At 42.3% G+C, this 143,351-nt stretch overlaps 9 protein-coding genes across 14 annotated transcripts; 3 read left to right on the forward strand and 6 right to left on the reverse strand.

Moving 5' to 3' along the window:
- Nucleotides 1-11,808: 11,808 nt before the first annotated feature.
- Nucleotides 11,809-28,375, forward strand: LOC106656161 (homeobox protein OTX2-like). 2 transcript variants are annotated; one of them, XM_023461637.1, is made up of 7 exons: nt 11,809-12,430; nt 13,491-13,860; nt 18,295-18,446; nt 22,351-22,550; nt 24,232-24,451; nt 26,856-27,083; nt 27,386-28,375. In XM_023461637.1, the coding sequence occupies exons 2-7, from the start codon at nt 13,572-13,574 to the stop codon at nt 27,488-27,490; spliced, it is 1,194 nt and encodes a 397-aa protein (XP_023317405.1). In that variant the 5' UTR covers nt 11,809-12,430; nt 13,491-13,571; the 3' UTR covers nt 27,491-28,375. The 2 variants fall into 2 exon arrangements, with proteins under 2 accessions (XP_023317405.1, XP_023317406.1); XM_023461638.1 differs by having other exon boundaries at nt 13,491-13,845.
- A 2,558-nt stretch (nt 28,376-30,933) lies between these two features.
- LOC106656053 (KICSTOR complex protein ITFG2-like) lies at nt 30,934-35,349 on the reverse strand. Its single transcript, XM_014376690.2, has 5 exons — nt 35,182-35,349; nt 34,879-35,110; nt 33,896-34,814; nt 31,932-32,166; nt 30,934-31,461 (listed from the first exon to the last, which is right to left on the reverse strand). The coding sequence occupies exons 1-5, from the start codon at nt 35,326-35,328 to the stop codon at nt 31,123-31,125; spliced, it is 1,872 nt and encodes a 623-aa protein (XP_014232176.1). The 5' UTR covers nt 35,329-35,349; the 3' UTR covers nt 30,934-31,122.
- On the reverse strand, nt 35,329-36,143 carry LOC106656054 (mitochondrial inner membrane protease subunit 2). Its single transcript, XM_014376691.2, has 2 exons — nt 35,619-36,143; nt 35,329-35,554 (listed from the first exon to the last, which is right to left on the reverse strand). The coding sequence occupies exons 1-2, from the start codon at nt 35,922-35,924 to the stop codon at nt 35,351-35,353; spliced, it is 510 nt and encodes a 169-aa protein (XP_014232177.1). The 5' UTR covers nt 35,925-36,143; the 3' UTR covers nt 35,329-35,350.
- Nucleotides 36,144-36,482: 339 nt separating this feature from the next.
- Nucleotides 36,483-38,770, reverse strand: LOC106656091 (programmed cell death protein 6). Of its 2 annotated transcripts, none has more exons than XM_014376755.2 (4): nt 38,466-38,770; nt 37,900-38,006; nt 37,296-37,603; nt 36,483-37,213 (listed from the first exon to the last, which is right to left on the reverse strand). In XM_014376755.2, the coding sequence occupies exons 1-4, from the start codon at nt 38,519-38,521 to the stop codon at nt 37,112-37,114; spliced, it is 573 nt and encodes a 190-aa protein (XP_014232241.1). In that variant the 5' UTR covers nt 38,522-38,770; the 3' UTR covers nt 36,483-37,111. The 2 variants fall into 2 exon arrangements, with proteins under 2 accessions (XP_014232241.1, XP_014232243.1); XM_014376757.2 differs by having other exon boundaries at nt 37,296-37,564; nt 38,466-38,766.
- Nucleotides 38,771-39,069: 299 nt separating this feature from the next.
- LOC106656125 (dolichyl-phosphate beta-glucosyltransferase) lies at nt 39,070-40,921 on the reverse strand. The gene is made up of 5 exons (XM_014376811.2): nt 40,707-40,921; nt 40,369-40,552; nt 40,093-40,289; nt 39,907-40,015; nt 39,070-39,846 (listed from the first exon to the last, which is right to left on the reverse strand). Exons 1-5 carry the CDS (start codon nt 40,773-40,775, stop codon nt 39,404-39,406), a joined length of 1,002 nt encoding a protein of 333 aa, XP_014232297.1. The 5' UTR covers nt 40,776-40,921; the 3' UTR covers nt 39,070-39,403.
- Nucleotides 40,922-41,060: 139 nt separating this feature from the next.
- Nucleotides 41,061-41,880, forward strand: LOC106656012 (cytochrome c oxidase subunit 6B1-like). Its single transcript, XM_023461551.1, has 2 exons — nt 41,061-41,421; nt 41,497-41,880. The coding sequence occupies exons 1-2, from the start codon at nt 41,267-41,269 to the stop codon at nt 41,726-41,728; spliced, it is 387 nt and encodes a 128-aa protein (XP_023317319.1). The 5' UTR covers nt 41,061-41,266; the 3' UTR covers nt 41,729-41,880.
- Nucleotides 41,877-50,185, reverse strand: LOC106656316 (probable serine/threonine-protein kinase DDB_G0282963). Of its 4 annotated transcripts, none has more exons than XR_001339482.2 (8): nt 49,482-50,185; nt 48,974-49,186; nt 45,412-48,833; nt 44,590-45,326; nt 44,217-44,495; nt 42,822-44,144; nt 42,567-42,748; nt 41,877-42,336 (listed from the first exon to the last, which is right to left on the reverse strand). XR_001339482.2 is itself a non-coding variant. In XM_014377226.2 (8 exons), the coding sequence occupies exons 2-7, from the start codon at nt 49,182-49,184 to the stop codon at nt 42,655-42,657; spliced, it is 6,051 nt and encodes a 2,016-aa protein (XP_014232712.1). In that variant the 5' UTR covers nt 49,185-49,186; nt 49,482-50,185; the 3' UTR covers nt 41,877-42,336; nt 42,610-42,654. The 4 variants fall into 4 exon arrangements, 3 of the variants coding, with proteins under 3 accessions (XP_014232712.1, XP_023317318.1, XP_014232711.1); XM_014377226.2 differs by having other exon boundaries at nt 42,610-42,748; nt 45,412-48,818; XM_023461550.1 differs by having other exon boundaries at nt 42,615-42,748.
- Nucleotides 50,186-51,766: 1,581 nt separating this feature from the next.
- Nucleotides 51,767-58,498, reverse strand: LOC106656013 (lachesin-like). The gene is made up of 10 exons (XM_014376623.1): nt 58,486-58,498; nt 57,937-58,020; nt 57,292-57,413; nt 56,293-56,478; nt 55,363-55,555; nt 52,722-52,853; nt 52,414-52,533; nt 52,170-52,340; nt 51,864-52,099; nt 51,767-51,778 (listed from the first exon to the last, which is right to left on the reverse strand). Exons 1-10 carry the CDS (start codon nt 58,496-58,498, stop codon nt 51,767-51,769), a joined length of 1,269 nt encoding a protein of 422 aa, XP_014232109.1.
- Nucleotides 58,499-62,727: 4,229 nt separating this feature from the next.
- On the forward strand, nt 62,728-97,698 carry LOC106656014 (zwei Ig domain protein zig-8-like). The gene is made up of 6 exons (XM_014376624.2): nt 62,728-63,942; nt 81,202-81,494; nt 84,628-84,841; nt 86,930-87,080; nt 91,630-91,778; nt 97,084-97,698. The coding sequence occupies exons 1-6, from the start codon at nt 63,801-63,803 to the stop codon at nt 97,188-97,190; spliced, it is 1,056 nt and encodes a 351-aa protein (XP_014232110.1). The 5' UTR covers nt 62,728-63,800; the 3' UTR covers nt 97,191-97,698.
- The last annotated feature ends 45,653 nt before the right edge of the window (nt 97,699-143,351 follow it).

Consider the following 143,351-nt stretch of genomic DNA (forward strand, 5'->3'; position numbering starts at 1 on the left):
TTCGATCATTGGTGTTGGGCTCTCTCTCAATCCTTAAAGCTGCAAGCTCGTCGCGTTACATAATCGATCGTCGTCGTCGTCGTCGTCGTGGTAGTACGTTTAAGCCCTTAAGAAAGGAGCTCGTCGCGCGCGAGGATCGCTGTCGGCGCCAGAGCTTCGAGGTTCATACATATATACTGCAGTGGCAGCAGGCAGGGCCTTGAACTTGACCGAGTGACACTCATGCTGGCTCGCGGCTCTTGTCCGCGGCTCAGTCTATATGTGTGTGTGCGTTACAATGTAGATGGTATATAGTAGGTAGGTGAGGTGCCGGAGCTCTCTCTCTCTCTCTCGTCATGTGCTGCTTCGGCCACACTCTCTGTATATACTACTATATACTACGGGGCACACGTAATACGCGACTAAAGCTCAGCTCTTGCACAGTGTGGAGAGAGCAGCGCCTCGATTGCGCGCGCCAACAGCACCAACAGCAGCAGCGCGAAGAGTTAAAATCGGCTTGCGTTTAGCCGGATCCCATTATAACAAACTCGCAGTAAGCTCTCTCCGACGACTGACTCTGCGCGCACCTACATGCACGGACGCGTATACTTACTAATACACACATACACCTATATAGCTTATGACACGATATTTGTGGCCGTGACGATCATCGTGTCATCGCGAATACCCGCTCGCGACTTTCGAGTCATACAATAATCCGCAAGTAAATGATGAGCGCGCGTAATACGAAGCTCGCTAGAAGCTTTTTCTTGCGGCTGCAGGTATAATAACGAATGAATGAACGTTAACGGACCGAATCGAAGAATATCTTTGGCGGCAGATGTACAATAATAATATACATCAACGTCGACAGCGCTGACATGTTATATAGCTTCGATTGTAAAATATAATCGCGACGCTTTATAGGCAGAGAGACGACGACGACGACGACGAGTCTACGGTGGTAGTGGCGGCGGCGGCGGCCATGCGGAAAAAGCTGCGCGAGAGCAGCGATGAGAGCTATAGTGAGAGAGAAATGCTGGATATATAGATATAGCTCGGTATAGCAGCAGCAGCACATTGAAAGTAGCATGAGGCAGTATAGCGGTGGAGAAGAGCAAATGGAGAGACAGAAAGCACTGAGGGTTCTCTTATAAATAATTAGCAAGTCGCTATAGCGTAGAAACTCGGGCGTATAAGCGGCTTACAGCGAACCCCGCGCGCGCGGCCGCCCAAGTCAAGGGCTCACGCAGCCAAGCCAACTCTCGTTCGCTCCCGTATAGATATATATTGTATGGGGAGCTTCGATATATATACAGCTATACACACGTATATACCGTAGATATACCGTAGAGTTCGATCGAGCCTCGTCGCTGCGTATAGTAGTAGTAGCCTAGGCTGCGCCGTAAAGATAGCAAAGAGATGATAGAGCTCCGAGAGAGATCCTGAACTAGTGTATGCGGATCCACAGCTGCAGCTGCGAGTGCGTTTATCGCGTAGTTCACCACCGCTCAGCAACAACGAGACGACGACGACGTCGACGATCGTCCATCAGATAAAACGCCCTCGTTGCTCGACTGCGATTTTTGCTTTCGCAGATCCTGCGTGTATAGGCCCCGCACGTGAGCCAATTAGCCCTATATCTTCTCTCTCGCTCAAATATATTTCTGTCCTTTTACCTTCTGTGCTTTGTAATGGATATAGCCACTGCTCGTGCACGCCACAGGTTAATTGATCCCAAAAGTACGTGCGCGCGTGTATGTGTGTATACAAGGAAAATAAATAAGCCAAGGGATCAAGAGGCACGGCGCAGACGCAAGCACTATAATAAACGATTCATCGGTAACAGATTTAGCTCGCATCGACGCAGTGGAGCTTTTTAAAGCCACCAACGAATAGAATATAAAACAATTAAATCGGCCGTATACCACTTGTGTATAATAACATGCATTATGCCTTTGATAACGAGCGACCGAGTACATATAGTTCTTTCTCGCTTTGTATGCACTCATTAAAATTGCGCGCATAGATAACGGTACAATTCATATACGATAAGAGCAGCCACGCGTGGGATTCAAGGCGCGCGATTGAGCAAAGAAACAAAGAGTATTCGGAAATATATAAATAACAAAATATACCCTCGGGTACACATGAAGCCATCCATCATTCGTACATTACATACGTATAGGTAAACGTCGATCCTACCGTGCTAACTTACTTTATACATACACGACGCGCGTAAATGTATATTCCCAGTCAGAGTCGCAGTGCTTATTAGTACGTAATAAGTAAACGCTTGGAAATCGATGAATATTTCATTACCGCCCCGATCGAGCGATCGATTTGCGTGTGTAAATCATGCGACCAGCCAGTACGCACACTACACACACACGTGCTCTATAATTGATCGAATCTGATTCAAAGAAGGACGAGCACACATTCTCCTTATTCCGTGCGATATATTTTTTATTGCGGCCGTCGCGATATTCGCTTGACAGCTCCTATATAGCATGGCCAGCGTACACGGCTATTTCCAATTAGCATGAGAAAAGCACGACTGTATAATATAATATGTGCACGGAGAGCCGTCCGTGGTCGTAGACATTTTTACCTATACCGCGAACAGGTGTCAGTTATAATGTAAATATACATAATGCCGAGGTGAGAAATCATTGGTGATTTGCTTGGCGCGGACACTGTGGTTTGTTTTTTCGGTCGATCGTAAATAATTTGATGTGAAACTTCTTATAGGACGTTTTGTAGGGGACGTGCAGTTTGGTAACGAGCGAGCGAGTACGATAATCGTAATTCAGAGTCAGAGTCTTTCGCGCGCTGCGATTTACGGGCGCTCAAAAGTGTGGAGAGGCAACTAAATCGCTTCTGCGCTGTAATGATAGTATTGTTCTGAAAAATTTAGACCAGTTCTCAAACACTTTGAACACAATAAAATTACTTTCAGCCTCTACCGCTAGAAGGCGAGTATCCTTATTTGTAAATCTATAAGTGACAAAGTCAAAATAATGGTATAAGTCGACTTATCATCAAGTGACTCATTACAATATTATTTTCGACGTACTTCAATTTAATTTTTTCATATTTGATTATGAGCTTGTTGGTTCCCTCAATAGAGTGAGTATTGTAAATCCGCAAGTGTCAAACATATTTTAAATAATTATAAATTCAAACCATTTTTATGGTGATTCGGATACTTCCGACTCAACGATCTATAAGATCCTTCAATATGGTCATTTACATACATACAACTTTCTCCTATATTCTTATTTAAGCTGCGCTCTTAATTCGCGCCTCTTCTCTATGCTTCAAACTTAAGTCCCATTGTTTTATAATTTCGGATTTCTGCCGCTATGCAGCTACACACGTACATTTAATTTATATAAATGCAATCTGGGCGCTCGCTCCCGTAGCTATTATAGTTTATAACGTATACGATACGACGTGTATACGTCACGATGGAAAAAGTCATTACTCGCTCGAGTTGTATTAATATATAAGCGCTATGTATGTGGCCTATGTACGGGGTGCTTGATGCAGAAACATGATTACGTACGGATCGGTCCTGCCGACTGTTCGTACGAGTCGAGCTGCACTGGGTGTATGTACGACGAGCGCGCGCGAGCGGCCGGGCGCTATTATATTCTAGCAAAGTGAATCTCGGATTACCGACTCACTCACTCTCTGGTTCTGGTGTATGCAGCAGAGGGTGGTCGATGGGCTACTCACACACACGTAGCACACACATAGCACAGACACACACGCCAAGAGAGAGAAGAAGCGCGACTACTCGAAGAAACCTTACACCGGTGGCGGCCGCGTGCCTATCCGTTCCGTACATAGCTGGCCCCCGCGTAGTAGTAGCTGTCGCCCGCGCGTAGTCTCGCACCCGCAGTCGGGCTTCTTCTTTTCGCGTTAGGTGCCTGCCACACACACACACACACATACACCCATGTGTAACACGCACGCACGAGGCAACTGTATATAGCACGAGACGTCGCGTCTATCGGGGCTCTTTTCGCAGCCAAATACAAACTACCGTTGGAGAAATAACGCGCGTGTATATAATATAGCTCGCTGCCTATTGTGATTCATTGGGAGCTTTTTCTCTTTCGCTTAATGGTCGCGTAATAGGCTATTTGTGCTTCACGAGTACGAGCGCGCACCCGTCCGTCCGTACGTCGAGTCTCTGGTCCCGTCCATCCATCCGCGCTCCACTAATAGTGCCGAGGATCCCGAGGGAAATCTACGTGCGCTGTTACTGCTGCGGCTGCAGCCGCACCGATGATGATGTTGATGAATAAAATAACCATCGTGTGTGTGCTGTGTTCGCGTACGCGGGGGAGTGCGCCAAAGAAGCTATCAGACTTAATCTCGCTCGCGCGCGGACAGACAGCGAAAAACTCCAAACTCCGCAAGTCTTTTTGCGCGTGGATCTGCCGCTGCGGGCCGCAGCCACTATAATAATAATACAACATAATACGTTATGTACCGGAAGACGCGACAATGACGCGCGCGCGCACACACAAGATCGTAGTAAGGTGGATATGGTTTTCTTGCGGGGCAGCAGTCGAGCTACCTGCCCTGCGTGCACTGTGGGAAATTCTCACACGTAATAATACATCGACAATTACGGCTGTCTCGAGGCTGCGCTGCATAACTGCCTGCTATAATATACGTATATAACGTGTACCGAGCTACGCAGAGCGTGTAATACGCCTTCGACTCTTTTCACAATTACTTTATAAGCAATTCGTCGCTTTTCTTGCTTCTTATACTTTCGTCGCGCTTGATTTCTTATGCCGTCTTCAATCCGCCCCCTTCTTCCTTCTATATATATTCTTCTTCCTCGTCGTCGTCTGCGTCTTATACCTTTACTCTCACCCTCGCTCAACTTTTATATATCTATACATAATACCGGGACGTAACGTCAATGACTGGTGCACTTGATTTCATCGCATGACGAGAGAAAGAGAGAGACCAAAAGATCTGCTAATGGCAGACAAATGTTTCGTATACTCAATCTCTTTCTTATACTTATATTCTTCTCATGCTTCTTGTTCGATTGCCGACGAGCGCTTCTTCCTCCTTCTTCTTGCGCCAAATATAAGCTAGACTCGACAACTACCTGCGCGCGCGCGCGGCGCAACATCCTTCGACTCCGGTTTTTATAGATATACGTGAGTGTTTTTTGTGCGGCACGACTCGAGCGCGCGAGACAAAAATATAAAGCGACACGGCGGAAAAATCGAGAAATCGATAGGCCATTTACGACAACTGCCTCTCGAACCTCGACGCACTTTTTTTTCTTTCCTTCCTTCTTCTTGTTCTTCCTTTTTTTTCTCAGCTACTACTACCTGCACCGTCTTGATGCTAGTCGAGTTCGGCAGCGGCGGCGTTGGCCAGTGCGCGATTTATCGAGCGTTAAATTAGCTGGCTAAACGATACGTACGCCTTATATTCGCTCGTCTCGAATTCACATAATGTGCATAGTACGTGTAAGCATACGCGAGAGCTCACCTACAGGACCGTACACGTGCACAAAAGGTGTAGGATGTACCCTGGCGTATATTTACACATACATAACGCGTAAGGGATACATTTTGTGCCCGGGCAAACTGACAGATTTTCGGCTAATAAGGAAGTATTAGTGGCTTCGCTTGTTGCGCGCCCGCCGCCACGCTCAACTCGCGCGCGTGAGCAAATAAGTACGGGCCCAAAGAGTATACGCGTACCTTCAACTTTTTTTCTTCCTATTCCTTCCCTTTTCTCATCTGCTTTTTCTTACCTATGTGCACAAGTAATGTAGTGTCTGCAGCAGTCGTTTCCGCTGCCTTGATCCGTGAGACGCCTCCATCGCGCCTCTACATCAGTGTCGGCTCTTAATTTTTGACAAATGTCACGAGATAAGCTCTAGACTGCAATTGTCGTCGCGTAGAAGAATAGAGAACTAAGTATTTATGAAAAAACATAATTTACGATCGCCAATCTATTTTATATAATCTCGCCGATTCCGTGCGATTACGACGAGATACGGGCGGATACGCGACGCACGATGCGCTCGAAGGCTTTTTAACGATCTCATTATCGAGCAGTACGTGAGAATGAAGTTGAAAAAGATTTTTGGTCTGAATGAGAAAAAATCCCCCGTCACGCGTAATAGATCCCAGTAGCAGTTCCGCCGCGTGCGCCGAAAATTGAGTGCTCTATCCTTATACGTACAGCAATCGGGGCCTGTAGGATATTTTATTATAATGCCCTGAATAACGTGTAATGTATCGACGACAAATTGTCAAACTATTTATCACCTTGTTAGCCAACAGAGAGAGAGAGAGAGAAAAAGAAAAAGAATGAGACGGCGCAGAGCTGAGAAAAAGCAAGAGCAAGAGAGAGGAGCTGGTTTTTGGAAAAAGGAAACGAAAAAGGAACAAACAGCGCGGCAGAAAATACAACAACGGGAAAAAGCAGCAGCAGAAATACGCGCAGCAAGACGAATGTATTTCACGGTATTTTAGAGCCAGAGCAGCAAAGAGAGACGACTACGACGACGAGTGGCACAAAGGTCTCTTTTATGCGCGCGCGACTACTCGCTTCTGGCGAAGAAGGAAAAAATCTATATAGCCTACTAGTATATATAGCGGTGTTGGCGGCGGCGGCGGAGGCAAATCAATAGTGCAGAGTAGAGTCCGGCACATAGTACTGCGCACAGGTCGAAATTCGCCGCAACATCGTCGTCGTTGTCGATGTTATACATATGGTATATAATGGTACTAGCCTCCGTGTATGCATTTATACATGTCTGTGTGTATGCGACTCGAATTTCATTGCACTACACGCACCGTGCAACATACACATAGACGCATGCGGCGCGAGTAAATATTTGCCTTTTCTTTTGAAATCGGGCGCGACGACGCTCGATGTATGTATGCCGACACCCTCGTTTTTAAAAAATATATAGCGCGGTGCACGGATTGCGCGACATCCATACGACATGTAGGTACTGCATCCTCGTAAAACGTTTGGATCCGATATATATATTTCAAACTTTTTTTCACGTAATCACGTTTGACTCGACCCGAATCGATGCGTGTTTTGATTGTTTCTTTTTTTTCTATTAGAAAGAAAGCACATCGTCAAAAAATTTAGAAATTAATCGTTTACGTTGAATTCGTTTTGATTTAATAATTAATTTGCGGATAGTAAAAAAAAGTAAGACATCGTACGAGTTACGTCGTAGTTGATAAATATTATAATTGCTTTTTCGGCGTTATTACGTTTTCTAATGGCTTTTTGCTCTGGGCCATCTTGCTCGCTCACAGAGAGCTACGAGAGAGAGAGAGAGAGCCGTCGATATAATATAGAGATGCTGAAACAGACCGAGAGAGCCTGAGCTATATAGCAGCCAAGGGATTATTGACATGGGGAATATTACCATCTATATATACTTTGAGCGAGCTATGTTGGCTCGTCCCAGGCGAAGCAGCGGCGTACTGCAAAGAGCTCGTCTTGTCTCTCTCTCTGATACTGTACTCGGGGCTCTCTTGTCTCATCATCGAAAGAGTGCGCGCGGCTGCTGCTACTGCTGCTTTGCGCAACCATATATATAATATACCCTTGTTGCTACGTGTTTACCCGCACAGCACAAGTCCACAACGCGCTCCTTGGAGCATATAATCCCAAAAGGAACGACTAATGAAGTAAAATAATGAATGAAATTGACAATTAAGATGTCGGTGGCTGGCATTTTTTTGTTATATTAAAAAGCGACCTTTGATTCAATTATGTGGCACAATGGAGCTTTGACTATTATACATGCGCTCGCGCCTCTTTTTATATGCGCAAAAATATTTTATAATATTAATCAACGTGTCTTGAGAGTTACCTAGCTGTGTGGTACAGCGATCTAACTCGAGTTGCAGTCACATTATTATATAAGATAACTTGTTTGTTGCGCCTTACGTAATAATTGCACCTTGAAAAGGAAACTATCTGCGCTCGCAAACGACACGATGGAAATTATGCAGAGCGATAATCGTGACTGTCGCGCCTAAGCAGTGATCGAATGACGATCCCGCAGCTGCATGGGCATCGAGTACAAATTAATATCAACAATGTAGCCAGATGCAATTACGCAGGTACAACGAAGCTCGACTCGTGATCCGGCGTGAGCTTTTGAAGTCACTCTAACTTATTGATTGTCCAATTATATTGCAGGCAGATCTGCATAGTTTAGATAAGCTCTGTGCAATTTTTCTTTTACGAAACTTTCCTTGCACGAGTTAGCTGGTCGTTATAGTTGAGAATTCATAAGTCGATCCCTGAGTGTGGCTGCTGCAGAATCACATCTCTAAAGGCTCTCTGTTCGTTGTTATATTTTTCCCATATTCGTTACCCATTGTCGTAAATAATAATAACGAGACGATATTATGCCAGTCGAGGCAGAAAAAGTCCAAGAGTTCCTCGGACTCTACCACGGAGAAATATGGGAAGATTTACTCTCTTATAATGTAGCCATCACGCTCGGCTAGAGATCCCCGCGGCCCGCAGCAGCAGCAACAACAACACGATTCGGGGCCACACATGCTTACGACTACGACGAGGAAGACGACGAGGATCGACGCAATTTCGAAGCTCCGCGCGAGAAGAGAAGCAGAGAGAGAAAAGTTGGTGTACGCCCTGCTGCACATTCGCTAAGCTATGATATATAGTATGCGCCGCGATGTACACGGGCGAGCAATAAACGAATCATCGCTCGACCGCAGCAAACAAAAAGGCTTAGAGAGAGAGAGAGAGAGGCCCGAAAAAACAGCTGCATCAGCGCAGTTGAGCGCGTAGGATAAATTTTTTTTCTCTCTTTCTTTTTTTATTATTTTTTCTCTCTTTTTTTTCCTCCCGCGCACAACAACAAACGCATCGACGTCGATCGCTCTCGCGTTGCAGCACATATAAACTATATCTATATGGTACGTGTATGTAGGTCCCCTTACGGCGAAACTTTTTAAGCCTAGGATTAAGGCAAGGTACGAGTTGCCTGTGTGTGTATACGTGTGTGCCATAAGCGAACGAGTCCAATTTCAGAGGAGCTCTCTGTGGCAATTCTGTATACATATACCTTATATATAGACACAGAGGCAGAGGCAGTCAAGGCAGAGCAGTCTCCTGCGGAAGATGGCGAACCTACACTCCATCTTAATATCGTATACGATGAGAATGGGGCAGTGCGCGACGCGTATATACCTTTAACATAGAGTCGGGTAAATAGCTGCTGTGCGGAGCTTCGGAGCTGCTGCACAGGAAAGAAAAGAAAGTCCTGCGCGCGCGCTCGAGTCAAAACTCAAGCCCCTCCGTGGCGCGTCATTATTATTTTCTCTCTCTTTTGCACTATGGCCAATATGCTATATAATATGTGCCTATAGCTTTACCAAGCAATAATATGAATCTCACTGCCACGACTGCTACGCTGACGATCATGACGATGATGATGATGATGAAAAGGGATTATTCGAGCCCTATACATGACATATAATGTCGCGCGCGCCCTGCTACGCAGCGAGCATGTAGCAAAGAGCAGAGACTGGATCCGCGCGTTGAGCAGCAGCAGCAGCAGCAGCAGCTACGCTTCCATTGTACATCAATCAAAAAGTATTTTTCGAATAATTCCGCAGGTATATACGCCTCCCTCGTTACCGAAGCGACAGTAGCAGCATCAGCTTCAGCGGCAGATAGAGCTAATCATTATGTCGCGTTGTTGCTGCTCCTGGGCTGTATGTTATACTCGAGAGAATCGAGGATTCATATTATATTATGAAAGCTCGCGCGCGTGTCACTAGGCTTTGTATTATATTATATATAATATATCCTTCACAGCGGAGAACAGCGGTAGTCGCGCGTTTATTCGCGTACAACAATAAATGATATGCGCGCGCGGGGGAGCTCGATCAATTAACGTTTATATTCCGATCGCTGCAGCAGCGAACAACCATGCGGATATGCATGCACAAAGCTTTAGAGAGAGAGAGACATTTTGCTGTGAATAAGTATAGCAGCGGTGACAGAGCTCTCGCTCGACCACAGCTCTCGCGCAAAATCGCGAGGTACGAAAACCGATACCGCATGCATAAGTACCACACGTATGTAACGTAAATGCGCCAATAATAATCACCACTGCCACCGACTGTAACGCAATGTGTGTAAAGATATACGCGCGCGTTTGATTTGACCAAACGGCGCGGATGAATAATCATGCCCCGAGGAGCAGCATCAGCGGCAGCTCATCCTGCGAACACACGCTCAAACACAAACACACTTTGACTCCGTATTTGCATTTCGGCGGCGCGTTTTGGGTGCAGCGGCGAGGATGAGCCAGCGATAAAAATGCTCTTTCTCTCTCTCTATATGCTTATGCGGTGCTACTGCTGCTGTTTGACAGCCGATACAGCTTTAATGATCGATCGGTGTGTGTCGAATGCGTGTGGCCACCCGCACACTGCACAACAACTGACATTAACTGTATCGCTCTTCAAACCCAAACCCACAGCAGCGATTTTTATAATCAGCTGCTGCGTGTGATGATTAGCATCTCTCTATCTGCCCACGCCCCGGGGGCCAATATATATAATAGTAGCTCGGCACGCTACACTTTGTTGTTGTTATAATGGTTTTATTGGCACGCGCTCGTGTGCCAAAGAAAAGCTCGTGCACACTCAATCGGGCGATCGGAGAGTATTTAGCGGCCGTTTAACCGCGCGTATAAGCATAACTTAAGTAGCTCTCACACAGACGTACATAGATACTCGAGGTGCGAGGAAGCATATCGGGGTCGCGAGGTCGCGTGTCGTCTCTCTCCTATATATGAACCATTGCCAAGTGTGTGCCCCGCGTTCGTGCGTGCCTATATGTGTATGTATGTATGTATGTATAACTAGACTAGTAACGGCGGAGGCTCATCCAGGCTAATAGCATAGTAATGCTGGCTGATCTTTTCGGAATCCCGTAAGAGCATTAAGCAAGTGGCAGCAGTGTGGCAGTGTGGCGTGCTGCAGCACGTGAGTGAGCCACCCGCCGCCACCGCCTCGTTCACAGTGCACCACTGCTGCTACTGCTGCTGCACCGTGTGCTAGAGGGTAGTTTGTAGGCAGCTCGAGATGCACTTTTCTGTTGCAGACGTGTGCCAATAGACCGACGGCCGGCTTCGGAGACCATCGTCGCCGCGTCAAGGTTCAAGGGTGAGCAAGAGCTAGCCCCGATCATAGTCGCTACGACGCACAGACGTCCTCGCAGGGGACATTGGAACTCTACGTATATATCGTAGCTTTATGTACGATAGTGCAATATACAGGGAGAATTGCGTTCGAGGGAGAGAGAGAGAGAGGAGGACGGCAGAAGCAAAAAAAGAAGCGAGCAAAGAGAAAAGCACGGATACACACACGCAAGCAGAGAGTCTGTGGGCCGAGTAAAACGGGTAGCCATCGCTGGGCTGGCATTGGCTCCCCAGTCGGCGATTCCGGAGTCACGCCTGTGTCGTTCTCATAGGTGGAGGTGCGCTTGCGCCGTCTCGCTCGCTCGCTCGCTCTCTCTCGTCTGTCGTCTCGCTCTCCGGCTCCGGCTCGGCTACCTTCTCCCCCTATGCCCGTCGTTTCGTTCTCGCTCCGTCCTCGTCTCGCTCGCTGCGCGGCTCTCCTCTATCTTTCTCTCTCGCTCTATCTCTCCCACAGTGCGCCAAAACGGCACAGAGTGCAAACGAGCACAGCCTATAATAATACCTATATACCGGCGCCTGCCAGTAGCAGAGCTGCAGCTCGCCGATCCTACGCTTCGCGCGCGACGCGACGTTTGTTGCTGCTTTACCTCCAGCCCAACCTATACATATATACCAAAAAATATATAGCGGGAGCCTGCTCGTATTTAGCAAAAGCCAAAGCAAAGCAATAAGCTCCGAGAGCTGCCAGCCAAGAGCGTATATGAATTTTCGCTTTCTTCCTCTCTCTCTTTCTCTCTTTCTCTCTCTCCTCTTCCTCTGTACTTCCTCTTCCTCTAGCCTTTCGGCCTCCAGTTCTGGTTCTGGTCCTGCTCCTTGGCTCAGTGCATCGAATTATTTCTAAATTAAGGTCAAACGAGTAGTGATTGTGCAAAAAGCAACGTGAGTAGTGCATCGGCCTCTCCTCATCGTCGTCCAGCAAGACAGTGAGTGCGCGAGACCAAAAGTTGCGAATTGTTGAGCAAAATAATTGTGCAGCCGCGAGTGCTTAACAGCAGCAGCAGCGGCGGTGGCGGTAGTGCGCCGTCCTCCGGCCCACCAACAAGCAGCTCGAGTTCCGTGGAGGTCGCAACAGTAGCAGCGACAGCGACCAATAAATTAATTGATTATTGTTGCTTATCTGCCAAGTGTCAGTGCAGTGCCAAATGATACTCAAAATCATTAAGCAGTCGAGACAGTTTGGTGAGTAGATCTCGTAGACGACGACGACCTCCGAACTATTCGCAGCTTGCACTCTCTGTCTCTCTCTCGCTCTCTTTCACTCTGCGCGCGCGCAACCGTGTTCCATCCAACCAACCAGCGAAACTACCCTTAGGCTCGCAAGAGAGAGCAAGAGAGAGAACACGAAGGAAGGCAAAGTGCAAACATACTCGCTCGAAATAATCGAAACAATGGATGCTCGTCGTCGCGGCGCGGAAAAAAGAAGAAAAAGAAAAAGAGGCTTGCTTGTGTACTGTGCGCCAGTACCAATATGAGCAGCAACTTGCAGTTTTATATACGTTCTGTGGCCACTTGTTGTTTTTCACAATAAGATGCTCGACAATCGACTCGACATAAGTAGTAATAGTAGTTGTAGTCCGCGGGGGAGACTTTCCGTTCTTCGCCTTACGAATATATCCCTCGAGTCTCTTTCTCTCTCTCTCTCTTTTCTCGATGGTTTTTCAAGGACCCGGGCTGTGCCGTGTTTGTACGCGCGCGCCCGAGCTCTCGACTCGAGCGACGGGGGGCTGTTCGCTTCGCTGCCTCGCCTCTATATCTCCAACTTCAACTCTCATTCTCTCTCTCTTTTGCTCTTTTTCTCTCCCCCGCGTATACGCGTTTTTGAGTTTTTCGTGTTATTTGTTTGCCAACTGGTGTCCGCGCGCGCGCGAGTCCGTACGAGCATTAAGACGTCCTCTTGAGAAACGTACATGAACCGCAAGCCGGCCAACGACTCGATTTACTTCGAGAATCGAGCGTATCCTGGAAAAGTCGTGAAACGAGATTGCCTTCTTTTTTCCTTCTCGTGCACTCGCCACTCGAGTTTTCTAATCGATAGCCGACGTGCCGAGCGCGTACCGAGACGCGATAACACAACTCTCCGCAGCGGCGCGCATTAATCAAACCCATACCCACATAAGTAATGTAAATTAATTACATATGCTGTACATAACTGTCGTGCATGTCATTTTCCTCATTGCACGAGCATACGTGTGTTTATATATCATATAACATTTTTGTGTGCGTATCTGTGTGTCGACAGGTTGATAAGCAGTCCAGCGGCGGCGCGACGGTGCGTGCCTCCTCAACGACGGCGTTCACGACGGCGTCGTTTTAACGGTTAATGTGGCCGAACAGCCTCGGGGGCGGCGGCTGCGGGGGCGGCGCCACAGCGGCGCAAGAACTCGGCGGTCTGGCTGCGGCCGCCGCGGCCGCTTCAGGCACCTCGGCCTCGGACCTCTTCGGGCACTCGGGCTTCGGCGCGGCAGCCGCGGCAGCAGCGGCGGCGGCGGGCGGCGGGCCCTACGGCAGCCTCAAGTCCGGCCACTATGCCCTGGGCATGCCGCCGATCGAGGCACTGCACTCGAGCATCGCCTATCCCGGCTGCTCACCCGCCGGTGAGTCCTACTACTGTGAGTGCCCAAAACAACAACAATAATAATATAATATAATATTCATATAGCACATCATATATCATCAAAAATACCTTTAAAGGCTCTATAAGTCTTTGAAACTTATTATATATGTATATAATGCTTAATACTTATCCTCTCTCTTTGGAAGCTCGAGGCGTATACACATGTTAATAACTCACCGAAGGATCGCTTCGACCAACGCGCGCGCGCGCGGCTACTGCTACCGCTACTGTTTTGCGTTTGACCTTTACTTCGCATTTGGAATAACTATAAAATCCGCTCGGATATCGCTACTTCTCTTTTATCTCGTGCTTTGGAGCTGTTGTATTATAAACTACCTGAAAAATTGACATCCCTTAGGGCTTGGAAAAAAACAAATCACCGAGTCATTGGTCAGTAATCGAAGCGAAATTTTTGACAAGTTGAAGCAAGTTGATATTCTATACGGAAATGTTTGAATCAGGAAGTGTCAATCTTGTCGGTGAGAGGTGTCAGAAAACAAAAATGTCAGACCTAATGAATTATACTTTAATCATTCAGTGTCTTGAAATGTTTTCATAGATATTGGACTAGCTAATCGATTTAGTTGTATAAATTATCGTGATTACTTAGTTAAGTCGCTGCTAGCGGTGAACTAATAAGATAGTCAAAAGTTTTATTCAATGTATCGTGAAAAGTGACAGATTAAACTTAATAAAATTAACAGCAAATTTGAAAAAGGAGCGTCGATTTATGAACACAATTCTTGTCATTATAACGAGATCATATCATTTTGAATTGATCTGATTTACTGTTTTACCTGTATAATATTTTATCACCTTATCATTCTAATGTTGACTTTTATTTACGTAAAAGATTTAAGATTCTTCATACTTTTTAAATGCCATTGATGTAAAAAAAATTAGTGCTACCAGATTCGATTTTTGGAGATCTTACATCGATACTAATCCTTATTAATAGGATTCAATTAAATTGAACTTTTTTTAATTTTGAATTTTGAGGTTAGACCTTTGACATACTAATTTGAAGATGTAAGGGTCATCAGCACTAACGAAGTCGGTATTACAGTGTCTGAAAATCCAATTAAATTTTTACCATTATTGGTATTTTATCGAAAAAATACATTGAGGCATATAAGTTTTTTTTAAATAGCTATTTATGCACATTTGCATTAATTTTTCAAACCTTTCACAATTCCTAGCTATTACTATCCTTTGGATCAATTTAGGTGTAAAATAATTCATATTTGTGGAACATGCAACACGATCATGAATTGTATGGACGACTCTTGACTGTAACTGTTGTTCATTTATTATAAGCGTTCTATTTATATTCAGTATTATGCTATAATGAATACGGAACTGTAATATTTCTACATCTAATAAGTCAATAAATTAAAAAATTATTGATGCATAGAATGATAAAAATTGATCTTTAATACACTGAAAAAATCTTATTGGTAGATTCAGCAACAGTAAACAGCTTGATTAGAAAAATACATTTAACTACCACAGCAAAATAATTTTGCAAAATTAACAGCAAAATATATTTTTCGAATCAAGCTTTTCACTTTTTCTGGATCTACCCCTAAGTTTTTTTTTCAGTTTAAGATTTTAAACAATAAAGACACGATCACTTACCTGACCGAGAACAAGTGGAAAAAGTTAAAAACAAGTTTATAATAGAAGGAATATTTTGAGGAACAAGATTTTTGGAAAATGTATTATTTGGAAAGATCTGTTCAAGAGAATGGTTTGTGGGCACTTTTCTCATCACCAAAAACAGATACGTTATTGTTCTGAAATAAATCAATAAAAGATTAAATGAAAGCAAACTAAAGTTACTACGATTGATGGAAAGACGCGATTGATTACGTTAGTTTCGGAATAATCAAAAAGACAACAAAATATTTTGAAACTTAAATATTCTTAAACGAAACATTTTCCTCAAACCTGTAGAAGAATGAATGCTAATGAAGCATGTATGTTTTTTAGACAAATTCAAAGGCTTTGAACTTTAGTTAAAAGAAGAATGACACTTAAGTTGCGAGAAGTTTTTGGAATTCCGTGAAACTCTTTGCAATTCACAAAAGCTCAGTGATAAACTTTTTTTCTTCTCGGTTATATTGTGGTCAGCAAAAGAAAAGCCCACAGCGAACGAGTCTTTGACGGGTCCATTAAAAACGTATAAAATAATTATAAGAAACTCATAATATAAAGATATTGTAAAAGAAAGATACACACAAGGCATCCTATTTGGGTTTCCGCTACGGAGCATATTATGTTAGAGCTGGAGCAAGCAAGCTCGCTGGAGCATGAAACTTTTGCCGCCGCCACGGCAGGTTATAGGCACTTATTGGAGTATATAAGGGGGATGTTTAGTGGTCTTTTAGAGGTTAGAGTACGCCCACTCGATTATTCATATGACTCGCGCGCGCGTATATAGTCACTGGAAGACTATACGGCGGGTAAGTGTGTTTAGAAGGCGCAGCGTGAAAGCAGCCACTGCAGCGTAAAAGGTTGAATATATGCTATATATATATATACCGTGCCAAGCACCTTATATTATGTAAAAGGCAGGGTGGACTCGGGAGAAACAGTATTATATATAGGTATATTGCAGCGGCGGGGTCCTTATATTACTTTTGCTCGATGCCGATGCTGCTGCCTGGAAGCATCGCGTGTTTGGCTCTAGCCAAGCGTAAACACTTCTTCTCCGCCGCGCCACATATAGCAGCTCCTTTTTTTTATTTTATAAATTTGTGTGCAGAGTGCACACACAAGACTCACAATCTATACATAGAGGCACACACGAGATGTTCACTTTTTTGCGCGCACGAATATATTGAAATCACCTATAGTCGCGGACTTTATACATTCATCGACTCCACAGAAGAACATGTGTGTGCTTGTGCGTCTATATTACGAGCTGGTTGGCGCGTGGGTGGTTTTTTACGCTACAGCGACCACGAGACCAATAATACGTCCTACATATTAGCAGTGGTCGTAGTAGTAGTGATGGCCCTTGAAAAGCATATCATGAGCACATATACGCGTCGCGGTTTTCATTTACGTACGCGCGACTAACTCCCTCGGGGGGGTATGCGAGGGGATGATCGCAATACAACACACGCGTGCACTTGGTAGCCACGAAGCGAAAAAAAAAATTAATAAACTTTTAGCCACCGCTGCTATTCGAGCTTTAATATACCGCGCAATATGACGCGTGCGCGTCATTAATCGTCGATAAATCACAATGATACATCGCCTAATATAAATCGCGAATGTGCGGGTGTGGACAGTTTCGCGAGCTTATAATATATAAATGTAATTATAAACGTTTTGCATAATAGATTACATCTCTATATAGGTTTTATCTTGATCCCATAATAGCATCACTTTTGAGCTCATCCAATTTAACTCTTATGCGAGCATTACAAGCTTTACAACTCTGTTTATCAATCGTGGAGAGAATCTGGTGTGCTACCGCCGCTGCTACGGCTCGCGGCCTGGCATTTTTACAACAACAAAACAATAATGCTTAGCTGCTGCTGCTGCTATAATGCGACTTATAGCTATTATTATAAAGTGCTTGTTTTACTTTAGCCGCGCCACGGCAGAGCTCGCGAGTACGATATATATGTAGCAGCTTCGTATTCGTTTTGTACTTCGTTGTCAAATATCCGTGGCAGCGACTTTTTAACAACTACGCGCTCCGTCGACGACACATCGACTCCACACGACTTTTGCGCGAGCCCTTTTAACGATTTTGTGTTTTTCTCTCTTTAATTCTATCGACTTCGTTTCACTTTCTCGCATTCTTACATTTAATAATTTATGCCTCATTGAGTTCTGCGGACACTTAATCGATCACTAAGACACAACGAGACACATGCAGGTGATGAATTTCTTGTAAAAATTGATTTACGACTAATTATCGACTATATATGGAATCTCTGCAGCTCTAATTATTATTTTTTTGAATCGCAGTACAGTGTCATCGATAGAATAGATTATTATGATTGAAACGAGCTGAGATTTTCTGCTGGCATCATCAAAATAAAGTACGAGACACTTTTAATGTATTCAAATGTGTTTCCAAGTCTCAAGGGAGATCGCTTATTACCGAGATATTATTCATTCTATACGCCCAAATTAGATTGAATCGAATTATTAGATAGGTTTGAATTAGTATGACTCTGCGATTTATACAATTCACAACGGAATAAACGAAGATCGAGCCTAAAGCCGTGCTCGAAGCACGAGGTTCGATCGTAATCCTTTTACCCTTTCTCCTGTTGCTTTCTTCTTTCTTCTTCTTCTTATTTTTATTTACAATGAAATATGTATGAATAATACACTAAGATGAGTGATAAAAATATATGCGTTGCACATTTTGTTGTTATCGTTGCTGATGCTGCTGGGCTGACAGGCAATCCACGGAAGCAGAGGAGGGAGCGGACGACGTTCACCCGAGCCCAACTGGACGTGCTCGAGGGCCTCTTCTCCAAGACGAGGTATCCGGACATTTTTATGCGCGAAGAGGTGGCCTTGAAAATCAACCTACCCGAGTCTCGTGTGCAGGTAAATCGCATACATATACTGTTATTTTCTTTGCTGCCTGTTTCTTTCCCTCGACACATTCTCTCACACAGGTGGATTTGTGCATGTACGCAGCAACTGCAGCACGATAGAAACTCGCGCGCGGCAAGCTGCAGTTGTTGTACATCGTATCTATATATATATATGTACATGGCGCGAGGTTACGTGCAGCACACTGTGCAGTACACATGCAAGAAGTGTGTATGTAGGCGAACTTATATATACAGCGGCAGTACGCGTGGAAAGAAGCCCTACGCGGTACCAACGCCGTGCGAGTGTGTGTGTGTGTGTGTGTGTGTGTGTAAATGTGTGTTGGCGAGTATAAGGGTTTTCTTTCTCCATTTATTTCCATTACCCAGGCAGCAGCAAGCACACACGGACGACGACGCGATCGTTGAATTAGATGCTCGTTAGGGCTTCAATTTGTCAGCGAGTCGGTATTTTTTTCGCTCGTTTCTCGCTATACAGGCCGGTCAGGCCTATTATATACCACTCGATAATGAATTCTTTCTCGGCACTATCTCGGCGCGTTACGCGTTTTCATATAGGCTCCGAAGTGATACGGCTCCGGATAAGATCTGCTAGGCGCGCAGAATAAACTCGTCAAGGGGCTCTCGCGCTGCAATAACCAACCAACCGCTGCTGCTGGCCGTTCCCCAGGGTCGTCGGCGGGCGCATGTCCCTCGGCTCGTATAAGTACGCATGTATGCCCCCACGTCGTCACAGTACAGTCGTGCGTTGTGTCTTCTTTGGATAAAATAAAATCAAACCTAACGCACCGCTGAGTCGAGTTATCTTAGCGAAAACAGCCTGCGGGGAAAAACGATATCCCTTCGTTCGTGCGTGACACACACACACACTCACACGAGCGCGTGGTGTGTTCGGAGCCCCCGACGACGACGGCGACACATTCCGAAAGTCACCGGCCGATCGAGCGCCGGCTGATATTTATTTATGCGGGGCTAGGAAAAAGCCTTTTCGGATCAACTCGCCGATTGGCCTATATGGCGAACGTGTCAAATCAATTATAAATACATCGAATTCATATTATCAAGTTCGCGGCTACCTATATACAGATATTATTGATGTTCGTGTGTGTTTATTAACAGCTGCGCTTTCACGTCCGCATATGACGACACGACATCGCGCGCGACACAATGTACAAACCTAGCCGACTCGGGGATTATAATTTGATCAAATCCTTGCTGTTGTCGAGCCACCGTGTATAGCTGCTCCAGATATTCTCCCTTCGTCCGCGAATTTCCAGTCGCTCTAACTTCGATCGTATATTGTAATCCAGGTGCGTGTGCATATCTACACGGTAGCTCTCTATATTGCGGATGGAAAATTTTTTTTCCGTTTTCTTCTTTTCCAAATATAATATGGTCCGACCATGATTTGGAGAAAAGAAAAAAAAGTGAAGTAAACGTTGTAGGTGTGTGCAGGCGCATGCGAGTATATTATGGAAGTAGCATGACTCCACACATTGTTGATCGAATACGAAGTTCGTCCATCAGCTTCTACCTGATCTTATCGGGCATCGGCCGCGCTGCATCATCGCGCTCACCTGTACATACGTATTCATTACATTCATATAATTCGTTATTCAGATGTGCTGCTGCTACGTTTATGAAATTTTTCGAGAGAGTAAATAGCATACGAGAGAGCCCGAAATTGACGAAAGTTGATTTTTCTCAGAGAGACGTCGGACTTCGTGATGATTGTGAGCCGTCGTATTCGTCATTATAAGTTCTCAAAACAACAGCAGCCGTGGAAATCGTTCAAAATCACATGCTCTACGTTCCGACGTTTACGTATTGCGTTATGTATGCGGCACGAGGCTACCGGGACTACTTTGCATTTTATCGTTGCGTTACATTCTCCAGCTGCTGCTACATTACATGGGCATGAATCGGTCGGGATGTCACACAGAAAGAAAAAAAAGTGTACCGCAGCCTGTAGCGGCAGCAAAAATGTGTGACAGCTTATAAACCTTTGAAGACCGGTCGAGCATGAAGAAATTACGATTCCAGTAGTTTGTGGTCTTTGCGCGCGCTAATAAGCATCGGTGCGGCAATTACGTCGAAATGTTATAGCTGGCATGGGGGGTCGGTCGAATCTGGATCTTTGCATCGATTCTATGAGCATAGTAGTAGTAGTAGTAGTAGTAGTAGTAATAGTAGTAGTAGTAGTACCCGCAGGCTCTCGGTCATAGAAACCAACCACACGAGATGATTGTTTTCTAGGGAAGACATTAGGATCATTGAATAGCTCTAATCTGTGTATATGATGGATTGATTTATTTTTTCGGACGTTGATTCGATTTCGTTACGTATTATAATTACCTGGGTCTGGTACCAGGCCGTGCGCTGCTGCTTGGCTTTGCTTTTCGATTCAAGATAGGGACATTGGCCAGTGATTGAGACATTTTTCCTCGTGATTTTTGACGGACACGCGCGCGTTGAGTGATATAAGTTCTCGGAAACGCGTGCGTCTAGATCGACGAGCTTATGATACATTTGTACGCTACGATCGCTGCCGAGATACCGAACGTAAAGATCGTGTCTCAAAAATCACTTCGACCGCATGATCATGCTCCAAAGTCCGTGTGCGAATCACTTTTGCGTACGCGGGAGGGTGTACGAATATAAATTTATACACGACGGCAAAAAAAGCTTCCGGTCCATTCTCGAATCGGTCCTTGCTCTCTTCTCGCACGTCGTCGTGTGCAAGGGCATGATTCGCGTCCTCTATTGACTGGAATCACGAACGCGCCCCATTGTTGGGAGCTCGGCAATATATAATGTGTTTTAGCGCGGTGACCGATCGTCGTCGTCATCATTATCGTCGCTGGAATAGTTTCGCGCGGCGCGTGCCCGAGCATAAGAATATCAGTCTGTTATAATAATAATGCGTAACGTCACCTGGTCTGCGTAGGCCATGTTACATATATGCGAGTAAAGTCACATACGCTCGCAGGTCGATTCGCTCCTCTTGCCGACAGATACCTATATATAGGTCCTATAGTTTCGCGCACGTCTCGAAAGAAAAGAAAAATCAAAAAGGCGATGCACATAGGTGTAGCATAGTGGAGAAATCGGTAATATTAGCGGGCATGCGAGGGCAGTGTATTCGTGTGTAGGGGCTACCTAGTAGCAGCAGCAGCAGCAACGCTGCGAGGAGAGAAATTCGAGAGTAGCTTCCCTTAGGCAATCCCAAGGAAACCCAAGCGCGTGGCGGGGTCGTTCGTAGCTGCTGCTGCTGCTGCTACTACCTCAACGCAACGCGGCATCGATCGCGCGAGGGTCTTCCCTCCTCTCGAAGCTCTCGTCGAGCTTTCTCTCTCTCTCTCTCTCTCTCTCTCTCTCTCTCTTGACTCCCGACGAGCTGCAGCCGACTCTCGTGTGTATACGTAGCTCTGTATAGCAGCCCCGCGTTTCGCTCCGTAAATAGCGCGTATATAACCGTGTATGTACCAGTAGCTATCTTATACCTATATATCTGGTAGCTATATCTCTCTTTCTCTGCTCTACATGCGACTGTGCGAGTGTATGCGTGTGTGTGCACGACTTCTTTATGCCCTCGCGCCTCTCTCTCTCTCTCTCTCTCTCTCTCTTCGTGCCCCACCTTTTCTCTTTCTCTCTCGTCTCGCTTTTGCTACCGCACTGCTTCTTTGCCGAATCGATTCCAAGACTGCCGAGCGGCTCTCTTTCTCTCTTTGCTTATACACACACATACATAAATGTGCACACATGCATACATATATTGCTACTGCTCCGAATCGCGCTTCGACGCAGACCTTAACAATGTACATACGCATGAAAATATAAAATGAATATATAATGATTTTTATCTCGTCTCTCTCTCTCTCTTTACCTTGCCGCAGGTGTGGTTCAAAAATCGCCGAGCGAAATGCCGACAGCAGCAAAAGCAACAGCAACAGCAGCAACAGCAGCAGCAGGACAAGTCGTCGAGGTCGAAGAAACTCTCGGTGCCGGCGGTGAGCGGCAATCCACCTCCCGGCAAGAGTCCCTCTATAGCGACGACGCCGACCGCAGCAGCGGCGGTGCCCGCCACGACACCCATGTAAGCAGCTCACATTATCAACCACCACCCGTTGATACTTTTATGAGGAGAAATTGCATACTTATTTAGCGGCCTATAACTGTATTATACGTCTTTTATGAAGCTCAAGATCTCAGAGCTGATTTGACCCGTTATCTAAAAAGAGAAAGAATGATTAGGCGCGAAATCGACTGACAGCTCTCGCAATAATACACAACAAGAACGTCAACGAGGATATTCGGCAGCTACGAATTAAGTAGCTAGCCTATAAAGCCGTACATAGCCGTGAAAACGATAATTCGGGAGATCCGTTGTAAGTAGTGTCCGTTCGGTAGCCGATCATCATCATAGAGTCGATCGGCCAATATAATAAGCCGGCCAAGAAAATCCCGAAACCGGATAGCTCAAAAATGCTTCCGATTAGACTTACAGCAGTAGTAGTAGTAGTGTGCCGAAACGTACACTAGTCCGTACTATCTCCTAGCCCCATCTCGTCGAATTATTATTTTCTCTCTCTCTGTCAAATTCTGCGCGCGCTTACACTATTTAGGCTGATCTTTCAGCGACGTTGACATTATATTCACCGATTGGAGAGTGTATGAATATGCGCGCGCGTACATACTTAAATATATGTAAATAAATCCCCGCGAGGCTCATAAAACATCGGCTAACTAACAACGCTCGTCATCATTGATATATTTACACCACACCTCGAGTCGTGTTATATTATAATAAAAACGTGTGTACCAACAAGGCTTGTAAGTATCTGCGTACGCGTCCGCGAGGCTAAAAACGACTCAATCCTTGGACATGAAGAAATTTTGAAAGTTTAAGTCTATAAAGAGAGAGAGAGAGAGAGAGAGAGAGAAGAATCGTCGACAAGACATTAAGCGTTCGCGCGCGCGCCCGCGCGAGCTTATCGTAATATTCGAGGCTCGCGTAATCCGCGCATTCGCGACTCGAGTACTTGTGCTAATCCGTCATTTTTCGTATATACAATATATATTATGAGCATTCGCTGTACGGCGAATATAAACATTTTTGCTCGATAAAGGAGCAAAGTTAGCGCCGAGTCTCAATGCAGATATTTTAGCGCTCGTGTCGATGTTTTTGCGCACATTTTTGAGAGAAAATTGATCGATTTTTAAAGTGACGCGTGTTACATCCTTGATGCGCGCACGAGTGTAATGTGTATAAATATGAAAAAAAGACTCATGTCGACGCGCGTGTACCATAATAGAAACATCAATCGGAGCAATAATGTGTGGGCATAAGAATACGCACTATATAGGGTATATAAAATACATATATAATATATAGGAGAGAGGCGGAATCAAAAGCAAAGTTGAGCTCTACACAGCTGAAAAGATGAAGAGGAGCAATAGCGCAGGGCATTTTTGGGGCATTTTCAGAGCTGTCACGTCACTTGTCAAAATATACGCGGCATTCACGCGCGAACGAGAAGCGTAATGTGTACGCTCGATTGTGTCCACACATACAGGGCGCGCAAGTTGTCGGAAAATATGCTATAATTGAATCGCGGAGAATAATAAGAGGGAAAAATATATATTACTCATTGAACCAGCAGCAGAAGCAATGGAATACGAATCTCGAAGGCATCCTAATATTTGCCCCCCATTATGTAGCAGTACATATTGTACGTAATATAATGTGCATCTCTCTCTTATTTTGCTTGTTGCAGGTCGGGCGGCACAGCGGGCTCGGCAGCGAGCTCGCCGGCCCTGATGCGCGACTCGCCGCATCAATACAAGCCGAATCACGGCGGCAGCATCAATAGCGGCGGCGGAGGAGGATCCGCGGGCAACGCGTCGAACGCGGGCCTGGGCAGCGGCGTAGGTGGCAACTCGTCCTCGGCAGCGGCTACGGGACTATTATTGACAGCCAGCACGACGCCACCCAGTGTAAGTGTCTATAACGTATCGCGTGTATATCATGCGAGGGTATAGCTTTCAAATCGCTGCGCGTCTAATGTTACGCCTCTCGATCGAGCCCTTCGAGCTCTGGCTGCCGTGTCTATAGCTATCCTCGAAACTATGCGGTATTTTTCCTCCATGGCTCACGGTGTCACGTATTGGCTTTCACGTGTGCACGCGCCGACGACTACCTATATGCTATACTCATTTCGGCAGCGCATACGATCATGCTCTCTTTCTCTCTGTGTATCATCAAACACACAATATATGCACGAGCGCGCACGACGATTAATATATAGCCCCATGCGTGCACGCAGAGAACTGGCAGAACGAGATATGTGTGATTTTTGCCACGGAGCTGTTGCTCCGTGCTGAGAGAGAGAGAGAGAGAGAGAGAGCTGAGGTCGAGTAAAAGAGACGACATGCCGGCTGCTGCGACGGACACAAAAAACCTCCAGCCAGAGCGAAGAAATGTTAATTTCCGCATAGGTAGTTTTTATGTATACGCTGCTCCTGGAGTCCAGCGATGTTATAGCGTTTATGCGCACACATATGCCTATATAGCTCTTTTTTTCACCTTCTCGCTTCTTCTCATTTTTTTTTCTCTCTCTCTCTCTCTCGATCTACTGCTATATATGTGTTCAAATGAAGTGCGGTATGCGAGCTATTCGATGGGTTTTAGGAAATTCATATATGTATTCCGGCACGTATGTATATCGAGAGCCCGAATATATATGTGTGTGTGTTGCCGTGGATGACGATCGTGATTTTTTGCTCTCACTCTCTTTGGGACGAATATAAGGCCTATTATAGATTTTGATTATTAATATTCATATTTTCGCGGATTTTGTCTGCGCGATTTCTGCCTATATTTGTGTGCGCGTGTATATATATTATATTGAGCTATAAAGGAGGCGAACTCGACGACGAGATGTGTTGTGCTCGTGAGGGAGCGAGAGGTATAGCAACAGCAGCAACAGAGAGACAGAGAGGATGTGTCGCCCAATCTGTATATGCTCGTCCATACGATGCTGCTCATTTAGCTCCTTCGCCGCTTTTTCTTCATCTTCTTTTTTTCTAAGAATATTTTATTTCATATGCGCGCACGTATCGCCACGGCAATTTAAAAGATCACACACAGGCAGCAGGTAGTCAGGCAGGCCCAAAAATTCATTATATTTCGGAGCGAGGGGCAGAGGAGCAGAAGGACGTTTATGCGTGTATACGGTTGCGAAGAAAAAAGAAGAAGAAGCATCTTGTCAAATCGGCTAATACGCGCGAGCTCGTCTTTCTCGTAATTTTCCCGTTCGAGTCGTGCTGCGAAAAACTCCTCGTCCTCGTCGTAGAACTCGATCCACGAATTCTCCTGTATAGGCCAGGTATATAACATGTATATCCGAAAAATCTGGCAAGGGAGCTTGATATATGCATGTATTTTTTTAATTCTAAAATACATCTGCGCAGCTACTTGGCTTACGCAAGCCAAACGGTCAAAGCACGGCAGCAGCAGTAGCCGCGAGAGGATAACAATCTTATACGTCGGGCGCTGCTTTTCGCGCGCCCGAGACCTCTGAACGTCCTTATCTGCAAATGAAATCGCGAAATTATGCTAATTCGCGAGAGCCTCGAAAGAAGAAGTTATCGCGCGCGCCCCGAGCATACGTCCATATACAGCGTGTAAATAACATAAATGCAGCAGTCTCTTTTCCTTTTTTTCTTCTTTTTTCTCTCTCTCACTCTTTTTTTGCAAAAAAGGCAACAACGAAAAACGATGTAAGCGGCAGCAGCAGCAGCAGCAGCAGCAGCAGAAAACGAGTAATATTTTAATCGAAATCGAGCCTTCGAGCCTCGCGCTGATTCATTTAAAGGTCGTATAAATATGAATATACAGCGACGATGGGTTGCTGCTGCTACTGCTGCTTTTCACGCGTCGCTCGCTCAAAGCCTAATGCGCGTAATGTACGCGCCGTATCAAGCCAAGCTCTAAAAGCGAATCGCTTCGAAAAGATATAGGTATAGGATCATGGTAGTAGAATTGGGGACGTTATTAAAAACACGTGCTCTGCGAAAACAATCCCCGCTTCGTCGTCGCTTGTATACTCTCGGACGCGTTAACGCGTGCTGCTGCAGAATCGTCGTCTCTAACCAACCCTTCGCATCATCTACGAATTCGATTTCTCACTTGGCTGTGTACACATTGCGTGCGTGTATAATGTGTATAAGTTAAGCTATACAGCTGGGGGTTGACGATATTATGCGGCGCGCGGGGGCTTTCTCCCGCTCTCCGACGACACAATTGTGTTGTGATAGCGCCTACTACGTAGAGTGCACATAAACGATCTACATATATATACAACGCTTCAATGTCGTCCGTGTCCGTTGATGATTGCAGCTGGGTGGAACCGTGTACAGCAGCGGCGGAAGCAGCAACAGCATCTGGAGCCCGGCCGTGACGGAAAGCGGCGGCGGGGCCTGCTTCCCGTCCAGCGATCACCAGAGGCTCTCGGCCTGGGCGACGGCCGGCGCCGCGGCGGGCCAGCAGCAGTGCTACCAGAACTACTCCTCCTATTACAGCAATATGGATTATTTGTCGCCGACCAGTCATCAGCTCAGCGTCGTTGTAAGTTTCTTTCTCTATATCTCTATCTCTTTTATTTGCTTACTTTTTTCTTTAAACGCAAAACATTTTCGCGAGTTTATATTTCTCAATCGGCTCGGCGCTCGCGTCGAGCTAGTCGACTTACTCAACGTCGCGGATTATATTGTGCTTAAACGCATTTAATGCATCGCGCACGTACAGACTATCGTAAAATATATACTTACTTATTATATATGAAAATGTGTGCATGTTTGGTTTTTATCTCTTTTTCTTCTCTCTCTCTCGTCTCGTTGCTGCTGTGGCTGGAAAACTTGGACAAGCAGGAGAGCGGCGCCACGAACGGGCTCGACAACACTTGGCCAAGGACACGCGACGAGAACGCGTCCTCGTGGTTCTACAACAGCGCCGGCTGGGGCGATCGCAAGTAGAGGAGAGCATCCGGATAATCGTCTATTGGAACCATCTTCATTGCTGCCGATGCTGACGCTACAACAACTAGCCAATTTCGCCTCGAGTCATCTTTTATTATTATTGTTATTATTATCGACGATCTATTCTTTATTCGTTTTAACGCAACTATACTTTTCTCTTCGTATTTTTTCATTATTATTATTATTATATCATGTCCATGCAGCAGACATCGTCGCTGCTATGCGCCAATATAATTTTTGCAATATTATGATACACGGCTCGATCAGTATGAGGATTCGACTAGTCATACCCGTACCGATTGCGCGGCGATTGATCGTTAGTTTTTTTTTTTAGCACGTACCATCACAACACACTTTTACATTACAAAAAAGATGAGCAAAGACGAAAAAAAAAGATAAAAAAAAGATGAAAAGTCGCACTCGCAGTTCTTGTCATTTTTCCCCGATTTATGTATAAAACCGACGACGACGTTTTGACGTTTAAATAACATTAAAACGGCGATCTCCGTCAGATGAAGTTGAATTAAAATGTCAAATGCGAAATGTGTGCGCGAAAAATTGCCAGTATCCTTGTACGTGCATGCGTGTGTATGTGTATATATATACGAAATATATTTATACTATTTTCGAGGCGATCGATGCGTCGACTCATCTCTCGCTGTAACGAATATATGCGGCAGCGATCACGCGCATCTCTCGAATGTGATTTTTCGAGCGTGTCACGCGAAACGTCATTTTGTAAATATCGATGACCCTAACGGTACGTTAAATCTATTGGATACGTGAAGATATATAAATATAATATATATAAATAATATAAATAAAGTATAAATATGAATGTAAATGAAACAAAAGTATAAATACAGATTTTGTGTTTAAAAAAGCTGGCATGTGTAAATAAAATATACATATAAATATAGTATATATATTATATATATAAAATGAAAATGAGAAAAATTACGATATCGCATTAATATATTATTATAAATAAATAAAATAATTTGTAAAACTCAGCGAGATCTCGAATCAATATTATACATATTATATAGATTTAAATAAACGATTATCATACGTAAACATAGATACGATTAAACGGCGATGTAGTAATTGAAAAAATTTTGCTATACGACAAGAACAAAAAAAAATAAAGAAATACATCGAAATAACGATTTGTACATATTATATATTGCGAACGCGAATGGAGATTAATTGGCTATTAATCACACACTAACACATATGATATACACACAGTCGATTTGTTGTATTGTTAATTTTCGTGAAAAAATAAACGAGTTATCCCGACGATTTATGGACACCGGCGTAGTACTACACGCGAAGTCATTTCAATAATTACCGCATTTTATAACGATCATTGATTTTTTTTATACACGTTATTTTCGGACGATTTTGCATAGCCACTTAATGTCAGTGTCGGTGCAGTATAAAGAGATATACTCGATCAGAAAGCATATCACATTCTTTTTCTCCGTGCGGATAAGAATTGTAGCGAAAAAATCGCGCGCACGTCGCGCGAGGGTCTCCCTGTGCTGCGATTGTGTCGTACAGCTCGACAACTACAGCGACAACGAAGGTTTTTTTTCCGCGAAATCATCTACGTATTGTGTGTCGCGCGGACGAAAAACGACACTCACTCGCGAACGCGCAAAAGCTCGATATATCGACCCGACACACGTACGTTTGTCTCGACGCGCGAAGCTTGCGAAACGTCACCACCGCCGCCGGCGAAGGGAAGAATTGAGACGGAACGAAAAATTCTCGACTTTCAGCCGTGTCTCGCTGGCGCGCCGAGGGGTGCAACTGGGTCATCCTCTCGGCCACTCGACGACCCAAGAAGACGGCGATAGTCGGGGGGTCGCCGCGATTGTATTCACGAGGACTTTGTCGGTCTGTCGCTCGTTGTGCTAATACTGCCGCTATGCTGCGACGGAGAAAGAAAGCCGCGCGCAGAGAGACTTTCGCCTACAAGTGCTAGGAAAACAAACCCATCCTACGATGGAGGCCCTTCCCTTTATACACATAGCCCATCGTGTTTGTATGTACGTATGTGTGTATGTTATATATCGAGCACGACGACGTTGATAATATAACAATTGTTAATGTGTGTATGCGTGCGAGCATGAAAAGATATGTGAACTCGGTTTTTCGGACTGCCGACACGGAGGAGAGAGAATCGTCGATGGCCGATGTATTACGTGCGTAATATAAAAGCCACTGTACGACGAGGGCAAAATAAAATATATACATACATGTGTATCGATCGGGTGTGTGAGAGAGTGCGTGTATTATGCATACATATACGTTTGTATCGCTGGATGGACGAATGGATGGGCCCGCTGCCGTTGTTGTGCAGCGACGCGTAGCAAAGTATAAAAAAAGTTACAACAACAAAATTAAAATTTGTATACGCGCGCGCGCGTGTGCGATTGCCGAAACCAAAACTCGAAAAACGAAAATGTATTATGTGCGTGTGTGTACGGATCGTGCGACGAAACGATTCGATTTATTAAAAGCTTCTCATCGATGCATAAATAGCGATGTAACATACGTACTGCATATAACGATTTATATTAGAGAACAAAAATAATACGAATGTTGCGTGGTTAATGGCGAGCGCATTTTACCTCCTTTTTGTCTTTATCGAAATTCATTTTTTTTCTCCTCTTTTTTTTATGCCCAAAATGCGTGAGCTACAACGATAATACGTATGTGCGTGTGTATGTATGTCTGAATGTACGATCGAGACTATTTGTGCGATGAGAGTGCGAGTGAACACACGAAAAGTGCAAACAATTTAAATGATAATTATGTGTCATATAAATTAATAAACATATTGGAAAAAAATATACATAATGGCGATGATTCGCGCTGGATTTATTGCGGGCGAGTGACGTTTGAGACGTCGGTTACCCGATATCCTCGTGTCAAAATAAGAAATAAAAAAAATGATAAAATCAGCGCGCGCTTCTCTCGTCTTCTTCCGCGAACGGCTCTCGCTCACTTTGTGTATTAACGTGCCTCTCGCGATTTCCCAATCAAAAGCCGGAAATGTCCAATTAGACGCGCGTCTTCGACGGACACCTTTTTGAACGCGGCCACTGCCTGCTCTGTCATACGTGTAGGCAGGCCTCTAATCGTTTTTACGCTTAATCTCGTCTCGGAGATAGCATAATTAGTCGCGTACGCGCGTGTACCTGTACATCGAGAGATCCCGAGGGACGACAGGGAAAGAGGAGCGATTTCGAAAAGGTTGACACAGGTGAAAAAAAATACGAGCCGCGCGCGCTAGTGAAAGACAAAACGACGAGGCGGAAGAGAGGCGATTGTACGGACAGGTGACGGTATTTAGCAATAAAACGAGGCTTACTTATATTTTTTATGATATATGTACAACATTTATATATTTTGTTACATACCCACACACTCGGATGCATAGTGTATTACGTCGTGGTGTGTGCGTGTTTACGTACATGCATATATTATTCGCGTCTCGTAGCCGGTGTTAAAAAAAATCCTATACAGTATACGTATTTTAGCTATAAAAACGATGGATATAACTCGGGACGCGCCGCACACGCTTGCATATTATGCTACGCGCGTTATCCGCGCCGCTAATCATCGTGGTCGTTGTCGACGTCTCCGCCGTCGCCGTCACCGCCTTCGTTGGTGGATGATGCACTGGATTCAGATGCATCGGGCTCTTGATGCATGCAGCCGTAGAGCAGCCAGTCAGTCAAGTATCTGAGCTGAGCGTCGCGCTGAGCGCCGCCGTTGCTGTTGCCGTTGCCGTCGTTGTCGTTGTCGTCGTCGTCGCCGCCGTCGCCTGTGACATTGGCAGCGGGGCTCAAAATATCCTTCAGTTGGTCGCACTGCCGCTTGCTCAGTGACTCTTCAGGATTAAGCGCGGTCACTACCATACTTGGAAGACTTACGTCGTAGTACAGGATTATCTGCAACGACACAAACACACGCACACATGTTTATATACATACGCAGGATACTCGTTGAGCGAAAGGAGAAGGCAGAAAGAAAGAGAGAATGCAGATGGGAGCAACGAGCGAACGAGAGAGAGAGAGAGAGAGAGAGACGCGCGACATATTTTTGCACTTGCCATAACGCTTCAAAAAAGTGTCCCTCTCTTTCTCGCTCGCTCGTTACAAAAATCAGCGCTCGAGCTGAGTATTTAAACGTATGCAGCGAAGAAAACGTCACTCAATGCCAATTTGCCTCGCGGATTGCACGATATTATCATCGCATTCGAGGCATTTCTATGCTCGCTCTTTCTCTTGATTTAATCGAGCCGCAATCGTACACGTTGGCTGGCTGACTCTTGTGCATTCCGCGAGGCAGGTGGACACGACTGTCATTTCTTCTCTTCTTTCTTTTTTTCCCTCTTTCATTCTTTCTGTTTTGTTTATACCTTGTTGTAAAAATTGTTGTAAACGAGGCACGGAGTGTTGGTGCCGGGCTCGCGACTGTAGCTGCCGGCGCAGAATGCGCGGACCGGCTCCTCGAACTGGAACCTCACGCTGTTGCGCTCCTGGTCGAGGATGTAGGTCTGGCCGTCCCAGGTGCAGGCTATGATCTCGTCGGCCCCGTCGCCCGTCACGTCCAGCGGATAGAGCGCCGAGATGTTGTGGTCCACTTGCATCGACCTGCGCAATAAAACATTTTCGGGTCAGCGTCGATGAAACATTATGCGATCGCGATGATGAGTACATAAAAGCGCGCGGACTCGATCCGTTCGATGATCCCGCATATGGCATCGGGCGAATTTCGATGAAAGACCCGCGAACTTAATGAGCGTGGATTAATTTTTCGACAAAATATATCGAGCTTCCGGCGAAGAGAAGTCCGGCTTGATGTAAATGTTAATAATGCCTGCACAACATGTTTGTAAGGTGTCAGAGAATTGAAAAATCAAAAATGGTAGACAAGACGAGCATTCGAAAATCATTGACATATAATGGACGAAGATCGGGGAAAAAAATAATATACCGGTTAAAAGTCATTTCTCCGTATCGCTTTGGAAATTATATTATACATTATACATAATATAATATACGTATTCGCGAGTAGGTGTGACACTCGATACACACGCACAAATTTACAAGCGCGAATTTATAATATATACAACTCGTCGCTTGATTTCTCCATCGCGCGCGGAGAAGATGGCACGGAGCAGCTCTAAGCGAGCGACTCCCAAAAGGATGAATATCGCGAGAGGAGATATTATCGCGTCCTCGCGTCTCGAGGAACCGCCACGCAGTCTGACTTTTCGAATGGAATCCCGCACACGCGTATATATTATACACGTATAAAAGTTCATATATATGTATTTTGAATGTATACAGCTACTTCCAAAATTGACAAGCAGTCTCCTTCTGCCGATTCTTCTTCTCGTTTTTTTTTACGCTCGCTCGCTCGCTTGGACCATTGGAATTCGGCCTCGGACGAGAAGTAGATATTAAAATATTATGCGAATTCGGGAACGTGCGAGGCAGATCGCCCGCCTTGGTAAACGTAGCGCGCGAATATGCGTTTGTGTGTGTGCGTGTGTTGACACCTCAGGGGGTCTTCCTCTCTTTTCTCCCGTGCGTTCTTATATAGCCCAAGTCAATACACGAGCACACCTAATATTCACCGCCGCGTACCGGACTTGAATTATTTTTTTTCCCCGAACGATTCTCGCGCGATGTAATCGCACACAGATTTTTTCGATGATGATATATACGTTTCATGAACCCCTTACGAGCAAAAAGTTATTATTCGTGTAATCGAGAAGGAGCTGCCACGAAGCACGAAATGATTGACGAATCACTCCCTATCGTTTATGGCCCTTTATATTGTTTGCAGAATCCGCAGGGTGATGCGGCTCGAGTAACTCGACTTTTTACGAAATCATTTAACTCATTTAAAATCATCCCGTTTTAGTTATTTTCTTCTTTTTTTTTATTGATGAATTTTAACGACAAAATTTGAAAGAGAAATTATTCATTTCTCACGGAAAAATATTCGTTAAGCCATATTTTTACAATGATTTTTACGTCACAAACATTTTTATTGATATCTTTTAAATTCGATATTACTTTATTTGAAAAAAAAATTGAATTGCAAAATGTTATATTTTAGTCAAGAGATTTTTGAGAAGACACACTGTTCGAATTTCTACTTGAAAGAACTTACTTCGACTTGGACGAGTAACTAGCGTCATCTATTAATCTTTTAGTAAATTAAACTTGCATGATATTTACCCGCAATACAAAATTAAAATGATCATTTGTAGCATGTTTAGAAAATTTCAACCAGAAACTAAGTGATCATGAAATTTTTTTGCATAAGATTAGGGGAACTATACAGAAAATAATTGGAAATAGTACCAACCATAGAATGACTTCATCCTGAACCAGCATTATTGTTCCATCTAAAGTTGCTATAGCATATGATTTTGAATTTGACCAAAGTTGGCTTTCTTCGTTCAAACTATTTTCTAAATTATCTGTAGTTACGTCTTTTATTTTTAAATCTTCCATTTTTTTGAATAAATTATCTTCTGCATATTTGACAGGTGAAGTCGGATAAATTAAATCATTTTTAGGGGGTTTAAATTCGCCTAGAACTATGTTTCCTCCTATTAAATTCCCATCGACTGAATCAACGCCCACAGGTTCTTTTTCATCTAAGTTATGAGAGGAAATACGTTCACTTACAGGTTCCTCTTCAAAATTAGATTTATGTACATGAGTATTTGCAGCTATGTATATGGGTTTAATTTTTTTGTTATCTTTGGGTTTCAAATTACCCACAATTTCAGTAGATATATTAGGATTTCTCATTCTTGATATTCCAAGTGTTTGATAGTCCACATTGCTGGTACTTGACTCTGTATTATTTTCTGAAGAATCATCTTCCAATTCACAGTTTCCATAATTGCACTTTATTCTCATGAAAGTCCCTCCTGGTTGAGCAACCAACAGTGTAGGGGTACCATCAGCACTATCTTGCAAAGTTACTGTTCCTATTTGATTAGCACATTCCCATTTATTCAAGCCCATAAGTTTTCCACTCCCAAGTTCTAAATTGTTTGACCATCTGTATGACCTTACCACCCGATCTGTCAAACCAATAATCAGTTCATTAGCACCATCTTTATCAACATCTGCTATTAAAGCTACTTTTGTATTTGTAGGAATTCTTTGTACATGAACACATTCCATCTTTGGAGCTGTATCATCAGTTTTTGTGGGACCAATTTTGACTTCTAAATTTGATTGATCTACGTTGTTGTTAAATGCTCCATTATCTGAAAATAAAATGAGATTTTATTGAATGATAAAAGATTGGACCGAAAATTGATCAATAAATACCTGTTTTCAATTTTGAAGCATTTTGATCAACTGTATCATGGTTTTCAGAATCAGCAGCCTTAAATTGTAGAGTATTCCAATTAGGTCTAACTGATTGAGAGAAATAATATATATGCACCCAACCATCTCCACTGATTACAATTAAAGCATTTTTTCCATGATTAAATATATCACCAATGACAATACTTGTAATCATGCCAAGGCCAGTAATTTTTTGCCATAGAATTTGACCCTAGATATAATTTTAAATAAATATTTTATGAAATTTGTTATCATTCGCTTTATATATCAAACTATAAGAACCTTGAAAATATAAAGTTCTCCTTCAGCAGTTCCAACCGCTAATTCATTATTTCCATCATTATCTACATCGCCCATAGCTAAGCTGTGCCTGGAAACAGTTCCAGGTACATCAAACTGCAGGCGTTTTACAAAACACACAGCTCTCATGATTGTAAGAAAATATATTTAACTATGCTGCTATAACGTGTATTTCATTTAATGGTAAGCGGTTATCAGGCACGTAATTGTTATCTAAGTTTTGCCATCTACCCGGTGGCCACACAATAAACGTAGCTTTGGCAGTTATGTTATCAAGTGGTATTGGTCCAAAAGTATTGGAGTCCATAGAATGTCCAGTATGATCACCTTCAACCCAGCATTGACTTTCTGGTATCTAAAAAAATTAAGTTCTTTAAAAAATGTTTCTGGACTTTTGTAACTTTTGCAGCTTTACAAACCTCAAGTACGTTTTTTCTGTAACCAAGGGTATGGATAACATCACCAGAAAGACCGATAACGCGTTTTATGAGTTTTTGGTGCGGATACTTAGGTGATTTAAACGTCACAATATCTCCGCGTTTTATATTTTTATCTCGAACTACCCAACGATTTAAGAACACATAATCTTCTTGTTGAATGTCGGGATTCAAGGCCGGTTGCATTGAGACACCCTCGACCCGTGCAACGTAACCAACTTGACTGAAGAACAAAAAGCCAATTGGTAAACCTATAAATGCACTGCGAATTGTTGACGTGAATCCCATTAATTTAGACGAGTTGACAATGAAAGTTCACGAAGAAAATAATTGTTTTTGAAGGGTTTCACGCCAAGGGAATTGAGCATTAATAACGAGGGCATATGGGTTAACTATTGATGTTTCACTAAAAATTTTAAGCAAGCCAAACACTTATATTTACACGTGAAGAATGACAGTCTGACAATGAACAGTGCGAAGTGCGTACACGATGCTGCAACGAGGTGACTTCTGTTGCAACTCACGGTATGGTCACGTGATTGACCGATACTAACGTATCTGCGTGAGTTTCAACTTTCAAAACGCCATTACAGACAAGATAATATTTAAAAATTTGAGCTAAAATTAAATTTTTTAAACTGAATTTTATTCATTTGAATTTTCCACTATACCAAATTAAATAATAAGAATCACGGAAAACATTCTATTTTATTTGAAAATTTGGGAAAAGCGGGAAAAAATTAATAAAGTAACGATAAAATAGTCGTCAATAGTGTGTTTTAATGTTTTAATTGTTACAATTGTTAAAAAATTATTAAATATTTATAAAGATCGAGATTTTAAATATTAAAGTTATCAACTTTTGGTACATATTTTTATTTTATTAACATCAATACTTTTTTATGCATAGAAACATTTCTTGGAAGGATAGTCATTGAGAATAGAAAAATACTTATAAATTTACAAACTTGACGAAGATTCAATACATAAAAACTTTGAAGCAGTGAAATTTGTATTGTACAAAAAAATAAACTATTACTTTCATTTTTAACATTGATATAATCTAACTTTTGTTCTTTGATAAATTTAATTATAATATGAATATGATTAGAGTTTAAAGTTTGATCAATATAAGTTCTTTTATATCCAAACAATTTAAAAAGCATGGTATTGTGTAGGAATGTTATTAATTTTTTTTCCCTTTTCATTTAACAGCAACAATTAAATTGTTGTTTATCTAGTACACTTTTTATTTATATCACTGTATTTAATAGGTAACTTAAAAGAACATAATTAATGTTCCATGTCAATCAATTGATGCTCTGTGAGAACTATTTGGCAACCTTTTGGCTTGAATGAAAAAGAATTCCCAAAAAAGTCGATATTTTCATCAAGAGAATGTGAGAACAAGCTTGATTATTGACATCAAGTAGATTTGGAAGTTGAATGTAGAGAAATATTTCTTTTTAAAGTATTTATACTTTCAAGTTAAAAACCATTCCTAAAAATTGTTCATAGTGGATTGTTATAACTCCATCCATGTCTGTATCAAATTGTCTGAAGGCAGAAGTCAAAGTCTGAAAGCAGATTCATTAATAAGTAAAATATGAAAAATGAACATAACATTTTTGTATAAAAATTACATTCAAAGTAACTCACGTGCAAAACAACACACAATTGAATGAAATCATCAAAATATATTGTTCCTCGACCAGCTCTATCATATTTTCGCATAAGAGTATCTATAATTGGTTCTGATAATCTATATCCAAAGTTGGTCAACGCTGTTTTAAGTTCATTTTTGTCAATGTTGCCACTATTATCTCTGTCAAAAGATCTGAAGCAATTCTGCCAGTCAGTTACGTACTTCCAAAGGGCACCAAATTCTTCAAAGTTTACAGTTCCACTGCCCTTTTTATCGAACATACCTGAAGAGTTTTGATTGGGTTTGTCATTGTCAAACATACCTGTTTCAATAGAATTAAGCAAAAGCCCATTTGAACACATAATATATTTCACTTTTCATGCAAATGAGTAGACTGAACTACTAAAGGAAATTTTATTAATCACAAGCATCAAAAAGCTAATAAGAAAATGAATGTCGTGTGAAATATATGCAGTGTAACAAAGAACAATAAAAAAAAAGCATGAGAATTTTTTATGAAAACCAAAAAAGATGGTCTTTTTGCAATGTTCTATGGGGAAAAAGCTAAGTTTCCAAAAATCACACATTGAAATACAATTTCAAAAAAGGTTAACATACCAATCATAAGACGAACAGTTTCTGGATTGAAAGGTGTCCATGTGCCATTTGACAAAGCTGCTTGCAATTCATCAGAAGAAATTTGTCCAGAATTATCTTTATCGACTCTGAAATAAATATTAAATTTTAGAAAAATATTAATGATTTGTTTCTTGTCTAAAAAACTGTCATCTATGATTTCCTTGAATAAATGTTCAAAATTTATCATTGAAGCAGATATTGAATAATTTTAGTGAGTTTAAAGTACAGCTGGTACACAAGGGCAGTTTAATAAAATTAAGTAGCTGAAAGAATATATAAATTAAAAACATATAGGTTCATGCCCTCAAATTGAAATTTAGGTGTTCATGCCATGCAGTTGATAAGAAATACAGATTCCATTTGAAAAGTTGCGCAAATAGCCGAGTGACGATTTCGATGATAAAACAATCAATTGACAGTTTGATAACTGTTCATGAATCATATGAGCAATAAATAGATTGTAGTGTGCATCTAGAAGCCACGTCAGGTACGCGAAGTGCTGATCTTAAGAAATTCGCCATTTTTGAAAAATATGCAAAATTTACCTTCTGAAAACATCCCAGAGGAAGTCACGGCTAGGTACTTGTGCAGCGTAGGCCATGTTGACGTTTAATAAAGTTTTTAACGTAAACTGTAAAAAGTTTTTAGAGAAAAATTAGCGAAGGCGTGTGCGTGAATGTACGTTTGCAACACCGGGCGCAGAAGTACTGAACTGACTAAGTAAGCGTATGAGGTTTATCAAGAACTGCGAATACTGACGACACACTGACAACGGTAGCTCACGTAAACATATATAGCATATATAGCTATATTAGTATTTGTGTTACCGATTGATGACGAAACTTTGGGTAATTACTCGCGGGTAGTAGCCAGTAGGCCTCTATCACAATTTCGCATCGTAAGTGTGACGTTTGCGGTCACGTGGTTTTTTGATTTCGATTGTTTGCTGAAGTGTACTCATAAATTTCGATATCTAAAAAACTTTTAGCTTGGGGATAATGGAATTCCGTTACTGCTCCTATTAATAACGCGAAGTAGTCGAAACTGAGATTTTTTATTTTGTAATTAATTCATAGATAAAATTTGTTTATTTTATGAAATGTAACGCTCGTAAATGTATATTGAATTTATATAAATTTTGAGCTTTTTATAAAAATGTATAAAGGGAAACATTTTATGATTGAAAAATATAATACAAAATATATTGTCAAATGATTGTACATAGTACACACAACTTCATAATTTTTCTCTGAAAAATTAGCTATTGTAAACAACATTACAAATATTATAAATATAATTTATAAAAATGCATACAACACTCATAGCACAATCTAAATTCATCAAAATCCACAACTTCTGACACTGAAGTTGACTCTTTACAGAACTGGGGAATTGGGTTTTTCATCTGGGGTTTTCAGCTCATTATTTTCATAAAAGAGTCATCTAAGGTTCTTGACTTTTAGAAGAAATCTTGTTTTTTTTTTCAATTGACTTTTGGTTTAGCTATCTTCCAAGCTCCTAATTTGTACCTTAGAGATATCAAACCCAGATCTCTACCCATTTGCAACCAGCTCCAGACAGGTACAATTTTACTTCCATCTATTTCTTGCCATTCAACAGCAACTTCAGTGATAGGCAAATTTAGAACTTCTGCTATGTAGAGCATTTCAACATCAAAAGCCCAGCGTTCGACGTGTAATGCTGCGAACACAAGTCTTGCTGAAGCACGAGTCAAAAGTTTGAAACCACATTGTGTATCATGTACACTGCGTACACAAAGCAACCATACTAAAAAGTGGAATCCATACATTAAAAATAATCTGAAAAGAGATCTTTTAGCTTTTTCTTCTTCTTCTAGATGAGCTCTTGATCCACAAACAATAGCATGAGATTCAGCAGTTTTTCCAGGAGAATTGATGTAATCAACTAAAAATAAAAATAATAATTTTAGAAATTATAATGACATTGAATGAAAAAAATGCATACATCCTAAAATACTCCTTAGACTCTCATTTAATTTATCCAAGTCATTAAATGTTGTTGCACCATCAGCATCTGCAAAAAGCATCACACTTCCTCTTGCACTTAGCATACCCTAAAATCAAAAAGTATATTTATGTTTTGTTTGAATGTGAAATTAATTGGTTTTAATTTTTAATTTTATATACTCACCAACCTCACAGCACCACCTTTTCCTCGATTCTTTGTTAAAGCTAAAACCCTAATAGTATTGTATTTTTTAGCATAAGATTCAGCAACTTCAACAGTCTTATCAGTACTTCCATCACTAACTATTATGATTTCATAAGATACACCAGACCTTGATTTTTCCTCTAAATATTTGAGACAATCATCAAGCATTGGAGGTACTACAAAAAATGTTTAATTTATTACAATACCAATTAATTTGTGAAAATAGCAACAAAAATACATAGGCATTTGGCTCACATCTGGTCTCCTCGTTATAAGCAGGCACAATAACACTAATATTAACACTCCAGTTTTCATCAATTGATGGAAATGCAACTTTTTTTCCAGTATTGGGATTAGTAAAATATTTTTCTTCATCATAGCGATGAACTTTAGGATATGCTTCAGTGTACTTGCACAGTAAGTAAACCATAGCTATTGCCTGTAAAATTTATTAAGTAATTAGTAAACAATTTTTATTATTATTCTAAAGTAAATTAATATATTTTATATGAATTAACTGTTATTATTTAATCATACATTGAATATGTGACAGGCATATGCAAACAAAAATATAACCTTTTGGGTGTACTTACTACAGTTAATAATGCCCCTGCAAATACGAAGAGATACGTCCATAATGCTTCGGGGATCATTATGATCATTAATAGATAATATAGTTTGAATTTTTTACGTTGATTAGAAGTTTATCGACATTCTTTCTTTAAATTTTGTTCTATAACGTGGCGAATATTCGCACAAAGCAGAACATGTTATGCTATCAGTTAGTTCTGACGGCAAACAGCGGTAATTTATACAGTTCTTTGTTGTAGAGAGATGTCAAGTGTCTAATAGAGTATAGGTGCGATATTACAATGAAAAAGATTCAGCTTAAGATTTACTTTTTGTTGAATTATTTCAATTGTAAAAAATCGATTCTAAGACAAATAAATTGACTCATATAAATACTAATAATTAAAAAGTTTTTATAAAATTAAATTATTAAAATCTTGCAAATAAAAATTGAAAGCTATCCTATACAATAGTCGATTTATACCAGTGTCGTAGTTACAAGTAGCGATGTTTATCGAAATTGAAAACAAACCTAAAAGTTTACGCAGTATTGTAATCCTTTTCAAAATAAAAAATTGAAACCATGACCGAAAGACTGAAAGGAAAATTCGGTTTACTGAAAAAGGTCGCGGTGAAAGTGGAGGATCCGGATGAATATTTAGGTCCCGACGACCCGAGATGTCAACCAAAAAAAGAAGATGATCCGATTGAATTTTCAACCCCCGGAAATGATCCGAGGTCCTTATTCGTGTTTTTACGCATTGTTTAGATAAATTTGTCAAATGATTAACACAAGACCTTACGTCCCTTCAGATTCCAGCAGCAGAACCAAACGCTTCGCTGTTACGTGAGCTATTCGGATTTTTACCAATGCGAGCACATACTTGGCGAGGGTGCCGAGGCTTGCCAGTGGTTCAAACGAGTCTTTACGTCTATTTGTCCGATGGCTTGGGTCGAACGATGGGACGAATACCGCTTGGAGCAGCGTATGCCCTGGTTCAAGCATGGCGTTTTTCCCGATGCCCCGTACGGCAAACGGGGATGAGATCGGCAGATCGTTATGAAGAGCTGGTCAGTTAATTATTGGAAATAAATTGTTTTGCTTTGGTTCATTGACATTTTTGTATTGATTTGATAAAGGAAAAATGTAGGATAATTGGATTTTTAATGGATTATCGAATAAACAACATCAGTTTTTAAAAAATTAGTAAACTTTTTTTTATTAATATTCACTTATACACTTCGCATTTGGACTCGTTGATTATCTTCTGCAGCCACTTGAGTATAAAAATCTTCAACTTTTTTTTACATTTTTATGTACATATAACACAGGTAAACTTTCCTACCTTATAATTAATCAAATTTTTTTACTTAAGTATAGTGGGTAAAAATACGCTATTGTTTTTTAAAATTATGTATACCAATAACTTAAAAATATGAGAAAAAATGCCACCGACATAGTAAAAATTAAAATAATGCAAGGATTATCGAAAAAAACTTTAAACAAAATTTCGAGTTTGACTTAAAAAAGCAAAATTATATCCTGCATGAGTTACGAAGATCACTTACCAATCTTCAATGATGTAGCACAAACAATATTGGAACTATACAAAACAATCTTCACAATAGAAAGAATGGGTCGTCTTGAAATATCTGAAAAGAAAAAATATTAAATTACCTCATAGAAGTTGCGCTTCTTGAAAATGAAGGTACCAGAGAAAAATCTGCTGACAAAAAGTCGAGATATGAATTCTTTTTACATTATTTCTATAAAAAAAGAAGTAAATAAGATACCGATATCAAACAAGTGAGTTTAAGCTTGGAAGTATAAAATTCAGAAATAAAAATGATATCTGTAAACTTATTGTCTCTTTTGTGGAGACCTTGCTCAAAGGATGATATAGCCCATCTATTAGATAGAACCACCTTACGGAAAAATAACGCCTTCATTCTTCATCTTAAACAATTTTATCACTGCTTTCTGGATTGATGAATGTTAGGACACTCTTCGTCGTTGCACGTGCCCATGAGCTCGAAGGGACACAGGATTCCATTCACCATATTGCTAATAAACACAAAAGGCCCATTATCGATACATTTTGAATAATTTTTGTCAGAGACAAAAAATATTTACAGACCTCGTTAAATTTATATGTTTTAAGACCGATTCATAAGGCCGAAACACATATTTTTTCTCTCCTACTGAATTGACAGTTTCAGAGAATATAGGCAACTTTGAAGACTCGTCACAACACAATGCCTTTGTACTTGGTCCAGGCACACTATTTTTTTGGCTTAGACTGACATCAACATTCTTCTCAGTACAACTTTGAGGTTTATTAATCATCAACTCTATCGGGTCAGGTACCACCACTGAATTATTCATGACTGTATCAGAAATCTCTACAGACTTTTCCCCATTACTTTCAATATTTGCTTTTGATGATGTGCAATTCTTTTTCAAATTTGTTTCAATTTCAGTTTCTAAAGCATCAACAGCTTTAGGCAAATGTAGGTCAACCTGTCCCCCTGTGACAAATTCATTGGCTGAGTTTGATGATAAAGAAACTGAATTTTCTTCTGATTCCAAACATTCTATTGCACTTGAATTGGTTTCATGTGGGCTCATCTTAGAGTTATTGCAGCTACTATTAACTTCAACGAAATCACTAGAACACTCATTCATTTCAATGTCATTTGCCTTCTCTAAATTGGATATATTATCGGCGTTTACTTGTTTTGCACTGATAATTGTTGTTTCTTTAGCAGTTGTACTTTCGATATTTTTGTCTACCTTTTCAACCGCGTTTGAACACTCGACTGTTATATTAGATATCTGTTGTGGCGATTCTCTAGACGCTATATTTTCGCCTTCATTAGTATTAATTTTTATTACCGAAAGATCACCGTTTTCAATTGTGGACAAACCATTAATTTCCGAATGATTGTTTAAAGTTGTAGTAACGTCGTTAGAAGATGAACATTTATTTGAATTTTCTGAATTGTTTAAAATTTTAGAATTTAAAACCTTTCTAATTTTAGCATTTCCGTAAGATTTGGCAATATTTTTTCTTTTTAATTTTAAATCTGATGTACTTGACTCCGCCTGTGAGTCAATCTCACAGAGAGCATTAGAATTTGAAATTTCCGAACGATTCAAAATTGATTTATCACTATTTGACGTTATTTTTTCAGTTTCACTATTTCCAGAATCGTCATTTTTTATAAATTCCGTTTCTGATTCTTCAGTCTTAACGGTAACGTTGTTACTTTTTTTGCTAACTAAATTTTTACGATTTAAGCTATGGTTTATGGACTTATTCGATTTTTTAACACTTTTTTCTGTATAATTACCCGTTTGTAGTGTTTCACTGCTATTCTTTTTTTTACGTAGCCTAACAGTATGTTTAACAACTTCACTTAAACGATTATTTAGCAGTTCTGCTGCCGCAGTAGGAACTCTGAAAATAGTAAATATTATAATACAATTACCGAAGTAGGATAAATCGAATAAAATGAAATTTAATGCATACTTGTATTCTGGTCCAACAATCTTGTGCCCAATACTATTGCATATTTTAGAAAGTCTGAAACATTCTTTTCTTCCAGTGTTAATTTTTGTTTGGAATTCAGATATTTTTGGACTTAATGTATTCATTTTCTCTTGCTGTTGTACAATTTTCATTTCAGCAAGCCTGAGCTGCTCACGCAAATTTTTAACATCTTGACTATAGAGACTTTTTAAATCTCGCTCTATTTCCCACTGGCGAAGGAAACCTGATATTTCGGTTAATTTGTCCAGTACAGTATGCCTATAAAATATTGAATTTTTTATGTGACTTAATTAATAAAATTGCTAATATAACTGAATAGATAAAATTATTTTTTTATGTTAATTATTTATACCTTTCTGAAACTAAGTCTTCTTCTGCTTTAGCTAGCATGCTTTTTTGCTTATCAATAGGAAGAACAGCTAATTTTTGGACCTCATCACTAACAGTTTGTTTGAATTCATCTAAGTTTGATTCGATGTTTTCTGTTTTCTTTTTTTTAGGCGAGTTCCAAGCTTTGGAATCATTTAAATCATCCATTTGTACCTGTTTATCTTTTATTTTATTTTGAATTTGTGTTATTTTTTGACTTATTTGCTCACGAGTGAGTATTTTCAGCTTTTTACACTGCACTGTACCCTTTGTTTGCACTTGTGGATCAGTTGATTTTGTGTTTTCGTCAGGTTGTTTATTACAACTTGCAATATTTTGAGAGTTATTTGCAACTCGCGGACTAACAGGTTTCGGTACGTGCACGATCTTAGTTCGCGTTATTATCTCACCAGGGGTTTTGTTAATTTGTTTATTAATTGGAACTGTTGGTTTTGAAGCTTCATTAGTAGTTATTGATGACTTCGTTACACTTGCATTAGTAACTGCAGCACGAGTTGTAACAATTGTAGAAGCTGTAGTAGTGGGAAGAGTGGTCGTAGTTGTCGAAATTCGTGAGCTCGAAGCTGGTGTAGCAATACTTGAATTTTTTGTCGAGGTATCTGTAGAAGCTTTTAATTTTTTCTTACGCTCCATTTCAATTAGCTTTAATTTTAGACGTCTATATTCTTCTTGTTTAGAGGCTGGCAAATGTTTTACAACCTGAAAATTAGTTTTAATTCAAAATTTTTTTAAATGTTCATTCAAAAAGTAAATTTTTTTTCAAAATTTTTGAAAAATATCTCACCTGTGGTGTAGTTACAAGTGCTTGTGGTGTAAGATCCTTCTTAACTTCTTTTAATGAAATCAAAGTCTTAGTTTTTGATATTGAATTTGCTACAGTCTGTGTCTTGCTAACTTTCGTGGAAACAGATGATACTGTACTTAGTTTGGAATTTTTGCTTTCAACTTGTGAAATAATCGTTGGTTTAGAAATATTATTGGATACTTTCTCGACATTCTTAGTTGAACTATTAACATTTTTTTCTACTTTTTCAATATTTTTAGCTAAATTCATATTTTTTGATACCACAGGTACACTTATTTTTTCAGGAAATGAATTAATATTTCCAATATCAGCTGGATTAGAATAAACACTTGTGACTGTTGTCTTCTGTGTCGATACATTCGATGGTTTGATCTCCGAATCGTTATCACCGAGATGATCAAGTATATTAACTTTAGAAGATGAGTGCCAAAATCTTATATGTACTGGGGAATTTGTCAGTGTATTTTTTGTTGCATTCGGATTCGTATTAGTGGGGATTTTTTTGATTGAAGGGATTTTTTTGTTACTAGCAGCTGTTTTTGCTGGTTCATGCTTCGAATCCGCATTCACAGGAGCTTTCTGAACTGACACATTATTATTTGCAGCTGTTGCTGCTTCGTGCTTTTGCCGAGCGCTTTTCAAAAATTCGGCCACGCTTTTTTCTATATCAGTTTTACCAGATGTATTGTCTAACATAGCATTTTCATTGTTATCTGAGTCACTTTCGGTTTCGTCACTAAATGTGATGATTAAATTATTTTGTTCAATTCTATTGCAAGCTGAAATGATTGCTTCCCGAGCATCATTCGAAATTTTAACGTTATTTTTAATTTCTTTGAAATTCTCTGTTGTTGGACTTGATGTCAATTTCTCTCGAGTGTAACATGGTTCTGAGTTGGATTCTAAGGAAGTTGGAGATAATCCTTCGAACACCGTTGCATTTGTCTTTGATTTAGTAGCTTTAGAACGAAATATTTTTTCACTTTTTTCTGTTCCTTCGATACATGAAGCGGACATAGTGTTATTCTTTTTTTTCAAGCTTGCAATTAGTAATTCCCTAAGTTCTTCCTCGTCATCATCGTTGGTACTTTTATCAAGAGATTCTTTATTTTGCACAATTTTATCATCTTCAATTTTAGTTTCGATATTTTTAATTTTTTTTATCTGATCCTCATGAAGATTAGAAACCAAATTATCTGCTTTACGTTTTCTTAAATTAGTGTTCTCATCATTGAAAATTTGTGCTGTAGAACTAGCCACTTTTTGTTTTGTTGGTGGAATAATTTGAATAGGCACAAAATTGGTTCTCATAACAGCTGGTTGAGGTGATACTAATTGCATGTCGACTTTTTTGAAAGAAGCTTCATTATTTGTTACAGGTGATAATTTAGCTTGTAATTTTTTTGGATCAAGTATTCTTTGTATATTACTAGCACGTTGTACTGTATCAGGAATTAGATTATGATTTATATTGCACAAAACAGGAGCGTGAATTGAATCAGATTTAGATTCATCTGAAATAAATACTGGCTGGGATAAATTTTTTGCAATTTGCCATTCTGCAAAATTATTACTATTCTTTACATCCATAGGAACTAATGGACTTCCATCCAAATCAGTTTCCATATCCATAATTTCAGATGATATGTTTATTAGTTTACTCTGTGACATTTGAGGTAAATTTCCTAGTGATGAAGTCAAAAGAGGAACATTGCTAGAGGCAGTAGCAGTGGAAGTAAGAATTGTGTTTTTGGAAAAATTGAGTGTTTGAGAGTTATTTGTAAACATCATTAAATTAGATGGCTGGTTGGAATTTGCGTAATTTTTATCTGTCTGTGATAAAAATTGAAGAGGTTCAACAAACGGGTTTCTAGCTACATTGCAACCAAGAAGCATTGTCTGAGAAGTCAAAAAAGGCGGAATTGGTGGGGCTGGAAGTGGTGGTTGAGACGATAGTGGTGCTGGATCGTTTTCAAAATGAACTCCTGGTAGTTCAGGATCATATACTGTTGAATCAGATGGAGAATAAGGTCTAGACTCATTGAAATTTGAGATTTTATGTTTGCTTGAATCTTGAATGTAGTTTACTTTTGAATTACTTGATACATCAGAAATAACTGGTTTAAGTTCACTTGAGTTTATTTCATCTGATGGAGAATATGGAGATTCTAAATCAGAGAGATCCATATCTGAATCAAGTTCCATATCCTCGCTAAAGTAACTATCTTTTTGCTGTTGACTTTCAAGAGAATGTGGGTCACACATTTCTACCAGTAATGGAAAATCATCAATAAAATTAGGACTTGGAATATTTCGTAATTTTTCATTAACTAATTTTTTGTTTTTTTTGCTGCCCTTGAGAACCCGAGTGTTATGTTTTTTCATTATAGCCGATTTTAATGCCTCCATTCGTAGATGCATATCTTCATCATTTTCATCAATACAAAAATTAGGTAATTGATGCTCTTCATTAGTTGAGGCATCTAGTGGCTCCGGGTCTAAATCTCTCAGTGATGAGTTAATAGTCTTGTCTACATCAGGATGAGAAAATACTTTATTAGAAAAACTTTTTTCTTTAAAATTATAGTTGTTGGTTTCCTGTTCTGATGTTTTATTTTGATTACTTTCTTCAATTTGCGAGTCTGTTTGTTGTTTTATTTTTTTTTCGCAAATGTTAAGAGAGATATTTTCTTTTTCAACTAAAAGAGTTTTATTATTTACAGAATTATTTTTTTCAATTGATGAAGTGGCATTGTCAACTGTATTATTCTTGTACCTGCACTCAGTAGTTTCAGTTCTTTCATTTTTGTTTTCAATATTTAGCTTATCTCTTAGAGAAGAGCTCTTTGACTTGCTCTTGGAGTCATTTGTCGGATCATGTTTCTTGACTCTTTTAAGTAAGTTTGTCACATTTTCAGGAACTTGCATTGGTGATGGTGTTTCTATTCCATTATGCAATTTTGATGAACGATTATGTTTAGTTGAACTTCGAGTTTTAGAGATATTTTTTTTTAATGGTTTAGATGTGTTGTGCGTTTTAGATAAACTTTTCCTATGTCTATATGCTGTGTCTAAATTTGATGATCCTAAGTCTGATAATTCACTTTCAGAAAGTGAGAGTGGTTCAGGTTCATGCTTTTTCTTTTTATGTTTTGGCTTTTTAAGAGTTTTTTTTGAAAAACCAACCAGAGTCATATCAATGTCAGTATCACTGGATATTTCTTTCAAATCATCAGACGGGCGTATAGTTTTAGATATATTTTTCTCTTGTAAGGTGCTATAAAATGGATTAATAGCTTTTCTATATACTGGAGATTGTGACCGATGATTTCTGTAATGGTGATGGTGATGGTAATAGTGACGACGTTGATTTTCTTTTCCAGCATCTATATACAAATATTCTTATTCAACAAAGAAGCAAATAATGAAAAATTTGATTTAGTTTATTTTAAACTACTTATAAATAATAAATTTATTAAAAAAAAAGTAAACATTAAAAATTATATTGGAAAGTAAGTAATCAATAAATATTTTTATTTACTTAGTTTACTCTCCGAATCGGATAGATTTGGTATCGTCCTGGTAAAATTTCTAGATATCGACTGATATCTATTATAATGGTTTCTTTGGATAGGTGTGTCTTCTACTGAACTGACATCATCCATTGATAATTCACCCTCTTCTTTTTCATCATCAACAGGGTTACCATTGCTTTTGGGTGCAGAAGTGACATTTTCACTTTTTGATTCCATTCCTGAACACAGACAAATCACTTTTTACACTTGCATTTAATTTATGATAACGTAATTAAGTAACTCGTGCACTAATTTTTATAGATTTATTCTTCATGTACTCATCATTTCAATGCTGACTAATAAACACTTTAAGAGTATGCAATAACATGCAATATGATTAAATCAAATCTAATATTAATTCAGTTTTTATCTTTTTTATTGATTAAGTTATTCTGAAATTCATCATCCCACTGCATTTGCACGTATTTATACGTGCTTTGTAGGTTATACGAGCGAACGAATAACATTACTTACCTGCTGAGTTACTCTTTATATGCTAAGTATCTAAGTAGAATCCTCTCTTTCTTCTGTCCTTGCAACTTGTCTTCAGTTTGATCGCGTTTACCATGAGTAATAACGCGTAGTCTGGATTCGCACGATACGGAGACCCCCCAATATACCCGATAGAACACTCTTCAGATCCTTTGTCCTGTTTTTTTTGCGAGTGCAAAGCCTAGAACGACGGTCGAGGAGCACATAATAAACGCACAAATATTACGGCCATATTGGTAACTCGTGACTGCTATCAATTGCGCAAATACACTGACTGTCACAAGAATTTAGCAGCATAGAGGCAGCGGACGAGGCAGAAATTAATTAGGCGGCGTGTTGCTCAAACGCAACGATGACATTGTAGCGTGCGTTGGCTGGTACTACTTCTTTCAACTGGAGCGTTTACAGCGCGTGCATCGAGTTTTTGCAGTGACCTCGTGCTCTCTCTTTTTCTCTGTATCATTTACTAGACATCAGTTGCTCCACTTAGAGTGGTCGTTAACAACAAGCGCCGAACTTCCCTAAATATGAACTGTGCTCCGCACAAGAAAACTGCGTGACGTAGTTGCGTTTCGATAAGGAATTTATGCATTAATCATCGCTTTATCGGCTAATGTCGTGACGAACGGACGTTCAGATTCATTGAAGGCGAGCGGAAATGAGGTGTCACTTTTCAATTGGATTGCATTTTAAAGATACGTCAGAGTGATACTATAGACTTCGCGGTTTATATGATATCTACTTGAATAAAATAAATATTAACTTATAATGTACAACTAAAAAACGTGATTTATGTATGTTTTTTTTTAAAGTTATTGACCTACAAGTGAAAAATTTTAAAACGGCTTCTGATTGGTCGATCAATTTTTGACTTGACTTAGAATGGAAAATTGCGGCATAATATTGAACTTAATTGATTTAGTGTGTGAAAAGCGTCGAAAATGTATTCGTAGATATCACGAGTTATATAATTTAGGATTTAAAATAAAATATAAAATTATTCATTTTACTAAGGCTTACATAAATTTAAAGTTTTCGTTAAAAGTTACAAAAATTATAAAAAAATTTGCTCCATTAGTATAGAAATAATTTATTTTATACAAAATAATTTTCCATTATGCATATTTTTTACATATTAATAATGATGTACTTCATTTGAGTTTCGAATCATTAAGTCAATTAAAATTAAACTGTCAAATCCAGAAGATCAATCTCACAATATTTCATGTCTTTGATGACCTTATTTGATAACCCTTGGAATGCCTTTGTTTATTCTGGATTAATTTTCACCACATTTTGCATGAGTATTGTTTTAGTGTAGCATTAAAACAACACATAATAAAGTGGATACATGAAGTAATGATATAATCATCAATACATAATAGTATTTCGTTCAATTGAATATAAATAAAATAATTGATAATTTTTCTAAAATCGTAAATTGAAAAAAAATGCTTATAAGTATATTTTTGCATAATAGATATCCGTTTGAAGATGATACGTAATTCATAAACGACTGTCCATGACGCGAATGAGTCAATAAAAAAATATTATTGAAACATTTTTTTTATTGTACAAAAATTGAAAGAAAATAAGCATGCAACTAATAAGTTTTGTCTGCGAATTGCAGTTTATCTTAATGATTTTTAAATATATTTATAATACCCTATGATAAACCATTAAATTTATCATTGCTGTAGGAGAGAAATTGATTTAAAAAAAGTTGCTTTCGGGAATATTTGTATGATCAGTGTTTCAATTATATTTGTACGTTATTATTGTCTTTCTTGAATGATTAATTATATAATTTCATACTCAATGCGTGTGTACTCGAAAATTTCTTATTCCAAATAAAAGTTAATCTACTTGAAATTAAATTTTATATACTCATTATTGGATATATGATTATTTTCAAATTATTTTTTTTTTTAATTTATCATACAACTAGTGGTCTATGTTATTATTGGTTCATCTGTTTGAAAAATTAAAATTACATAAACTTATTAACAAATACGCATAATTTACATCGATGTAAACATTGAGCTGTACAGCTATTACATTATACGTAAAGTTACATTTATTACTTACTTTCAAGATATTTAACTGGAACAATAGTAGTATTTTTTGGATAACAATATTCATAAACTTTTACTTTTTAATTTCGTGTTCAGACATACAGCATAGAAAAACGGAGTGTTGTTTTAAAGAAAATTGCAACCAAAAAATTAAAATTCCAGAAAAGCGTTTCAAAACTTTATCTTTACATACTAGCTGTAACACTAGAAAAAATTATATTTACACATTTCTCAAAAATTATTTTTAATAAATGTAATTGAAATAAAAGTAAAAAGTAATCGATATCACAAATATAATGCCTATATTAGACAGTAAAAATGTTGCTCTTGACTGCTCGTAATGAGCTTCAAAGGCTAAGTCTTCATTTTCATTAGCATTATGAAAACGAAAAGATCGTTCGTCTTTATTATTGTTTGCAGCGTAAATATCTAACTCGTTGTGGCCGCGATTCACTATCGTATTTCCAGTTTTCCCGTATTTATTGTGCTGCGACGATGTCACTGATTTATTGACTCGTTGATAATCTACAAAAACAAAAAAAATTATCAAATTATAATTATAATTCTTTTTAATTTTATAAATTGTTCAAATTACCTTGTAACTGAAATACAGCACTCGATGTACCAAAAGCATTTTCCGTAAAACACGTGTAAGCGCCAAAATCAGATTCCTTAACGCTTTTTAACGCCAAATTGCTCAACGAGCTGTACTCGTTTTGAATCTCTTCGCTAATAATATGCCATGCGTCTTGTATCACCTTGACACCTTTAAAAATGAAAAAAAAATTGGATTATTAAAAATGAATCTGAAGTATTTTTGAGAAATTTTAAACACGCACCGTCTTGCGTGTACCAAGTCGTGAGTGATTTCGGCGACGACTCGACGTAGCACTCGAAAGTGACGTCGTCGTTCGTTTGGGCTACTATTATTTGATCCTTGATTCTGATCGTCGGCTTAACTGCAAGGAATACATTTATTGCGCAAGGATAATTTTTCTTTTTATGGGTTACATTGCATAAAATATTAGCGATAATGAGCAATGCGAATTTTACGATTCTCGCGACTACTATAGAAGGGTGAAAAGAAAATTCAACAAAAGACATTATTATGTCTTCGTGTGCAGAAAATAGATCTTTCAAAACTCACAAAGAACATTTACGTAATATCGCTTGCTGACGCTCGGCGGCACGCCATTCGAAGCGATGCACAGATACGAGCCCATTTCTTGCCTCAGTATTCCATTGAGATGCAGGTCCTCGTTTTTATACGTCTTCACGGCTGCAAAACATTAAGAATCAGCCTGTCAATATAGTCAAAATAATATTTAACATTGGTGCATAGGAATCATTATGAATTTCATTCTTTCTACATTTTCTTGAAAATTTTCTAGTAAAAATGCTCTGTCCTGAATCAATTGAGGAAAAAGAGAAATTCAATGCACTATCGCTCGGTATCATTATTTCCACGTGCGTTTGTCACGACGAGCATGATGCGGTTGTTGAAATGCTATTTAAAAGAGCTTCATGAAGTTTCGCCAATCATCATACATTAAGTCGTGATTATTCATCGGTGTTACCAGTGCGCGTTACAACGAATTTTTTTCATTTAAAAATGAAATTTACTTTTTTCATTTTTTCTTCATTCACGCTTATCTCTTATCTCGTTCAAGGTGACTTAAAAACTTGAATCTTTATGTAGGTTGAAGCTCGAACTCATTGACAATTGATCGCAGATTCTGGTGCCTTCTCTTTATGGCCTTGGGGCAGTAAAACGACAGAAGCACCAGTCACGACAACTACTGCTATTCCCGACGAAGATATCTTTGACGAGAATTATGAAAAATTATCGGTAGCTCAAAAATATCGCTTTTGTTATCAAAAAAAATGCTTAAAAAAATGTAAGATAAATTAAATATCATCAAACTATCTTTCGAATGAAATAACTTGATTCTATATGTTTAATTTATATTTACTGCAGCCATGACTCCCGAAGAAAAAGAGGAGTGCGAAGAAAATTGCAGGACAAGATCAAAAGCAAGTAAGTACCGAACGAACGAATAATTTTTTCTTTCTTCAGTAAATTGCTAGTTATCAACTTTTTTTAGGTAAACATCGAATCAAAATGTATTACAACCGCAATGTTGGTGAAATAAGAGGATTGCTGCAAGTGAAACACTATTAATAATTAAATAGAATCGAACAGAAAGAGTTTTTGCTCCAAAAATTTTGATTGATTAGCAATAAACGTCTTACAAGTCTTGAGATTCGCTAAGAACAACAAGTTATAAATTTGTCGGACAAAGGGCTCGAGTCGGTCGGTGTCCAGGCGCGTACGCGATCTTCTGAAATATTTACATTCAATTTTAGGGTCTCCTTTGACGTGCCACACGTAGTACACAGCACACGTGTGCGCGTATAAGCCAGAGGGGCGAGCGTGAAAAAGAAGAGACCGAGATCTATCAATAAAAAGGCAATATACAGCTCCTCCCCAGGCTAAAGTCATTTTTGCGCGAGGTGATTCGCATCCTTTAACGTCGACTATGCATCATATCGCGCGCTCTCACTCCTTATACACACGTGCTCACTCTCATCCTTGAATATTGTACATATATACACGGTATAAGCTCGGAATCGGCTCGTTTCACTTGCGCGCTAAAGGAAGTTTCGGAAGGGTCAACGTACATCAATCATATACGCACACACACCAGCGTGCGAGTGTAGCAGCACAGCACGCGCGCGCTCGTCTTGCAAAATTCCTTATACATGTAATATTCCCAGCGTTATGGTATAAAGCATTCGGGATATCTGCGAGAAATTGTTTGATTTATAGCCTTTGCGAATAAGCTGCGACTGATTCAACTATATATACAGCAGCAGCAGTAGCAGCAGCAGCCATCGAAAGCCATGTAAATTTTAACGATCCGCCCGAGATGGATGGACTTGCGGGGCGCAAGTTTTTCTCGCCTCCGAGCCATTATATTATGCGCCGCGCTTGGTGTGCAGTTATAGGGTAAGCGCGATAAGTGCGAAAGTTTTCTCTCGCGAGGGACGACCCCGCGGCTAAACTTTATATGCTATCGCCGCGTGTCGGCTGCACGTTGAGAATAATCGGACGATCAAATCTTGGAGCAATTAAAAATTCCTGACATCTGTATAACAAACCGAGCAACAGCAGCAGCGGTCCGGCTCCCGAGCTCTTGTCACGAAACTCGAATCATCAGAATCCTACTAATCATGTCCGTGAAGATATCACGCCTACATTGATATGAGCGAGTTGTGGCTTATTGTGAAAAATAATAAAGGGAGCTACGATACGATGTAACTCTAAGGTTTGCCGGATTTTCATGGTAATAATAATAATAAGCGTAGTAAACTGTTGTAACACGTAACATGTTACTAAATTTTTGGTAATATTTATACAAGTTACCCCATGCACGATTTACGCGCGCACGAAATTTTGAAGTTTTACGTGTATGCGTGCGATTAACTGGTAAAATTTGCATGATCGCTGCAGGTATATCATTACTCTCTGAGTCTGAGTTGCAGTGATATAATCAACTCACATGTCTACCTCATTCGTAGGGGATTGCGAAAAGCATGAGGTGCAACACCGAGGGCTGTGCGTTGAAATTCTTAACCAGCGGATTACACAATTTTAATATTTATTTGAAATATTTCTATTCATCCTCCTCCTTTCAGGCTATTTTACTGTAAAGTTACAGAATAAAGCTTGCTCTTGAATTTTGCATACAAACAACGTATAAATAAAAATAATGTAAATTTCGAACTTAAGCTTCGTGAGTTTTCGCTTCTTAGAGTGATGCTGCGACCGTCCTCTCGTCGCCACGTGACCTCAGGTTTGGGATTTCCAACAGCTTTGCACCGCAGCCAGACGTTGCCGCGTTCAAGACTCGTCAAACGATCGAAGTCGTCCATTTGGTCCACGATGTCTGGTGGCGTCAGTACCTTCATGTGACCGACCTGACGACAAAAATACGAAAATTTCGATTAATAAATAATTCAGAGATCTTCGACATCATTAAGTATATTGAATTCGACTAATATAATTCATCTTCAATCAATATAGAATTGCAAAAAAAAATGTGAATTAATCGATGATGTCTGGTGGCGTTTGTACCTTTTTAGTGGACAACCTGGTGATATAGGCGGTTCAATAAAAATTACGATAAATAAATAATTCAGAAATCTTCGAGGTAAAGTTAAGTACAAAATTGAATTTGACTAATGTGATTTGTCTTCAAATTTAACGTTTTACTACAAAGAATCAATTTAAGAGTGCAATAAAAGCGATTTAATCCGATATCTATTGCACGAATTGTTATCGGAAAGCCAGAGCTCCACGATTATATACTTGGGTGTATAGTTCGTCCTCATCCACTCGGTATACAGCCGTCGGACTAATTAGAAATGTCTAATATTCTGCAGGACCGCAGAGCTCGATTGTATAGAGCGAGCATCATCCAATATGCAGAGCGCATTATCGCAGACAGTATCCGTACGTGCGTAGGCGTACATTAACAGCCGGGTTAAGCTCGAGCTCGCGACTCGCTCTCTCTCTCTCTCTCTCTCTCTCTCTCTCTATCTACATATAATGGAGCATTATAACGAAGCGAGAATTCGACGGAGGTGTGACGTGGCCGAACATAATGCTTATACGTATCGGGAGAGAAATAGAACTGGAGAGGCTAGACGCTTACCTGACTCCTCATCGGGTCGGTATTGACCTGGCACATGTACGTGCCCGAGTCCTCGGGCTGGACGTTGAACACGTGCAGCTTCCACGTGTTGTGGCCGTTGTGAGTGACGGACAGGCGTGGATTCGGCGCCACCATGTGCGTGTGCATCGCCAGGATGGCTCGCGAGTCAGACTTCAGCCATGCTATCTGCACGAGCGTATAATTGCAAAATGGCATAAACAATGGAATGAAAAATAAAAGATATTTTATCTTGTTAGAAATTCTCGATATTTCATGACTCATTTTTTGGACGAAGAAAAACTTTCTTGGTCAAAAGAGGGCCATTTGAACTGAATACACACCGGTCAAGCAAAGCATAATATTTTTTCTCGCAATGATCATATTTTAACTACACAGAACTGCCACTTACAGAGTTACAACTAGAGGTACTCGTCATCTAATGATAAAGGTAGTGTTATGTCAGTTACACTTAATAACACGTTACTACTTTCGCTACCTCATCTTCGTGACGTTCAACCTCTTGAGGACTGTATTGACGGCTCCGCTTCATGATTAAGTACAAAGGGGATATTTAGAAGATAACGAACCATACGTAACTATTCAGTTATATATAATACTTTCACTTTGACACTTGCAGATTTACAGACAAATTGGTATTCGCCATCTTGTGGTTGATACTTGAAATGATATTATCGTATTTAAAACAATAAAATTATCATTTGTAGATCATTCAAAATTCTTTTAACATTTGGAAACTAATTGTAACAGAAAAATTGTCGAAAATAAACCAATGAAAATAAGAACAAATTTTTTGTTCATTAAGCTACTATCAATGTCGAGCATTTCTACCAGAGTACAAGACCATTGCTATTTCCAAGTCTGTGTTTATCAATCATTAATTACATAGTACCTTCATGCATAATGTACAGGCGCGCATTTATGCAAATCGTGATAATTCGACGTGCGCATTCAAAAATGAGATTGATTCAAAGCCGTTACCTTGTAAGACTGGAGATGATTAACGACGCAGGTAAAGAAAACGTCACGTCCTTGAGTGACAGTGTGATTTTCTAAGGGCGCTAGAAATTCTGGCTGAATATCCAAGCGAGGTTCCGTCTGACCTAAATGTACATTGCGCAGGGATCATTTTAATTAAAGGTACATAAATACAAATAGATATTACACTAATTATGGCTTGCAGAATATAAAATGCGAAACGTAGATGTTCCGGGGGTAGTTTATGTTGTTTTTCCGTGTATTTGTCTAACAATAAAAATATTCAACCGATTTCACTGGCTCGCGTCACATAACTTTCCGCAAATAATAAAAATGCACGAAGGTCATGAAAAAAGTTGCGTGCTTTTATTTTTTCCGCACGCAGCTATATTACACGTTTATACGAGCGGAGCCTGTTAAGATACAACTTTTCTTATATTTACATGCTTGGCTCACCCTTGACGGCTGTAAACGCGCCGTGGCGGTGGTCAAGCCCCATACCTCGAGTCCGTGGATACCCGCGTCAATATTTATTCATGAAATTTACATGGATTGTCTCCGGGGAAATAATACGACAACGATTTATTCGAAGCTATGGAATTGGTTTTATCGAATATATCTTGAAAGTTATTTTAAATATGATCTTACCGATTGTGGAGTAGAAGACGATGGACAAAAGGAGGCACAGAAATCGGTCCCTAGTGGCCATTTCATCGATCAAGCCATGCAGTACTGTAACACAGGCATATATTTCGCATCTTGTGCTCCATGTTTATTTTAAAAATGTTTTAAAGGGTATCTAAAAACTACTTACACAATATTAACCATGACAAACATACATTATATTTCTTAAAATAAGGTCACCTTTGACAAAGTTTAAATTGAATTTCGCAAGAATATATATTCTATTAAGTAATAGTTCATGAAATAAACTGCGAAGACAAAGTTAAAATTAGACTAAAACTTATACCATTAATTTCATTACCCGTAAAAATTTTCTATCAATATTTGATTAGTGTGTGAGATTAGAGTGTAAAAAGACATGTTCTGAAAGCAGTTTCGGTATTGTCAAGATATGTCACATTTGATAAAGAGGTCATTTCCAAAACTGTACTGATCCTTCATCAACCGTGATCTTCTCTTGTGACCCTGAAGTGGAAAATTCCCTCGTGGCCTCGTTCTAATCGAGCATCATACTTCCAATCGACATTTTGGAACCGCAGTGGGCAGAAAGTAATGAAATAAAAATCAAAATTTCAACTGAAACTATTTATCAAAAAGCCGCGACACGTCGGTCAATCGAGTTAAATCAGTAAAATCATCATCAGGCGCGCATTCTAAACTGTACTTAACTTTTCTCAAAGCTTAGCGAGAATGCGCCACGAGTGAAAATTATAAATGACAAAATGTGTCATTAAACTCGAAGGCATGATTTTAAGCTTTTATACAGGTGGAAAATTGCTCGACACTTTGGCAATGGGACAAATCCGCGCGACGGAAAGGATTTGCCGCCGCCATTTGTCGAAAGAAAGAGAACGAGATGCAGCAGGCGCAGTACTGTACTGCTGCCATCGGTAAGCAACGCAAAAGGAGCTTAGGCGTGCGATAAGTCGATGTGATCCGAGTGAACGAGACGACTTCGCCTACGTACGATTCTTATACTCGCGACTGCGAGCTCTCACGACTGTGGGGAGGATATTTTTTGCGCGACCACGTATCACGCGCATAGGCCGTGCTGCGGCTGCTTATTTACAAAATGGATTAAAGTGCAGAAAAAGTCTGAAAAAAGGGAGCATTACTGATGCTCCACTCTGCACGAATTTCATTTCAATTATATATGCCTTACGCGAACGATCGATCTTATGTACGCAGAGTACGGCCACACAAAAATGCAGTTTAATTATTGTATTATACCTCCGACTGTCTCCACTGGGCTGTTTTGTATTATAGCAATTGCCGGCGATGGGGGGCCGTCTGCGTATTTTCTCGCGCGCGCGCGGGCAACTGTTTTCACGAAGAGCTCAACTTTGTTTCCGTATGGTTTTAACGAGCTTTTCACGCCATTATATCGCGGCGCCCGTGCATATACATACGCGCGCACGGGGCGCACGATGCTCAGGCTCATGCTGTCTGTGCATATATGGGCTATATACGTACTACTGGCAGTCCCTGCGCGAGTTCCATATTCCAGTCGAGTTTTCGAGCTCTTTCTCTCTCTGTTTATGAAGTTGATATTCCAGAGCAAGAACAAGATCAAGTTTTACATTTGTAATAGCTGCGCGCGATAGCGTAGCGAGTTCTCTATGGGCTTTTGGCTAAAATTATCCGCGCGGACGCGCGCTGCATGCACTTTGTTGCAACTAGAGTCGGCTCGTGTAAATATTTTTCTGACAAGCGTATCGGATGGCGACTTTACGCCGAATTAATTTTCTCCGCCTCTTTTGCTAAAATAAAAGTTTATTTTACGCACGCACACACATTGGTGCGCGTCTTTGATAGAAGTTAATGGGCGCGGGAGTTATTCGCTTGTCAGGTAGAGAAGTGCATCTATGTCTCTCTCTCTCTTGAGTTGGATATACAAGCTTAACAACATCAGTAGCAGCCAGTAGCTCTGTCATCCACTCAATTTCCTGGCTATATACGCTGCATATATACTGTTTATTACCATGACGCGCGTACGCGGCCCAGAGACAAACGTATTATTCGCCTGTCAACCGATTCTCCCGAATCGTTCGTTCGGCGCGCAGTCCGCTCGCGTTGCTTTCGGACCAATAATATACGATGCTTGTGCTACTTAGCCTAAAGGAGTTTCGTAGCTCTCGCTGCGAGAGTTATATATCGACCGAAATTTTCGCGTAAAGAACGTCGCGATGTATTGCGTACTATTAAATACAGGTGGGAGACAATTTCTAAACAGATGCAGGACTACTTGTTATCGCAAACAAAAGCCAGGAGAGAAGTAGGTGCACGCGCACGGTTATACATATATCCACAAGAGAGGCATGTATACGTCTCGGCGCTCGAGTGAAATTGATCTTTGAAATTTCCAAATGGCCCATTACAAGACTAATCGGCGAACTGCCTTCTGCGTTGGCTAGTCGAAGTTTCCTGCCGAGGAGCTTGCAATAATCATCCAAAGTTCCTCCTACGTCCACACGCGCGGATACACACGCTTCTCTCTGCATGCTGTTATGTATACATACACACATACACTCACATAGAGGCAACTCATCCTTGTCTGTTCTGAATTACGCAACTGGCCGTTGCAATGCCTTACGTATATAAAGCGAATCTCGAGCAGCTGAATTATTATATTGTGTTAACAACCTTCTCACTACGTGTGTTACGCACATGTATCGCCTTGCGATGTATTTGCTTAAACTCTGGGACAGTTTTTATTTCCTTTGAGACACGTACAAGCATTGTTCTTCGACAATTTTACATATTTTTCCTTTCATCTTTCCCCTACTATTAACTACAAAAGCTATTTTCAACTATGAAACGAAGGAAAACATTTGAATCTATTTCGACTTGTTTCAAAATTAAGCAAAACACGCACGCAGAGCTTGCGGGCCCGAGAATCGGAAAATATTTTGACTTTGCTTCGCGCGTGTAGGCTCATTTGCGTTTGAATATTTTGCCGCGGCGGTGGGTAAAATTGGCTGATTGAGGTAGCGACAATTTCCTGAAAAAAAAATTTTCGGCCGAGATGTTTTCCCACTGCTTTTGGATGTTATTTTCGTATTTTCGCCTCTTCTGTTTTTATGAGCACAATTATGAGCAGTGTAATTGCTTATGCAAATATAAATTTCGTTGATCATTATATCAGTGTACGAAGTGTGCAATGTTTTTTTTGAACTCATTATCATAATTTTCGTTTGCAAAATAATTTTCACTACATTTTTTTAATAAATATTTTAACGTTCCAACGTAAGTGAAAATTATTTTAGAACTATTCCCAATCAAGAAATCACAAAAAACATGAAAATATAAAAATCAATTAAACTTAAAAAATGTTATAAATAAATTATTGATAATGTCACGAAACTAAATATTGATTTAAAAAAAATTGTTCTATCTGAATTCTCAAGTAAATAATAAAATTAGATTTTTACCTCTTGCCTCGATTTTTGCTCACGTCAATCCTTGTCACCATTAGCACGACAATCCATCATTTCGATCTCCATGCGTTTACCTTATTTGTGAAAATTCTCGCAGCTCGTTGAAGAAAAAAAATTGAAGCCAAAAATAGAAAAAAAAACAAATTTGTGCACTGCGCGTAAAACGATTATCTCTCTTCGTTCAGCTCGTGGTGGTGGCGGCTCTCGAACGCGCGCCTTCGAAGGAATAAAGCCTCGTTGAGCGCGTTAAATAATCCGCTCGCGTTCGGTTTCGCTGGTATACAGATACAATAGACAACGACGAACGCCTCTCTGCTCCCGATGTATGTGTTATAACGTGTATAGTTCGAGGCGTCGCAGCACACGCGACTGTGTCGTTCATCCCGTGGGATTCGGCTTTTATGTTGTACTCTCGCACGCGCCGCCTTGTGATATTCTCTCTTTCGCGCCAGCGCAGCGCTCGACGACGACGATGACGACGACGAACGAGGACGATAAAAGCTCGTGTGTATACCTCTCTCTTCGGTGTGCAGCCGACGAACCGTTGCGCGATTATTAACTTACGTATAGTAGCGTGTACGTACGAGGAGCGCCGCGCTGCGCGCTTAAAGCGTATCGGCGGCGCGCACGCTTGTGAAATTATATTTTCTCGCAAATTTTCTCCTTAATGGCGAGCGTCGCTTTGCTTCTTTTTTTTCATCGACGCCAACCAACGTGCACCGCTTTTTGCCAAATTACAAGAGACATTTTGCAATACTTTCGCAAGTGTACCGAAGTATGTTTCGAGTGTAGAGCTTTTCAATTAAATTTTTCAACGATTCTTTGTTCAGACAAGTTTTCTTCATACTCCAGCGCTATTTTTTGGGTTGACTTTCAATTTATATTGAAATCAATGATTGTTTAAAAATCCAATTTTTACACTCGTTTTTTGGTGCGATTAATAAAGAAAAAAGCGAAAGCACTGCTCGTTAAAAAGCTCGGTCAAATCAAATCGTGAGAATTGAAAAATGTATACCATCGGCTGCGCGCTTTGTAGAATATCTTCCATCGAGCACAAAAGTTTTCCCCTTTGCCGAGCGGAACAATGGAAACTCGAGTCGTGGCGTTTCATACGCTCGGTATAAGCTGCTCTGCTGCTCCTTATCGAGCCTGACCTGGCGCTCGAGCTTGTCGCTTATTCCGCGACGCGCCGCTGGCAGCGCGCAGCCCTTATCACGCGCGCCTCGTGGGCGCTGCAGCAGCTATGACCGGGTTCGAAAGCTCAGTCAGCGCTTAACCGCCGCCAAAGTCGCGAGCCTCGAGTCTGTTGTGGTCGTCTTTTACGTAACTAATACGAACAAGTAGTGCTTTTAATGCGATCACCTCAATATTGTGCACGCAGTACAGTTGCTCAAAGAAAAAGTTATAGATGTGAAAAATAAAGCTGCGTCGAGTGCGGGAAAATTTTCAACACGATTGATCATGTGCGGTGCGAGTGTCTCGCGTAGTATAAGCTGCTGCCGCTGCTTTGGCGCGATATCGAGGCCGCGGCATCATCGAGTTGGAAATGTAAATAAAAGCCCCAGCGGCTGTGGCTTCGTTACTGTGATTGGTGTGTTATGAAACGGTATTTAACTACTGCAGTGCGAAACGATTCATCGGCGGGATGATAGCGGCTGCCTCGATTGCTAATTGAAAATAACACCAGCAGCAGCAGTGTTCCCCCGAAGCTTTGTCACGAGAGAAGGAAAACATCTTTTTACGAAAGCGGGTCAACGATCTCGTAGTACAAACGCCTGAGTTCTCTCTTTCTCTCTGCAGGCTCCAGCGGCTTAAGCTCTTTCCCCCAGTGTCTTTGGTATAAATCTTTGAAAAACTAGCCTGGCTTTAATCTCTCTCCTCTTCTCTTCTCCAACTTGCAGTGCAATGTGCGTCGGTTATGTGAAATAAATTAAGCGCCGCTATCTCGCTCCGGGGCCCGAACGACGTTGCGCTGCGCAGATTAATTTATATCTTCGTCGTCGTCGTTCGCGCGGCCACCGAGGAGACGTCAAATAACAAGTGAAGTTTGTTTTTCCCCCGGTTCTTCTCATTTTCTTTCTCCTCCTCGTTCTTCTTCTTGTTCTCTTTTCTCTTGGTGTGCGATCGCGGGTGGTGATATATAATGGTGCGCTGGTGTGATGGCGAGTGACGCGAAGAAGAAGAGGAAGACGACGACGAAGACGAAGAAGAAGGTGTCGTTTGCGCGAATCAGTATCGGAGCCGGTGGTGTAAGAAGATACTACTGCGCTGGAGGGTGGCTGCGAGAGCGGCGACGACTCACCGAGGAAGACGACGACGAAGAGCTTCAGAGAACGACGACAACAACGCGCGACGATAAGACAAGAAGGCGAAGAAGAAGAAAAATAGAGCATGGGGAGCCCGAGGTTCATGGCTTTTCTTTTTCTCGGCTTGGCTTACCTGTTACGCGCCGAGTCGTCGCTGCGCGCCAGCGGCGGTGGCAAGGCCGATAGCGGCCACCATCCGGAGCACGTACAGCAGCATCAGCACACAGGTGACTAAGTTGTGTCTTTTATCTACAATCCTTTTTTTTTTAATTTTTTATCGCGACTCCTTCCACGCGCAAAAGTTTCAGAAAAAGAAAATGAGTTTTTATAACGCGAGTGTGTCTTCGTATGTCGGCTTTTCCTCGACACAATAACAATTGGCTCCCGCGTGAATCAGCCCTACTGTAACTGATAAATAAACGCGTGCGTTTCAGCTTGAGAAAAAGCTCTGTGTGCTGTATGTGAGTGTATGTAAGTGTTAAAGTGCACTAGTTAAAAGCTTCGCATCAAAGGAGCTCTTAAAAAAGTTGAGCTACGAGTATCCTTTCGAATACGGACCGATTAATCCATCTTTTTTCTCTCTCTTTCGAAAACCACGAGAGAAGAGGATCGCTTGAGATCCATCGTGCGCAAAAAGAGAGTATAAAGCCTACTGCAAGCCGGCGCGTAGTCCATTCGCTTTAGTATAGGCTTCGGGTGATGCTGCACGTCTGATCGTGCACGGAGCTGCACTACTTAATTGCTATTAAAGAGCTTTAAACGAGTTACTTCACTGCTTCAGAGCTATGGAATAGTTGCGCGGACGCCTCTTATATCAATTTTGTGCCGCTAGCTCACGTACGTAGTGTAGTAGTGGTAGTAGTATAGCAACGCTCATCGAATTGAAGGAAAATTCATGTAACATGCGCATTTGGTGTATACACCCGCACACGAGCTTTGCTCCCGTACATAGATATAATATCTGACGTTCATACAGGTATATAATACCCGCCGCGTGTGGAGAGAGGGATCGCTAATGTTATACTACTCTCTACATACTTGTAGTATATGTAGAACGTGTAGTTTAGCAACATGTTCTCCGCCGCTGCTGCTGCTGTTCGTTTCAAGTTTGATAGTGACTTGAGGCGTTTCTCCTAGTGCCAGCAAACTCGTCGAATGAGAAATTCAGTTTCGATTATAGCTTAATCAGATCAACTCGAATCTAGCGTATTCATAGAGCTTCACAATTTTGCGCTTGAAATGTCATGTACGACGTTGAAACTTCCTTGCGCGACAACGCAGGCGTGCATATTACGGAGTGCGGACGATCCTTTATATAATATAACTCGCAATACATATCTACGTATATCGCGAATGTATTTTTAATTCACCAAAGGCCAAAGTGCCAGAGAAAAGAAAGACGCGCGCAGAGAGCTATCTGGTAGAAAGGTTAAAGCTCGACAATCGCGGCGCAGGCTATGGATTTCACAAAGATTCATTTCAAAGGCTTGCAGGATTGCACGAGCGCGCAGTACGTGCAGCGCACTGTATATACTATGCGCAGCAGTGTAGGTAGTAGGTGACGGAAATCGAAATCTACCCTCCCGAGGGCTTTCTTGGAATAATATTGGATCTAGCTCTCCTTTGCTTTTTCTCCCTCCCTGCGAAGCTAAGCTCTATCTCTTTTTCCGTTCGTACACGCAGACGCTTAATTCTGACAGAACAGGGCGGTCTCGCGTGCGTGAGCCATTTGTAATAGTTTAAAATGTCCCGCATTTTAAGCGCTATTTGCACGCACATAAGCTATATTTATTAATTGTACGTGACCAAACGGACGTTTCATTTTTTGTCGCTATTCCGCGGGTAAAAAGAATGATTTGTTCCCGGGATCATTCCAGGAATTATTCCGTTAACCTCGAACAAAAAATCAGGCTAGTTGATGCTCCGGAGTGAAGGATGCATTTTCCGAGCTCGTGTGTGCTCATCATTCACTGAGTATATATATATACCATGTTTTATCTTAACCCAGTTCGCGTGTAAACTGCTATTAAATTACACTGTGTTGAATAAAAAAAATCTAGAAAGAGCGAGGTGAAGAGTCCGGGAGTAGTGCGCGAAAAAATATCGAAAATTGATCGGGAATTCTTCAATGAAACTCGCTATACGGTGCGGGACAAAACCGATCGGTTTACACGGTTAATTATCTCCATGCGTGCTCTATACGCCTTTCCCAAAATTCAATCCGATAACAACATTTTTGCGCGGATGCGCTTCATATCATCTGTCAAGTCCTCTCTAATTTCAGTATATATATAAATATATGATACACACTGCGCGCATTCTATCACGCAGCGAAAAAAGATTTCGAACACGAAATGATAGAGAAAAAAAGGTAAAGAGAGTAAAAAAAAATGAAGAGGAAATTCCATACCGACACTTGCATGAATGGCAACTTTGTTTTTAACCGAAGCCCAAAGCTGCTGATGTGACGGCTGAACGACTGCTGCTGCGCTGCTCTTTTTTAAAACTGGCGCAGCAGCAGTGGCAGCACCGCTTGCCGCCGCGCCAATAGTATGAAGGCGAGCATCAGCTCTTTTTTCCATAAATACGGGAACGCTTTGAATTTTTCGCGCGCGAGAAATGTAGCGCATAAAAAAGCTGCCTCTGCTTCTACTACTGCTGCTTGCCTGCACGTACATGCCACGCGTGCGTTGATGAAAAGAAGCAACACGAATGAATATATATAAAAAAAACTGATATAAATAAAAAAAGGAAAAAAAATCAGTCGACAGTATACACAAAAGTAGTAGAAAATATTACAATGGCGGTTTTAAAAAATATAATAACATTTGGAAAAATTCATTAAGTTTTCCATAATTATAACGAAGTTGAAATATATATGCGCTGTATTTAATTATGTTCCAAGCTCGCGCGCTACAAGTCATTTCTCAGCATATATTTCGCAGAGTAAAGCTGTAAAAGAGTACGTCTCTTTTTTATCCTTCAAAATCATAACGATCTGCTGCCGAGCGCAGTGTAGCAAAACCTACGAATGACTATTCATTATTTTCACGAAGAGGGCGGTGGGTCGGGAAGAAAAAGTTGTAGCTCGCTGCATGCACACAGAGAGTCGTAAAGCACGAGATGACAGGAGTAAGACGATAAAATTTGTTGAAAGAGTATATATGTTTGACGTTTTAATCGCATTAGAAAAGATTACGAGTGCGCAGTGCTCCTCCGACTGGTATGCTTAATATATAATTACAAGCGCGTAGCATGTGAGATGGCTAGAGGGCGCAATGATATCGAAAGAGAAAAATCTCTTACTATATTTGATAAAATAAATCTCACAAGGCGCTGGAGCAAGTCGAGTCATCATTTCATGCATTTAAATTCCTTCGGCTGCGGGATCGCTAAATACTCAATAATGGAGTAAAAATTTTTTTTATTAAAAATTCAGAGGCACCTTTGCATCAACTGCAGTAGAGATAGAACTGAGAGAGCTATTTAAGACATTTTTCTCCCATTTGAAAAGGGAAGCAAATAAGATTGAATGTCGAGCAGAACTCTGCATTTTTGAAGCTCCATACATCGAAATAATACACGAGTCTTTAAGACTGCTGAATGCGGAAGAAAGAGCAGACTTAATATGTGCCCTCGTCTCGCGGAGAGTTGACTCTCTTTCTCTTCATACATAACTCCTCTCTATACATAACTTAATAAAAGAAATGGCACGTGGTCGGAAGCGAGGAATAAAAAATTTTTTTAATTACGCTACCGGTGTGGGCTAGTATGCGAGAGAAGAGAGAGAGAGAGAAGCTCGCTTTCATTACGCGAGCAGATGCTTCGCTCAATTTGCTTCCTCTACTACTGCTCTACCACCACTGCTGCTACTGCTGCTGCTACTTGCGCGAGCTTTAGCGATCTCTGCAGCGCTTCTTTTTTAGATCTCTTCATAATTGAGCTACGCGGCATTTGGAGAGGGGCAAAAAAAATCAATTAGGTAACTCGTAGGAATTCAACGCTCATATTATAATGTCAGTATGAGCTATATACAGAGTAGTCGAGCCACTCAAATTGCTGCTGCCTTCGTCGCGTTCCGAGCGCAGTCGAGGGGGTCTTATGTACTGCTACTGCAGCAGCAGCAGCCCCTCTTCCGCATTGCACATAGGTGTAAGTACGTTCAATTAAATAATTTCATTTCGGAACATTTCTTCGCCTCTTCTGCTTTCTGAGCGCGCGCGGGAAGATGATGTCGAGTCGAGTCTTGTGTTGCTTTGGGCGCGTGTGTGAAAACGTCGCGCGCCACTCATCCGCGAGCTGACTGCACTGTGTAATTAAAATTTCAACTCGGCTCCTCTACGACTTTGTCGCAAGCTCGCGTTTGTTGTACAAGTGTATGTGAGTGTGTACTGCGTATACAGCTACTATACACGGATGCATACGCGAGCTTGTGCGTGGATATCCATATACACGTGCAGAATCTTTGGGTTTGTATATACTTCGTCAGTGGGTAGAATTAATGAGTATAGCGCATAGTGCTGCGCTAGAGCAAGGGGTGGTAGCCTAGTTTCTCTCTCAGTGGGAGCGACAGGCAGAGAGTGAGAGAGAGAGAGAGGGAGCAAGAGCCGAGGCGATTTAAAGTATGTTCTGCCTAATTTGAATTTCAAAATCTTCCAAATGACTTTTCGAAAGTTTCGAAGTAGGAAAAATGTAGAGAAAGAGAGAAGAGAGGCGGGGCCAGGGGGGTCCAGATTATTGGCATACTTTGGAGCTACAGGCAGCACTGCAGCTAGAGTAAGAGAGAGAGAGAGAGAGAGAGAGAGAAAGTCAGCTATAGCTGAGCCAGTAGTACGCCTCCCGCTCGCGGGAATTGACGCCCCGAGGAAAGTATTCCGAAAGTCTGACTGCGCCTCCTTCGTTATATACGTGCATGTAAGAGTACGCGCACGGAGAGATCGCGCGCGACTGCTGCTGCACTATCATTATATATATAGCGTAAACGCGGCGCGGCGTTAATTATATGAAGATATCGCCGAGATTTCTCACTCGTCGTCGCTGTGTCTTAAGTTCCTTTCTCGTCTTTTTTTTCCTTCTCTCTTGCTATCCTCGCACCACGTATTCCTTTTTCAGTCTTTTATTGTCAGAGCTATCGTGTCGTTGCTCAAGCTAATCGAGCCGCGCGCGCGCTGCAGCTGTTTTATGGGGCGACACGAGGGGTGTGGGCGCAAACTTTTTGTTCATCATAGCTGCTGCTGCTGCTGCAAGCTCGATCGGAGAAGTGGCCTCGAACTATAGCGTATGCGAGCTTGCACCGAGCTTGTGCGCGCGCGTCGATGCAAAGGAACTTTTTCATAGCCGCCTGGGCGGCTATACGATATTATGCTCTCGACGAGCTAGTGTACATATTTAAAAACGTATTATGCTAATAAAGGACTCGCGTTACCAACTTATATAGTACTACATGCTCATGCACGCGCGTGCGTCGACTCTCTGTGTATATATAATACGTCGAGCTCGTCGTTATCAATTTAAAAATCAATTTGGCCCCCAGGCATTTTTCGCTCGTGCAATTCTGGCCTGCATGTACGGTACACTGCAAGCTTCGCGTACGCGAGCACACGCGCATAATTGTAAATAACGTGTATTTTTGGCCTTGATGACGCTCAAGCTTCGTATAGCACTGCATCACACTGAGCGAGCGTTATTACACGTACGCACCACGCGTATGATGTTAACGGACACTCGCGTATACATGCGCGTACGCATAAGTACAAATTCGTTAAGCTCGCGAGCGATAAATGTATGGCCCTTGTTAAACATATATGCAATATGATTTTCACCGCGCTGCTGCCACCGCCGTACTGCCGCTGCGGCCGCCGCTGTTGCTGCAGCAGCAGCAGGAGCTCTGCACGATCATTAATGTAATGTTATTATATTACGGTGCAGCAACAATTTGTGTTCCCCTTTTTCACCCTATGCAGTGTGTATATACACATCCTTCGTGCTGACTGGGCGCTTTTTGAAACTCGTGTCTCGCCCGAGCTCGCTTGCTCGCGGACGCGTGTGCCAGCGCGTAATTACTTATGCAAATACGTGGAAAAATTAATGCGCTCAATTTGTCGCGGCTAATTAGAAAATTATATATATTTTTTAATAAAGTCGTTTGACCAGGCGAACGCGAAAAATATATACGCTAAATCGGCTCTTTTTATTTAAAAAATCTCAAATAATATCTATGCGAGCGTAAAAACTACTTTCTCAAACGGCAAACTTTGCGACACCAACAGAGAGCCAGAGAAAGAGAGGGAGAAAGCCTTAAACTCTTTGTCGTCCGTGCGTCCTTGGCATACACGAAAAATCACACAAACCTTTCTACCCATGCCCGTGTATGTGTGTGTAATTGTGTTTGGACGCACGAGATATATTTATACGTAGCGCAGGGCTTAAAAGTATTTCATACCCGCACACATAGACGGACGCCCATGCGTCCACACCCTTAGAGAAGTTGCCCTAGAGCCGCTGCATTAGAGACGTTTATGTACAGAGAAAGAGAGGAGAGCCTGGCCTGGGCTAAAAGCGAGTGTACAGTAGTAGGCAGGAGAGAAAGAAAGCTCGGTGAGGGAGAGGAAAAGAGAAAAAGGTAAGGTCCAGAGGGTTTAACCTTTCTTTCTGTGCGGTGACGTGCGGCAGAGAGAGAACTGCTGCTACCGCTGCAGCAGCTGAGTAAAGAAGTAGCTATATATATTCGGGCGTTTGTTGAAAAGTTTGCTGAATGCATCCTAGATGACTTCGGGGGTTGACTTTGATCTCGCCGTGCGCTACACACGAATACCGCTCGCATCCAGTCCCTGCGTCTACCAATACATGTACTAAACGTTACATAAATAAATAAATTGTTTATATATTTTTCGAGCGCATGTGCTCGGGGTTTAGTTGAAAAATATTGAGCTTGCATAGCTGCGAGACAAAGGAGGATAGCCATCAGCTAGTGATTTTGATATTTTGTTATTAAACGAGGAAAATGAAATTAAGCCGTGAAACGACGGTCGCATCGTTAAAAAAACGTTTAGTGAAATATGCGCGGTATTTAAAAGTAAAAAAAAAAAGAAAAAGAAAAATGAAATATGAACGTTAAGGAAAAGGATTCAGGATGTTTCGTTTAATTTTGCCCAGAAGTCGTATATACTAAAAGAAGTTCCACTTACTCTGCGCACTATTTTACTGTCTTTTGTCCGTTTTAAAATTCTTCTTATAGATATATGTGGGTGTGTGTGCTCGCAGTCTCGCCGCGTAAAACCATTTCATATAAAATGTCAAGTACAAAGTAAAGCTTAATTTCTATTAAAAAAAATTTCATCTCTTCAACGATTTTACAAATATTATAATTTTTTCGCGTATTTCCGACGCACGCGGCTCACGAATGTTTTTTATTCTAATTTTCTCGCTCTACACATCCACGTACGTATATTTTGCCGAAAAATGTTGCACAGCTACTGCAGAGCTTCGTGAAAAATTCACCAATCAAAAGAATCCATTGTGTAGACGGCCCAGCGCGTATATATAAAACGCGCTTTAAAACGCGTTGCTCTACTTATATATTATAGGACGAAAAGGGAGGCGATTTTGTTCTCTCTTGAGCCCAAGATAAATATTCATTTGGCCGTAAAACATTTTTCCCCAGGTAGCTATACATCAGCTGCGTGCGCTGCGCGCTAGAGCACACGAGGCGCGCTCGCGCGATTGTTGCTGAGTTGCTGCGCTCCGCTATATGATATACACACGCTATATAGCTAGAGAGCTGTGTAGATATTTTTTTTTCTTTCAGGGCAATTGTGAATCGTATTGATTATCGGCGAAACGTTCACGATATATACACGCGTGTGGATATTATTTTTTGATAGGCGCCCGCTAGCGCGCGATATGCTTCGCCTATTATAATAGTATCCATGGCCATAGATATTGGAACGCGCGCTGCTTTTGCTCGCGCGGTAACTTTACGCTCGCAGCCGCCACGCGACCTCGTAGAGAGAAGAAATTTCATATAACGCAATATTCATAGCGTCGTTATACAAGTTTTGAGTATATTTTGCGCTTGAACGGTAATAATTTTAATTGCTCAGATGCTCTCGCGGGCTCCCCCACTAGTACTTGCTTGCTTCACAGGCTGTGAGGGAGCAGGTAAATTTTCGGGGTACGAGTGACGTTACAAGTATCGCGCGGGCCAAGTTTTCGAGCACGTATTATGGTGCGGCTGTTCGCATTAATATTATCAATCTTTCATCTATTATAATTATAAATTGTACTCGAAGTTTCTCGAGGAAATAATTACTCTCTTTCTGTACCACGCGCGTACAACACGAAAGTCGAGCTTGCGAGCAAGCACGAGTGCAGGCTGCTGCTACACTGCTGCTGCTGCCTGTGTGCTCAAGCGCCGATGGACCGTAATTTTGCGCGCAAACGAAACCCAGCTCTCTTTACGCTTGATAAAATTTCGATGAAAAAAGCCATCAAGCGTACCCGCGTACACCCCCCATTCACGCAAAAAAGAGAGAAAAAAGCGGGGAAGTAAAGAGAAAGAGAGAGAGAGTGAGAGAGGGGAAAAATTCAATCTGCCCATTCAGCCCCGCTGATAGAGCTGCATTATACACGTATGCGTTTGACAAGGCGCCGAGTGGCGAGCAGCGAACGTAACGTATGTATTTCAGTCATAAAGAAAAAGCGCACGGCTATTTCGAAAAGTTTAACCCGCATATTGCTGGGCTGTATACACGTATAGCGCACTTATCGTATTAAAGCTCCCGACACGAGAGAGAGAGAGAGCGGCGCTCATGCTGCTGGAGAGCTGGTGTTTATAAACATGCCTTATCTCGCATTGCCACTGTGTGCACCGTGTGCCGGGGTGCTGCGGCGATGGCGGCAGTAGCAGCAGCAGCAGCAGCAGCAGCAGCAAAAGCAAATGTATACTACAGAAGTAGAGGTGGTAGCAGCGGTAGCAGCAGCAGTTTGTTCGCTGTTATTATCCTCAACTGAGAAAGTGTACATTTGCGAGGCGCGAGCCCCTCGGTGGCAATTTCGTATAAACTATGCATTACGTGTATATATAGTGAAGCTAATATAAAGCGAGGCAGTACATACAGCAACGGCAGCAGCAGCGGCAACAGCATTGGCATAAGCCTCTTAAATACGTGAGGAGAAATTTATCAAAACGTCAATGAATTGTCTCATTGGTCATTGAAATTGAAAAACACTGGCATGGGGTATGAGGCAAAAACAACAGCAACGGTGGACTAGCCCCGCAGTGTGACAATCTCTCTCTCTCTCTCTCTCTCTCTCTCTCTCTAGCGATTCGAGCTCGTTCGATGAACGGAAAATTTGTTGATATTTGCTTTGACTGTTGCCGCGTGTTATATATATTATACGGTGAAAATTCTGACACGTTCTATCTCTATAATGCAGCTCTCGCCTCGTTCATTCGTTCGTTCGTTGGTTCGTTTCGCTTCGAGCGCGCTATATGTATAACTGCCTCAGCGCGCCGTGCGCTGCGTTGTTCAAATAATAAGCCATGGCCACAGGGGCATTAATATTTGTCACGCCCAGTATAATTAATATTATTGTCACTTTTGAATTTACTTCTCCGTAGCTGCGAGCTGCTGCTGTTGCTGTTGCCGTTGCTGTTGCAGCGCGAGAATCAACAAACAAGCGCCAACCGTATACCTGTAATGCACAGTCTTTCGAGCAACAGCGCAGCATCAGCAACTGTTGCCCGCGAGAGAACTGCAGTCATAATAATGCTCGCTCGTACTCTTTAATCACTGCTCGAACAGGCTATATAACTGTCACTACTGCTGCTGGCCTCGTCATAGTCGTAGTCGTCGTCGTCGTCGTCCCCCAAGTCAAATCGAACTTTGAGAGCTCCGCGAGCTATGCATGCACCGCGACGCGCGCAAAAGGAATAATTAATTACGTTAAAATTTCGCATAAATCAAGCGCGCGCGTGCATTCGCGTTGACGCTCTCTTTCTCTTAATCGTTTTATCACTTTCTGTATGAGAGGAGAGAGCTAGAGAGCTTTGGAGTCTCGAGTTGGCCAGAGGTGGTAAAGAGGCTGCTGCTGCACACACAGGGGGTGGGCGAGAGACGGCACTAGGTATATAAAAGCCGCGCGGTTGAGAAAGGGAGGTAGAGCTAGCTGCTGCTGCTGCTGCTGCTACTGTGGTGCGGCGGCGGCTCCGAAGAGGGTCTCCTCGCTTTTTCGCACGCGCGATTAATCAATAGGTAAACGAAGCGTTTTAATTACAGTCACCCTTGGCTTTTCTCAATAATAGTTTGCCTCGCCTTCCTACTTAATCCTCGCGCATCGCGGCTCGAGCAATTAAATTTTATTTCCTCCCTCTCGCAAAATGATGCTTTAATGCGTTCGTTTGCGCACGGGGGTTGAGTGTATATGCACACACACACACACACACGCACACAAGCACAAACACTCGTTGGCGTACGTACGGTCACAAAACGCATACAGACGTTTGTGTAAATATATATAGCTAAATATACATACGCTTATATGGAGCTGCGTACGCGCTACGTCACGGTGCATTTGGAAGCGCAGAACAAATGTATATGAATAATTCTAAATTCTGCATGTTGTCTGTGCTGGCAGAGCAGCGCAACACCAACATATACTACATATACAACATATATGTATGCATATGGAAGGGGCATTTGATTAAAACAAAGTGCAGGTTGCGCGCGTTGTGACAGTTCTCATTTAAATTAGCCATATTTCAGCCTAGCAGTCATAAATTTTCCCTCACTAGCTTTAAACTGTGCTTCGCCACGCGCCACGCGTGCCCCGCGTATAATAATACGTAGTACGTATGAGTATGGGTATAAACGCTATAGATAGTCGAAAAAGCCGAAGCAAATTTAATGGATGCAGAGACTGTATGGGCTAGGCGATTTAATTCGCGCGCCGCCGACTTTTGTGCACAATGATAGTCGTCGTATACGCGATAGAAATTGTTGCGCTGTGTATGTATAGCGATTCGAATCGGATGTACCGTAGGCACTTTGTCGCTCGCTGAGCTCTCGTGTCGGAGCACACGAGACCAAAGCCATGCGGCGGTGGATAGTTTCGCTCTTCGATCGTTAAACATGCACAAGAATTCGCAGCCGAAAGTTGAGCTCTTTGGCTGTTGCCACCATCACCGCTACTACCAGTACTGCTACGGCTGCTGCTGCTGCTGCCGCTATTGCTGTTGGCGTTGAAATCGTTCGGAGCCTTTTATCTCCTTCGGGGGTAATAATAGCCGTGTAGTTGCGCAGGTATAAAGCCGGAGGGCCGAGTAGAGAGCTATACAACGACGATATATATATATATATATACGATATATATACGATATATATCGGAGTCACGTGAATAATACATGGGCGCACGTGGCTCGAGCGCGCGCGCAAGAGAGAGAGTAAGAGCGGCGATCGCACCAGCTTGTAAAGGGAGGCACTTATCGCCCATCACGATATCTGCGCTGCTGCAGAGGAGGCAAGGCGCAATCACGATCTCTCGCCCCGGCTCTTACATGCGCCCCAGTGTCATTATCGTCCTCATCATCGCCCCGCCGCCGTCGTCTTGTTGCAGCATCAGCAGCAGCAGCAGCAGCAGTTATACAGCACCGAGCTTATACAGAGATAGCGGCGTACACTATATAGGATCGAGCGCGCCTGAAAATTTCACAATCCAATCCGGGCGAGCTTGGGCTCGCTTATACAGCTGTATATAGTTATATTCGCGTGTATAGATGCGATACAATACGTGACCGTGCGGGCACGTATATCCTCGCGTGTGTGTGTATGTGTGTGTGTGTATCCAATAGACTTGACGTGCCTCGAGTCACACACTTTTCTTGCGCGATCGCATCAGAATTCGAGCTGCGTATAGACAGACTGTCAGGCAGTGCACGGCACTCGACTGCGAAAGAGCGAGAGAGAGAGAGAGAGAGAGAGCGCATATTCACGTTCGCGCAGAAAGGGATTAATATTTCAAAGCGACGCGCGGTGCACTACCGCCACGCCGGTACTAGTGGTAGTAGCGGTGGTGGTGGCGGTGTTGGTGGTGTTGGTAGCGGCAGGGGCGAGTCTCTCACTCTCTTGACTAGAAACGACGATTGGCCTCATCCGCAGAGCAGCGGCAGCTAGCGCAGTTCGCCGCCGCCACCGCCGTGCAGAGCCGGGATATACGCGAGCCGAATATTAATTCCGTTGGCGTTGGCTGGCTGAGCTGCGCTGCTACCTACAGCGGAAGGGAGTGATTTCACGGGCGCATAGAGCTTCGTCTCGCACTTGCATACAGCATATATACATATTACATTCATGTGTGCGTGCGTGCTGCTGCTGCGAGGACGTGTGTGGAAACTCGCGCGAGCTTATATTCTCTCTGTATGTCGTACCTACTATTTCAGAGCCCGTACACGGCCTCGAGAGCCCCCCACAGAACGCGTGTGTTGACGGGCCGAGTCAAGCCAGCAGATCCTAAACTACCCAATAGTCCGGGCGCCACACACGCGCGCGTACACAAAAATATCCCAGGGCTTAGCTGCTGCTGCTTCTGCTGTATATAAACTCGCAGATATAGCACAGCTTGCGGAGGGCCGGATATGTATAATGCACGCAAGCTCGCTTTCGTTTCTAATTTACGCTCCCTCTCTCCTGCTACTACCACCGCCTACGTACGTGCGGTAGAGCGAGGCTTTTTGCGAGAGAGCCTCTGCTCGTATTCAAAAGACGGAGGATTTCAATAATAGAGAGCGAGGGAGAGAGCGAGAGATTTGCCGCGCGCGCTTGGGTCAGGCAAGGATTACCTCGAGCTTGCGGGGTGCAAGGCCTTTTTTATGGCCTCGTTTCGGGCTGGGTCGTCATTAGTTTAAATGTGTGTGACTTTGCGTGTGTATGTGTGCGAGTCCCGAGCCTCCCCGTCGTTGGAGCAGTGCGTCACGTGATAAATAGATTTCGCTGATATTGCCAACGCGCCGCGCGCCAGAGGGCTGAAACAGATTAGCGGTGACGCCGCTATATATGTATATTACCATTATAGCTTGGCCGAGAGCCGTTCTTCAGGCATATGCTCGGCGCTTCCGTCCGCTGCCGCCGCCACCGCTACACTGTAATGAAGATGTTGCGGATCCGAGCCAGAGTGTCGGCCCTACCTACACCTATCTATCTACCAGAGCTTTCATATTGCGTTTTGATTTACCTTCCGGCGACTCGATTGTGCGCGCGCGCCCCGATGAAATATTCCTGCACTCAAAATAGGGAGCAGCGATGGCATGAAGCTTATATCCTGAACAAACAAACGATCCGATAATTAACTATCGTACAGAAGGCTCTCTCGAGTCGAGCCGAAAAAAACTTTCGCTTTATACGTATTACTCGCGTTTAATGGCTGCGAGCGCTCGCACGACGAAGGTATTCGAACGAAACCTTTTCCACGGAGAAAGAGAAAGAATAAGACCAGTTTATGAGGTGTGAAGAGCGAAAAAAAAAGTTTAAAGAGAGAGAGAGAGAGAGAAGGAAAAAAGAAGTGGAGCTCGCAGAGAGAGAGAGAGAGAGAGAGGGGGCCACCCGGATAATTTATAAGAGTGGATTTTACAAGTGAGTTGCCGGTCATGGTTTTACGCTCGAGCGCTCGCTGATAGGATTAGGCGCGCGATAAGAATTCGCGCGCGCGCGTATATATAGCCAGCTCGAGCTCGGGCTCGACGCGGCGGTGGCCTATTCGCGTAGTTGATGGAACAATTGGACTGGTTTATTGAGCTCTCGTATTACTACTAGCTAGCTGCTTGCGCGCGCGCGCGAGCCGAGCTCGAGCTCCTCGGGCTCATTAAACATTTCCAATGGCTCGACGCTGCTACCTATATAGCTCGAAAGCTCGGCGCGATATCCCCAACGCCGTACTCTGCCATAAAGTACTACGGGATCCTGCGCCCCGCCGCCGCCGCTAAGACGAAGAAGAAGAAGAAGAATGAAGGAGAAAAAGTTTTTTCATCCGACTAAATGATAACGATAGCGCGGCGCGCACTGCGAGTCGGATATTTCGATATATATAACAGCAATTGGCGCTTTGTATAAATAAACTTTATTCGATTTCGATGGACTTTATATAACGAGGGATTTTGCGCGCGGGAATCATTATCTCTCGATTAGGAAAATCGATGTAAAATGTAGGCTATTATTAGATGCGTCCTCGACGTGATCGTCGTCGTCGTCGTCGTCGACGCCGTGTGTCAGTTGCAAATCAGCCGACCTAAAAAGCGATCCACTCGCGAGTAATCATTAATCATTGTCGTAACGAGTACCTATATGTTTATCGATATACCAAGTTGCTGCTTAAATACTTGGATATATTGGTATGAGAGCAGCCTCGATAAGGCCTGCGCCGAGAGAACTCGATCATTTGCTCGTTTCGTTCGGCGTTGTGTGCTCAATAGCTGTATATACTTATCCGCCTGTAATGCAAAACATGTAATGCGCGCAGCAGCTAATGTACAGAGAGTTAGACTCGATACTAATTGCAGCTTGTCTCTCTAATTTCAATGGACTACTGCATCGCTGCAGCGACTCCGATCACGATGATCATCGTTAAATTCGTCTGCTCGCGCTTAATCACTGCATATATATAGATCGATTCGATCGGTTAAGCGCGATTATCTCTTTGTGGATGTTTTTTTGGCGTACGCGATTATATGATTAGGGCCATTTCAGCGGCGCAGCTTCGTTTCAAAACGATTCAGCTACGTATACGTTGCACACACGTATCATATGTAACACACATATTCACGCAAGCGCACCGAGCGAGCAACGCGCTTTTGCGCCACGCATAAAGCTCGCGAGCTATTAAAATTTTGCACAGCTACTACGCGCCGAGTTCGCTGGCATAGACTAGAGCTTGAACAGTCAACCGCCGCCGCTGCTGTTCGCTCCCTCTCGTGCACTTTATACAGCTGGCTTGGGAATAATAACAGTTTCGCAGCGCATCGTGGCATAGAGCGCAGCATTACAGCAGTAGATGTATAGCGCGCGGCAGCAGCACCAGTAGTGCAGTAGTATCAAAATAAAGCACGAAGCAGATTTCGCTTTACATCTTATTAATTTTCAAAGTTCGCCGCTCAGCGCGCGCGTTTCGTTTTCGCGAAATGCTCTCGCGCGAATTCGCAAACTACGCTTGTATACTGCCGAGTACGCGATGTACCGCGCGAACGGCGCCTGTGTATATACCGCGCGTTGCAGTTTCTCTATCTTCCTTTTTTCATTGCTATATATTTATTTACGTATCTCGTACTAGGGCATGTATGTAAGTATAAAACGAAGCGTGCATCGTAGCAAAAAGGTGGCGTGGAATTGGATAGAAGAAAAAAAACTCGCTGCAGAATAATACGTGTAAGGGTGGTAAACAAAAGGCTTAATTAAAGGGTAATGCAGATAAATTTACAGGATCTTCGGTGTATGGCTGCGCAAGCTATTTACTGCGTAATATTGATTTTCTGCTCTTTTTCCTAATTAGTGCGCCGGCTTTGCTCTTGTACCTTATAGGGTGTACACGCGTATGCACATGCACCATGCATGTTTTTATAGATAAATACAAGCTTGTAGCCCACGAGAGAAAGAGCGAAATTCTCGGATCTCGCGTGCAACGTGCACATAATAATGGCAACAGCAGCAGCAAGAGAAACAGTGCACGAGTTCAATGCTATAACAGTCGCGCGAGCCTTACAAAGATCCACGCAAGTAAAATTGCATTGATAACGAGGTGTGCTGAGTCGGCCTGTAATGCTACACATTTCATAAGCAAGCCGTAGCGGCGGATCGCGCCGCCAACTTGGCAGCTGCAAGCTCAACGCCACGTACACTTGCATGCAGCTCTGGCTTTTATATGCAAGCGCGCGCTACGATCACTTGTAAGGCTGTGTGCAGGTATATAAGGGCGCTCGCTCGCGTGCGCGGTGTATGTAAGCACACGTATTATATATAGGGCGCGGGGACGACTTTGCAATAGTTGTTGAAGCGGAGCAGTTACTGCAAGCTCCGAAGAGCTAGCTCCTTCAATTGAACGACGACGAATAATTTATGTATGCGTTATACCGACTGCTAAGCTCGACGCGCCCACGCGCGCTTGCGGTATATATAAACTTATTAGATGAATGTGTTCTACACGGAGTGCAGCGCGAAAGAGAAGGAGCGAGAGCAGGAAATATAGGGTGGAACATAAGCCACGCGATGCCGGAGCAATGTCTCTCTTTCACTCACTCGCTCTCTCTCTCTCTCTCTTGCCGCCTCGAGCTGTAAGCTGCGCTCTCGGTGCTGGTGCTCTTTCATCTAGCCCAGAGCGATATGTTCGATCGAGGATTATTAAGAGAACGGAGCGACGCGCGTCTGAGCTTGCAAGTTCGTCTACTCCGCGCGTTCGCAAAAGCAAGGTTGAAATATGCTTCCGAGCTAAATTATATATCTATATAACGTATGATGATGGTCTAAGGCAAGTGACGCCACCACCACCAACGCCGCCAACGGTGGTGTGAATAGCGTGGCATATAACTAGTTGTGCACGCATATAATAGACTCGGATGCCATTGTGCCAAGCTCCGAAGCAGCAGCAGCAGCTTCTATAAAGCTCTCTCTCTCTCTCTCTTGCTGTCCCTGCCGCACGAGATGCCGCCTTGTGACACGCGAGCCCGTTAGCATCGCGCGCGCGCATGTGTGTGTCTGTGTATATAATACGTAGGCTAGTATGTGAGTGCTGTGAGGCGAGATACGAAGCTCGTATATAGCTGGCTATATAGCTAGGCGACACGATGACCCAATAACGACACGACTCGAGCAGTCCTCTAAGCTCCTAATACGCGCGCCCGACCGAGCATTTCCTATACCCAAGATTTTTTTCACAGACCCTCGAGGATGAATGTGTATGTGTGTGCGAGTAGTTCGTATTATATACGGGTACCTTTTTTTCAGTGCCCTCTACCCCTCTAGCTCTCTATACGCATCAGACGTGATCTATCAAACTTATTTTTGAATCAAATATCCTCTCTCTCTCTCTCTCTCTCTCTCCTTCGTCAGCTCTACTTTCCTATTGTTCAGGTGCGGCGCGGCGCGCTCGCGGCTTTTTTAGCCACTATACCATCCCAGCCGAGTACTATATAATACCGTCTCATCATTCTTGAGCTCGCTACCGTGGGGACTGGGCTGAAAAAATATCTCTCCATTACTCTCGGTACTGCGGCCACGACAAAAAATGTATGTATATCACGAGCTCGCTAATCCAAACAAATGAGCTTATCAAACATGCAAGTGCAGTCGTCGTCGTCGTCGTCCGCGTACTCTATATAAAATATAAAAAGTCTCTGCTCGGAGCTTGGAAAAAAATATCCTTAACGTACTATACTCTTTCTCGCTGTCTCTCCCTCTCTCTCCGGACGGATGGTTCATTTTTTGCTTTTCTGCTCTTTGGCGTTGCAGAAAACGATGGGCTCAGGCTGATCGATGGCCTACTCCACAGCGAAAAGGATAGCGGCAGCATTGGCTCGATGTCGGGAGGCGGCGCCAGCGGTAAGCTACCTGTGACGAAATTCGCCACCGTCTCCGGTGGCAGTGGCAGTGGCAGTGGCGTTGGAACAATAACTGCAGCCACGACGACGACGTTGTTGAGCAGCGCGACGCATTTCGCCGACGAGGGAAGCGAGAACGTGACTGCTCTGGTCGGCCATCCAGCCGTGCTGCTGTGCAGCGTGCGCAACCTCGGCAATAGGACGGTGAGTTATCCGCTGCAGCCAGCAGCAGCTATATATTACATTTATACAATGTATATGTACAGCGTATACACATAGTGGTAAAAGTACTCGGTCGTGCACGTACCAAAGCTTCGGCCGCGCGAGCAGCTTTTGTTTGAGCTTTTTTGGCCGTACACTTCGAGTTTCTTCGACCGTGACTATGGATTGTTTCGGCAAAAGGTGGGCTTTATGCTTCGTGTTCTCGATATATCAATTTTTCTCATTTTTCGCAGTCTATTGAAATAATGCATTTTCCAATGCGTTCAAAAATTAAATGTAATCATGTAACCTCATTTGATTACGAGAATATTTAATTTTAAGCTAAAAGTATAATAGTTGATTTCAAAGATCACATTAACTCTTTTTTATGAAAAATTAGAAAAAATGCTTAAAAATTCTACATTTAATGTCTAATCAAATTACTCGGAAAAATGCCCGTTAATAAATAGCTCAGCTGGTTGCTTTGACAAAAAATCGTATAGTTTAAATGGAAAAAAAGGAAAAAAATAAAGTATAAAGAGCACGCGTGCGGATCGTAAAATTTTCAACGCAATCTAAAATCTATGCACCGTTTTGCGTGTAAGTTAAAGCCATGAAATTCGCTTCATTTTTTAAAATGAAATTATGCGAAAGGCCGTGCCAGGAAATTAATAATCACGCGTAGCTTTACGCGGAAAAATGGTTGTGAATTTTTTCGTCAATTTGAAGGATAATCCGTGCTCTCTCTCTCTCTCTCTCTCTCTCGGTTATACACTATTCAAAAGAAATGGGCCTTTGTAGGTCACGTTGAAAACGCGAAATCTTTGGCAGCTCCGCGTAGTGTACTGTGTGTAACATTTCCTATGCTCGGGCAGTGAAAAAGCAATTTTTCATTTGCCAAGTCGTGTACTTAACATACGAATGAATTTCGCTGTTACATACATGATTTTGTTACACGTACATGCGCGCACGTGTCTTTTTGGCAGTTGAAAACCGCCGAGGCTTGATTCCCCGACAGCGTCTTCAGATCGTGGGCTATTATTCACAAATTCCATATAAGCTCCGTGCCAAGCGTGGTAATACGTGTATTTGACGTAACTGAATTAAATAGGCGCGTGTAGGTATCCGCCAATTTCACGAGTTATTTATGCCTTTTATATCTTTGTCTCTCGTGTAAAGATTTCTTACTTTTTTCATCGAGTACGTATAAAGCAGAATTCAGGAAGATTTCGTGTCGATATTACCACCGAGAGCTGCTAATGAAGCGTCGAGGCACTGCTCAAGCCGCGAATATATCCCCTCGCATATGCGCGTATAACGAGATGAAAACGAATCGGGCACGTAGACATACAGCAGCGAATACGTGTCGATGAAAACATTATAGTCTAATGCATGCGCATATGGGTACAGAGAGAGGGAGAGAAACCGGAGCTGTACTCGAAACTATAGGCTTAATGAATTCCACGCGCGGTACGCTACACACACGCGCACACATACACACAACGGGCTTTATTAATCCTTGTTGCGCGCGAGCTACAATCAGCACCCGGCCGCGCGCTTTATATACTAGGCTAAAAGCCAGACGTGCAGCGAGCCGCGCGATGTATCGCTAATGCGAAATAGAGCGCGTGTAATATAGCCGCGTACTCGCGCGCACGAAAAGTTCGCCACTGCACAACATTACGAGCTCGCTACGAAGTAACGAAGTTTGCAAAAGTTTATTCTAAAATAAGCACGAGCGCAAATTGAAAATAAATTTCGTTCGCTAGGCGAGTCACTCTGTGATATTATTCGGCGCGCTGCGCGCAAGCTCAAGTATTATGCATAAACGCGCCTGTAGCTTACACACACACACACACACACACGCACACACAAACACACACATGTAGACACAAAGGCGCCTTATACGGCCTAGGCATCGGCGGCCGGTAATTGATGCCAGAATTCTTTAAATCCATACGCGTCGGAGGCTTTTCATCTATGTATATTGCAACGAGGCGCAAAGCCCGGATCGCGCGAGTTGGCGAAAAATACGTGGAAAATAGAGTGAAAAGCCTCGAAGAACTCGAGATGTGCGTCGACGAGCGACTGTTCGTTTTTTTTCGCTCCCCCATGGATTTCAATTTCAACTTCTCGGATAAATTCGCGCGCAGCAGCTCCGCTCGCAAAGTACACATCTTTGTCGAATTAAAATCATTACATACATTCGAGAGGCTGCGAAGTTCGCGCGCGAGGAAAAAGGAAAAAGGCGCTCGCTAAGGCTTTTCGTTGGGAAAACAGCGAGTGGTGAGTTGGAAAAAATTCAATTTCCTCGTCGAGATAACTGCGCGCGCGATTTCGTTATAGATAGATGTGCGAGAGGGCGCGCGATAAGAGATCGACTCATGCACGTTGATGGAGTCTCGAGATGATTCGATGTATAGGCACGATCATCGTCGTATATGCAGAGGCGCGCTCCACTGAACTTCAGCCGCGCGTGTTATATTCGATATATTCTATACGTTTCGCCGGTTTCTCCTTGAGGAAGCAATCGACTAATATGCGCGAGCTGGTAACGATGACTCAATCGAGGGCATTATATATAATATCGAGCTTACTTTGGCCGAGGGGCCACACATGTATGCTCTCAGGCGATTAAGTTTTCGAGTTGAAAGCTTAGATTTATTTTTTTTCTCCCTTTTTCAAAAAACGTCATTAAAATTTTTCGTTTTTCTCTCTCTCTCTCTCTCTCTCTCTCTCCTTCTCCTCGAGCTTGAAAATGTTGAAGCCAAACGAGAGCCTTTCATACGGAAATATTTTCACTCTCGCGGGAAAAAGCGCAGGTCGCGTATACCTACTACGTTCCATTTCGTCGATGTAACTCTTTGCACGCACGTACGTGAGAGAGAGAGCGAGAGCTGCCTTCGACGCACGCGAGGAGTAAGGGGTCGTGTTTTTAAAAGAAATCGACGCGAGACCATCTATACGTATTACATATATAGAGTTCGACTGCGGCGTACGTGCAAAGATAGACATGCAGCAGCAGCTGGAGTACTTTTTTTTCAACCTTCTTATTTCGTTTGCCGATCTGCATGTGTAATGGCGAATGGGCCGCTTATATGTATTACATGTATGTGTGTGTGCGTTCGTCTTGCAGGTGTCGTGGATAAGAAAGAGAGATTTGCATATCTTGACGTCGATGGCGCTCACGTACACGAGCGACGGACGATTCACCGTTATCGGCAATACCGAGACGTCGGACGATTGGAATCTACGAATAGATTACGTGCAGACCAGGGACGAGGGCATATACGAGTGCCAAGTCAACACGGAACCAAAAATACACAGGGCAGTCTATCTGCGAGTTTTAGGTAAGATACATCATATTACTTTTATAAATTTATAATATGTTTTCAACCGGCCTCCTTGATGCTTTAGCTTATCCTCGTTCGGGTCGGTAAGCACTTGACTATTTTACGCATCAAATCGAAAAGTATGTAAATCTTGTGAACAAGATTCATGCTCAGACTGATTATGCTACTACTCATATTAAACAGGATTTAGTAAAAGTCCCCTTTGAGGCATGTGACATAATTTTGTCGCGACAAAGAATCCGGCAATTATTGTCGCGTGCGCTGTTTCAGCAGGGCGCCTCAAGCGAGAAAGAACGAGTCAGTGGTCAGTAATTCGCTGAAGGCAAATGAAATAAAATTCAATGAGCAAGGCTAGGATTGATTGTTATTGTTTGGCAATTTATCGAGGGTAACTCTGACGCGTTGGGGGAGGGTAGCGCCCGTGCGCGCGCGTTAACGGTCAGTGCACTGTAATCCGATTTCGCTTCCGTCCGTGATGTGTGAGCTCCGATACGTTACACCTACGCATACAAATACACATATAGTACTGTGCACACATACACACAGACATTTATTCAGCAGTTCGCTGAGGCACTGTCTGTGTGCATGTGTACAGCATTATACCTGTATAGTATACGCAGGGATCGCGGGTCGTCGTGTCGAAGTGCGCAGCGCGTATACATTACTTTCTCTTGGCCGTTCGGTCTCGCTCTGATCAATATTGGCTTTAATGAGGTCGTTACGGTCCATAAAACCGACGCCCTCCACTTGCGCTTCACGTCCCTCTCTTTCTCTTTCTCTCTTTTTTTCAACCTTCTCTTTTACATCGCTCCGCGTTTCTAGCGCTCTATAACCATAATGTTATATCATATGTATATCTACCGTTGCACGCGCTGACTAATTTTATTCGTCGTTTGCGATATATAGCGCTTGCACCCGGCTATTCATATTTTATATCTTTCAAAGCGAATATGTTTTTTTCATCTTCTTCTTCTTTTTTTTCTAATCGATCTAGTCGATGGAATTGCGCGAACATTCCAATCGACTTTGGCAAGTTGCGCTAACGCGCTATGTATGTGTGTGTGTTAACTCGAGAAAAGCATATTACTTCGGAGGAGGAAGAAGAAGGACCGGGAGAATCGAAGCTTGCTTGCTCGCAAGTAAAGCCAGAAGCTATTGCCGTAAATAATAGAGTCTGCTGCTCTGTGTATACGTATATAATACCCGTGCAGTTGTGTGCGGTATTTCCTCGCTACACAGGTCGTTTAAGCGCTGCTCCTCGCAGCGACGACGAAGTAGTCGTCGTGTCCTCCCCCTTTGCACCCAACCCCCCTTTCCGATTCAGCCCCGCCGCCATACGCAGATCGTAAAGAGACGCATTACCCGAAGAAATCGCGTAATAATAATAACGACTAAATCATCGTTCGCCCGCGCGCTGCGCAATTCCGAGAGAGTATAAAACACGCCCTCGCGCGATATACTCGGCTAGAGCTAGCTCTACTGTACTGTGTGCAGCCAGTCTCTCGTCCAAAATGTCTTTGTACTACATTTACGTGCGCTGCGGACGGACGATTTATAAATCGTACTATTTACCTATTTGGCAGAAGCTTATCTTTCTTTCTTTCCTTTTTTTCTCTCGCTCTCTACCTCTCGTGGTTTTTCGCGTAAAAGGAGTAACAAAAAAAAGGAGAGAGAAAGAAAAACAGCGACTTTGTAGTGAGTCTATTTCTTAGATTCAGTCCCTCTCTCTCGACTTCTTGAATGATAAATAAGTATGAGCAGTGGCAGCGCTGGGCTGAATTTACCATGTAGCTCAGTCAGCCGCGCGAGAGCTTTCCCCTTTACAAATCAGTTTTCCGAGCTCGTCCTCGCGCGCGCGCGCGTGGCAGAAGAAGCAGAAGTAGTAGCAGCAGCAGTAGCAGAGGCACACGATATATGTAATAGAGTCAGTTTTCGTTGCGGTGCATATAACTCGTGCCTTGCTCCGTGCGCTGCTATTTTTCTTGGCTACGCTCGCGATTCTCTTTACCGAATCTTCGTCGTTTTTTTCCTTCTTTATACGCTTGACTTATATATAAATGTGTGTATGTGTGTATATCTATACAGATGTCCAAGCGGAGATCCTCGGTCCCGACGAGGTGTACGTGAGGAAGGGTAGCACGATAAGCCTGACCTGCATGGTGAACTCTCAGGGAGTTCCACCGAGCAACGTGACTTGGTACCATGCCGGCAACGTCATCGACTTCGACGGTCCGAGGTACGTACACATGCGCATACTTGTACATACATACATATACTATGCAGCAGTTATTTTTCCGTGTTTTTACTCCTTTCCAGCTTCCCTTCTTCGCCTATATCCTACCTAGTTTAATATCTATGTACTTGGAGATGAAACGGGTATAAATACAGCCCCCGGGAACGCGGGACGAGGTCTTATCTTCGCGGCCCTGAATTTCTTGCTTTGGTATACATAACGTATAGCAGTGGCGCACCAGGCTCTTGTGATATGTAGCTATATATGCAACCAACGAGAAAGAGACACGCAGATATGCTAATGGAAATTGCGCCACGCTGCCTCATGGGGCGTACACAGGGCGTACATAGGCGCTTTTTCGGCTCCTCGTCTCTCCGGTTCGGGCTATTTCTTGCTAATTCACTCGACCCAGCTCTTATATTCGCTCTTACTCTCTTAGCTCTTTGTTGGCTCTGATTTTGATCAGGGAGAATTGCTCTTCATACATGCTAAACCAAGAAGTAAAAATTTTGTCGCATCAAAGTACAATCTGCACAGAATTTACTTCTAAAGCGTGAGATCCGGCGCTGAAACGAAAATCTGAGAGAAAATTACTTTTAAAAAGTAGGATTTACCAAAAAAACACTTTTGAGTCCTCTCGGTCCTTTTTCTAAAAGTAATTTCAGCGCCAATTTCACCTTTAGAAGTAACTTCTGTGCAGATTGTACTTTGATGCGACAAAATTTTTACTTATATAGTTTTAGCGAATAGGCGCATGAATTTTGTTTAACGATGAATGGTGAATTAAATGAGGCGCGTATAATTTTCGACCAGGATCATTTATAATGAACGAGTAAAAATGTTCTTAGCGTACCCTGGTAGAAAGTTCAAATTTTATAGTTAGTTTTTGGCAAATAAAAAATGTCTTGAGCACAAAAAGGCCATTAGAACTGGGCATATACTAATTAATCGCTGAAGATTTTCAATTCTTTCATGTTTTTTACTGTTTAATGATCAGTTTTTTATAATATAAAAATCATTCAAAACATCACTTTTTAATCTTCTATATTTTAAACGTGAAACGTCATTAACATCAACGTAATAACATTATTGTTTATGCTTGCTCTTAGAAATGAATCTAATTATCAACAATGATGTTGATTTTAAAAAAAAACCTGTTTCGCCAGGAGGTCTCTAGTAGTGAAATCGTTGAAGAAAAAATAAAGTCATGTACATAATGTCTTAAAAACTTGCTTTGATATATGCAATTATTTTGACTTTGCCACTTACAGATTTACAGATAAAGGTATTTACCATTTATAGATACCACTATAGTGGTAGAGGCTTTAAGTAGTATTAAAGTATTCAAAATAAGTTTCAATAAAACTTACACTTATAGTTTAATATAACCATAATTTTGGGCTAAATATTCTTAAAGAATGAAATTATCATTTCTTAGTGATTTAAAATGCGCTTAATATGTGTAACATAATAGTAGCCAAAGAATTGACAAAACTAGTCAATTAATGTTATAATGTTATATAAAACATTTTAAATTGTCCTTTTTTTTATTTATTGGGATATTAATAATATCGAGCATCTCTATCAAGAGATATGCTGTTCATTTTTCAGAAAATATCTTACGGATATCAAACAATTGAATAACTGAACAAACATTACCATCCAATCGCTGCGAATGTAAATTAACAAAATTATCGAGCTTTACGATCACACGGTACGAGCGTCCCTGTGGCTCGTTGTGAAGAAGTTTTCGCTTGCCTCGAGCGAGTTCTCTCTATGTATAAATCTTCATTCGCCCGCGTGTATTATATGAATTATGTATATTTTCTGCGAGTAAACCAGATGCATTCGTGACGACGCTTGTCACATAAAAAATATTCCTCGGAAGGATGAAATTACCTGCACAGTTGTCGTCGTCGTCGCGAGTTCATCGCTCGAGCTCTCGCGAAAGCAAAGAGTCATGGAGAGCTGCAACGACGATAAAGTTCGATTAAATAAGCAACTTTTCAACAGCGCACGCGCGTACATACGTACGGGCGTAGAGTATATATATATATATGCGTACATTTACACACGCAGACAGAGAGAGAGAGAGAGAGAGAGAGAGAGAGAGAGAGAGAGAGAGAGTTTAGTTACACGCGGCGGGTCTGACGCAGCGAATGCTTTACGACTTGGCGACGAAGCGATAAATTCGTTGTCGTCGTTCGTTCCGCAGCCTGCAGCCTCTGCCTCTCTCTCTCTATCTAACTCCGTTCCTCCGCGACGCGTCGTAATAAAGTGCGTTTCCCTTACGCGCGACGAGCTAATACTGCGTATAATTCTTTTCTTTGCCTCTTTCTTCAGCAGCCCCCTGTCCCGCGATCGTAAACAATGAATTTTGAGCAATTTTATCTTGAAAGTAATCTCGACGAAATAAAGTGCAACTACCAATTTGTAGCCGCCAAGCAAAGCCAAGGCAAGCTAGCAAGCCGGCAATGCTGCTTTACATTTCTTTCAAACCACGCACCAGCAGCAAAGCTTCTTTTTCTCTCTTTCTTCTTTGGCTCGTTCTTCTTCTTCTGCTGCTGCACCGTACTCGCTACTCGCTTCGGTTTTTGCATCCGGAGCAAGAAATGTTTGCCTTATATCTCCCTATACGCCATTGGAGAGAAAGTTTTTTTATATAACTCTAAGCCGCTCTCCTTCGATACTTATTTTTATTGAATTTTTTGATTCATCAGCTTGCGAATCGTACGGAATGCAATCCGTAAATACGCTGTTCTATACAACACAACTTTATATGCTCGGTTAATGATGATTTCGAATTTTTTCTCGTTACTTTTAATTCTGCTGATGCCGCGAGCTTATACAACGGCGATTTATAAGCTTGTTTATTTATTCCTTTTTTTTACGGGCAAAGTTGAAAACTTTTATTTTGTCAAGATAGTGAGGGATAGCACGCAGGAGTAAAGACGAGCCATTAGTAAGAGAAGTTTTTTTTTGCCCAAAATGCTAAAAAAATTTATATATCCCACGTCGAAGTATATACATTCGCCATTCAAAGTTAATGTAGTATTTCGGATTTTAATGGCAGCAGTGGTAGAAAGTCCGGACTAAGATGAGGAAAGGGAATGAGTGAGAAAGCAAGCTGTTACATTTTCTTGATTTTATATAGTTGAGCGTATCTACATTATTCAAATAAAATGGAAAATGTCGCTCTTGCGTGAAATAACCTTTCAGCGTGCTCGTACGCGCGCAGTATATGCAGCCTCTCTCTCTCTCTCTCTCTCTCACTCTTCTGCCACATAAAATTATGAAATTATTTTAACTTCTTCTTTGCAATGCTGTTTTTGCGCGCGCGCGCGAGTACAGGTAAATATGACTGCCGGCGGAGCTGAAAATGTATGATTCGCCGTGTAGCACTCGCTCGCGCGTACGTACGTATACGCACCTCGTACGAGTCGTGTATGACTGCACTCAGCTGCAGCGGTGTGCCTGCAGGGAGAAAACTGCATTGGCAGGCTCCAGCCCCTGGCTTACAAGCCTTGTCAGTTGCATTAAGTATAAAAAAAAATTCGTTAATGTGATTTTTGCGCGAGTCGATTAGCTTTTCAGTACGCGCGCGCGCCCGTGCACGTGAAATCCTCGACCATGACGCGCGAAAAGCTGTATATAGGCGTCGTTAAGCACCCACTTTTGTTGGGAATTTTTGAAAAGCAACGGCCCACGAGTAATGCAATGAAAAGGGCATGCACACGCCGAGTTTTTTTCTCGATAGGTCGTTGCGGCCCTTGCATTCGAGTTGTTTAATCACTTCGACGAGTGTAAAACGTCGAAAGATTGGCTGAAGCAGGAGAGAAAGCTTGATAAGATTCGGGTGGTAGTACGTAAAACAGCCGCGACTCTTTTATCGCTAATTTCATTCCAGCGTCGACTGGATCTGCAGTCAGTGCTTGGCAAAGGCCAATTCATCAAGACCAGAGTCAAAAGCCTCTCTCCGCGACGTATACATACAACAACACGGCGAGCGAGTCTCATTCCAGACCAAAATAATAAGCTGCAGCAGCACAGCGAGCTGATGTGGTACTTGCGGAGAGCTTACGCGTGTATATATACGAACTGGAGCAAAATAGGGAGTGAGTAGGTAGAGACGTAGCAGCTAGTAGTCGGGCACGCGGGGCATATAAACTGCTGTTTCTCGTGTCGTCGCCCGAGTCTCAAGAAATGCGCAGCAACTACAGCAGCTTCGCGCTGGTGTATGTGCGCGTGTGTTACGCGCGGGGACGAAATCTCTCGCTGTTCATATTATTACGCATAAATAGCCGACGAGAGAGAAAGTCGAGCTGCTTCGTGGAAATACTGGCGTGCAATTAAGGCTCTTTCTCCTTCCATCCCTCCCAAGCTGCTCTTCCTCTTTGTCGCTGTGTATGAGCATAGCGGCAGGAATAAGCTGGATTCGTTTGTGCGTGCACTGCGCGCGTATATGTAATCCGACAGGTATACTGTATTTAGCCCGGAGGATCTCACCGTAGCACTTGGCGCTTTCGCGCTCTCTGTTTTGTATGCTCCGCAGGGGTGGAGTTTCACTGGAGACGGAGAAGTCGAAGGGCGGCACGACGAGCAAGCTGCTGATAACGCGCGCTTCCCTCGGCGACAGCGGCAATTACAGCTGCGTGTCCAGTAAGGCCGCTCGCGCCACCGTCGTCGTTCACGTTCTCAATGGTAAGTGCTCTCGCTCTCTCTCTCTCTCTCTATGCTTTGCATGCAAGCGTGTCTCTGTATGCGTGGGTGTGGGTGAGCTTGCAGCAGCTACGAGCTCTAGCGCTCTTTGTTCCGAGTTATATGCAGCCAGCACTACTCCAAAGGAACGAACGAGCGACCCACCCACACACACACACACCCATGCGCACACGTATTATGTGTTCTCTCCTATGTACGTATATAACGAGTCGAGGCGCATAATCGCAGAGAGCTGGGCTCAGCTCTATACTACTACTGCTGCTGCTTTTGTCTTATCGCTTTCCGACATCGTCCTCCGTGTGTGTATGCTATGCGGGATGGAGCGAGCAAGCGAGACATTTTCACCCTGGCACTGCGAATTCGCCGGAACATATATTTCATAATACACATACAGCGAGTTTAACTGCATAATTTGCCCCCGCCGAGTAGTGGTGGTAGTAGTAGTGGAGCAGTAGTACAGCGGCAGCAGCAACTTGATTTATGTTGAAATGATTTTTTTTCTATACCCTCGTCTCGGGCGTTGCTCGCTCAAACAACTTCAGCGCCCGAGCCATAAGAGAGTAGGTAGTAAGGCGCGCACGTTATAATATAAAATGTTTCGATGGCTCGAGAGCCGTGTTCGCGGTCTGCGATGGAAAAGCAAATATATTACACCGATAGTATGGTTATATTTTTCATTTTTCATTTGTTTTTTTACTTCAACTACTTTTGTTTTATAGTTTCACCCGTTCGCTCCTAGTTATCGTTCTCGCGAAGTAGTCCTAGTAGTAGTACTGCTGCACGAATGGCAGTACTGCCTTATAATATTAAATACGCATATCGGGTACACGACGATCGAGCGAAAAATATTTTTATTATTCTCATACATTACGCTCGAGATTTATTGCCATCAGAGTTGTGTAGGAAAAACGCGAGTATAAATATAGCCCGGCACGCGTGCACGATCCCAGTTGCCGGGGATATTTTGCACTGCTCTCTGTTTCGAAAGCCGAAGAAAGCCAGTAGTGCGCGAGCGGGCGTAAAAAAACGCAGCAGTAGCTTGCGAGCTCCGTTCCCTTTCAAACTTCAAGCTAATAAAATTCGTTTTCTCTCTTTCTCTACGTGTCTCGTTTCGCCACTGCTGCCACACCACCACCACCACCACCACCACCACCATCGTCGCCACCTCTCGCTCTCTTGAATATGAGACACGCGCGATATATATAACAAGCCGCAGGCTCCCTAGCTCGTTTTTTCTTTTCTTTCTTTTTTTTGCCTTTTTTTGTCCACACTCGCACCACGCACGAGCTCGAGCTACATATCCGTCTCTCGCCCCCGTGCTCCTTTTCTTTACTTTTTTTTCTTTCATTCAGTGGTTGGCGCGGGTGTCTGCTACTGTACTATATACTCCGCAGCGCCACTGCCTAGGCGATGTATACCGTACGTGTGTATTTGCATTTCGCCACCTCCTGCGAGCGAGCGAGAGCATCTTTATACCTCTCGCTTCGTGGCTGGATCGCTTCGCTTTTTTTGTTGTTGCCTCTCACTCTCTAGTCTCCCTTCTTCTCACTTCTCGCGTTCGTGTGACTGGAATAATGGATGAATACCGGCACATTGTGCCCCGTTTCGTCCTGTTGATTTAGCGAAATTTATATATCAACCCCTGTATATTAAGATCCAGGAGAAAGTATTTTCACATGCTAATGAAGTGTACGCGATATCTACACACAAATGCATATTACACGAGCGCTCGAAGCAATTAAAAAAAATTTTGGATATACTCGAGTTGAGAGTGCGTGGATGCAAATCGGGATCAACGAGGCAAACAAATTGGTATGAAAAAGAAAATTTTTTTTCGTTGAACTCTGTGTGATCTATGTAAAGCCCGGCGAGCTGAGCCCATTAGCTCATCGCTCTTGCGCACCCTATGTATGATTCAATACGCGTATTTAAATATATAAAAGGTGCACGATCATTCGTGTGCGAGTGAGTTTTTGCGGGCGAGTCTCTGCAACTGCTGCATTGTAAATAATTTTATTTGCGCGTAAATAATATATATATTATGTGCACATACCACTGCTATATCGTAGGCGAGCTGGAACGTTCTTGCATGTGCCATTCATTGGGCGGGGAAAGCTCGCGCTCGATTCACTAAAGTAAGGCACTTTGGCGCTCTTTTCTCCTCGCTGGCCCAAATTAAAATTTCGCCCGAAGGAGTAAAAGCCCTGCCTGCCATCCCCGACGCCGCTCCGCTACTGCTCGGGGGCGCTTTTTCACCGATCGCTATATTATGCGCAGCGCTCGCTTGCAAGCGAGATTTGTGCGCTTTTCTTCATGCTTAACCAGTGCAATTACATCCAAAAAGGCGGGAGAGCTTCGCCCTCGCATACACGTATACTCACCTATATACGCACACACACACACACACATACTCTCTTGAATAAGTATAAAGAGGCAGCACAGAGGCGGCTGCTGCTACCGAGCCGCGAGTAAAGTTTCATCGAGTTGGCGTTCTCGTTTCACCCCCCGACGCGTTTCTATTGGCCCCGTTCGCGCTGCACTGCTACTATGCTGCTTCTACTACTACCGGCAGTATTGCTACTGCGAGTACTACTGTTACTACCACTGCTAACGCTACCACTACTACTTTTTGCCGTAGTAGTAGTACTACTGCTAATGCTGCAGCTGCAGCTGGGGGTAGAGCCCAGGCAAGACGCGGTAATACTTGCTTCATTCCATACTTATAGCTCGACGCGAAAGTTCAAAGATTTTCTATACCCACAATAGGCATCAATTTCCTTTGTCGCCGTTGCCATCGTCGTCGACGTCGTCCTCTTGCAGTCGTACTCTCGCAGTCGACGAGGCTAGAATTCAATATATACCCGAGCTCTCTCTCTCTCTCTCTCTCTTTTTGCACTTTCCTCGAAGGCGTGCATTTCTCTTTCACACGTAATTGGCCTTTTCGTTTGTATACATATATAGTAGACACGGAGAAAGAGCGAAAGAGCTGGTAGTCAACGAAGCTTGTGCATGTATGTGTGGCTGTGTAGGTGTGTATGTATGCGCACGCTATTCGCACAAGCTCGATTTTCGTTAATTGCGTACACACCCCCCGTGCTGCTGCTGCTCCTCCCGCCGCCACTACCGCTGCGCAGCGAGCTTATGAGTATAGTAGACGAAGTATATTTACAGCAGCACACGGCATGGGTAATTGATCGTTGGCTTAATTAGATTGATTTACACTCGTGCGGTCGTTCTTTTCTATTGAAGCGAACGCCACGGCTGTATATGCGTCACTCAATGCGCAGTATGTCTCACGCTCTGCTCGTGTTCTCTAGAGCGCACGGCGTGAACTCGAATATTATATTATTTGAAAACTGCGAGACTGCGAGACTCGCGTTGTTCCTTCTTTCTCATTCATTTCGCTTTGAAAAATCCCTAATGATCCCTTCGCATGCGCCGTCTCGTCGTTGAGTGGTCTTTGATTCTTTTTCCTCTACATACGCGTACGCGCACGTTGAAATGTAGCAGACACAATGGCAATGGAAAGTCTCGACTTTACGCCCATCAGACCATTTTTCGAACTCACGCGTACTACCCATATTAACGTACTGTCACACGCGCGCTCGCCATATAATTCACACGCTGCTTGCTTATCGTCAATAATATTAAAGTTTGCTGCCGGCTGTTATATACGCGTATTTCCTTTAATTGGCAGCTCACAATTGGAAAATGTTTTAATTAGCTCGCCAGTGCAGCAGCTCGCAGTTATTTATTCACCTACTGCATCCGAATGAACTGCACTTTTATCTTGCGGTGCGCAAAGCTCGCTAATAATTACAATTCGTCAGAGCGTCGAGGTAAAGCTCATTTGATGCACGTGTGTGTGCGTCCGTACGCCCGCGCGTACGCGTACTCCACAATTCATCGTCGTATTCAATGATTTCGCGACAGGAGACGACGAAATAATGCGTTATAATTTCACTTCTTTTTTCGGTCGAAATTTCTCGGCAAACTTTAACGGTTTATTTCGCTCACATGCATATTGTATTAAGGTCTCCTTTGTCTAACGCTGTGCACGCTGGTCTCGCGATCGAGTCTGCATAAACGTTATAAATTCATTAACGTATAGACGTGCTTAAAATAACTAAGCGCATATACGGGAGCTGCAGCTAGCAAGAGAGAGGCCGAGCTGCTGCTGCTGCAGCCTGGCTGTATATATGCATATATCGTGTAGTAGTACAGCGTAGATTGGAAGGAGAAACTCGGCGCTGAAGTAGTTCGAGTCAAGCGTCGGTCAGACGTGAAGTATGTTGTATTAAAGGTAAAGTTACACCGTTGCATGCTGCACTTCTCTCTCTCTCTCTCTCTCTCGCTCAGCTCTTGCCGACTCTGCTGTTCCTGCACTCGGGTGCGTACACCCACCTTCGCCCATCGGACTTTGTGCTGCGCGCGTATAATAATATATTACACGTGCGCACGCATACACACATGCGTACATCTTTTACTCACCTGTGTAGTGTATATACGATGCACAAATTTTGATTAAATTTTCCCTAGGTATTTAATCAAGTCTTCTGCATTTTACATGCATAATACACCTGTATGCACTTTACTAACTGTACAGAGAGCCGAGTTCTAATACGAGGTTGATTCAATAAATTCATTCGTTATAATGATCAATTAATTTGAATCTATTAAATAAGAGAAAAAACGTATCAAAGAACCGAAGTCTACGTCATTGACCTTCATATTCGTTACAATCAAAAATAAAATGTAATTGAATTTGCGATAAATCATAAATCGTATCATTTTTAAATTTATTTGCGACTATGGGTTGATTAATCGTATATAGCATTATGCTCATTAAATGCAAATAGCGTTGAAAATATATCCGCCCTTGCTAGCTGCGACTGAGCGGCATTGATTTCTCAATTCGCTATCCCAGTGCGCATAAAAGTTGCAAAAGTAAGACAAACCCATGCTAACGAGCTCGCTTCAAGTGTGCATAAAAGACACGAGGGGGTCATTTAAACGCGTTCGGTACCTAACACACGCACACGGACGCGTGCACATAGACACGCGGACAGCTTGTATAGGAGGTGAACTGACTAGATGCGGCGATAATGAGCATCCGAACCAGCTCTACATATATGTATAATATGTGTGTGTGTGTGTGTAGTTGCTATGCCTCTGTTATATACATGTGAAGCTCGGTCGTTGGAGTATAATGCGCTGAGTCTGCTTACTCGGTCTCTCTCGCTCTCGATATATATCTATATGTCTCATGTCTAAATTTGAATTGCAGGCGAGCATCCAGCGGCAATGCAACACGGCGACGCCGCAAGGACGACCGGACGATTGCTACTGTTACTGCAGCTATTGCTACTCGTCTGTTTGAGGCCCTTCAGGTGAAGCGATCCACAGTGATAATGTCGCACACTGCCCAAATTAGGATGCTAATCGCCGCTGCTATAACGACGAGCGTCACTACACCTACCTCTCTACATGACTTCGAGAGCATCGAGAGCTCCCTATTCAACTGCCACCGATAAGTCAAGCTATATATTATATTGCATAAGCGCTCTTGACAGCGGGTAAAGAAAAAAAACGTTAACGATAGAGTAAAGAAACAATTGTAATACGTAATGTTTGGCTGTGCGTGACTGCGCGAATACATGTGATCATTGTGTGTATCTTTTACTTTCTTACTGGAATCAAAAAAAAAAAAAAAACAATTCTTGACGTAGCTTTCAAGATTCAACACATGATTGCTTGATCATAACGAAGATTAAAATGAAAAAAAAGTAACAAGGACGCGCTCAGCGGTCGTATGTAGCTTCTTACGATAAGAAGCTTTGGTCCTCGAGGTATTGCGAGTGAGAGAGAAAAAAGTGACATTTCTAAGAAATTCGGTTGCAAAAATCAGCAGACATTGTTTCTCTCTTTCTCTCTCTTATTTTTTTTTTTTTTTTGCTTCGCGTTGGTAATCAGCATGGTTTACACAAAAAATCTATATTTCTGATACATACACTCACACGTGTGCGACCACACTGGCACGAATCGCGAGTAAATTTTCAAGCACCAACTCGAAATTTGGCCTTCGTTTTGGTCTCGAAGTAAGGCTGCTTCGCCGAGCTCGAAAGCTCGAAAGCTCGCATGAGCTACATCGCAGCCCTAGCAGAAAAACTTGCAATTTTTTCTCATCGCCTTCTCGTGAAAATAAATACAAGTATCGAGCTGAGAGTCGTGTTCAAATGTAATAACGTTTCTCCTTTTCTCTTTCTCTCTCTCTCTCTCTCTCTCTTTCTGCTGCTACCGTCGCTGCAACTGCTTCTGGCTTCGTTTTCTAGAGCAAGTTCGTATTATAGCGCGAGATAGTCCTTGGAGTACTTTCTCGCTCGCCTATACTCTGTACTACGTTGCTATATCTCGCTCGCGCGCGCACGACTATTTCCTTTCTTTTGAAATTTCCTTTTCTCTCCTTCCTCCCGCGCTCTACTCTCCCTCCTCTCCAGTTTCAAGAATTGTTACTTTCTAATCTGCCGAGTGAACATTTCAATTTCAATAATTTTTTATGACTCTCAATTGGTTGTACGACTCGAGTCCCTTCTTTTCTTCTTCTTCTTCTCTTTGCGCGCAGTAATAGAAAATTGTCTTTTTCATAGACATCGCATCTGTCCGGAACAAGTCAGTCAGTAGCGAAAACTGATCTGACTATGCTACGCGTCTGTCTGTGCGGTAAACTTTTCGGACATCATGGATGCGTTCGGTGGGGGAGGGGGGGTCTTTGCTCGTGACTTTATACATTAAGAGTATAGCTAAAAGTCGAGCTTCATCTTTTCAGCTGTATAAGCCCGAGCCGCTGCTGCTGCTGCTGCTGCTACTACTGGAGTCAGAAGAATCCAAACAAGTCTTAGCCACTATGTATAGCGCGCTTGCGGGCCCGAGCTCAGACAGCCCTTGGGAATGGAGTTATTAAAGTTTCTTGAGTGCGCTAGGCGCGCGCGGCAACGGCAGAACTGCGGCTTCTTCAGAGAGCTGCAGCTTTGTGCAATAAAATAAAAGACTCGAGCCACGCGAGCGCGCGTGTCATTTCAACGTGTCGATAACAAGCTAATTGAGCTCGAGAACTTTTCTTCTCCCTCTCTATATCCTTTTATGCGCAGATAAATTTTTCAACTTTTCATATTGTGTCGTAACATTTTTTCCCAGCGCGTCGTTATACCCTGTGGCACCGCACCAACACCACCACCACCACCACCACCTTTACCACCACCCTCGCCATCCGCAATGACCCAAGTTAATTTCACATCGGTTCCAAACATCCACACACCACCTACGTAACCGTGTGCTGCTGCTCTCCGTGTATCTATGTATATACGTGATAGGTATAGATGGGCGCGCTCGTGAAGCGAGGAACTTTGCTAATCACATCGGCGTTCTCGCACACACAACTTTAAATAGCTTAGAATAGATCACGTGGCTACCAGAACGTGACATCACTTTATGCGTTTGCCTGGTCATACCCACACATATAGACACACACGCGCGCGCGCCAGCGCATTGCCTTGCAAACGGAGAACAGTGTGTGCAGTTGCCTCTATCTCGATGCACCGCACACGAAGCACTGCAGTTCTATATGCTATAGGTGGTACGCGTAGATCGGCTACGGCGGGATAACTCGTTTACGCGCCATTTGCTAAATTTCAAACTTTGATGTATTTCCAATTGGCCAGCTTGAAATCGTCTCATTATTAACTTTCGTTCGTATTTATATCCTAAACGTACCTTTTATTATAATTTGTAAAATCATTAAGTTCAAATATCGAGTTGTTTTGGGAATTCCATCAAAAATAAATATAATATTTTTTTCTTTATAATTTTATGCGGATGGAATAATTTTATGGTTCATAATTCTGAATATATTCATGATTTTCCGTTTACGCTCAAACAATTCGATACGCATAAATCGATAAATATTTGATTTTCTTCATCGAGACCAACGCTATTTACTTTTTTTTGTTTTGTAAAAAGTACCTCTCTCGGCTAACGTATATATGACGAGAGCAGGTCGCAATTGGAATCCTGAAAGAGGGACGGGAGGAAAAATGTGAACTAATAACAATGTGCATTACGTATATAATATCTCGGTTCGGAGCTGAGCGGCAGCAAAGCGGCCTTAGTGGGGTAACGTGCGTACATAGCATACCTGCGTGTGTGTGTGCGTGTGCGAGTATACATGTAATATGTACGCGCCGGAGCTTGGCGGTATATATCGTCGAGCTAGGCAGAAGCTGCAATGTAGACGCTACACATTCACATAACGAACAAAGGTGCGCGCATAATCGTTTTCCTCCTCCTACTTCTAATGCCACTGCTGCTGTTGCGAAGCTCTATCTCTATCTCTCTTGCTTGCTCTCTCTCTCTCTCTTCTCTCTCTCTCTCTCTCTCCTCTCTCTCTCTCCTCTCTCTCTCTCTCTCCTCTCTCTCTCTCTCTCTCTCTCGACAGGAAATTCCGGAACGACTCTACACACATACTATACTACTACCGGACGTTGCGAAGCTCCTCGCTCTTCAACCTCTCCTCCTTCGTCCCCTCTCCCCATCGTCGTGCCCTCCTCTGGGATTACCGTACATACGTACTTGCGTACCTACATACATCGCAGTATACATACACTCTATCCGCAAGCTCTCCACTCGCGACGCACGCATATACACGCCAACGTAATACATGAGAGCTTGCAGAGACAGCGACGACGACGACGACAACAACGACGTCGAAGAGCTCCCCTTGCGCATAGTCTTGAGACTTTATAAACAATCGTACGTATGCGATGTTATGATAATGCAAACCATGACTGTAGCAGCGGCACCCGATGACTTCAGTAATCCCGTTGAGTTTTTACAATATCGTTCGAGCTTGTGTCGAATCACCGTCGTCGATTTGTAGCGTAAATTCGAATTTCCAAAGCTCCCATTGGATGAGTTTCGATTCTCTCCAATTCGTTCTTTCGAGCCTCGCACACTCGACTCTGACCGAGCAATATTTTTTCGGTGAACATAACAGAGATAAAAATTGCGCAATGGACATCAACATCCTTGCTCGGCCTTGTTCCATATCGCTCGTTATATTCGGCTGTTATTTTTTTCTTCAAATTTTTGTTTTTTTAATAAACACGCCCTCGCGCCTCACCACCACCGCTCCTAAATCTCTTATTCTCTGGCCCGCCGCTTGCTTCACTCCACTTGGCCCTCTCATTGTCATAAATTTGCCGGATTTACTCGAGCATCTTAATCACCATAAGAGACGAGCCGCGCGCGTTGTGCAGTACTGCGTGTAGTATTTATTTATATACCGCCGCTCTGCGCTAACGTTATATACTCTTCCAACTGGAATCCTTTTTTCTCTCTCTTCTCTCTCCCCCTCGCTACTTTTATGTATGTACGCGCGGCGCGTCTATGTATGTATACGTAAAACGCGCATATATACACGCACGTCCACGCCCCAACGTGGATCTAGCACTCGGAGTGTATTTTGTTATTTACGACGTTTGCTCTTCCGGCTGTGGCGATTTATAAGCGTTCGTTCACGTGTTGTTTATACGAGCTGGAAAAAAACACACACAGCCTCGCTATACATATACATAGAGAGAAAAAGATAGAGAGAGAGAGAGAGAGAGAGAGAGAGAGAGAGAGAGAGAGAGAGAGAAAATCCAGAAAAGAAGAAAGGTCACTTTTAGCGGCAGCGAAATAGTCGCGCAGATATAATTAAGTGGACAATGACCTCAGCAAACGAGTATACGAGGTCGTTTCTATATCGTCGCCGATCATTTTATACACATACACACACATTCAAGGAACATTAAACACGAATGCTGCTGCTGCAAAAGCTCACATGTGGCAATGGTCACTGTACACTTACACTACATCGTATTGCTACAAAAAGGAAAGCCTCGCCGATGAGTATCTGCCATTACGTGCCAGCAGAGTTGCTGCTGCCGCTGTACGTGCAGGATCGCGGTCACGCTACATTTTTTCCCTGCAAGCTCGAAACGTCTTATTATTATACCTTATGTATAGAGCGGCAAAGTCTTACGCTGCTTCTCCCTTTTGATATACGTCGATCTTCGAGTCTATATACGTCGAGTATAAGGACTTTAGCGCGCGAGAAGGGTAGAAAAATTCAAAGTATAAATGGTATGATATAGTTCCACGGTAACGACCCATTGAATATGCATTGCGTGGCATCGATTATATCGTTTGCGTCGTCGTCGTCATGGTCGGGCGGGTCCTCGCGTTAATATACGTGCCGAGTGACGGAACCCGAAGCACCAGCACACGCTACAGGCGGAGAGAGATATATACATTAAAAGTGTATCTAAACTGTATTAGGCACTTTGACGGCGAGCAGCCTAATTTTTGACAAGAAATTACCAAGTTACGCGAAGATTGGCGCTATCCGAGCTAAACGCTCCTCGTACGCTATAGTAGATAGAGAGAGAGAGAGAGAGTAAGAGAGAGAAGCGCAGCCTTATAACTTTGCTAGCTACGCGGTATTCTCTCGAGAGGACCGCTATAACTCGTTTGATAGCTCCCGCACCCCCTTTCCTCGTTGCCGCGTGCAGTAACTTCCATGCTGCGCACGCGCAGCACGCCAAATCTCCGCCCTGATGTTTTAATTATGTATATTTATATTCAACTTAACGCCGCAAGTACCCAGCGGCCTGCTTGTTTCCTTTTTCTTTTTATTAATATACTTTAAGTTCCTTTGAATAAATTTTCATTGCGCTTGGAAAGCTTTTCTATTAAAATTGTTCATTGATTTCTGCGTCACGATATTGTAATGTATTGTATTATTCGTAAAAGTTTGGGCTGCGCGTTGTCAGCTGCGATACCCAATGCCATCGCTTACGATTTGAGAAACGTTCGTATACGACTATATGAATTTCAGCTCGATATAAAATGTCACATTATTATTATTACTACTATTGTCTCATGCGATGAAACGTGAAAAATAGATCTGACTGCAAAACGTACGAAATAATGCTGAGAAAATCTTTCTTTATTTTTCTTATATTTTCAAGAACTGTCAGTGAAGAGTATTCTGCTATCTAAAAGATTATATATAGAAAATGGAGAAAAAATTGTTTACCATATTGTTGTGCGCTTGTTCGGCCAACTTATTTTACAGAGAAAAATTTTTATATTATACCTATCGGAGCAAACTGCCAAATAAATTTTAGTTTCAAATAATCTTCCAATTAACACTTCTGCAAACGATCCTACTTACAAAATGTTCGTCGCAAGGATTAACTGTGTGTCTGTGTGTGGGACTTCATGAGTGCGTATTATATACATATTATATTCTGCCTGTAAAATATAGGGAGTACACGTGTTGCGAAGTACATTTTTCACTCGACGAACTAGATCCTCATCTTTGTTGTGAGTTAATGTGCGAAAAAGGGGATTACAGAAGATTAAAGTTATGTTGTATATATGTGTATATTGTATGCTGTTAATTATATATGTATCGTATAAATAGAGTGTAACGTGTAACATTATTCATAGCGAAAAAAAATAAAATAAAGAAAATATTGGGGCAAAAGATACGATGCGAGCGTAACATAATGAAGTTGGAAATTGACACAAACAATAATAAGGTCACGTTGACAGGAGATGATTATGTATGAAATATAATTAAATATATTTTGATTTCGAGGAAATTGATTTTCGGATGTTTCCATTCATTTGAATAAAAACTCATAACGATCGACGCAAACGATGACATATAAAAGTAATAAATATCTTGGTCAAAAGCAAAGAGTTGGAGTATATTGCAGAACTTTACTTTGTAACATACATACACATATATTTGACGAAGAGATCGCAAATGTCGCCCAGTCCTATAAAATCGAACTAAAGTAATTTATGGTATGAGTAGTGCATTTATATATTATTATACGATAAAGAAACAAATAACGGACTTAATGTAAATAGTAATTCGCTTATGATAATATAATGAATAATAACAAACATTAACATTAATACGATGTCGTGAAAAAAAAAACAATTACTGGTGTATTATATAATACATTCTAAATAAAAAAAAAACAAAAAATACTCACAATAAAATGTACAGAACGAATAAAATTGACGTTATCCAATCAAAAATATTTGTGTATTTTATAAACTCATTATTCTAAACACAAATCCTTTTAGGGAACAACGAGCTCATGGACGAACGTAAGCGCATCAAATTGGTAAGTTTTTTATCATATAAAATAAGAAATTGATAGGCTGCATTATTTTATTTTTGGTTTTCACGTCAACGCAGCGCGTCCATTTCCATTAATTTTCATTTCAACAAATTGAAAGCCTTTAGCCGCGCATTCAAATGTATATGCATGCAGATCTCGTGCTAGTTGCGACTAGGAAAGTGAGAGAGAAGGAAGAGGCCGAGAGAGAACTGCGCAGCTGGAAATGTATTAAAATACAGATACCGTGCGACCTCATCGTAATTCGATGGACGCATCGTCCCCTCGTAGCTGAATATCTATATGACTAAATCCTTTGGTCTGCTGCGCATTTACAATGCAAGAAGAAGGAGATTGTGTGGTAAGACGTGTACATGTATATAGCTGCTACGTATAGTATAGTGTGTGTTGGGAGATGCCCGAGCCCGAGCACTTTATAGCATATATATATAGTGTCGATACACTACTGTATGCGCATTTTGCCGGTCGTCGTCGCAGCGGCAGCAGAAGTAGCAGCAGCAGCAGCAGCAGCAGCAGTTCGACTCGAGAGAGTACGAGAGTTAGTGCCAGACAAAATCGCCGCGTGGGAGAATCTAATAAAATCAATCCTACTCTACAGATATACAAGTTATGGTCCTCTCTATCTCTCTCCCTCTTAACGCGTATATACGGTAATTCCTCGACTCGTTGGGGGAAAATTGCGGATAACATCGCTCGAAGCGTCTCGGCCGGGGCCGCTCATTTTTCGAATTTTAAGAAAATTCCAAAGTAATTATTGCCGAGCGAACTCCGAGAACGCCGAAGCGCGAAATGATGAAAACGATGTACATCGGCATGGCTGCCATACATACATATATCCGATCGGGCGGGTGGCGGCGTGGCCTCGCGCGTAATTGATTTATAACGCCCGCGTATACACATTCTGTTGTGTTGTTTATATCATATACGTATACTTTTTGACTCCTATATATATACACACATTGGAAAATTCAGAGGGCAGTTCCCGAGTGCAGCAGGAGAGCAGCACTGCACGCCATGAGAGATCAATTTTAGCTGCAATAATATAACGGCACTTGAATTTTCACCGACAAACATTTCCTGCTTTACTCGGGTATGGGAGCTGTACACGCTATAAATTTAAAATCAAATTAACACTGCAACCTGAGTATACGTGTGTACGTATGAGCGTTTGTAGGGCACTATATATGCACACAGCCATGGAAGCGCACAGACGGACAACGTGCAGCACATATACACGCGGCCGAAACTTCTTCTCTGTCAAATTGTTTATTAATTAAACGCGCTATACGTACTACGTAGCTCGGGCACGTTTCGGTCGAATCGTATACGTCATTTTCTTTAGATTAATTGCCTTATGCACCAGTGCTGCTGCGAGCGCGAGCTCACTTGCGCGCAAACGCACTTGGGTCGAGCTATGTTTTTTTTCGACTCCGTTTCCATTTCCAAAGTGCAGCGCTCGCTACTATTTTTGGCAAGCCCGCGAGAGAGTGCCAACGTGCGCGCGAGAGTCGGATAATTAAATTTCACCTGCCGTACACGATATGTAGAACAGCACTGCGGCATGAGCATGGGATCACGTATACACATACAGCGAGCTATATCTAGATACGAAACAATATCTAGCATTAATCGAGAACACGATGCATAGCCATGTTATTCGGACACATTTCGAGAATAAAAAAAAATACATACATCCTGCTCACGGCTTCGATTCAATTATCATAGAGATGTATGTGCGCTGGATTTCTTCCGGTACTCACAGCATGTATTCGGTCCGATGAATCGGTCATATACGCACGATGGGCTATATTGACGAGCTAGATCAGTGGTCATGCGGCGATTGTATGTGCTTTTAAAGCTGCAATACAACGTCATCTGGAAGTGATCGTGCAATTTCTATACTACCGCTATTTTCGCATATGCATGCTGTGCCAAAAGAGCATATGGGTAACTCTCCGAGTAAACAATAATTCATATCCTTATAACAGTAACTTTTTTATTTTACTGAATGTTAGGTCATGCAAAACCAAATTTGAAGCAGGTGCCCCTTGTCATACACAACATTTACAGACTTTTACATTATCTGCAGTTGATGATCGTGAAAACATCCTTCGCTATGTGCCTCATGCCTAAACTGATTGTCTGACGGTTATTACCTTCACTTTGATGTAGGTGTGCGCTACATCATACAGGGATCGTAAATAACGTCTAAGATGTTCTTCAGCTGGCTATGGTAAAATCAGCGCGGTCTCTTATTAAAAAAAACTGGGATATCCTTGCGGTGGTCGTGATATGATGTACGAGGAAAGAAATTTTCTCGTTGTTAGCTCACTAAATTCGGAAAAAACAATTACTGTATTATAAATATGAAATCATTGCTATTGCCAAAACCGAACTATTACTTATAGCGGGATCCGGACAACTCACCCTTTGACAATTCATCCTGCGACAGCTCATCCGCGACAACTCAACCGCGAAAATTCAACCTGGACGACTATTCAACCGCGACAATACATCCTGGGCGATTATTCATCCTTAATAAAATTATACTTTTATTTTATATCATTTTTCTCCCGTTTCCTTTGATTTCGGTATTTGTGAATGACTATACGTGATATTGTGTGATCTCAGCTCACTCCCGAGCAGATTATATACCAGAGTGTGTATGTGTGTGTGTGAGTATCAACCATTATATTATGTGTGATTTCAGCTCACTTCGAGCAGCTTATTTACATATGCCGCTTAGTCTTGTCCTGTGTGTCTGTGTATTAACGTCATTAAATATGGTGTTGAAATTTGTTTTAAGCCATAATATCACGTATAGTCACAAATACCGAAATCAAAGGAAACGGGAGAAAAATGATATAAAATAAAAGTATAATTTTATTGAGGATGAATAGTCGCCCAGGTTGAATTGTCGCGGTTGAGTTGCCGTCCGGATGAATTGTCATAGGATGAATTGTCTTCGGGTTGAAATGTCCCGGATGAATTGTCGGGTTGATTTGTCAAAAGGTTGAATAGTCGGTAACCCACTTATACAAGTATTTTGACTTTGTCACTTGCAGATTTACATATAAAGATATTCGCTATTTAGCGGTGGAGTCTTAAAGTGATAATACCATATTTTTAACGGTTAAGAAAGATTTTAATTTTTTAAACAATGACATTGTTATTTTTAGGTCATGTGAAATGCGTTTGTAATACAATTCTACCAGGAAAATTATCAAAAACAAGTTGATCATTAGAAATATTTTTTAAAATCTTTCTAATGGTCATTATTTTGGTCATTTTGCTAAAAATATCTTTGAGAAAAAGTGATGCGAAGAAAAGTCCTAGAAAATTGTGATGTTTGAGTGTATTTAAAATTGGCTCTATTGCTCCGTGCCCAGACACGGATAAACATCTCTAAAACGCATCAAATTTTTCAATTTTTATTTATATTGAAGTCAGAGATAAAAAACATTCAAAAAAAAATAGCTTTGAAAACTGTTGTTTTTCAATAAAAAAATTTTTACAAGTACCAACAATGCTATCGATTGTTAACAATATTCTCGATGTCAGATCAATGCGAAATATTTTTTTTAATCATGGTCAAGCGATTGAAAAAATTTAATTTTGCGCACGGATGTATTTTCGAATTCAAAAGTCAAAATTTGTCCTCGAGCAGAGAATCACCCATATACAAAGTGTGCGTGATTGGACGGCGACGATCATTCGCTATAAAAGTCGAACGTATATGGGTATTAGCCGGGGGTACTGCTCTTTGGAACTTTTTCCACTCTTGCTCTCTTCTTCCACTATGGCATTTATCGGCCACTTTATCCTCATCAACGCGTACTGCAAGCTATTACTGGCATCATAGCTGACTTTGTCTTTCCGATACAGCCCCGTGCGATGACGATATCGTCGTACTACTCTCTCTCTCTCTCTCTCTCTCTCTCTCTCTGCCTCATCGGATATAGCCCGCAGAGTCGTAAATATTCATCAGCTTCGCTGTCTCTCTCTCTCTCTCACACACACTCCAGCGAAGCACTATATAGTATCACTGGTTGGTCTTTCTAGTATTACGTGAGCACTCGCCCAGCGACAATAAATGCGTATATTTTAGCTCGCAAGCCGAAAAAAAGGAGGAAACGGTAGATTACGCTTTACGAATGCACGGATATACTTATTTTTGCACAAAATGAGCGGTTACGCGTATACGTAACGACACGAATTTAGCCTCAAAAATTACGTATTGGTGTTCGTAGGAGCCATTACATATGCGCGTAATGGCTCGCTAAATGGACTCGTCAGGCATTCATAACTACGAGAGAAAGCCTCACAGAAAGACGATCTCTTGCACGTGTCGCTGGTATTTACTACTCTGCAGTACATCGGCGTGGATCGATGAAAAATGAGGCGAATACGAGTCAAATTTCCATTGGAATCCACTGGAATATGTATGTACGCGCGCAAGCATCGTCCAAAGGGTTGATTCGGACTGGACACCTAACAGGCGTTTCCATGCGATTTGCATAAAATGAGACCGAGGGGCTCTGCACCGGCGAAGCTTACCCATCACCATTGCTACTACCACCACCACCGCCATCACCACTACATACTGCCTGCATCGCCGTCGTCGTCGTCTCCTCCTCTCTTGGGACAGACAGAGAAAAGCAAATGTGTCCCTTTGCCCGCACAGCCAGCAGCGCGCATATGTATGTATGGAGCTGCGAATGGCAATGCCAAGCGGCTCAGCGCCACTATATATGTATAATGTACTGTGTACGTACTACGTACAGCAGTGCGTATACAGCGAGAGAGGGAGCTCGAACGCGTAGGCTAAATCTGCGGTTCACCGCTTGAACCGACCCTCCGCATTGCCGTCCCGTGTATATGGGCTATGCGCGCGTATCGCTACAGAATATAACCGTCTTTTCCCGACCATGCTTGCTTCACATCCCGCTAGTAGTGGTACATGAGCCATATACCAATCTTCGTCCAGCCAGCCTCGAGATTCTACCTTTGTTTTTAACCCTTTTGCTAGTATTAAATTAGAGGGGCAATGGAAATACCGCAGCAGTCGCTACACACATATTGTCTAGCTGTTGATACTTCGCACGCTATTTTTCCAGACAGTTAGAGCTTACAGCATGAGCTACCTCAACAATTGAGATGCCCAAAAGCTCGTAGAAATATTGCCAATTCTCAACTTGCCACGTGATCCAAGTATGTATGTATGTGTGTAGTGGAAGTTTCGGTTCGAAATTCTCAGCTTGTTAACAGCGGCGAGTAGTTGTCGGAACCGTGCTCAGATACCCGCCCAAGTCTACTGTAGGCACGAACAGGGAAGCTATATATTCTTTGCGAATTCTTTTCATTTTGCTTGTCGTGCTTAGTAGAAATTCTCAACATTAATAATGGCCTAATAGACAAAAATGAGTAATTCAAATGTTTTAAAATATATCACTGTTAATTTAAAGGTTAACAGGTTAAAAAATATGCGCATTTTTATAACCTGAAAAAGTATAAATGTTTTAAAAAATTAAGACCGAATTTTAACCCCTTTGAATAATGTAATGACACTTTAAGCCTCCACCGTTGTATAAGTTTTCCAAGCAGCAACTTTTCGTACGTCAAGTAATGTTCTCATTGGCTGAAAACAAGTTTGGCTGAAACAAAATTTGGAACATTTCTATCAAGAAAAGTCTACGTTGCGGCTAAGATGGATAAAAATTGTTTCAACTCCGAAAAATTCGATCCTGGATAAACTCAACTGATCTGTTAGAAATTTTTATTTCTGCATCGATATACTCGGGGCTTTTGAAAAATTGATCAAACGTAAAATTTCGTTTGTAATTGATTCCGTGAGGGACTCGAGCATTCAAAATCTGTCGAATTCCGATCGACTTATAAGGAAAACCAGTCAAGTCCGGATGAAGAGAGATAATGAAATAAGCCGCTGCGTTGTTTGGCCATCCGCATTCGATGTGTGCGCATACTCTCGTAGTTCTGATTGTTTGTAAACAAGTTGAATTACATGTTTTGATTGCAGCGGAGCTCAATTTTCCTACGTACGTATCCACGCGATATATGAATTACGCAGTATATAATTGTTCACCGAATGCAGTTTCAAACAATTTTTTGCACTCCACCTGAACACTGGCATTGCTTTGAACGCAAATGCAGCGCGCTGGATCCACGCGTCGATGTTTAACTAGATCGGGGCAGGGCAGACTCTGTGCGATGGTTGTGACCCCGCGCCCAGTGATCCGACATTCGCATTGTGAGCTGTATCGCGAAGAACAAACAGAAACTAGCACTGGAAATACGGATAAATGGGTCATTCACGCGCTATATATAGCTGCGCAGCGTTTATCTTCATAAAATGTGTAAGTAAATATACAAGTATCGAAGTAATCGAAAAAAGGGGAATGATACTTGGTGCATGCAAAAAATATTTTCCATCTCTCTACGCGAGCACGAGTTGGCTTGTCCAATCGAGCCGGGGGTGTAGCAGTATAGCGCGTGCGAGCGACACGAAAAAATTTTCTACAACTAAGATATATACATATACGGTGCGAATGCATACCTCCTTTTATTGACCGAAAAAACTCTTCTATATAGCTTTTTTGTCATATATAACAGCCGATTCCTCGTTTCTTTTTCTCTTCCTCACTTGCTCCGCGCACACACGGCTTTCCTCTATCTCGCTCTCTTCTTGTGCCAGTTGCACTCCTCTCTCTCTCTCTCTATCTCTATCTCTATCTGTTGCAAACACAGCAGAATTCATGACACGCAGCTGCCTGCTATACTGCAACAAGCTACATTTATGCATGCACGCTAGAACGTGAGTGTTTGTGTATGTGTGTGTGTGTTTGAGATGTCACTTTCACGAGAGAAGAAACGAACGAATGAAGAAGTAGGACCTTTCATTATTATACAGAACGAAGACCTTCCTCGTTCTCTCTCCCTCTTCCCTTTTTCGCTTGGCCTCAGTAGCAGCAGCAGCAACAGCAGCAGCACATGCATAAACTGCGCACTATGCATGTGCGGCATCGCATTTCTATCCATTCATCTCTATCCCTGTCAAGGTGTACGTACACTCGTGCGGGCATACATTCGAGTTGAGAGAAGAAAAATAATAAAAATAATAATAATGACAAAGAATATTATTCGCTAAAAAGTTCGAATACTTGGTGAAGACTTTTTCTCCCGTAAACTCGCTTTGTTCCTCCGTTAGCTCCAGGTTTTCTACCCTCCTCCAATCTTTCTTTTATTTCAGCAATTCGTCCTACGCAGACTTATATGCACATTATATTTCGTTTCAATTTGCATGCTCAAGCCATCATGCATTCAATATATGTATATAAACGGTACGTATATATCTGAGTGCGCCTTAGCATTTTTTTGTGTGTTATGTAGCCCTTTCTTTTAAAAAGCTCATTTTTCTTTCTGTACGCGATATATTTAATCTCTCTCACTCTCGCTCTTTTTTTCCGCTCTCGCATTTCATACTCTGCATTTTTCTCTCATTCTCATTGAGAATTACTTCGCTACTACGTTCAAATTATCTTCAGGCGCGGTGAGCGAGCTGCACGAGATGTGTTTCATTGAAGTGCATGCAATGCGGCCAGCCGATGGAGAGGATGAATAATTTTCTCGGTGCAAAGTTCGATAGCTCGAATCGTCCCGAGGGCCGAACTGGCAATATATTACGCGTGTGTATATCCACTTTATACCGTTTTGTCGAGAACTCAATTAAATGATTGAGCATACTGTGCGTATGCACGAATACAAGTTATACGCATATCCAGCGCGGCAAATTAAGCGACGAGATGAGTTCGGGAAACTGTACATACCCAAAGAAGAAGGAGAGGAAAAAGGGGAGAAAAAAGCTTCGATTCAAAGTTGCCGGGCGGAGTTTATCATACAAGTTCTTCGGCTCGAATGATAAAGTAAAGATAATAAACGTTTTCTACTCCGCGCATGGCACTGTGCACACCGCCGACTGCTCTCTAACCCAGTTTTACTTTTCGAGTCAATTTCACGCATCTTGCCTGAATTCCTATTCAAAGTTCAAACAAACCGAGCAATTAGCGCCCGCTGACGTGTATATTCCAAGCTCGTCCTTTTTTACACTCGCACATACACACGCACCCGCACACTCACACGAGCTCACAAGATAAGAGAATCTGCGCGTCATCGTCGTCTATACGCGTAGACTTTTCTTCAGGCCTGGAAATTTAAAGGCTTTTAATTAAGAAACGGTATCTCGTACGACCCGCTGCAGCTATGCTAAGTGTATCGAGTAAACTGGGATTTTTCTATGAATCTTGATGTATCTCGCTACCACTTTATTTTTCGAGTTTTCCAATTCGAGATAATGTGACTTTTATATATTTAATGAGAGAAAAATGTGTATAGGAAAACGCAGTAACATAAATACAGAAAGATAATGTATGCACACATTACGCTCAGTTTCAACGACGTAAATGTATGACGTAATCGTTAAAACAGTTTCAGTCACTGGAAAACCGAAGATCCGAAGGGGTAAGTTTTTAGCAAAAAAAAACAACGAAAAAATTGGTCTTCTAGATACGCGTCCAATCACACATACATCACCGATTTGACTACGTAATCCGATAGCCTTTCATTATTCCTGCTTCTGCACTCTCAGCACGATATCAATCAAGTTTCCGATCACCTTTCACGTTTATTTGCTCATTCATTTCGTTCCTCGATGTCGATCCTTCTCGTAGCGAGCGTCATGCGCGCGAAATTTTTTCCATTTATTCTTCGTGTACGAGCGTATAACAAGCACATTCTGCTGTTAAACAATTTTTGCGATTCGTGCTGAAATACAACAAAAAAGGCAGCGGCAAAAACAAAAAAATAAATGCAAAAAGAAAAGGAAACACGCGTACAGCGGGGGTCACACGTCGCGGATTCCCCGACGCGGATTATAATTGGAAAGCAAAAAGTACAAAAGATCACGCGCGTTGATGGGAACACGGGGCGGTGAAAAGCAAGGAATTCATATGTGCGTGCGCGCAAATCAGACATCGCGTTCGAATATTTTTTTCACTCAATACTCGACGCTATAGGGATTCTTGCCGAAAGAATTCTGTTTTACCTTAGCTGTACGCGAATGTAGGAGAAAAAAATATTAAAAATAGGAAAGAAAAAAAAAGAAGTAAACAAATAAAAGAACAACAAAGATATCGCGCTTTTTTGCACGACTCTTGCGCTTTGTCTCTTTCTTTCTCTCTCTCTCTCTCTCCCGCGCTTTTCTCCTGACAGATGCGGGTGGTGAAGCTGCACAGGAGATGCTCCGGTGCTAGTGGAAGAGAAAGAAAAAAAAGTGTAAGTCGTGTATAGCAACAGCAGCGACACAGCGACGTCACTGACATAGAAATGTATGGAATTCTAACTCTGCCTCCCGCGCGTATGTGTGTGTACGTGTGTGCTGCCACAGTGTGTACACATCGTACATACGTACATACATACGCACTCGCGCAGCTGGGAGGAAAAAAGAAAATTTCTTTATTCCGGGTGCGTAAGTTTTATCGTTCGCGCGCGCGCGGGCAACCCCCGAGTTTCGTATGTGTGTGTCTGTGTGTGTGTGTGTGTGTGTGTGTGTGTGTGTGTGTGTGTGTGTGTGTGTGTATGGCAAAGTTGTCGGTCGGGATAAAAGTTATACGGCCGCGAATGGCGTATATGATACTTGGCGGGTTTAATTTCACGGTTGGTACTCTCATACACGGGCGCGTATATACACATAGTACTCGCTGCTCGCTCGCGAGCCGAATGCATAAAGCACTTGCGTCTTCTTTTCAACTGCATTATAATATTTTTATCGCTGCTTTATTTTTCTCACGCGCACGAACTCGTTTACTCCCGCGTATACATATATATTAGCATAATTTGGGGCCCGAGCTTACGCACGAGGAGAAGCAAAAGTTGCCCGAAGCTGCGATTACTTTGTAACGAGGAGTGTGTCCGCCAAGAATCGTTTAATTGTTTGCATCGTTCATCGGATGGCGGGCAACGAGCACACAAGCACGAAGTAAGACTCGAGTCAAGGGCCGAGTGCGTACTACGTGCATACCGTCGTCTCTTATTGTCATCGTCATCGTCGTCGTAGTCGTTCGTCAAGCGGCCGAGAGGTAGAGAGAGCAAGTTTTGATTACTAATACGAGTGCTTGAAACTCCGCAGAGAGAGAGAGAGAAGAGAGAAGAAGAGGTACATCGGGGCGCGACTATTACCCGTAGACAAAAGAAAGGCTCCGTATTTGTCTTGGCAAACGAGAGGGAGAGAGGAAGCTAGTAGTGCAGCTATAGTTGCTCCAGGTTGTCTGAGTAAACTTGCTGCTGCAGAGCCCGCTCACACATATACATAGCTGTGTATATCTAATACATGTATAATCTACATGCATATTACACACACAGCAGACGACGACGCACTGTATTGTTGTATATCTTCTAATTCGCTCCGTAAACTTCGAGTTTATCCTTGATTACGATGAAAAAGATACATACAGCTTGATTATCGCCATATCTACTCATGAGTGCGCGCACGGAGGGCCAAGGACTACAGAAAGCTCTCCGATCCGGGTATATTGTCTTGGAGTTTGGTCCTCCCTCGATGCAATATTGCTTTCTGAATAGAGCGTATACTCCTGCACTCGCACACACACACACACACACACACACACACACACACACACACACACACACACACACACACACACACACACACGCACACACAATACGTACGCGCGCAGAACTTCTAGCGAAGTAACCTCGATTAAATCCTCGTATGTTTCATCATCCAATCATCGCGCTCGGAAATATATTATATGTAGGTACCGTGGAAGTACTGCAGTTCTCGCCTCAAGTTTCGTCCCGACCTAAACTGTATAAACTCTTCTCTCGCTCTCTCTCGCTCTCTCTCTCTGCCGTGTAAGATTGACAGCGGCGCCACGGAGTAGGCAGTAACGGCACTGAAACTGCGCATAATTTGAAGCTTTATAAATAGTTGCGCCATCGCCCAGACATATATACGCGCGCGCTTATAAACTCGAGTTTAAACTCGATACGTATACAGAGGAGCTGCTCTCTCTCTCTCTCTCTCTCTCTACTTTGCGAGTATAGCATTAATCGTCTCACGCGTTTGCCTTCAACTCTCTGGCTCGATTTTATATTTCGAGTTAATTCAAGCCCGAGAACAAAAGACAGAGGTGGAGGGAGGCTGGGTCAAGCTTTTTTTTTAATTTATCGTCGCGTGCTTTGATAATCCTCGCGAGCTGCTGCTGCTGCCGTAAGCTCGAGTGCCGTCGACGCGCCCGCGCTCGCAATCAAACTTTTTCTCCGGTGCACTGCTAATCTTATTTCGTATAACATATAACGCGAGCCGTACTGCGGGCTCGCAGCTAAGCTGCTGCTGCTGCTGCTGCTGCTGCGTGGCACTTGTTATTCATCTGGCGAGCGCGCGGCGGCATCGGCAGAGGCTCCGTGTAATATATATAGCGTAATATCGTGGCGAGCGCTGACCTCGCGAGCTTATATACCTTCGGGCCTGGCCGCGGTGTGAATACTTTTTTTTATTCGTATATGTGTGTGTGTGTGTGTGTGTGCGTGTGGCGAGAAGGGCTCTCGCGTATAATCGATGCATAAATTCTGTACGCAAAATGAAACTCGATTGAAATAAAGCCCAGGTAATAAAGTTTTCCACTCTCGCGCTCGCTGCATCGAAATTATTCTGGCTCTTTCCTGCGTATACGTTGCTGAAAAACGAGAGAAAAAGATGAAAAGACTTAACTTGACTTTATATTAGAGTTTATTAATGCCTAGCTCAAGTCCCGGAGGAAAACACACAAAAAGTGTACTGTATAGCTATTGACTTCGGACAAAGTTATGATCATTTCTCGACTGTTTTGAATTATGATTTTATAAAAAGTATGTAGCCAGTTTTCGAGTTGATTATCACTCTAATTTTTATAAACAATCGTGGGATAAAATTTTTCGTTAAAATTCCATATTATTATTTTTTGAAAGCTGCGGTTTCTACAATTTTGATTGTTAAGCTGAAATCCTTCATTGAGAAAATTTTAATTTTATAATGGATACAAATTTTTTTGAGTACTTCAAGACATGTATTATTAGTCCTCAAAAATCTTTCGTGGCTTCCGCAACGAGAGAATACCTGCAAAGACTAATCATAAAGTCGTACTTTTACTTTTACTCTTATAGAGTTTATTTATTTGAATTTCTGTAGATACAAGCAGAACGGTAATGTGATGTGGTAGTTCATCATAAAGTCGTTAAAATCTTGCTTTAACTTATACAAGTGATTTCATTTGGCCACTTGCAGATTTCCAGATGAATTAGAAACTTGCCATCTAGCGTTAAAGTCGTAAAGTAGTACAGGGATCCCTCGTTATACGCGGGGGTTACGTTCCGAAAAAGTGCCGCGTATAGCGAAACCCACGTATAACAAGGGAAAAAGCGGATGCTTGAAGTGGTCGAAAACCGAGTTTGAATTATCGAACTTGAAGTGGTAGAAAACTACCCCAAATATTTTTGAACAATAAAATTTTCATTTTCGGGAATTTTCAGTATAAATGGTAAATATTGGATTAAAATTCATAAATAAATATTGAGTATTTCTACCAGGGCAGTCATTAAAAAAATGAAATTTAAAAAAACTGACATCAACATTTTACTTCACTCTCACAGATTATTACGGATCTTATACGAGCTTAATATCATTGACTCAAGTCGCAAACGATAAAATTTTAACGAATAAAACTTTTAAAAAGAAATATGCATAAGTACGGGTTGTGTAAGGTAAAACTATCGTTATGACTTCTGCGCTCAACTTATTTAAGAATTGATGACATTTTTGTCACGCCGAAGAGGTTTGCTTATTAAATATTCATATATAAAGATTGATTTCGAAACAGAAAAGAGCAAACGTCGAACGAAGAAAAAGAAATCGTTAATCAAAATGATTTCCTTTTTACGTTTATATGCATATGGTTAATAAAAAAAGAATCCTTTCTTTTTACCTCAGTACGCGAACTTTGTCGGCACAAGATCGTCGAGTGCGGCGGCAGCCTGGTGGAAATCAGATTTCCATAAGATGAATTACCTTGTACAGCAGTTTCGTCTTTAGCAAATCAAGTATTTAAAATCTTTTAACAATGCCACCGCAGCAGCGCGAGGAGGCATATCGGGTTCGCGGCAGCTGCAGCAAGTACGAGTTTCTCTCTCGAAGCTTTTCAATTTCATCGTGACCCGATGAAATTGCACGCGGCTACGATCGAAAGTTGCTCGGAGAAGTTACATCTCGAGTGCTGCGCGCGCCTGGACTCGAGAAGCCTCGAATGATATATATTTTACAAAAGTATTAAAGGGCCTATTCGAATCATCGAGTAAATGGTGAAATATCATCTGAACAAAGACCCGTGATTAAGCATTTTCCCGAGAGGGTAGCGCCCGCGCGGAAGCGTTGAGTGACCCATAGGTATCTTTGCGCACACATACACAGCACACACACTCATAATCACAGCGGCATCACTTAAATATATAGAGTACAATGTCTGCGCGAGTTGCCAGAGCTATCAAAGCACTTAATCAAACTGAGCTCTATAACTAATACCCAGCGAAATAGAAGTTGAGTCGAGAGAAGGAAAAACGAGGGGGCCGATTTCTCCATAAAAATTCTTACCCCGCGCTCGTAGCCATTAAACTCTTTTATCGTTTGCGGTTGGAGAAAGTATATATACGGCGCGAGGATGCCGATACATACCCACATACTATCTAGTAAAACTTCATATAAAACAAAAAAAAAAAAGGAGAAAAAAAGACGATCGAGCAAACTCTTGTTCTTTCTTCTCTCATTTTCTTCTTCTTCTTCGTTCTTCTTCTTCTTGATAGTTGTGTATGGGAGCTCTGAAGAGAGGGTAACTAAGTCAGTGTATATGAGAAGTCGATCGGCGCATTCCGAAATCAGCGGAGGTCCTCGAGGCGATTGCTTCAAGTACTCGCAGCAAGTATACGGAGGAGAGCCGGAATCGGGCGAAGAAGAAGAGTAGTAGAAGTAGCAGAAGAAGACGAAGTTTGTTAGCGGAAGGAGGTAAAACTCGCACCCTAACTTACATCCATCATATTCTCTGCGGGTTCCTCTACATTCATGTATGTATATATGTGTGTATGTGTGTTTACGTGTATGCGAGTGTCTGAAGAGGTGTGTGGGGGGTAGGGAGGGGGGNGGGGGGGGTGGATGACGTGCCGCTTTACCGCAACACGTGAGTGTGCTGACCAAACATCAGAAACGGTTTAGAGAAAGCTCGTGCTTCGCTAAAGTCCTGCTGCTTCGAGCTCGCTTGCACCACCGACGACGAGAGGAGGGAAAAGAGTGACGGCGAAGAAGAAGGGCAAGGAGGGACGGGGGGCGGGGGAGGTGTAGAAGCAGTAGCAGCAGAAAGAGATGCTTTACCATCGCTTGCACGTATAAGCCATACCAACACTCTGCGCACCAGGGCCGCATCCAAGTTTGTTGTTGGGATTTGCCGATGTTGCTGTGCCATCCATTGCCCGTAAGGTAACCTATACCTATACACAGAGATGTTGAGCTAGACTATTTTATCGCATCGCGGGAGTGAAAAAAAAAGAACGCAAAAGTGAGCCCAGGTAACGGCATGGAACTGATCATTAAAAACTCTGGTCATCTCTTATTTTTGAAACAAAATGTAAATGGGCTGAAAGCCGAATAAGATCATTAAAAATGAATTTCATACGATACGTGCATGATGGTAATATCCTATTATAAGTTAAAAGTAAATATTTATTTGTTTAGCTCGAGCTTCGTCGACGCGAGTCCAACAGTAAAATTCGACTGTATGTGTGTGCTGCAGCTATTAAACGCACGTACAATAATGTTGATTCTTAAGAAGCTACATAGCCACTCGTTTGCCGATGGCTATATAGGAACCGGTTACGTAAACGCACCGAGGAAGGTACATTTTGCTCAAATACAAACGTCCAGCTGCTGCTGCTGGTGCAACCAGCTCAGCGTTACTTAAATACTAGCTGTCTGCGTGCAAGCTAGTGTGGATGCAATGCTTGTATGCGTGCACTGTAGGGCTGTTTGAGAGAGTATAAGCGTAACGTTAGGTATATGGCAGTTGCTGGTGCTGGTGCTGCAACAGCAGTTGCACATAGCCGCTGCCGCCGCCGCCGCCGACGCCTCTGTTTGCAGAGCTCGTGTGATTTGCTGCTGCTACTGCTGCTGTATACACATGTGCATATATTGCGAAGCTACACGATAGTTAGGCCAAGCTAGCCGTGGCAAGAGTCGCTATTATTTGTATAAGTTGCTGCTACTGGTGCTGGGGCTGTCTGACTCGAAAGAGAGTGAGAGAGAGAGAAAGAGCTACGTTGCACGTGTGCCGCACGAGGTATTTAACGACGAAAGCTCGTCGACCCAAAGCTCGTCAGGCAAAGGCTATACGGACTGCTGTTTATACTCGCCACACTTACTCGACTGCTACATCCTTTGGCCGAGCTTTCCAATGGCTTATATTATCGACCGATTTATGAGCTGATTGCGACTACTACATATCGCTCGGATGTTAACTGCATTATTGCGTTAATTATAAATCTAGGGCTGCAGGAAAGCGCGTGGCAAAGCCCTAATTTTACCTGACGATGTAATACCAACAACAAAACAACAACAATAACAAGAACAACACGATGTTGCGCGGCTCAAGGAATATCGTATTTGCACGAGAGTTGGTCGACGCGAGCTTATAAGCTTGTGCGCGCCGCAGTAGTACGAGTCGACGCACAGTCGTACTACTATAACGCATAGTACCTCTCTCTGCTCTCTCCATGCCAGACTAGTAGGGCATATACGTGCGATGCTGTGTCAGCGGCATCAACAGTTGTACGACATACACAAAGCAAAGCAACGCGTACGACGACGACGACGGACGCTGAAATCATTGCAGCGCCTCTGCTGTTCTACACGTGTAATCGAAAGCTCGCAGATGTCTTTCTCTCTAATACGTCATGTGCCCTATATACCGTGTGTGTCTATGCTTCTGATTTACGCAAGACCTGGGAGAGAGGGAGCGAGAACGCATAAAACACGTATAATACGATAACGTACGAGTATCGTTTAAACATCGCACGCACCTTTGGGAGTGAGGGTGACGGTGGCGGCGTCGGCACCACTGGTATACTAACACACACTCACACCAGTCTAGTGAAGTAGCAGCAGCAGCAGCAGCAGCGACTGGCGGAGAAGCACAGGTGCTTTAGGGGTGCAGCGAGTGTGTGAATGTATACGTGTGTGTGTTTGTGTGCGCGTGGATGTATGACGAGAGCAAAGCACGCATTTCTCTCTGTATACATAGATGTCGACGATAGCGAGCGGGTGCACGAGGGGGGAGAGAGAACGAACGCGAGGGCCTATGTGTACGAAGAGAGATAGGACTCGACGTGTACGTGTAGAGCCGTGTGTGTACGTGTAATACTCTAGATATATAGCAAAGTAAATTTCCAGGACATACGCCGCTACGTGATTTAGTGCCTTTATGAGAGGGAGAGAGTAAACGCGCGATGCTGCATACACACACACACACACACACACATCCTCGCACACCTTCTCACACATCAGTGGTAGCCGTTGCTGCAGCAGTAGCAGCCACGAAGCAATTCACAAGCAGAAGCAAGTACAGTAACGGCAGCGGCAGTTTGCAGCAGCAACAGTACGGGTAAAGCGCGAGCTTCTCTCTCTCTCTCTCTCTCTCTCTCTTTGACTACATATATATGCAACCGGATGCTCGTCAGACGTCACGTATAAAGCGAGCATAGCACAGCTCCACACGCACATACGAGCACAGGCGAACCTATACGTACACATAATTCGTGTATAGATAGGTATCGAGAGAGGGAGCGAGCGAGGGAGAACCACAAAGCGGGTGCGAGAGAGAAGTTGAATTATACAAGGAATGCACTATACACGCAAATGCCGATGCTGTAGCAGCAGCAGCTCGTCCACGCCAGTCGCGAGCTTTATTGAGGAGTCTTAGCTCGCACGAGCGCAGCCAATGTGTGTGCGTGCGTACATGTATATGCTGTATACGTACGTTCCATAAGACTCCCTCGAGTCTCGCAATTCTCTCGCTCTTTTCCATGGCACAGCAACCCCTTCTACTTCTTGCGTCCCACGCCACCACCAGCTGCAACTTCAACGGCATACATACGCAGAGCCTGAGCTTTCGTGCTTTTGCAAAAGCTCGTGCACTAGGTACGGTAAGCGCACACGCGAACGCAACGCATACGTGCGCCACCGCCGCCGCCGCCGCTGCCACTACCAGCCCTGTGTGTATAGAAAAGGATACTAGTGCAAAGCACTGCACGAGGCCTTTCACTGAAAGCTCTACTTCGTACTGGTGCACGAGCCCCCGTGCATATGTATACAGCTGTATAGAGTAGAACGCGCCATGGCTGCGAGAGAGCGCCTCGAATGAAAGAGCTTTCGAGTGGCTTTTTTTTCGACACAGAGAAAGATTGCGATCGTCAGCGCGCGTCGTTGTCGTCGTATCAAGTGTCGAGAGCCAAGGCTTCCGTCTCTCTCTCTCCTCGCTCGACACTCGAGCCGGCTCGTATTCAATTTCAATTAGCTCGCCTTGTGTATATGGTGTGTACGCCTGCCGTATAGTCTCGGGGAACCTTTGCAATAATTGTTTACCCAGCAGTTTGACTTACTTACTCGCTCGCTCTCGCTCCCAGGTGTGTTCTGTATATCCATGTATTACGAGGCGAGCGATACGTGTATATACGCTCCTTCTCTCTCTTTCTCTCTCTCTCTCTCTCTCTCTCTACGCCAAATTATCGGCACTTTGACTCTAGTATGTATGTGTACACCTCTTCATTCGTTTATGTGCTCGAGAAATTGTATCTCATATACAAGCTCCGATACTTAAGCATAATACCTTCGTTTGTATTTTGTTTTTAATTAAACATTTGGACTAATTCGCGCAACGCGCGACCGCACAATAATCAAAGGAAAGAAGCCCAGACAGACGTTCGATTGCACCCCAGAGGTTTGAAACGAGCTATAGCGAGAGATCGAGTAATTTTCACCCCTCGGTGCGCCTGCTTTTTCCGCTGCGTCCAAAGAGACTCGCGCTGCGCAGTAGTGGAGTAGTAGAGCAACGAGGAAACAGGCCAAAGTAGAAGAAGAAGAAGAAGAAGGAAAAAAAAGCAAAGAAAAAGGGGGAAACGAGGAAAAAAAGATGATATGCAAATGTAGTGTAGTGGTGGTGTGCGCTGCACTCGTTGCACTCCAATATCGTATACAACGTTGTCTAGGGGTAATATTGCGTTTCCTTCCTTGCGGCAGGTCATGCCACCGCATGCACACAAACAGATACACACAGATACACACAAAGCCTTGTAGCCTTAGCGCACGCACTAGTATATAGAACGCTCGTAAGGTATATATGACTGCGCATGGCAGCAGCAGCAACAGCGGCCCGCTTATTCGTATCCCGTGCGTTTGTAATAACAATGGTAGCTATGCACGCACGACCCCATCATCCCACCCCCCATTTGCTCGCCTTTCTCCGACAAGCAACCGTATCATATGCATAATTTTTTTCTGTCCTCGCGGCGCTGTGGCAAAGATTACCTTTCCTTATATTTTTTTCTGGAGCATCGGCATTTCGGTTTTATCCCTGGCTGTGGATTGAAAAAAGGCAGTCTCGCGTAACTTCGAATATATATATGAATATATATACGTGTATATAGAAACGTCGCGCTTTTCGCCCGCACCGCAGAGCAGATGAACAAAGTACTGTATATCAATGAGAAAGTCTAGAAAGAGAAAGAGAGAGACACCGAGAGAACGAAGTGCGCCCAGTTTTATCTATATACATGATGACGTCGAATAATGGTAGCAGCTGCAGGACCAGCGCGCGCAATTTAGTCACGTTGTCGTTGTACATTCATGTATGCTATATATAGAGCGTGTATATCTATAAGAGATGTATAGTCGTCTCAGCAACAGCAACAGCAACAGCGGCGTCGGTGGTGGCAGCAAAGTATAGACGCGCGACGGAATTCATCGATGCTGTTGTCGTTGCGGATGGCTCAGCTCACTACTACTGTTTGCCCTTTGTTTGTTTTCACCCTCTCTCCTTTTCTCTCTCTGCGCGCGTTCCGTTTCTCTCGGTGCTTTGGTCCCGGCAACTCGGTGGGCTATCTCACGAAACTAAAGGAAGCCATCGGCTGAAAGACGTATTGATTGTCTTGCTGCCTGTGATTACACTGTCTTCTTGTCCCATTAAATGCCCGAAGCATTCCCCGGCGCTCCTGCTGCTATAACCCACACCTACACACACGTATACACATTCACCACCCCATCCATACACACTCGGTTGCTCCTTTATTGCAATAAAGCTCGACCTTTATTGTACTTACACACTGTTTTCGCCAGGGCGTGTTGCGAGCTCGGGCAGTTTTTTAGAGCAAATAATGATCGGCTCCCACACAGCCGGACAATGATTACGACAATATTTTCCTTCGACGTAATAACGAACGAATTATTTGACTTGTTTTCACGACGATTTAGCGCAAACATGAGTCAAGAGGTTTGAGAATAAAAAAAATCTATACGTACCTTATAAGTGAGTTATTATCGTTCGATAAAAATTGCACGTAGTTCTATTGATTTGCATACGTGCGCTCGCTTATCAAATTACGAGTATAAACAATGCCAATAATGAAACGTGTATGTGCATGAATTTATAAACCCGACTCACTCGAGTAGTACAAGTGTTCATAAAATCCCATCTTTTTCTTCCCGTCTTTTTATATTTAATTTGCGGGCAAGTATGCACGATATTGGTTCCGTTATTGGTGCTCGAGCTTGACTGGAAAAAGAAAAAAAAAGCCTGCGAAAAAAGAAACGACGCAAGGCACGCTCTCTCGCACGCGACAGCTGGTAGTAGATTTAGTTAATAAAATGAGGTGAGTTGCAGCGCGTGAGACGCGCGACGCACAAGCTGAGGAGGACTATATATATCTGCTCGCAATATTTCACTATCGCAAATTTCTTTGGCGAGCAGCTAGAAAGACATGGCTGAGTTTGTGTATACACGTATAAGCGGTGCCGAGGCCGTATCGAGCGGAGCAATGGCGCATCAGCTTCGTCTATATAAATTAACCTTTTTCTCGCGATCGTGTAAGAGAGAAAGAAAAAAATATCAGGTTTGCAGCTCTGTTACATGCAGTGTGGAGAGGAGCCTTCAATTTCTCTCACTGACAAGCGGGCGTTATACAGAAAGAGGAAAAATAAAGAAAAGCATGAGCGACAGAGGAGTACAAGGTGCACCGTCTCTCGGCAATACACCAGGGTAAAACTTTTACAGCCCGACAATCTGGCTAATCTTAGGAAAAATCGATCTTTTCTTCTCCTCCATGATGCGATATACTAGCGATTTTTACAGCAGCAAATGTATAACGTGGGTAAGCAAAGCAATACACAGGTCTTAGCTTTTTTGTAGCGTCTCTGTCTGTATACGCGCCCCGTACATACATATAGACGCGAGCTCGTAAAAATAGCCGATCGAATTATGCGAGCACTCGTGCACTTACGCTCTGGGATTTATACATGTAAAAGTTGAGGATGAAAGCTGGCTATGAGCGTATTAATATTTATTAGTTCCACAACTCTTGGCCTTTCCTCGCGGAATCGGTAAGGCCTGTGTGCTACGGCTGGTGCTGGTGCTGGTGCTGGAGCTGCTGCTGCAGCGTACTCGATGATTTATCGAGAAACTTGGCGCTTGGCCGCCGCTGGCCGGGCTCGGGCAGCGAATAATAGTCCTCGCACGCTCGTTGCAACGTCGATTTAAAGTTTTCGGAGAGCAAAAGTAGCAAAATAGTCGTGGCGGTGGTGGTAGTAGTAGTCTAGTATAGTCTCGTAGTGGCCGGTATAGTCACACACGCAGCAGGGCCCGATAGCTGAGGCACACGAATGCGCACCGATTGCGGGAGGTGGAGTTGCCGAAGAGAGAGAGAGAGAGAGAGAGAGAGAGAAGACATTTTTATGGATATCCAGGACGGACAGCCTGTGCACTGAGTGACTAAGACTACTTCGAAAGCTTTGATATGGACTCGCGTTTGAGTAATGGACTTGCTTGTTTTTCTTCCTGGAGCGCCCCTATGTGCGCGCAATGTTATATATCAGGCAGAGCTATTGATCTCCTTGCGTAGCTGCTATACCGCTGCTGCTACTGCTGATGCCGTTCTGAGGAATTCCGATTGCGAGTACGTGTATTGATGGATTCGATTATCAGCTCAAGGCTGGGTCCGATTTCACAGCTACGCACACATGCACACACCTACACATATAGCCGCGTGACTTTGTTCTCTCGCAGCAGCAATGTTTCCGTTATATCGACGTGGAGTTTCTGCTACCCCGAGGCTAAGCTAAAGATATTTCGATGGACAAATCGTACACGGGAAATCAATTATTTCGAAAGACTTGGGCGCGCAGCTCGCAGCATTATCATGCCACAGCTTCTTAATGATGAAATAAAAGGAAAACTTTTTAGCCCTTAATCATGTTGCAGGAGATTGAGATCCACTCGTCGCTACTGCAGCACCGCGCTTCAAGTGAGCCTTCAGCCATTGGAATTTAAAATTACGCGCGCGCCCGAGCTATAGAATGTATTTTAAACAGAAAAGAGAGAACATAGGGCGAGCGAGAAAGAGAGAGAGAGAGGAAATTTATTCCACAAGAAAAAGAAGAGTGGGGAGGTAGAGGAAGAGAGAGAGAGAGAGAGAGAGAGAGAGAGGAAAAAAAGTTTCTTTCCCACAGAAACTATTTGAAACAAAGTTGCGGTCATTTAAAAGTTTTGAACAAACCCCAAATTAAGTCATAAAAGCTGCATACATCGGATTAGCCTGATCTCATTGATATACAATTCGTTGGCTTGGGAGCTTGGCGCATCATAATATAAGTATATAAAAGCTCTTCATGAATTTCTATGTTTTTCATACATAACATTGGGTAATTTATTTGCATTTATATAAATACAGAAATACGCATGAGCTACATACGCGCAGATCGTCTCTTTTTCGTTGGCTGCAAAGACGAAAAGCAGCGTGCTTGATTAAAGAGAAGCGGGAAAAAAGGGCGAAAAAAAAAATTCCAAACGAATTGCTAATCTACACTATACTGACACGGCAGGCAGGCGGAGGGTATCGTTCAAGCCGGCAAACGATTTTTTTTGCCGCCTCCCTTCCTCGTCCGCCAACAATTTCTAAACGAGAACGTTTGGCTACACTAGTCCGGCTCGCTGCAACGCGAAACGCGCGAGCCGTGCAACATTTTTTCCACGGTTTACGTTTCAACACGCCTATATACCGTTTACCTGTGTGTATGTAGCAGTTACAGAGAGGGACGATTTTGAAGTTTCACCAGACAGGAATGAGCAATTTGGACAGTTTTGTTAAATGCATACATTTAGTTAAAAGACCGACGAGTGTTGACTCGCACGCACGAGAATGTGTGGGGGTGTGTGCGTGTGTGTATACGCACATACTTTTAAGGCCATAACTATCTCTACTATACTGTCCTGTATAAAAAGCACGCGCGAGAACGGCCGTCAGCGATAGATAGCCGTGTGCCCGGCTTTTGGCTTTACCCAGAGAGTACGCCCACCAGTCAGTTATTTCCTACGTTCGAAGATTCATTTGCGGTCGTCGATATATATTTGTATTTCTGCATACGTACACTACACTACGCGGATTGCGATCGAGCTGTTCTCACCCTTCTCCGCGGGGGCTAGTGAAAAATATCAATTTCGATCGGACGAAAGCGGAGCACTAGCCTTGGCGTAAATTACATTTCAAGGCTCGCGTACGAACTCAAATCCGTGCATCAATACTTTGTTTTTTTTCGTCGTCTATTGTTATCTATTCTCATTTCAGTTTCATTTTTAATCGAATAGCAGCAGTAGTTACGTTCTCTTTTTTGGTGTGCACGAGACGAGAATTAATCAGGGCGATACAGTAAAAGCATAAAGACTTGCCACGACATCGAACTGGTATCGAACCATGGCGTACCGAGTAATATTCAAACAATGTTATGTTCGTTTATTCTGCTGCAAAGTTGAATGCCATCGCTAAATACTAAATGACACGGCAGAAATTTGTTTACATTTTCATAACAATCACACGCATTGTTTACACTTAGTTTATATCGTACTTCAAGTACAAATAAGTATACAGGCGGGAAAAACGGCACGTTCCTCTCGTCGCATTTGCCGTTGATGAATTACTGCTGCAGCGTGCATATCATACATGTTATACGTGTATTTTTTCAAAATGAAACTCGGGGAATAATAAAATAGCGTATTACACACGCGCACCCCGGCGCGGGCGCGAGATTGTATTACACGTAAAAACGTACACGCAAATATAAAGCAGGACTTATTGCGCGATCGCACGTGTGTGCATGCTCGCGGGTAGTTTTGCGTGTGGCGGCGCTACGTTATATACGTACACTATCGCACTGACGCTTTCTTCGGGGCGCGAAAGCGTACCAAGAGCTATTTGTGGCAGCTACTTACGTTGAAATATAATTCTTCATTGCCAAGAATAATCGTATACACAAACCGAGAGAGTGCGGGGATATACATAATTGACCTGTACTACATGACGATTTTTTTTCGAAGCACTCGTGATAACTAATAAATCAAGTTAGATTGAAAATTATACTCGAAGGACTTAGCTCATGGAGGATCTCCAGTTTGAGAAGTGAATAATTTGTTATCTAATTAACCGATACTTTGACGATAACAACAAAATGCTTGTTCAGTGAGAGGATAACTTTATTCGATTTTTATAGAACCTTATTTTTAGAGACTTTATTTACGCGTAAAATAAGTTTCAAAATATCAATATTGAATCGGCAATCGATTATAATAATTCGATTATAAAAATATATCGATTGGAATAATTTTTTCTATAGATAAAATTTGTAAAAAAAAATTATGTGCTGTTTTTGGAGAATTTTGTTGAAGTTTCACTGCTTACAGTTATTCGTACATAATGTTCACTGATTTTAAAAATTATTTGTATTCTTGTTGAAAAATGTAAGAAAAATTCTTGGAGAATATTCAAGACTGTTGGAATATTAGGAATAATCCAGAATTTGCTTTGTATTGTAACAAGACAAGATTCATGGTAATCAAAGGTGGCATATTTGATTTTGAGCTTTTGGATTTGATCAACAGATGTTGTATTTCGAATGTGCAAGTGGTAAATAAATGTTCGTAGAGCATATATGTACAGTTGAAAGTCATCAATTGTCATAATGTTCATTCACTTCATTGACATAATAAAAAATATTTTTCCAAAATCACATGTTTTTGTAATACAAATGTATACTAAACTAAATGGTTTGCCTTGCCATTCAAATTCATATTGTCCTCCTACCTGCAAAATATCAACGCGTTCACTTTAGATCTACGCGATGTATGTGTTGATAGTCGCACGTTTTACATTAATTACAGGCAATACGTCAGTATCCTTGACGTTTTAATTAAGCTAGATTATCATGTGTCTCTCGTTTGCAAATGTTCGAAACAATTTTTTAACGATTTTTCGTTTTTGTATCCACTCGCGCACGTGCGTAAATATAACTACATCGAGCGCTCCGTTACTGCTGGCGCCGAATTAACAGCTGTATCGAACTCGCCCACTCAAAATCGATGATTAATATTTGTCATTACTCTTTCGTGATTAAAACATTGCAAATCTTCGTTTTCGATTATTCATGTTGCGCGCGAACTGTGTACGTCCAAACGATCCAGCTCGTGCCGACGGCAGCTCGAGTCATTGTGAATAATTTTTTCATTCCATAAAATCCTGCCTGCTTGCCTGAGTATGTCTCTCATTCCGGCTTTTCGGAGGGCAAATGATACGATTTCCCAACGAGGAAGCGATGTACTTTTATTTCGGAATTTCGATGTGTAAAAATAACAACAGCGAGAGACCGTGTCTTTAGAAATAGACATCGGATTGCTCGCGTATTTTGTATAATAAGCTGCAGCCTGCCTCTGTCTCCCTCTTTCTCTTTCTCTCTCTCTCCTCTCGAGATAGAGCCCGGGTATTTATGTATATATATTATACATATATAGATAGAAAGTCTGCAACACGCCTATTGTTGGACGTCTACGGGATAATGAATGTCGTCGCAATGGAACGCAGAGGCGGATTAAATAGCTCTATATCTGCGTCGCGCGCACCGGTTCTCGGGCTATTCATTGAACAGAACTAAATTTGCCGTCGAACAGACGTCGTCATTTGTTTTCTCTACGCGTTATTCACCGATTTTCCATATAGATCTCTCTTTCTTTCTCTTTCTCGTCGCAAGTGGTAATGCTCCCTGTGCTCTATCTTCTCGACTCGGTTGTTCATACATTTATTTTATTTTCTTTCTTTTTTTTTCTTCACGTTGGTATAGCACGCACAGTAATATCTGCTAGCCTGTATAGTTTGAAAAGCGCCGAGAATAAAAGTATTAAGTGTGTATAAAGAAAAACCGCCGTGGCGGCCCTGTCGGACTTGGTTAAAAAGCAATCATATCTATATGAAATTCTCGATTACCCGAGCGATACTTTACGATTTCGCATAGAAAGTTTCGCCATTATACTTGTCTTGCAAACAATATAATCCCGAATGATAATTCTTTCTGAATCTATTTTTTCTTCGTCTTCTCTTATCTCGTTTTTTCATCTCGTCCGGCTCTGACTCGAGAGTAATAAAGTGTATAATGATACTCTTTGAAGCGGAGCTACTCGAGCGGTGTACATTATGCAGCACAAGGAGGAAAGTGACCGAGGCCGAGCGTCGAGAAAGAGGAAGGGAGAGGAGAGAGAAACGTTAACATTCCGCTGCAGTGCTTTTCATTCTTGAGTCGATCGAGTTGGAGCGCCCGCGCGCTTAATTTCACCGCGTGATTAGGCGCGATCGATCAAACATCAGTCGATTGGAAAATAATACAAGCTCGCCCATGTATACTCCAGTCAAAGTCAATACACGCTAGTGTTTCGCTCATTAATTGGAGAAAAAAAATGAAAAAAAAAACAAAACTTTTATCAGGAAAAAAGGTACGCACGTCTCGACGGATCCCAACGAAAGAAATATAATAAGCGAGTCGTATACACAGAACAGAGTCACGATTCTCCAGGGTATATTAAATGTGAGCTGCATCCTTTCTTCACTCGCGCGTTGCACTGCCGCGGTAATATTACATAGCGTTGCCACCACCACCACCGCCGCCGCCGCTGATGCTGATGCTGATGCTGTATTTTCGTTTTAAAATATACGTATAAATGCAAGTATACAGAGAGGGGCGTGCGCGCGAGCGCATATTTATATGAGAGCTCTGCTCGCGATCATCTCTCGTCGGCGCGGCGGCGGCGCATCGTAAGGGCTTTAATGGCGTTTCGACGTTAATGACGATTACACGTCGACGCATCACAGATTGTATGCTCTGCATGCAATGCTGGGATAGATGTGTGAGTGTGTGCATGCGCGCGCTTTGCACACGCGCCATATACAACCATTAAAGTGTATATGTGCGTATAAGCTGCGAAGCGATATTTCTCGTTCTCTTTGACAGTCGTGCGCGCCCCGACGAAATGTCTACATCGCGCACAGCACAGATGCGAATATATTTTATATATTTAAAAACTGGATTGGTTAATCCAAACAGACAAACAGATTTGTATAAACGCGAGTCTAGTTGGGAGGAAAAAGATAATGGAATGTTGTGGTTGGCGCGTGCACGAGTGTGCTTCTCTGTGTGCAGATATTTATATATGCACACCATATACATAAGCCATATGCTGCAACGAAAGATCAAAGAAACAATTTGCGGCGAAACGAGCGAAAGTTGTTGCCGCACAGAAAAAAAAAGTCAATCGCTTGGAAACTTGGTACAGAAAAAAGCTCCTTTTTTAATAAAAAAAATTGATGCATTGGCTGACAATTTGGATAGGTCTGTCGCGCTTATAACGTATTTATGTACGTTTAGTCGCGTCCACCGAGAGAGGCTTTCACCTTTTTTAGCACACAACTGATAATTTATCCAACCGAGAGCTGTCGAGCCGTTATCGCTTCTAAATAAAGTCAAAAATTGCCGAAGAGCTTGATGCAAGCTCGTGGCACGCGTGGAAAACAACGGAAAACCCCCAACGCTAGGAAGGGTGAAAAAAAATAGAATAAACAGAGCGCCGAACAACTAGGCCATATTTTGTTCCCGTATCGTCGGACGAGCGCCACGCGCACGTGAATCATCCCCGCGCCAAACAGGATACACAGTATCCAGACCGAAAAGCATGAGCATGAGCACTAGAGAGAGAGAGAGAGAGATTGAATCAGCTGCAGTATACGGCGTGGCTAAAGTATCTGCTCGAGAAGTGTCCGATAAGTATAAAATTAGCGTAAAATCTTGATAGGCACGTTGTACTGGTGTATGATGAATGGTTTATACGCCTAGCTGCGAAATTGGGTGAAAAAAAGGGCCGCGTGAGAGATCGAGAGCGAGACGTTATAACACCCCCGCGCACAGTACCCCTCTGCGAAGATATATTGGTCTGTATATAACGTCGCGAGCGTCGAAGACGAATATGCCTATAGGTATGCCAAGGGGTGTTGGTCATCATATATTTAGTCCCCTCAAGTATGTGTGTGTGCGAGTTGTAAATTCAGCGAGGCGACGATAATAACTCCTCATCTCTCAGGGTAGACTCGAGTTAACGAGAGCTCGCGACTGCGTACGTGTACGTGCATAAACTCATCCGACTTTATAATTCTTATGTATACATAACGACAACCACGGAGCGCGATACTACACACGTATTGCCGCGTTTGTTTTTATCATCCGTGAAAGTTTTTGTAGTAAATTATTAACGCGATACGCTTGAAAAGGCAGTGGATAAAATCGGCGGCATCGGCGAATATAAAGAAAAAAGTCGAGAGCGATGAAATGATTCGCGCGTGCGAGAGCTGTGTACCACCACAGGAAAACAATATATTGTTGCAGCCGTGGGTGGAATGTGTCAAAGTTATATCTGCAGCTAGATTCGCGCGCTCGGGCGAAGCTTATACATACTTGTCCAAAAGTTTGCAACCTCCTTGCTATATCTACGTACGTGGTCACAAAAATCGTATTAAACATGCTCATACATACAACCGATCGCATCATTGTATTTGCTACTCCTTTCACAGGCAGAATTTTTTCTTTCTTTTACCTTTATTTTTATTTTTATTTCGTACTGTTTTATTTATTTTTTTTATTTCACTAAGTTGGTTCATTTTTTTCTCCCAACCGATATATGCAGTACGCGTTTGAACTGGGTGAAAAAATCCTTGGGAAAAAATTCAGCAAAACCAGGATGTGTTTCGAGCTATATACATGCAATTGTTCGTGTAACTTGTAGATGATGAATGCTGGAATTTTTGCTCTGGAAACTCGAGCTTTCTGTCCGCACGTGTGTGTGCACTGTGTATGTGTGCGAGGGAGAAGAGGAGGTGGTGTATGCGAGCGCGCGGCTGCACCTAACAAGAGAAGTTTTGATTAAATTACAAAACCGTGACTTTTTCTCGGCAAACACAATGCTCCGCAGCTAGCTCGCCGTACAGCTAGGTAGGTATTACAGGGGCTCGAGCTTGCACGAAGGCCGCGTACGTAATATGCAGGCAGCAGCAGCGGCGGCACCGGCTCGCTCCCGTTATAATAACAAAGAATATAGATATTAGACCCGTTTGTTTTTGCTTAATCATCGGGGAATGCTGGATGGGCGCATCGGTTTTATTCATACGCACAGCATAGTACACCGCACGCGCGTGGGTGCAAGCGGATGAAAGAATGGAAGAGAGACAGAGAGAGAGAGAGAAAAGCACAAATTCTGGGCAAACAAATTATTTATGCCACCATGTGTTGCAATTCATTTTTTCAATTGCAAATATAAAAATGTACGCTCGTATACATACACGCGTGTGTTCTTATTAGGCGCACATAATTATAATTTTAGGCCAAACAGAAATTCATAGGCACTCGAGTCTGGGGCTACAGCAACACACACACACACACACACACACACACACACACGTACACACATACAAGCGTGCGCACGCGTACACTCATATATGTACAAGCTCGTAAAGGCGTGTAGTAGCTGCTGTTGCTGCTGCTGCTGCCTGTGGGGCGCGCGTGAGCGCGATGAAGCATACATTATGTTGCGAGCGCGAACACATGTGTCCGAGCAGCAGCAGCAGCAGCAGCAGCAGCAGTAGCAATGGCAGAGCAGCCCAAAGAGCCAATTAGTTCGCTCGGTGGCGACAAATTTCCTCGTCGAAATTGTACTTGTTCCTCTTGACTAGCTTCAGCGCACGAGCTTTTAAATTTTACAATGATACGAGCTTGCAGTGTGCGAGTATGGCTCTGGTGCGCACTCGCACACACCCACACCCATGAGCTTGCACACTTGCTAGCGTATACGTATGTAGCTCTACTTCTCTGTCTCATATACGTACGTACGCGTGACCTTAATTAAGTTCAGCCAGTTCAATCGGACTAATTTTTTTCCCCTCTTTTCTTTTTTCTTTTTATTTTTTTATCGATCTCGTTAATCACTTCCCGACGGTTAGGGGGAAAGAAATAGCTCGTAAGCTCGGTGCGATCGAGATAGGCATATAAGCTCATAAAAATGTATATGATAATGGAGATGCGTGCCGAACTCGATAGAACTGTAAAATATTTCTCTTCCGGACAGCGCGCCATGGCCGGTGGCTTATGTCCGGAAATTTCGATCGACTGCCGCCGGGGGTACGCAGGTGCGTAGATGTGTACCCAAAAAGAGAGAAAGAGAGGCGATAGTGGATCGCGCACGAGGTTTCACGTATCGCCCATCCAATGTATTTCAATGTGCCTTTGACGCTTCTTTTTTATTAGCTTGGCGGCTCTCCACACACACACACTCACTGCGACGAAGCCGGCCCCCTCGGATAGAATCGACGCCCATCCGCAATCGTTTGTTCGCCAATTTTGCCTCGCGTGTCCATTTAAATGTTATTAGCGGCGATCAACATTTTTTTTCCTCGCCATCTATTACTCTGCGTGCGTCGCTTCTTTCTTTTTTATTTTTTCATTCGCAATTTTGCTAGCGCGCGCCTTTCATTCTCATCGGATTGGCAGTATCGATATTTTTAAAAAAATATTATTTACATTTCAATCTGGCGCACGCCAATCTTCCATAACAAGGTGCTATTTGTACTATCAATTATTTTTGGCGTTCGGTGGGGTAAAAAAAAGATCTATAACAGCCAGCAAATTTCAGTAAAATTTTAACAAAAAAAATTTATACGCAATAATGAATGCAGTATACGCGAATGAATTACTTATGAGATTATTGTGTTTTGTGATGAAACGCGTTGAAATGTTTCGCAGCTGAAATGAAACTGTTGAACAACAAAAGGGCAATTTGTGAAACAATAATGTTATATTTTTAAAACGAGTTAAAATGTACAACGCTGCTACGACTAGCTGCACAGCTTTTTGCGAGCGATATAACGCTGCTGAAGGAAGAAAAGTGGCACGAACTTTTGACATTGTTGTTGCAAAGTTTGGCCAAAATCTCGTACATTGCTTGTTGCTCTCTGCCGCTGCTGCTGCTGCTACGGCAGCGACCACCTACGCGCCACAGACGTCGTCATACAGCTGACAAAAGAAGCCGTACTACTGATAATAATGACAACGATGATAATAAAAAAAACGAAGCACATTATTGTTATTATGACGATGATTGTACGTGCTCAGAGGACAGGAAAGTTGTAAAAAAAAAGAAAGAAGAAGAAATAAAATAAAAATATATCTAGCTCACGCGCGCGCAAAGCTGCACACGCAGTAGGTGGAATATTTTTTTCGATCCGTGCGGCGTATTGTATGTACGAGAGCGGCTGTGCTGTGGCAGCACGCTGCACACTCGCATCTCGAGTGAAAAGAGCTCCGCCTCTACGCCCGCGCGCTTGCTGCGACCTACAAAAAAAAGCCACAGACTACAATAGCCGCGAAAATTAGGCAAAACTTTTGCTGCTGCTGCTGCTGCTGCTGCTACTGCCGCTGCTGCTGAATTGAATGAAGCAAAAAAATGCAGCCTGGAAAAGCATGACGAATGTGTGCGTGGCTGCTGTTATAACGTTAGAGTGCACGGCGGTGGCGGCAAGCTGCTTACGCGCGCACACTCGTATATATCGAGCACACGCCGAGGGCATTTAGCCAAAAGGCATATCAAAGCTGTATAGAGCAGTTAAAAATTAACGCATAGTATTATTAGCGCGTTGAAAAAGCAAAATTTCTGAAGGGTTTCGCTCTCATAAGCGTTTCCAGCAGCAGCATCTTCTTTTATTTTTTTTTTGTATTATAGCTGGCACTGCTGCTAATACTGCTTTTTCTCGTTTTTGCTTATATAGCTGGGAATCTTTGGCTCTGTATGCGCTGGCGGTATATATAGTTATATAGCACAAGCCCTTCTCTATCAGATACTGTTAACTTTTTTCCCTTATTTTCTTTTTTTTTCATCGTGGCTTTCGGAACCGCCTCAGTTCTTTCGCGGATGGCGTCTTCTGTACTCCACTGGATGAGCATATACATAGGTATATACTCAACAACTGCAGCAGCTCTAGACGTTCGCTTGTATATAAGAGCTAGCTGCTCCATACAGTGAGTGATACAGACACATTTGCAGCGAGAGTATATTTATATTAGGCATTGTCCCGATATGAGTTGACCGCGAGGTGGCGCACTTGTGTTATCCGACTTGTTACTATTATTATTATTTCTACACAGTGTAACGTCCGTAAAGCAGACGACGAACTTCTTTTCGCTATATAAATTTTCGCGAAAAACGTACCGTGCGCATGACGTCGCATAACACAAGTGCGCCACCTCGCGGTTAACTCATATCGGGACAATGCCTAATAGATATAGTATGTACACGTGGCTGCAGCAGAGGCGTCAGGGCGCTGCTCGAGAACGCGCTCGGGCGTGTGCTGTGCAGCTTCGTTTTTTCGATAAGAGACTTTGCGCGATTACTTTTAAATTTGTTTAGCACCTCTCCTTGTGAGCCGCAGATAGGAAATTAAAAAGTTCGATTCCCTCTCGTTCGCTCTCGATTGCGCACACGTCGCATTCTCTGGAGCTAGCGCGCGCGCTGCTGCTGCTGCTGTGCGCGAAACTTTATATAACTGCAGATGCTGCTGCTACTGCAGTGCAGTGTCGATGATTTTCTCCAAGCAAGCAATATATAATCTACATTTTCCATCTTTAGAGACTAGAGAAAGAGAAAGAAAAATTAATATACGTTCATAAACGATTGTATAGTAAAACCAGAGGGAGCCGCACGGAGCGATAAGTGTTGTGCGCGGGCTAATATAAATTAGATATAATTGATCGGGTAAGCGTATCTATAAAAGAGCGGGCATATTTGCGTTAGCAAAATATGTTTTGTGTAATTCCTGAATATTCCAATCAAACGCGAATTAAGGTATACCTGGGCTTAAAGCGCACAAGCATGCTGCTGCACTGCGCTGTACTGCATGCACACAGCCAGCCTCCACCGAAATACATTAACGTAAATTTAATTTCGATAAATCGCGCTATCGATAATAAATGCAATCTAGCTGAAAATTAATTTACAGAACTCGTGGAACAATTTGTACGCGCGAGGGCTGTACCATTTTATTACGCAAGCTTCTCGCTCTCGCCTTACATAGAATAATAACGCGCGCAATTTTTATAACGAAGCAATTCACTCAGAATTCAATTTTGCAATAGATACATAAAAGTACACGATGATACGTTTTTGATGAAATTCATTTGTAATATGTAGGAACTCTCGAGTAAGAAGCCCGCGCTCATCATCATGGACGATTCTGCATACGTGCGCGAGTAGTAGTAGTAGTAGTAGTAGTAGTAGCTGCTTTTAGAATTATTACTATTAGCGCGACAAATTGGATTTTACATTTCCTCGCGAGGCAGTGCAGTGCATTGCAGTCCGCGGCAGCGCCATGAAGCTCGTATAATAAGGCACGCGCGAACATCAAAAGTTCATTAATAATGTCATTGTGTATAATAATTCCGATGACCAGTGACCCACTATATTCGTATGAGCATTCCATAGCAGTCTCCCCCCTCTCTCTTCCTCTCTCGATCTAAAAGCTCGTCGAACGTGCACACATACTCCCACATCTATAATTCATCAAAGCTCGGCGGCCGACACTGCAGATCCAGCTCGGCTCGCACTGCTGCCATATCGCACTCGTGCATGTGGAAAATCACTTTTTCTCTCTTTCACCTCTCTGTCCCTCGTTTTCTACTAGTTACGTGCCAGGAAAAAAAAGAATCTGGAGAGAGAGGGAGAGAGAGATAGCAAAAAATGCGATACGCGTCGCGCACTGCTATGTCCTGTATACATACGGTTGCAGTCATTTACAATCGGCGCGCGCACGCTACAGCTTCCTTTCTTAATTAACGCTGTCGATCCGTCCCTATCGATCTTATAGAGCCTCGACGCATTGTCTACGTGTATTAGCGCCCCGCACACATATGGTATACATTCGAGCTCGGGCATCGAACTAGATTACAAAAAAAAAATAAAAAATAAGAGAAAAGAAAAAAAAATTATACGCGTACTACGCCTGAAAGGCGATGAAAGAGCTCACTTTAGCGTAAAAAAGAAAGAGGCTCGAAGCTTCTCGTTCTCGTCGGCAAGGTCTGCTGGAAATCGCAAGCTGCAACGGCGGCGGCGATGCGCTCTCTCTATATTGCGAAAAAGAGCCGAGCTTAACGCAGCACCCCGACAACTAAGAGAAAAGAGGAAACGCTACAAAGTTATACACGCGCGACCGCTTCCTATATAGCCGCTGCGGTGGTGGCTTGCTATTGCCGTTTCTTCTTCTTGTTTAGTTCGCATCGCGCGACAGTTGAAACTTTTTACCTTTTCCGCTGACTCCGTACTACTACTACCCTATACTTGTATATATGCGCGCGTGGGCGGGCGTATGCTCTTTTATATATATAATATATTTTCACTGCTCGCTACGTTTTTAGTACAACCTCGCGCTCTTGCGATGCGTGCGTTGCATTCGAAGTCGAGGAGGGAGAGAGAGAGAGAGGGCGAACGAAAAAGGCAAAAGCAAAAAAAAACAAAAATAAAGAAAAAACTCGCGCGCACGGATATACGCACAAGCACGTGATAGATACCAGCAGATCTTATTAACATGCAAATTATTTGGCGCGTATATACGTTATGTATATAACACACATCGACGATGTGCGATCGCGTCGACGCTCGGCAAAATAAAAGAGAAAATATAATCTCGCAATTTTTCAGGTCTACTGGTGCACGCGGCCGCGCACGCTCATACGCGTATATATGTGTGCACGGGAACGAGTATTATATACGTGTCAACCTATACGGGCCGGCCGTGCAAGCGCGACAAAAAAAGGTCACGTAAGCGCGCGAGATCGGAAGTAATTTCATTTGCGCTTTTCATTATTATAAAGGATTACTCTTTGTTGTTTGCGAGGAGGAATTTATAACAATTATTCCTTAGAGACAAAGAGCGCCATCGCTGTCGGCGGCTAGGGGCTATCGAAAAAGGCTTCAGTGAAATTGGCGCGACGCGGAGAGGGGCTCTTTTTGTTTTATATATATTTCGAGCTGCCTAGATACTCTGTGCATTACGCACAACGTATGTATAATTGTGAGCAATACGAGTATATGTGTGTGAATGCGTGTATGTGGCCGAATGCCGACGGTGAAAATTGCTCTCGACCCCCCGGTTCGCTCTGACAAGTTGGTAATATTGATTGCTACCGAAATTCAGCCTGTCACGTGGCCTGTACTGTTAAAAAGCCAAAAAAAGTTGCTGTTTTACTCACTTTTTTTGTACAGATTTCTCAAAAATTTGAGTGAGAGAAGGAGAGAGAAGGGGAAATATTGATCGTGCTTTATCAATTTTCGTTGTTCAAAGGACAAGCCAAACCGAAAATTACTGAATATTTGTATTTGAATGATATTTTCTTTGCAATGTCAAACGTGTACACAGGTAAGTGGATCAAATATTAAATTAAAAATTATATTTTCGACTGATTTACATTATTTGTTAATACTCTTCAATGAAGTACGTAAAATCGAAAAAAAGCAAGGAATTCAAGTTGGAAATATTATATGTATGAAAACATAAAATATCATCCGATCGTTTGGAATAAATATTTTGAGATATTGTATTAATTGGAATTCGAATTGGAATTGTTGCTGAAGTATTTGTTTCCCTGCAAACTTTTAAGGAAATTTTTGCATACTAAACTATAATTGTTCATCATATCCTTGCAGAATGCTGAAATTCGCATAGCTGCAATGCTGCAATATCTGTCCTAGAAAACAATTAACCGAACGAAAGTCAAAATTTCTCAAACAAGAAACCCATAAAAATTTTAAAAATTGACGTAATATTTTTAGAAATATAAACTACTTTCGAAAAAAATAAAGTTCGATTTTCGAAAAACACCATCATTTAATTCTTTATTTTTTAACCAATGCTTTTCATTCAATTTCATTCTAAGTAACTGCTCAGTTTATTGTCTTGAAATTTCAGGACTATAAAATTAATCATTTTTCGTTAATCATCTCTGCTGCGGTTTTTTTCTTGTATTTTGAAATAATTTTAGCAGACGATACTGAGTGGAAAAAAAAGTTATTTTTTTTGTTTTTTTATTTTTATCAAGATACGTCGTTTTATTATATTAAAGAAAAATCGTTGAAAAACTGTTTTTTCCTATTTGGAGATGTAAGGTCCCTTTAAAACATCATTGAAAATTTATAAACGGCGCTACGATGCAAAACAAAGCCTGAAAATTTCTTCACTTATTTTGTGGCATCAAAATACAGAACTTTAACTTTTTTTAGATTTTCTGATAGAGGATCTTACCGTCTGAAGTGGAAAACCTATAGTTCAGGTTGTAGACTAAGATGGACAAAAAAACACATTTGACGCTGATCACTTTGTAATAGCAATAGAACGTTAGTATCCCTTCAAAAAAGAGAAAAGCCCCAAGGTAGGTGCATACAAATGATATCTTTAGTTAATACATGAAGGTCGAAGTTTGAATTTTGTAAAAACAATATCATTGTGCTTCAGAAAGAATTCATAGCAAAATTTTTCCATACTAAATTTTAGATCTCTAGGTGGTTTGATAGCGAAAATATAGCCAAAGGAAAGATCATGAACAAACACCTAGAATTTTTTTTAAATGAGCTTTTGCTCAGTTTGGACCAAGACAGTATCGGACTAATTTGTTGTGATCTTCACATCGACGATCTCATAGGCATTCAGTGGCCACCAATCTCATTACTACATATCAAACAATTCACAACGCAGATAATCGTGATCAGAAGGAGTTCGATCGATTGTTTGAACATTTTTCAATGGTTTGTAGTGTTTTAACTCAGGAGTACTCCCACTACATGGAAGGTATACTCAGTCTTGAGTTTGACATTGAGGCAACTCTCGATTCAGCACTCTTAGAAGTCAAGGAAGAGAAGAACATCTCCAGTAGAACCATAAGTACGCAAGGAAATGGATGCCTCGTCTATTACAGCATTGAGGAGGTGATTGACTACTATGGTATCGAGATCCCAACCAACGGTGCCGACTAGTGTCCGGAGTGAGAAGTATGGGAAGGTAAAAGAATTAAAAAGACATTGTTTGCTAGGTGAACGTATGTTTTTTATTGAATCGAGAAAATCTCTACCCATGCCAATAATAATTTAAAATTTTGTTGATTGTTACTTTCTCTGGTAGTCCAGTCTAATCTAAGGGTTTTGGAGAAATCACGTAATCAATTTATAATCAATTTTTTAATTTTAAATTCTGCTTTTTATCACGATATTTCAATAAATCACCTAACTTTAATGAGTTATACGAGATGAAAAAAAAATTAGTTAATTTCATAAAGCTAAACATCGTCATTGTGATTCCGTAGTTTTGCAAGTTAACAAAAATAAAGCTTTAAGCGTATAAAATGTAATATATGCTGCAGTAGAGATACGCGTCTCGCAGTCTAGTTCGAGTGTAATGTGTTTGGCGAAGAAAAGCCGGAAAAAGCGTTGGAACCAAATAGAAATTGAAAGAGTCAATGAAGTTCCGGGAATATAACAAAGAATTTCAATGCACGCAAATTCTTAGAGCGAAAAAGGCTCGGAGCTCTGAGGTATTCATATATATCCGCTGTATATGCGAAGGGAAGACTGAGGCGCGAGCTTGAAGATATTATTCAGAACCAAAAAAAAGAAACAGAGTGAGGAAGAAAAAGTGAGAGAGAAAGAGAGAGAGTATGGTTGAGGGCTCAGGACAAAGAGTCAGAAAGAAAAAGAGAGAAGGGATTAACGATCTTTCGATAGCAGTGGAAGCAGTACAGCAACAACAGCAACACTAACAGTGACTACGACCTACATTTCGCTTGAAAGGAAGGCAAATTTTTAATTGCGCGCACCGATAGCGACGGCGTCGTCGTATTGTGAGTGACCTGAATGCTGCTGTTGCTCTTATACGCACGCACGACACAGAGCTTCGAATATGAGACTTCGTTTATGTGCTACTGCTCGCTGCATGTTCATGTATCGTGTCGTTCGACGGAGGCATGAGTATAGCGCAGAAATTGCTGAAAGAGAGAGAGAGAGACAGAGAGATAGAATCCACAGGTGCACCAAAGGCAAAATCGATCCATTCGCTCATGCAGTGATAAACTCGTAATTTTTCTCGTTACTCGCACCGCTGCTGCTGCTGTTGCTGTTACGCGTCTTCTTTTTTCTCAAATTGCGCACATGCTTTGTATCATGCTATAGTACACGTATGTAGCCGATCGGCTTGGATGAAAGTGCGCCCTGAATGTTACTGCTGTACCCCGCACTTTTCCTTTTTTTAAATTTTTTTTTATTGCATTGAATTTTATCGATTTTCAAGTACGCCGAGAGGCTTCGTAGTAATATGCGTAGTATGCGCGCCGCAGCGTACGTTTAACTCGACGAGGTCTTTTCGATTTTTTTGCTATTTACTCGAGGCATAGAAATTTATGATTGCAAAAATCGCGTTAAAGACTTGCGCAACTTGTTTTCGAGGGTGTGTGTGCATGGGAGCATTAGTTCTTATATCGAGGTATACGCGTTTGTGCGCGCAGTTGTTCGTAGATTGTAATTATTTTTTCATCAATACTTACGACTCTTTGATTTTTTTTCCACGCAAAGAAGCGATTGAAAATGTATCAGCCACGTGCAACTATATACCCAGTGCAAACTCGTTTCAATTATTATATCTTTTTTGTTTTGTGATTTCAATCTCCTCGCGAGAAAGTAGTATACGCGTCTTTTATTTTGTTTCTGACACTTGTTTTGCATTGACCTGAAAAAACCATCTCGAGAAAGCATATACGTGTATCGTCAGGTTGCTGCTGCCGCAACGTCGGCGGCACAATCTATGACAACCGAAGGATGAAAATTTGCGATTGAGAAAGGTTTTACACGTGGTAGTGCACGTTCACCTACATCCACACACGCACACGTACAGGGGTGTGGGTGTGTATGTGTACGACGACAAAACAATATATTTACGATGCTCTTTCCTTCTCTAGCGTTCTCGGTCGGGACAGGGTGGAAAAAAGCGGAAGAAGTGAGAACGAAAAAAAAAAGTATTATGTTGCCGTAGTAGTAGGCGACAGAAAAATGAACTGCATAGCCGAGGCGAGCTCAGTTGCAAAAGGGAAGCGCGTTTCCGTGTCGTAGCGGTGTGCTGCTGCGGCGGTACGGTGTCGGCTACGGAGCCGCTCGGTGTACACTGTACATATACAATCTATATAATACACTTGCGTTTACGCAAAGCCTGAGCGATACGATAAGAGCGATATAGTCTTCGAAAGAAAAAAAAATTGACAAAAAACAACGAGGAAAAACAATAGTTATTTTCAGCGATAGAAAATAAATGCGCGCAGAGCAGCAGCCGTGGCGTAAAAAAAATTGGTATAACGGGATGTGTCTCAACGAACGCGAGGATCGCGCGCGCATTGCACGTTGGAATAGAAATGAATTTCGCTGGGATAACAGTGGCAGCAGCAGCAGCACAGAAGGCGAAAGTTTAAAACGAACAAAAAAGTGTCCGAGCG

This window comes from Trichogramma pretiosum, unplaced genomic scaffold (genome assembly GCF_000599845.2).
Source record: "Trichogramma pretiosum strain Unisexual culture from Peru unplaced genomic scaffold, Tpre_2.0 scaffold4, whole genome shotgun sequence".
Lineage (NCBI taxonomy): Eukaryota > Metazoa > Arthropoda > Insecta > Hymenoptera > Trichogrammatidae > Trichogramma > Trichogramma pretiosum.

What these genes read in the sequence shown, in the direction of transcription:
- LOC106656161 (XM_023461637.1), top strand. Translation starts at nt 13,572, where the DNA reads ATGTGGCCGAACAGCCTCGGGGGCGGCGGCTGCGGGGGCGGCGCCACA. An exon ending in GTGCCCGCCACGACACCCAT is followed by an intron (nt 22,551 to 24,231) that starts GTAAGCAGCTCA and finishes TGCTTGTTGCAG; the next exon opens with GTCGGGCGGCACAGCGGGCT. An exon ending in CCAGCACGACGCCACCCAGT is followed by an intron (nt 24,452 to 26,855) that starts GTAAGTGTCTAT and finishes TGATGATTGCAG; the next exon opens with CTGGGTGGAACCGTGTACAG.
- LOC106656053 (XM_014376690.2), bottom strand. Translation starts at nt 35,328, where the DNA reads ATGAGAGCTGTGTGTTTTGTAAAACGCCTGCAGTTTGATGTACCTGGA. An exon ending in GAGAACTTTATATTTTCAAG is followed by an intron (nt 35,111 to 35,181) that starts GTTCTTATAGTT and finishes AATTATATCTAG; the next exon opens with GGTCAAATTCTATGGCAAAA. An exon ending in ACAACAATTTTTACAACAAG is followed by an intron (nt 31,462 to 31,931) that starts GTATAAACAAAA and finishes GTGTCGTTGCAG; the next exon opens with ATAATCCTGTACTACGACGT.
- LOC106656054 (XM_014376691.2), bottom strand. Translation starts at nt 35,924, where the DNA reads ATGGGATTCACGTCAACAATTCGCAGTGCATTTATAGGTTTACCAATT. An exon ending in ACAGAAAAAACGTACTTGAG is followed by an intron (nt 35,555 to 35,618) that starts GTTTGTAAAGCT and finishes TAATTTTTTTAG; the next exon opens with ATACCAGAAAGTCAATGCTG.
- LOC106656091 (XM_014376755.2), bottom strand. Translation starts at nt 38,521, where the DNA reads ATGGCCTACGCTGCACAAGTACCTAGCCGTGACTTCCTCTGGGATGTT. An exon ending in AACTGTTCGTCTTATGATTG is followed by an intron (nt 37,604 to 37,899) that starts GTATGTTAACCT and finishes CTATTGAAACAG; the next exon opens with GTATGTTTGACAATGACAAA. An exon ending in AATTGTGTGTTGTTTTGCAC is followed by an intron (nt 37,214 to 37,295) that starts GTGAGTTACTTT and finishes ATCTGCTTTCAG; the next exon opens with ACTTTGACTTCTGCCTTCAG.
- LOC106656125 (XM_014376811.2), bottom strand. Translation starts at nt 40,775, where the DNA reads ATGATCATAATGATCCCCGAAGCATTATGGACGTATCTCTTCGTATTT. An exon ending in CAGGGGCATTATTAACTGTA is followed by an intron (nt 40,553 to 40,706) that starts GTAAGTACACCC and finishes TAAATTTTACAG; the next exon opens with GCAATAGCTATGGTTTACTT. An exon ending in AAGGTGGTGCTGTGAGGTTG is followed by an intron (nt 40,016 to 40,092) that starts GTGAGTATATAA and finishes TTTTGATTTTAG; the next exon opens with GGTATGCTAAGTGCAAGAGG.
- LOC106656012 (XM_023461551.1), top strand. Translation starts at nt 41,267, where the DNA reads ATGACCGAAAGACTGAAAGGAAAATTCGGTTTACTGAAAAAGGTCGCG. An exon ending in ACCCCCGGAAATGATCCGAG is followed by an intron (nt 41,422 to 41,496) that starts GTCCTTATTCGT and finishes ACGTCCCTTCAG; the next exon opens with ATTCCAGCAGCAGAACCAAA.
- LOC106656316 (XM_023461550.1), bottom strand. Translation starts at nt 49,184, where the DNA reads ATGGAATCAAAAAGTGAAAATGTCACTTCTGCACCCAAAAGCAATGGT. An exon ending in CGATTCGGAGAGTAAACTAA is followed by an intron (nt 48,834 to 48,973) that starts GTAAATAAAAAT and finishes TTGTTGAATAAG; the next exon opens with AATATTTGTATATAGATGCT. An exon ending in CACTTGTAACTACACCACAG is followed by an intron (nt 45,327 to 45,411) that starts GTGAGATATTTT and finishes ACTAATTTTCAG; the next exon opens with GTTGTAAAACATTTGCCAGC.
- LOC106656013 (XM_014376623.1), bottom strand. An exon ending in CCGACCCGATGAGGAGTCAG is followed by an intron (nt 55,556 to 56,292) that starts GTAAGCGTCTAG and finishes TTTTGTCGTCAG; the next exon opens with GTCGGTCACATGAAGGTACT. An exon ending in ATATTACGTAAATGTTCTTT is followed by an intron (nt 52,534 to 52,721) that starts GTGAGTTTTGAA and finishes TATTCCTTGCAG; the next exon opens with TTAAGCCGACGATCAGAATC.
- LOC106656014 (XM_014376624.2), top strand. Translation starts at nt 63,801, where the DNA reads ATGGGGAGCCCGAGGTTCATGGCTTTTCTTTTTCTCGGCTTGGCTTAC. An exon ending in ATCGACTTCGACGGTCCGAG is followed by an intron (nt 87,081 to 91,629) that starts GTACGTACACAT and finishes TATGCTCCGCAG; the next exon opens with GGGTGGAGTTTCACTGGAGA. An exon ending in CGTCGTTCACGTTCTCAATG is followed by an intron (nt 91,779 to 97,083) that starts GTAAGTGCTCTC and finishes TTTGAATTGCAG; the next exon opens with GCGAGCATCCAGCGGCAATG.